The sequence below is a fragment of the Ochotona princeps genome, chromosome 7 (genome assembly GCF_030435755.1).
Source record: "Ochotona princeps isolate mOchPri1 chromosome 7, mOchPri1.hap1, whole genome shotgun sequence".
NCBI lineage: Eukaryota > Metazoa > Chordata > Mammalia > Lagomorpha > Ochotonidae > Ochotona > Ochotona princeps.
Window position 1 is genome coordinate 38,242,856 of NC_080838.1, and position 144,179 is coordinate 38,387,034.

Here is a 144,179-nt window from a genome sequence, read left to right on the forward strand (position 1 = left end):
AACACCACAGAAACATAACAATGGAAATACAAACAAACTGATTCAAGTTAAGTAACTTCTGCACTGCAGAGGAAACTGTCCACAAATTGAAGAGGTAACTGACAGAAAGGGGAAAATATTTCCAAACTATGCAAATGATTAAGGGCTAATATCCAGGATCTATAAAAAGCTCAGGAAATGCAACAAGAACAAAACAAATAAGAAATTGGCAAAGTAAATGGGGAGGGAATATTTGTAAAGAGTTGATTGAAGGTATAATCAACCATAATATACTGATGATATAAATCACTCTGGGCACCTGCACAGTAGCCTTAGTGGCTAAAGTTCTTCCCTGGTAAGCTCCAGGCGAGATCCCATGGATGCTGGTTCATGTCCCTGTGGCCCCACTTCCCATGCAGCTCCCTGCTTGTGGCCTGGGAGGCCAGTCTGGGACTGTCCAAGGCCTTGAGTCCCTGCACATGCGTGGAAGACCAGGAGGAAGCTCCTGGCTCCTAGCTTCAGATCAGCTCAGCTCTGGCCATTGGGCCACTTGGGGAGTGAATCTTCCTCTCTGTCTCTCCTTCTCTCTGTATATGTAACTTTCCAGTAAAAATAAAATAAAGCTTTGAAAAAATCACTTTAAAAATCCTTGCAGAAGTTTAAAAAATAATTAAATACTCTGGGTTTTAGAAAAATGTGGAAACATTTATTGAAATGAGTCTGATATCGCAGAAAATCTGATGAAGTTTGTGAATATTCATCAATAACTATTATTTACTGTTACTTTAATAAGTTTGAAAAGATTCCAAAAGCATTTACTTTTATGTATGTCATGTATGTAGATAGACAATCTTTTCCAAAAATACATATTTTTGCAATTCATTTCAAATTAAAATGTTCTAATAAAGTTAAAATATCAATGTACACATTAAAGTTTTTTTAAGACTTAATTAGTTTTATTAGAAAGTCAGATCATACAGAAAGGAAGAGAGGCAGAGAGGAAGATCTTACATCCACTCTTTTACTCCTCATGAGACCTCAAAGGCCAGAGCTCGGCTGATCCAAAGCTAGGAGCTTCTTCTGAGTCTCCTACATAGGTTCAGGGTCCCAAGGTCTTGGGCAGTCCTAGACTGCCCTCCCAGGCAACAAGCATGGAGTTGGATGGGAAATGGGCAGCCAGGACAAGAACTGGTGCCCATATGGCATCGCAGTATATACAAGGTAAGGACTTTAGCCCCTAGGGTACCGTTTTGGGTCCCACATTAAAGTTTTTAATATTTATTACTATTGGTATATCTATGTAGTCCATAAAATGAATAATATTTTTTGGTGCACAAGCTAAATCGTTATGAAAATTTGGAGCTGTTTCACATTTTGTGTCAGAATCACACACTATTTTCTAATTCACTGCCTGAGTATTTTAAAAATGTTTGAAGTCTCTCCCAATAGAATTGCTGCATTTCCTAGTAACATGCAAGAAGCAAGTGACTTTTATGCTAGAGACTTCCAAGCATGCACATTAAATTAACAGTAAGTGAATCACTTGTTAATAGAGTGATGATTTGATATTTAGTCTCCAGGATTCCATGATTTTTGTTTCAAAACCTCCATTTGCCATGGTGTGTTCAACAGTCCTAAACTCTTATGCCGTGATTCTCATCCAGTGCTAATCAAGTCCACAGGTATCAAATATTATCAAATAGAGTGGATGTATATCTTTCATGAATGTCTGAAATTTCACTTTCTCCTCTAGGAAAGACTTTGACTCCATTAAAGTATTGTTCTCTCTTACCTGGTTAACAATACACCAACATCGGTCTTGCTAACAGGTCAAATTTTAGTGGTGTTTTGAAGCAGCCAACATTTAATATCACTCACGCAGTTATAATAGTGTGATGATGTTTTGAAATTATGGTTTTAGCTTATTTTTTCATGAATTAACTAAATTTCCCAGGTGCATTATTAGAGCCGGAGTGGAACAACTAGAGCAGAAGATCTGTCAAGTGCTTGGATTTCTGCCACATAGATGGGAGAACTAGACAAAGCTCCTGGCTTTGGGCCGTCCTCGACTGCTATTCCAGGCCATACTCAGGGAGGTGGAAGGGAAATAGAGTAACCAGGACATGAACCAGAGCAAATTTGGGGTTCCGGCACATCCAAAGTGAAGACATTAGCCAGTAGGCTGCTTTGCCAGACCCCAACATACATTCAATTAATTAATTAAAGATTTATTTATTTTTATTGCAGTCAGATATACAGAGAGGAAGATCTTCTGTCTGATGATTCACTCCCCAAGTGACCGCAATGACCAGTGCTGCGCCGATCCGAAGCTAGGAGCCAGGAACTTCTTCCAGGTCTTCCACGTGGGCACATGGGTGTAGCATCCCCAGGCTTTGGGCCATCCTTGATTGCTTTCCCAGGCCACAAGCAGGGAGCTAGATGTGGAGTGGGGCTGCCGGGATTAGAGCCGGTACCCATATGGGATCATGGCGCATTCAAGGTGAGGACTTCAGATGCTAGGCCATCGCACTGGGCCCCCAAACATTTATTTTCAAATAAAAAAATCATTCCTGTAGCATAAATTTAATAAATGTAAAACTGGCTAAGAGCCATGCATTATGTCATTTTTTCTATTTCTTTTTTGTTTTATTCTAAAATATTACTTCAGCCACTTGTTTGGGCATAAAGCTGTTACTCAGTTCTGGGATCCGATTTTATCGTCTAGAAAGGGGATCAGAGTCATCATGAAACTAAATCTTTAATCAAAAATGATGAATTTCTCTTGCAAGTTGAAGCTATGTAGAATGTCATCACAGTATATTATATATCTAATGTGAACAATTTTCTTTGTGTGCATTCGTATAAAAGAGGCCTTTGGATTTTTCTTTAAGATATTGTGAAACAAATTTTAAAATACTTTGAAGTAATGGGAGGATGAAGTTAATGTAGTGGTACTCTGACCATGTTTAAATTGTAATTAAACTTCAAAATATAATTATAAATTTCAGCATAACTCTGTTTTCAAAGTTAATCAAAAGTATTTATGAAATTTCCCACAGCTTATGAGCCACCTTGTGTTTACTTTGTGAACTTGTATAAATAAAATTGTCTTGGGCTCTGTGTGATAGCCTAGCGGCTCAAGTCCTCACCTCACATGCGCCTGGATCCCACGTAGGCAATGTCCTAATACCAGCAGCCCCACTTCCCATCCAGCTCCCTGCCTGTGGCCTGGGACAACAGTAGAGGACGGCCCAAAGCCTTGGACCCTGCACCCACATGGGAGACTCAGAAGGAGCTCTGAGCTCCTGGCTTTGGATTGGCTCTGCTCTGACCGTTGCAGCCACTTGAGGAGTGAATCATCGGACAGAAGATCTCCCTCCCTCTCTCTCCTCCTCTCTGTATATCTGACTTTCCAATAAAAATAAATATAAAAATTTAAAAAATTATCTTTTCTTAAACTGTCTTCCTGACACATCCCCATATTACATACGGTGTCAACTATTGCTGTACTTAGTTAACAATACTTCAAATGAAGCTTAAGGGAGCCTTTTTTCATAAGGGTATGAACATTATGTGATATTGATAAACTGTGTTATTAAATTTATTTTAATTGGTAAGTAAGAATTGTGTACATTTATGCACAATGTGTTGTTTTGAAGTATGTGTCCATTATGGAACGAATACATTGAGCTAATTAATATATCCATCACTTCGCATGCTTATCTTTTTTCTGCAGTGAGAACACATCTGTCAAGGAAAGCGTATGCTGTTGTCAACCACAGACACCAAGTTGTATAACAGATTTTCTGATGCTTTTTTCTGTTTGTGCTATGAATGTGTTCTTTGACCACCATCTCCCCTCCTCCCTTCCTGTATCATTGGCAACCGCCAGTCTATTCCATACTTCCATCGAATATATTTTTGCACACATCACATGTAAATGAGATCAGAAGGTATTTATACTTTTTGCTTGGCTGACTTCAACCAAAAGAAGTCTACCTAGTATTACACAATTAACATTTCAATCAACTTATCAAAAGGAGATTTTTGCATTAGTCAATAAATCTACATTGTGAATGAATTACAAAAGATGACAAATTTGAAGATTGGATCTGGATGCTGGGATTTAAAGGTTCTAGTTCGCTGACAGAAGCTATTCCCTTTATAGAAGAGGAGGACTTAATCTTTTGACAGGAGGGAAATAGTAGCGTTATCACTGTTGTCACCCACTCTTTGATTTGATGAAACAGCTGATATTTGGGGGAAAAAGTATGAAATGAGATAGCTATAATAAAAGTTTTGTAAAATAAAAGTTAGTAGCCTTTTCTTTTTTTATTTTATTAATTTCATTGCATTATGTTACACATTTTTTTTATGCACGGGGATTCCCCCCGCCCTTCCCCAAACCCTCCCTCCTCCTCCCACGGTGGATTGCTTCACCTTGTTGCATTTCCATAGTTCAAATTCAGTTGAGATTCTTTCATTGGAGGTTTTGACCAGTCATAAAGTCCAGCATCTTATTGTCCTGGTAAGTTCAATGGCTTCTTGGTGAGACCATCTCTGGTCTGAAGGTAGAACCAGCAGAGTATTATCCCAATCAGGTAAAAAACCCAACATAATATTTACAACCATTTACGACATTATGGCATTAATTGACATGGTATTGATTAACCAATATGTTACTAGGGAAATGCAGGTTCTCAACCACAACCTGTGACTTCTTCATAGACATTTCAATTTTGGTTTATATTCAACCATGTTCTATATACCTTAAAATGGCTATAGCAAAACTACAAAGACATGTGGGGGGAATCAGGAGCAATCCTAACAACCTCTTAACAGAAGGTCAAACGCATAGAGCAGGGGGGGACCCCAGAGTGGAGCAGGGGGACAGGAGGAGGCTTGTATCCCAACCCTGAAGACTCCCAGAGCCTCACCAAGGACTATTAGTATGAGCACCGAGGACTACATCCCTACTGCCAAGGAGACCACGGGGGAAATGGAGTGCCTTCAGAGGGCAAGAACTCTGAGGTCACCCACCCCCATTTGGATCTACAATGTGGGATGGAAGAAGCCCAATTCCTGCCTTGCAGGATCCACGGTCATCGGAATGACAACCAGGATCCCTGAGCGGTCCGCAGAAACAGAAGAACAGTTAGTAGCCTTTTCAATACCGTTTTAAAAATTCATTTTTTAAAAATTTTGTATATTTTTGTTTTATTTTTTATTTAAGATTTTTTTTATTGAAAGGCAGTTATACAAAGAGAAGGAGAGACAAAGAGGAAGAACTTCTGTCTGCTGATTCACTCCCCATCCACCCACAACGACCAGTGCTGAGCCAATGCAACACCAGGTGCCTGGAGCTTCTTCCAAAGCCTCTTCCTGGTCTCCCACGTGGGTGCAGGAACCCAAGGCTTTGGGCTGTCCTCTACTGCCTTCCCAGGCCACAAGTAGGTTGCTGGATGGGAAGCGGGGCTGCCAGGATTAGAACTGGAGCCCATTTCGAAAGCCAGTGTGTCAGGTGAGAACTTTAGCATGCTAGACCATCGTGCCGGGCCAGTGAAACAATATACTTTCAATTAGGTAATAAAAGTAACACTCATGTAATGTTAACATATTGAATGTAGCATTTAATCACACTCAATTATTTTGCAAGTGTCCATTTCAACATTCTAACAAAGTTTTATATTTATTTAGTGTTCTTTTATCTGACAAACTATGGAACATATGTAATCATGATTGACATTGGAGTACAAATAAAATATTATACCTTGTGTTAAATTCATAACCAAGAATAAAAACAGGACAATTATAAAATCTTGTTGACATGCGTAAAATAAGAGCAATACAGTTTTATTGAGATATAATGGGCATTTAGTAACTACAAGTAATGTCTGCAAGCATTGATGTTCTCCACATAGTGTTCTGCCTTCTTCACATTTAATTTTTTACATTTACGCTGTCACATATGCTCTTTGTGTCAAAGGTAGACATGTGTGCAAAAAAATGAGAATCTGAAGACTATTTCTTGCAGTGCCAGGAAATAATAGTTCTTTTTTCTTTTCTTAGAAATATTTGTGAACAATGAAATGGTCACACTCATTTTGACACTGAAATAGGAATAGCATTCGGGTAGAGGTCACAGCTAAGTAAACTTCAAGTGAAATCCACACACCTCCCACTCCTAAATTAAACTGGGAACCATATTGTGTTTCCAGACTAATTTACAGTGACAAATGTTTCATTTTTGCTAAAGTGATTTTGATTGAAGTTTTCTGAGACTATATCTTGAACTATAAGGGACAACTGATAGTAAACACAGTGAATTTTTTATACCTTTCCAGCCTTACTCATTCCTCCTCTCTGTAATAAATTCCAGCCCACCCATTCACTTTCAACTGAACTCTAGTAAGTTTCTAGTTGTATCAAAGTTTTTGTAATGTGTCCAGTTACTGGCAATTAATTAGCTTTTTGGCTTTCCCGTATTTAATGGCATCCATAACACTATGTCTTGCATTTATTAAGATTTATTAATTTTTACTGAAAAGGAAGATTTGGACAGAGAAGGAAAGAAAGATCTTACAACTGCTAGTCCATCCCCTAAAATGTTCACAATATGATTACCTGAGCAGATTCAAAGATAGGGGTCAGGAGCCAGTAGTCTCTTCTGGGCCCTTCACTTAGGTGAGGGTTCCCAAGGATGTGGGCCATTCTCTGTTGTTTCCCAAGGTCATAAAGAGGGAGCAATTGAGGCATGAGCCAGCCAGTGCCAACATAGGATGATGGGACTTGCATGTAGAGGATTATCCAATTGAATCATTGTGCCTTGCCTTTTATTTTGTTTTATAATGAAAATGTCATTACTGACTTTGCTATTAGAAATATGTGGTTCGGATGTCAATGGCTTCTATTATCAATTATAAGTTCATTGACTTAGATTTTTTTACATCTGTGATACAGTGATAATAAAAAAAACTAACTCATTAGACTAAATGATAATGAATTAGGGAAAATTTGCTAAGGATTGAATTTTGTCTTCCAGAAAACACACTCACACGTGCACCTTTGAAACTCTAACTTCCAAATTATTAAAAACAACATTTTTAAGAGACTAAATTATTGAAGATGTGATTGGTTTAGATAAGGTTGTAGCAGGGTGTGGTGGGCTTCTAGTTCATAATAACTAGTGTCACTGTTAGAAGGTGATCATGTGCACACAGAGGAATGCACGTTTTTATGATGAAGGAATTAGAACTGCAAGTCAGTAAACAGCAATGAATGCTGGCAAACCAACAGAAACTAAGAAGAATCTGAAAGAGTTGAATAAGACACTGTATTGTCAACATCTTAAATCTTGCACTCTTAGCCTTTTACATGTGATACAGTAGGTGTCTGCTGTGTTTGCTTTCCTGTCTATTTTGACAGTTGTACTTATTTATTGCTTACAGTGTGATTGTTTGAGTTGCATTTGTATACAACGTGAAATAACCTAACCTGGGTAATTATCATCCCCTCTTCTTAATCAATTATACTTTCTGTGTATTGGTAAGCTCATTCTCATCTAACTTACTTTTATGAAATCCATAATCAATTTTGTGAATCATATTCACCCTATTACGTTGTAGAACAACAGGATTCATTTACATACATAACTATCTTGGTAGTTTTCAACCTTCTTCTACCCTCTCTGTTGGAATCACAGAGATAAAACATCAGATACTTCATCCTGTCAATTGGAAACTGGGACACAATGTGCATAATTGAGAAAAGTAGGATTGAGCTTGTCAAGCTACCATGCCTGATGTTAGCACACTGAAATCTACTACTGTGAAGTCTTACACCATGAATATCCTGTTAATAGGTCCTACCTTCTGCATAGGTGAGCATGTGAAGTAATAACCTCATCAATTTTACTTTCTTTATGCATTGACAGCTGAAGTTATACCTACAGAACTTTAGGTCCTTATTAAGTATTTATGTCCTTTCACCCAGTTGTAAGGGATTACATTTGTACACACATATGTGCAGACCAATAGCTTTGGATTTTATTTCATTATTGAATTTGCAATCTATTCGGTTTTCCACAACTAATTAGCTTAGCTGGAAATAATCTAATATGTAATCAGGTTTGTGTGTTTAATCAAGCTAAAAAAATGATTTTTCTTCATTTCTTTTCTCCTCTTTTCCTTCCTTTCCCTCCTCATTATCTGCTCATACAAGCTTTCTCATTAGTGCTCAGCCATTAAAAAGGAATCTGTCAAATCAATGCTGCCAAAAATTCTATAAAATACACTCAAATCTCTCATTTCAGTCAGCTCAGAAAACTTACTTTGAGGACTAAAGTGTGAGTGTTAAAAGACCTGAAGACAAATGATTTTTAAGTTTACCAAAAATTGATAGCTAGAAACTTGCCACTAGAATGAAGACCTAAAAACAAGTTAGATTACTAAAGGTGTTACAGTACATTATTAGAATAACTACATAAAGATATTTTAAATTAGAGTTATAAATATTTTTTGAGATAATAACTGAGCCAGTTCATATGAAAGTTCTCTTCAACAGGCCTCTATGGATGTTCTGGAATAGAATATACTGTTTGGATTACACTGACACACAATAACTATTCATTCCTAATTTGGCAAATTTATAAAGAGGTTATAAATAAAAATGAGAAACCAATGCCCAATACACACAGCAACATGAAAACTTAGTTAATGGAGAAATGGAAAGAGCTATTCAAAGAAATATATAGAAGAAAACTTATTAGTGTAATTTAAAGAATATCCTTGAAAGAAAATTGATATACTTCACTGTTACTAATTGTTCTGAAACTTTTAAGAGAAAATATACATTTGTAAGGATTTATTTTATTTTTATTGGAAAGTCAGATATACAGAGAGGAGCAGAGAAATAGAAGAAGATTTTCCATCCATTGAGTCACTCGCCAAATTGAGTCATTCAGAGCTGCGCTGATCTGAATCCAGGAGCCAGGAGCCACTTCCAGGTCACCCATGCAGTTACAGGGCCCTAAGTCTTTGGTTTTTCCTGGACTGCTTTTCCAGGCCACAAGCAGGGAGCAGGATTAGAACTGGTCCCCACATGGGATCCTGGTAAGTGCAAGGCAAGGACTTTGGCTATAGGCTACTGTACTGGGCCCTCAATATTTATATTTAAAAAGCAATAAATCACCAGTGTTATTTTTCTGGCATTTACTGTTTTATTAATAATGTTAACCAATGATATTAAGTAATGATGTAACAGAAGTGATAGAAATATATTTTTAAATTATATAATTTGTACTTATTGCAAATACTTAAACTTACTGAATTGCTTATTTCAACATCTATATTTCTTCAGTGCAGGAGAAAAATGAGAGGGAAAGTTATATTTTTAAGTCAGAAGTCTCAGTATGTCAACTTACACTTGGAATTTTTCTGTTCATATGTTATTATCCCATCTAACATGCATTTTTTTAATTTTGTATTACCTTGACAAAACAAACCATCTGTTCTCTCCTTCAGTGCATACTTACCTGTTTGCATTGGTACACATAAATGTGTGTAAACATATCTACTGGGATTGAATTTCTTTTCTTCATCTAGCTGTACCTTTTCAAAAAAGCGCAATGATGAGAGAACTTGGATCATCATATCTCTTCACATGCACTCTGATTATGACATGTTAATTTCTAAAAAATAATGTTCATTAAATTTATACAAAACACTTTGCCTGAATAAAACAGCTTCAATAACTGTAAGCCAAATCTTTCAGTAAAAGAGGGTTATGTGGAAAAGGGCTAAAGGAAAAATTCCTGATACCTGGGAGTGGTGATGCAAACAACTCTAAGATCTGAGTTCATACACTGCATTTTCTGTACATGCTCATGTATGAGTTAGAAGCAAGAACAATAACAGGATGCTGTTACACATTGCTAACTACCCCTGAATTTCACACTCCAAAGCTGTTCTCAGGAAGCTTTTGAAGCTACCCCTGGTACATGCCTTACATGAAATGTTTACTAAGCACTCAGTATCACAGAGGTAGATTAGGACCAGAACAACTTCCAACACTCTCAATATGAAGTGAACAAAATATTGAAACTTTCTGAGCTCCAATTTTTTACTACAGTTGTTTTGACATATTATCATAGTAACTGTCTGACAAGGTATAGAAAATATGAAATATCCATAATGGGCATTTGATGTTGCAATTACCTAACTTTAAGCAAATTGACCTTATTTTAATGTGCATTCTACATAATGAAGAATAGTAATTTATAACGTGGTCATTGAAGTACTTCGGTCATGGAAATAATTTTGTCTGTTGATTTTTTTAAAAGCGGATTTCCAGAAGCAGGAGGGACTGGGTCAGCTTAGCTGTTGTCTCACAAGATGTCATTTCTGTTGAAGTATGCTTTTCCAGAGTAATACAAGAATTTGATTTGATAATCAACCTGAGAATTAATTCCTGTTGTTGAGGTCAAAGATTAATAACCTTACAAAAAATTACATGCAGTTTTATGGAGTCGTAAACTCCTCACTATCTAGGAACACATGTTTATTATTGAGTAGTTGATACACAAACTTGGAATGAGCTTGAGGGATGCTAGTTGCTAGTGTTATAATTTGAACTTAAGTGATATCAGAATATGAATGACCCCACCATCTTCCTTCAAAGATACAAGAATAACCACCCCAGTTGGCAGGGTAAAGCCCCTCAAATTTAAATTCAGCTCTAATAACCTGGACCAGTTTGATAACTTGAGCAGATTTCAATTTTCTGCCTGCAGTTATAATCAGCTGATGTAGATTTTAGATGTTTTTTCCTGTTTTGTTCTCTCTCTCTCTCTCTCGACCTGGCCCTTGAGAGAGAGAAAGAGAGAGAAGATCAGGCTTTAAAAGAGTAAAAATCTCTTGGGGATTTAAGAACCTTCTACATAAAACACAGGTGAGAAATATTTTCTTTTTATTTATTTCTTTGAAAAATATTTTCTTTTTATTGTTTTATTTTCTTTTTAATATTGTTTTAAAGGTTGAGAGGGATGTATGCCCATGTGGGCCTCCAATTAAAGTGATGTGGAGAAAGGTAAGTAGGACTTATTTTTCTTTCATTTGTCAGCAGGGGTGATAGGAGAGGAGCCCTTCTGGCACTGTAACTACTCCAGCATCTCTGAATGGGGGATGGTCATTTGATGTTGCCTTAGAGACCACAATGTGGGAAAGAGTGTTCTGAGGGTTTCACTTGAGGGGCTTTGATAGTTCTGAAAAATTATGGGTTTCATAGCTTTAGGGCTGAGAAAATCTTTTTAAGGTCTTTTGGTTGACAAAGTCAACCATAGTGCATCCACAGACCCAATAACACGCTAAAAAGCTTAGTAAAGAGAGTGGTAAAAACCTGTTGTGTTTTTCATCCTCTGGTGAGACAGTTGATGACCCCTGCTGGCCTGAGTGAGGTGGTCAAAATGCCCTCCATATTCATTCGGGCATGCTGAATACTGGCACAGGTATCAGTAACTGAGAAGGCCCAGTCTCAGCAAAAATACTCTGAGATTGAACCACATATCCCATGATTTTCCCTGTAGTTGGAGTAAGCATCCAGCAGTCCAATTTGGGAATCCCCCAAGAAACCATGCCTGGCGGTAATCTCAGACTTTATTCTTGTTGTGTGCAAGGCAGTGCAGGGTCAGGTTTGGTCCATCATCTGCACCAGCCAATGCAAATATGGGTGGACACAGCTACCTGATCAGTTCTGTCCCATACCTCACATGAACTGAACCAATGGGTGCCATCGTCCACCTCAGGCAGCTTGCCACAGAGGAGCTGGCTTTCACACACACACACACACACACACACACATACACACACACACCAGCAGATGCCAAGACCTAGCCGAAGGAACCTCCAATAACCCCCGACAAGTCAGCCACTAGCCCTGGTTTTTGTGTGTTTCAGACTTTGCTGTGAGCTAGCCTGACCCAGTGGCATATGGCATCCAGCTCTCAGGCTCACCTGTAAGTACTGTGGCTTAGCTCTGGCTTATTGACAGATCTGGCCCTCACATATGCTGACAGGTGCAATCACCTTATCCATCCTGGCCCACCCCAAGTCCTAGTTCTCAAGCTCACCAGGGTTAGATGCAGCCTAACTGGAGAGTGTGCACAGTTCCCTTGCCAGGCAAGCTCCCAGTCTCAGATCTTATGCGTGCCAGGGGTACTACAGTCCAACTTGACATGACCTGCACCTTGTCCTGGCACTTTCCCCCTAATGCTGTGGCCTAACCTGGCTGCCTGCACCCAATCTGTCTCTAATGCCTAGCCCAGCCTAGCCTGCTCCCAGTCCCTGGGTTACTCACATTCATGGAAGCAGTGGCCCAGCAAGGCATCACAGCAGTTCTTCTACTAGACTTGCTCTAAGAACTAGCTCACATGCATGTTAGTAGGTGCTACATTCCAGTGTGAGATGACACACTACCAGTATCAACATTTGCTAGCAGGTGAAGCAGCCAGGCCATCCCAGCCTACCCCTAGTCCAGGTCACACCGGTGGGTGCAGTAGGCTAATCCAACCTGTCTTATGCTCATCTCCAAGCTACATGTGTGATCCAACCTAGACTGGTCTGTGACCTATCCTGGCTCTCATTCATGCCAGTTTGTGCTATGTACCGACCATCTTCACTCCACCTCCAGATCTTGATGAAAGTAAGTGCTACAGTCCAACTTTGTCTGGCCTGCTACCAGTCATCACTCTTACACTCACCAGTGGGAGTTGCAACCTAGCAGTAGAGTTCCCTGAGTTCCCATACCAGGCCCACTCCAAGAAATGAATTCCATGTGAGTTGGCAGATACTGCATCACAGTCTGACCTGGCCACTTCCAGTCCTGGCATTCACTGGGTGGTACTGCAGCCTATTGTGACTGATCCACATTCATTCTGAATCTCATCAATGGGTGCTACAGTTTATCTTAATCTGGCCTCCTGCCAGACCTGGTTTTCATGTGACCTGCAGTGCCAAGGCTTAGCCTGAAAGATTTCATACCCATTCTGTCTATCATGAGCACTAGTGGGTGCTGGATCCCAGCCCAGTCTGGCACACCCCCACTACCCAGCCCGTGTGCATGCTGATGGCTGCTGTCACCCTTCCCAGCTTGGTCCACCCACATCCCCGGCTCTTGCACTCTTATCAGTGGGAGCTGTAGCTCAATCAAGGAGTTTACAATTTCATTACCAGGCTCATTCCCAGATTTGGGTCTTGCATGTGGGTATAAATACAGTCAGAAATGGCCCACACGTTCTCCTAAGTCTTGTATAGCCAAAGGGTGCTATAACCTGGCCCAGTCTAGCTTGTCCCCAGCAAGGCCTGTCCCCAGAACCATCTCATACAAATGTTGATCAGCCTTGTCTGCAATGGCTCCAACAGCCAAGATTTTTTTTTTTTTTTTTTTTTTTTTTTTTTTTTTTTTTTTTTTGCTCCCCAAAGGGACCTTCAGTCTTACAGTGGAGTTACCTATGTTCTTCTACCAGGCTTGCTACCAGTCCCAGATGTCACGCATGCTGCTGGAAGCAGTGGTTCTCCATGGAGTAAGCTGCATGCAGCCTGGCCCAGCTGGGCCTCCTCCCTGCCCCAGGTTCTGTCAGCCAGGTTCCTGTCTGGTGATTCTGTAGGCTTGCCTGGTTCAGCCCTACCATCCCCAGCTCTCTGCTGCAACCCAACAAAGGTGATCCCACAAGTTTCCTACAGAATCTGGCCCCAGATTTGGTTCCCTCATATTCTGCTGAAGGCTGCAGCCTAGCCTGATATGGCCCAATCCCCACTCACAGGTGGGGAGCGGCCTGGTACACCCAGGAATGCCCCTCACCAGCTCATGCCTTTGCATGAACCAGATGACGCCATTTATCTCAGCCCAGGTATGCTACATGGGTGACCCATGTGTCTTGGCCTAACCCAGATATGCTCTCTTGCTTCCCCATCTAGATCACTTTTCCTCAGCTCCCTTGCCTACCTGCAAGTGCAGTGGCTTGGTCCATGGAAGATCCCATTCAAACATGCCCTCAGATCTCAGTGGCTCCTAATCCAATAACTCATCAGACCCCTTCTCTGGGAAATTTGCAGCCACCACTCCAGCCCCTGCTTGCAGCTAGGTGGGCATGTCCTGGGCTTACATTCCCCACCTTCCTCACATGCCTAAAAAAAAAAAAAAAAAATGAAAAAAAAAAAAAACTTTGCTAGCATACTGGCATAGTGAGCACAAAATTGACTTAACCAGGCCCAGAATGCCCACCAGTTATTGGCTGCTTTCTTCAAGCAGTGTAACAGTTGCTAAGGTATAAGGCAACCTAGGCAGTTGCCTATAGCTGAGGAAGATATATTTTTTTATGAAATGAAATGTAAAATTTCAGCAAACATGTAACAACAAACATTTCTATTCAAGTAACAATTCTAAAATAAAAGATAATCAATAGGTAGAAAAATACTCTGGTCCTTCAAGATAGAATATTCAGATTATGTAGTCATTTAAACATTCTTTCAAACACTTAGTTAATGGAGAAATGGAAAAATTTATTCAAAGAAATGTATAGAAGAAAACTTATTAGTATAATTTAAAGAATATCCTTGAAAGAAAACTGGTATGCTTCACTGTTACTAATTGCTCTAAAACATTCAAGAGAAAATTTTATTTCAAATACAATTCTTAATTATAACTTCATTGTCCAAATTTATTGTTCAATTATTTTGTGTAGTATATAAGAAAAAAACTACAGGTAAAAGGACCAAGAAGAGAAGTTGCATACATGCTTATGTATTTTATTGTTTGCATACGAAATGTTTTAAAACTTACAGTGAAATATATTTTAAAAAAAATAGATACTATATCAATGCTGATTCACACACCCTGAACTGAATCCTCTTAAGGCAGGGGACACGGGGTCTGGGTGACATACTTTCTCTTTCATATTGTCATATAGAGTACCACAGCAGGAAGTGCTGAATGATTCCATAGCAATATAGCATTAAAATACTAAGCAGAGAGAACCCGGTGCAATATTATGGTATAGTACTAGAAAAAATGTCTAAGCAACAGGGCCGATATGGAAATGTGTGAAGATAGTAGAAAGAAAATCACTGCCCTTCAGGAATAGCTTCATAAACAAACCATAATGTTATGTATAATTTTGTTGACCTTGTCTTTCTCACATACATAATGTATGCAGATTTCAGGAAACAGTAGGGCAAGTAATATTTGTGAGCAGTTCTACATACCTGACATAGTCACATGTATTTCATATTAAGACATTGACTAATGAACTCTTTAATGCAAATCCATAGGAATGTTGTTCCTCTCTCGGGTTTTCACAAGCTATCTGTGGGGAAGCAATGTGCTGAAGTTCACAAAGCTTGGCATGAACGGGGCGTGGCTTCCACAGAATCCAGCACTGAAATGCCAGAGGTTGTGCTTGACCACATCTTGCTGTACATCCTCTCTTAGATTGCTTCCCAATCTGAATCTGAAGATGAATACTTCTGCAATTTTTGGAGCAAATTTGCCATATGCATTCTCTAATGGGAATTGTTAGGTTTAGAAATAATGAGAAACTGAATAAATGTTAACTCTTTATTTCTACAGTTGCTTCCTATGTGATTATGATATGTATGCAGACTAGACAATGACACCCCTGAAACTTTAGCATCTAAATTACAATAGTTTCAGACAATAAACCTGAAATATATTTATTTGTGCTAATATTTCCACTTAACATATATAGAATTAATTGTGAAATTAGTTATTGAAATTCTGGAAATCATGAAGTAGTCATGTTCATGAAAAGCCATACTCAGGTAACTGTATAGTGTTCTGATACTTTTAATAACACAATTTTTAAAAATATAGCTCACTTTTTTTCTTCAGGATGTAAGGAAACAGGCCAAGTATTTTCTATTTCTAGCAGTTAAGAAGAAAACAAAACCCCAGCATGGTGGCCTGACTGCTAATGTCCTCTCCTTGAACGCCGCCAGGATCCCATTTGGCAACCAGTTCTAATCCCGGCAGCTCCATTTCCCATCCAGCTCCCTGCTTGTGGCCTGGGAAAGCAGTCGAGGACAGCCCAAAGCCTTGGGACCCTGAACCTGAGTGGGAGACCCGGAAGAAGTTCCTGGATCCTGGTTTCGGATCAGCACAGCACAGCCATTGCGGTCGCTTGGGGAGTGAATCATCGGACAGAAGATCTTTCTGTCTCTCCTCCTCTCTGCATATATGACTTGGAATAAAAATAAATAAATCCTAAAAAAAAGAAGAAAACAAAGCATGAAATTTGTTTCTCTAACCTTCACATTGCCTTTTGTATGACATTGGTTTAAATCTTGTGTGTGGAAAACTACGTTCATTATTTATTAATGTTTTGTCAGCTTGTTATAGCTTAAAACAATGTGGAAAAAATCTGAAAAAAGATTCCTTATAAGTCCCTGTTTACCATTACCTAAAAGTAGAACAACTACTAAAACAATATTCCTTTGTACTGTTCTCCCCTTTTCATTTGTTTTGTCATACCTTACTCTCAAGGATTATTTGAGATATTTGTGATCCAAGGAAAATTTTGTTTTGATAACTAAGTAAATGAGTATATTTGTAGATCATAAAGAAAGAGGAAAACCAGGAAATGAAGAATACAGAAAGGATGTAATAGTACTGTTTCCTGTCAAACCCGTTATTGAGCTGCAGATTCAATAGAAGGGGAAAGCATATAATAAAAAGTTGATTAATGATCTTTAGAGGCCCAAGGACAAAGAGCAGTATGGCAGCAGGAAATATCCCATTTTAGCTCCACATTGAAAAAAATTGTGCATAGTCACTTTGAGGTGGACAGCAGATGGCAATATGTAGGTCAGGACAAGGATACATTTCACAGAAAGGCGACACTGTTAGAAATAAAGATGAAGAAGCGCATGACAAATGCCTCTTCTGAGGAAAACTGACTGTTCAGTGATCCAATATGAGGCACCATTTAGAGAAACAGACATGAGCAGACAAAATTATGAAGTGGAGCTCAAAGTCAAATATGTAAGGCTGTAAATAGTTAATGAGTGAGAACAGTTATACAAAAATTCACACTAAAACATAACACTATCATGACTGATTTCACTGGGTGGTTGAAGTCTAAGAATTGAAATTTGACTTATTTTGAATCAGTTGGTAGATATCTCCTCATATTTAAATATTGTATATTGTTATGCAATGAAATTGAGAAATGCTTATGAGTTTCGATGTATAAATACCAGATATTCAGATATTTTTAATTAAAAATTTTCTTACAAGTTTGAAAAATGTTTATTCAAGCAGATAAAAGATTGCAGTCTCCCCTTACCTTTCTTGCTACATATTTTTTCCATTGTGAATGTTATTTTAAGTGCCTATTGTATGATTTTTAAATGCATCAGGATATACAAAAGTTGATTGGAAAAACTGAATTAAAAGAGTTTAAATGACAGCTTTCAGTGGGTGGCTAAGGAATGAGGGCAGTATGGATCATGTTAATCTTTACTCAGCAAGTAATTGAGTACATAATGACCACAAGCACCGCCAAAGAACAGATTGGACCAAACTAGGACTACGAGTTTTGAAAACCGATTTTGGTTTGGTTGGATTTAAATCTTTCATTAATAGCAGTAATAGTATCTTAACTTTCTTATAAATTACAAGTTAAAATGCATGGGTTTGCCATGTATAACATGAGGTCTGTAAATATTTAAAATAGATGGCTAGCTGAACAAAAAGCAGGAGAAATTTCAAACATGTGGTTGATGATATTGTTTGGAAACTTCAAATGGTTGTTGGAACTGAAGTTGAAAATGCATAAATAATTTTCATACAGGTGAAAATTAAGATGTGCTTAAAGCTGAGAAAGTAAAGCATATGAAATGAGAAAGGATTAAAAATGAAGAACTTCTGTATTTACTAGTTACAAAAGAGAATAACAAAGAAAACTTAGGGATAATGTATTATGGAAAACAAATAATTTATCAATATAAAAATATACTACTGAAAAGTCAAACAACATCACATGTAAGAATATTTGGTGTAGATAAATAATTGTGTCCATACTCAGAATTCTTTGAGAAATAATGGCAAAATAAAAAGAAAATAAACAAAAAAGAGATGGAAATAGAGAAAGAGAGAAAAAGTAAGCAAGCAAGAGAAAAAGAAAGCAAGGAAGGAAGGAAGGGAGGAAAGAAGGAAGAAAAGAAGAAATTAAAAAGGGAGAAAAGAGGAAGAAAAGGAGGGTGAGGAAGATGGAGAGAGGAAGTGCAATATTATATTGTTAGAATCATATTTATGAACTGTTTTAAATCTGTTGTTTTTGTAGTAACTTCACAATGACAGAAATGAGTAAAATGTGTTGTAATTATAATGCATTTCCCGTGATCCTGAGCATATAACACATGAATAAACTCTTTAAACACAATAAAATCTCAGACAGTTTTGTGGCAAACAAGAATATAATAAAGCAAAACAATTTAATACAGATTTTTTCCTAAAAAATGGTTGTAAAGGAAATTGATAAATACGAATGCTTTCTGGGAAAAAAATCATATATTCAACTAATGAATGTAAGGAACTTGAAACTATGTCAAAATTTTCAACTGAAAACAAATAAATACAGTTCACTATATTTAGTTTATAAAATAAAGGAAGAGTTACCTTTATTCTCCCAGTACAGCAGGAAATGTTGCATGCAAGGATTTTCAACAGTAAGTTATAATACCCTATTATGTACAGCTCAATAATAGCAGTAGAAAAATTATATGGGATACATCTCCACACAATTTGAAGTAATACTGTCTAGCATGATGTAGAACAGAGCAACCTGCATATGGTCTCAAAATCAACTCTGGCATATCACACACACACACATACATACACAAAATTTTCAGTGGATACAATAGAAATAGCCAATAGGCAATTGGAAAAAATGCTCAGGATTAATAGCCAACCGACAAATAATTGAGACCACAGAAAATAATAAATCCTGAGAATTTACCCAAATGAAATGAAATCACCACATGAGCTTATATACCATGGTTATTACAGCTCAATTCACAATAGCCAAGATATGGAATCAACCCTGATGCCCATCAACAAATGACTGGGCAAAGAATGCATGGCATAATTACACTATGAAAAATTTTTTAGCCATTAAAAAAGAAACTCTGTCTTTCACAAAAACAAAATGGATGCAACTTTAAATCATCACGCTTAGCAAAGTAAGCCCCAAGAATCAGATATGTGTTCCAAAAAGGCAAATATGTATTTTTCTTGACCTGTGATAATTAATAACAGACTATAAAAAATGTATTCTAGGGCCTGGCACAGTGGCTTAGTGGCCGAAGTCCTTGTCTTAAAGCTAGCAGTATCCCATATGGGCACCGGTTCTAATCCCAGCAGCCTCACCTCCCATCCAACTCCCTGCTTCTGGCCTGGGAAAGCAGTTGCCCAAAGCTTTGAGATATTGCACCTGTGTGAGAGACCCAGAAGAAGTTCCTGGCTCCTGGCTTCGGATTGGATCAGCACCGGCCATTACAGTCGCTTGGGGAGTGAATCATCAGACAGAGGATCCTCTTCTCTGTCTCTCTTCCTCTCTGGATATCTGAATTTGCAATAAAAATAGATCTTAAAAAAATGTAATCTATAGTAGTGAGATTGAAACTTGAGTATTGTTGACAACCTTTGTCTATATTCTTGAGGAACGGTATATTTTTTCTACTTCTTACTTACTGAATATAAAGTGATGCAAATGTATGCCATTATGAAAAATTTTAAAAAGTAAGAAGGAAGGAAAGAGGAGAGTGACTGGGGAAAAGACAGAAAGGATGTTACAATGGTAATTATCACCATGATCTTATCCATATTGTGAAATACATAGATGTTTTATACTTTATATAAGTAAAATTAAAAAAAGTATAAAATAAGAAATATTAGAAATAAAGCAAAATGAATTACAAGTAGTAAATGTAAATATGATTCCAGTTTTCAATAACATCAACTATACTTTTTTGTTGAGGCAGAAGTTACAATGCAAAACTTATTTTGCATTGTGGATATAGACAAGAGAGATTGGCAAGGAGACATTATAACTAATAATATTATTATTAATTCTTAATTTTTATTCTTGATTGAGGTTTACATAGTTAATCAAGGTGGGAAGGATCAACGTGAGAGAAAAGTAGGTGTGATCATTTTTTCCAAATTTCTGTTTCTTCTTTCTGTTTATAAATTGGATGGGGGAAGATAAGGTGAGAAACCATACCCAAACTCCTAACTCCCCAAGTACCCAGGAGCCCTCAGGTATCCCTTGCCAGTACCTGTGCCATCCAGTGTACCACTGGGTGCCCCAGGACCTCACCTGGCACTATTGGCATGTAGGCCAAGCACTGCTACTGCAGGTTAAAGTTACTCAGTTGGGCCTGCCACAATGATGCCCACCACTGCTGGCATGCAGGCAGGTCCTATTATATTATTTTTAATAATGTGTTTCATGTCAACAAATTTTTTTGTGCTAATGATATCACATGAGTTATAATTTTCCAAATTTCCCTAAATAGTATATAAAATCATAAGCATATTGTACAGATAAACATTCAATGTTTATAGAAGCCAGTGTTGTGTCACAGCATATAAATCCCACTTGCAATTCCAGCATCCCATATGCATGCCAGTTTGATTTGCAGATACAGTTAAAAATCCTGCTTTCTTCTACTGTCCAGAAAAAGCAGCCAGATGATCCAAGTGGTTGTGCCTGTGTAATACATATGGAACATCTGGATGAATCTCTGGGCTCCTAGCTTTGGCATGCCAAATCTTGGCCATGTGGCCCCTTAGGAAGTGACCACAGATTGGATGGTCTCTCTGTCTCTCTCTTTGTATTTCTACTCACACTATAATTCAAACTTTCAAATAAATACAGAAAATAGCCAAATGTTGTCAGTAGCATAAAATCACTTAAGCTAAGAACATTAAAAGACTGTTAGGTTCAAACTGCTGTAGTAAAAGTCAGTAACAAATCATTTATTTTATTTCAGAAAGCTTTTTCTCATCTGGCATAATGCAATTTAATATATTTACCTGTGGTTATAAAAATGTTAGAATAAGATAGTAACACATCCTCTATTGTTGGCTTACAGAGGAAGTTTCCCCTGTGTGTTTCAACCCATAAGTATATTAATCATTTGAAGGCTTTGAGCAGAAAGTGTATATGGTTTAGTGATGCAATTATGTGGCCATAGATACCTGGAATCTATTTTCAGTTTTTCATCAACCTTTTCTTTACTGCCTTAGGAAGTAACGTACCTTTATAGGTTATATTTTTGTATATTTTTCCATTTTCTGAATATTCTAGTAATGAGAGGCTATATTATACATATTCTAGTTCAGAAATTACTGAAGATAATTTCAATTGATTTCAAGGGATCTCATACAGAGAGTGAATAATTTTGATTAGTTTCAGACTTAATACTTTTATTTTAAAGGCAGAAAAATACAGAGGGAAGGAGAGAATGACTTTCACTTACTAATTCAAAGCCAAATAACCAGGAGAATCAGGGCTAGGCCCTTCAAAGTCAGGTTTTCCATGTGGAAGGCAGGAACCTAAAAACTTCAGATGTCATATGCAAGTTCTGGGTGTGTGTATTAGGAGGAAGGCATTATGAAATCAGAGGAGCAGACATACAAATAAGGGCATTCTAAGTCAATGCTGTGACAACATGAGTGAAGTTGACAACTGTAGCGCCAAATCCCATATAGGCATCAGTTCAAGTCTCAGTTGTTCCACTTCCAGTCCAGCTCCCTAATATGCATGGGAAAGCAACAGAAGATGGCCCAGGTGCTTGGACTCCTGCAGATATATGGAAGAGCCAGAAGATGCTCCAAGCTCTTGGTTTTGGATGAGGCCTACTATGGCCATTAAAAGCATTTGATGCATTAACATTTGAAGTCTCTCTCTCTTTTTTTCTCTATTTTCTTCTCATGTTCACTGTGCCTTTCAAATAAAACACATTTTTTTAAAAGCATCCTGTTTTAGGATTCAGATATCTCAATTGATGGCTTAACCGAATATTCGCTGGTGGATAGGAGGTACATGACCAAAGCCCCTCCCTAACATGGACTTTAATGGGGAGTTGAAAGGGGAGTAGTTACAAAAAAATGCAAGACCATTTCCTCAGGTTCCAAGTGATGATAAAGGAGTACCATTTGTCTTGCAGCTGCACTGAAAAGATTACATAGATGGGGAAGGTGTGGCTTTCAAACTTGTGACCCTGAGCTTGCTGCCTGCCTAGACACTTCCTGAGAGATTTCTGACCCTTAATCTTAAGGGTTGCTTAAGGATTCAGAATCATATTTTCTGTAGCTGCTTTCTGCTGTTAAGGGACATAGGCCCTGCCTGTCCCAGGCTCAGAAGTCTCTTCCTATCTCTTTCAACAGTTTCATTTCACCAGTTGGAAAACTTCATCACTGCCAATAGCTGCATTACCCATATCAAACCCATTAGTCTGAGTAACTGCTAAGTTCTGAAGCAGACAAATTTACCAATCAGTATGAGCAAGATTGGGACAAAGCAAGTCACAGGTAGAGTGTCCTTTTAAGAAGAAAATATATTTCATGCATCCCAAGTATTAGATGTTGATGGATTAACCCTGTAGAATGTAAAACCATCTAGTTTGAGCATAAAGACTTTCAATATCCCTTTCATTGAAGATTCTGTCATTAAAATAGAGGTGGCAGATTATGTTAATCACTGTACTAGTTTCTCCTTGTCTTATGAATAAATACTCTAAGGCCTATCGTTATCCATGACTACTTTAGACAGGGTGTTCACAGACTTGAGTACTTGCTGTAAAATCTGACCTGAAGTGTAAGCCATTTTACTTGGAGAAATGCTGAGGATTTTAATAATAGCTTTGCGCAACATGACAGGTTTTTCTAATATTATAGAACTGAAAAAGTTTGTTGCCATATGCAGCTTCCAAAAAGGAACAGGAAAAGAGGTAGCTAAAACATGTCTACCTTAAAGAGAAACAGCCTTAGTGCTGAGACAGCAAAAGCTTCACAAATTTTTTGGCTTTTGAAGAGTTATCTGAGTACGCAGGAGGTGGCTGACTTACCTTTTGAGTAAACAGTGGATCATAGCTACTTCCAAAGGTTCCAGTATCAGCTGGAGTAGTTCTGGTATCTCCCTACCCTGCTTGATGGAGAGTTCTTAGCAGTCAGTAGCTCTCTTTTTTTCCAGATTGCTGCACGTGCATGTAACACAAGGAAAGTATGTTTGGAGTCTGTATTTGTATTAACTCACTGACTTTTTAAATAATTGCCTAACTGACTAATTTCCTAGTTAATGCAATACGTTCCGCCTTTCAAGCTGAAATATTAATTGGCAATGCCTGGGCCTCCATCACCTGGGTAAAGTCCACAATGGTATAATCTACCTTCCCTACTTCCTCTTTCCTGTAACTACAGTCATCAATAAATCATTCCAACATTTGGATTCTTTAGAGATTTGTCCTATAAGTTCTTCCTACTAGTAGAAAACTGTCCTATAATTTCTACACAAGGAAAATTCAACTTTATTGGGTCTTTGCGGTTTTAGTTCTTTTTTACATAAGCTTTTTTCATTCTCCACAAGCTGAAACACCAGATGCAACAAGCCATGCAGGATGTTTTATTCAAGCACAGAAGATGGTTGGGGGATAGGAGCAAATGGGGAGAGAGAGAGAGAGAGAGAGAGAGATCTCCTGCCTTAGTTTCAAGTGTGGGATCCAAAGAAACAGTGAGAGGGGAAGAGTAAGAAGGGTGGCATGCATTGGGAGCTTGCTATTATGGTTGAGGGATTGGTAGATAGGGCTACGGGCTGGCTGCAAGTGATTGGTAGATGTGGTGGTAGAAGAGTTCTGGGGGAGGGGAAAAAGGGGTTGATATGTGGATAGGGCCATTGGGTAGGCTCCATGAGTTTACAGTGCATTGGTGGGAAGAGGATTACAAAATTATAGCAGACTGATGGAGAGCAGAGTTGTGAGGTTACAGTGGATTGGAAGATAACAAAAAGCCAAGTGATTCTTAAGGAAGGTGAGACTAGAGAGGGTTATATTTAAAATGGTGCCTAGTCCAAATGGCAGTAGCAGGTGGGGGTGGTTCTCACGGCTGATTTTCCAGGTGCCCCTCACAACTTCTTCAGTGTTCTCAAGTGCAAACACAGTCGCTGTGTTGAGGACTTGACACATCGTAAGAGAAAACTCAGATGAAGCTAGCAATAGGGCCTGATATTTTGTGAGATATTCTGCCGTAGCCATTGATGTTTCTTAATTTCTAAAACTCATTGCTCCTGTTGTGAGGTTTGTACCTCACAACAGTGGTTGACCTAAAGCGAGCTTTGTCACTTCCACTGTGAGGAGTGCTGTTGCTGTAGCAGCAACTGCTCTTGGGCATGCATGCCACCCTACAGCCACTGAATCTGGCTGTATGGAAAAATAGGTCACTGGTAGTTCTTGCAGGGTGTGAGAGAGTTCACACCAGACAAATCTAGGATGTACTGAGGAGTCTTTATTATCCAAACTTGATACAGCAGGGCCCACTAGAAATTAGCAAATGACAAGTATTAATAGCAATCTAGTCTGAATAAAAACCCTGAGTAGAACAAATGACCATTACCGTGAAACCTGTTCATTAAATTGAAGACCTATGTCCCCATTTCTCCAGTAATATAAATTATCCCTAAGAGGCATGCAGCAAACAACCTGGACACACTTACTAAACTGTAAGCATTCACTTTTTCCTGTATTCTCTATCCATATTCCATCATTGCTAGACTGTGCCTCTCCTGGAATTCTTGAAAATACACAAATTAGAAATATGAAACATCTTAGCTTTAACATCTCTACTGATTTCCCCAAGTAGCTAACTGAGTGTAAGGAATACAGACACACAGAGGCCATGTTCAGGGGCTCCCTGTGTTTGGAGTCTATTTGTGGGAAGCCAGATTGCTGGCAGGTACAGGGGAGGCTGAGTTGGAGTGCTATAGTGACAGAAGCACAGGACCAAGAGAGAGAATCTCTCTACCATGGGACTTTATGGGAACTTATGAGAGGAGTGACTAGGAAACAATGCAATATTGCCACTGACAGGTTCCAGGAGATGATAGCTGAGCACCACAGGTGGGAGTAAAGGACTACATAGGTGAGGGAGGTGTGGCTTTTAAGTTCCTGACCCTGAACCTGAACTAGCTGCCTAAGACCACAATATTATATCTTGATTTGGGGGGGCCCATCCTCACTATTCTTATTTTCACTTTTGTCATGCTCATTCTCTTTATTCTTGTTTATACTATGTCTCGTTCAGTTGTTGTTTTCCCTGCTAAAATATTCTTTACTGAGAAATCTGATGGAACAACTCATTCATTTCCCTTTTGTTTACTGAAACAGCTTGCTCAGTGATGCCTTTGCCAGAGCATTTTCTTAATTTTCAACCCTTAACAGGTTTAATGATTCAGTTTTCTTCAAGTAAAAAAATTCTTGCCATTAATAACATCTATGGATAATACATATATTTATCATATATAATATATTATGTGTAACATGTTATACATACTATATAATATATATTAAACATAATACATAATATGTATTATACATAATATATAACATACATTATGTAGAACATGATACATAACATATTATGTGTAATATTATATATGCTTATTTTATCCTTTTTTATCAGTCACTTTTATTTCATCAGAATGAAAAGTGCATCCGGCCATATTGGTTTTTCTTGTGGTTTTTAATATTGCTAAATCTGTAGTACAAAAGTATTGTTGGGTAACATTAACTTGAAATAATTAGTGCATGTAAAAATATAGTGTAAGATGCCAATTACTGGGGCCGGTGTAATGACTCAATCGCTCAATCCTCGCCTTGCACATGTTGAGATCCGTACGATCTCTGGTTTGTGTCCTGGATGCTCCACTTCCATTCCATTTTACTGCTTGCATCCTTCAAATGTAATAGAGGATGGCCCAAAGCCTTGGGAGCCTGCACCAGTGCTCAGGACCTAGTGAAGGCTCCTGGACTTGGGTAGGCTCAGTTACAGCCCTTGCAACCATTTGGGGGATAAACTAGCAGATGGGCAATCTTTTGGTCTGTCGCTCCTCTCTATAAATCTGCCTTTATATTAAAAAGTCTTTTTAAAAATATGCCAGTTACTGGGTTTCCTGAGAATTGATATGGCATAAAAATCAGAAGAATTAAAGTAGAGGTTATAATTATTACTAAAACAGATTTAAAATAAGTCTTTTTCTGTAATTTATGAACATGAAAGTTATAGCGAAGATTCACTGCTGTGAAAGTCCATATTTTTAAAAAGATGCTATTCTTTATTTTTTTTACTTTATTTTACTATTACTTCGTTGCATTGCACTTAATAATTCTTTTGATTAAGCTTATCAACTACTGACCTTTCTCATACTTAGTCTGTTTTAGGCAGTAAAATAAAATAATCACAATGTATTTTTCTAATTGCTTAAATATTACAAGTTTTGCTAGTGGAGGGTTTTTTATTTTTTAATTAACTTCTTATATTGTCACATACTTTGAAAAAAAATACATTTCTGTTAGCAGGCTATCCCAGAGTGTCTTCAGTTTTTTATGTTACACTATATGGAATCTTACACTTTGTATGAGTTTTGGTTCCCTTTGAAGCTTTGTTGGAGGACATTAGTAGAGGCTGGGCTGTTCCAGGTATCTGGCAGTACACAAATATTTATCCCTGCTGCTTCTTCTGGAGCACCCTGTTATTGAGAGGTCTTAACAATTATTTCCTTTCAGATTATTACTACACATTTATTTGAAAAATTTAGCATATCAAATTGCCTACCTTACTTTTTATAGTGTGTGGTTTTATTGATTGTCAAGGTTTTTTTGGTATTGACATTTGGCATACCAGATATCAAGCTGAGTTTGCAACAAATACAAGGAGGGCATAGGAGATAATGCAGAATCCAGAAACCATGACTTGACTACTGAAATATCTATGTGATATAACAAGCTTTTCTCTGAAGACATCTTGTAAGCATTAATTCTGTATCCCTGCCTAAGACACCAATTATTATGCCTACTGTGCTTAATTTCTTTTTGTGTAGAAAACTTTTTCATGTTTATTCTATATTTCCTCCAGTAAAATATCAATCTCTGTGAGAAGACAATTTTTTATTGTCTATTACATTCTGATTGTTGAAAGAATGCATGACTTACAGTTGTTGTTCATTCATACATATGCTGAAAGAATGAATAAATATGCCATTCTTTTTAACATTCATTTTTCAGATGAGGTTAAAAAAATTTTCAAAGATAAAGAAAGTTTGGTCATATTATGTTTTAGGGCAAAGGGTAGTTGAGAAGGAATCACAAGCTATGATAGAAAATAAACAAACCAAAAACGAAAATCAAAAGGATCTGGGGGAAAAAAGTACATCTAAATTGAATTTTATGATCAGTACTATCACCTTATAGTGATCAAGAAAATAAAACAGTTCCCATTGTTGCTGACAATCAGTAGGTATGTTTTGGATATGATAACATCTGTTTTGTTGGAATATTGAGAGGAAAGCTAAATTTTGACTTCCACAGAGAATATAAATTGAGGCTCTAAAAAGAATGCAAATGTAGTACTTCCTCAGAAAATTAAAACCAAGCAGTAGATAGACAGAATACAGAATATCTGATGATGATACTTTGTTTTTTACTTTACCTAAATAATTAATTAATTTATTTATTTGAAAGCCAGTTACTAAGAAGCAGTGGGGAGTGGAAAGAGAGATGGTTTATAAACTTTCATTTCAAAAATGGTTGTGATGGCTGAGACTGGGCCAAGAACAGGAGCTTTTTCTACGTCCCTCTTATGTGTACAGGACCCTGAGCACTTGGAACATCCTGCATTAATTCCCCAAGGATTTGGATTGAAAATGGAGCAGCGGGGATGTAGCACTGCAGACACTGACTTTACAAGGTATGCCCTAGTGCCATAGCTGGGTCTTTTCTGATAATAGAATGATTTGGGCATGCTTTATGTTCTGGAAAGAATAAAATGATCTAGTAAGGGTTTGAATATGACCAGTGAAAATAACTGATTGCTCAAGAGAAAGTGGATATTTAATCCAAAGCTTAAGAAGAAAGTAACCCGAAACAAGGGTAAAGTTGAGTTTCTTCACTAACCCAGAGAACTCAATGTCGCTGCTTAGGATAGAAGAATAGGGAAGATGCCTAAGTGTGAGAAGTGACTCAGTATCCTAGAAAATGAATACACGATGTCTTAAGAAGAGTCCAGGAGCATATGTGAAAACAGTTAAAGATGGAGAAATGTGGATTTAGGAGATGAGACCGAATTTAATGTGTGACAGACTGCAGTCGTGAAGCAAGACTAACATGAAGCTTTGGTGCATTGCTAGATGATACTGGTATTGAAGCAGATTTATGAGGCTGTCTCATCTTTATATCCTTTTAGTGTCAGGATAAGAAGGTTTAGTGGATTGCTGAAAATTGACATTTAGATGAATTTATCATATTTAGATGGATATACTCTAAAGGGATGGTATGGTGGTGGAATTGATGGTTTTGACAAAATAAGAGTGAATATAGAGCAAAACAAGTATAATAAGAAGAATAGGCTGTTTAATTAGGGTAAAATGCTAAATTCATAAAAATATAAGGTAACAAATTAAGTAGTAAAGAGTTTTAGGGCTTGGCCATAGAAATATTTTACAGATAAAGTAGAGAGATAAAATCTTTGCAAACTAAGATGTGAAAATATACTGAAGTTAGCATTATAAGTTGGTCACCCCAACAAACAGGTCTTATGAAACCTTTTAGTTCTAGATATGTAGAAATATCATATGGTGGTATATTCATTTGCTTATAGAAATACATAATTTGCAGATAAAATTTATGGTGAGAAACAGTTAATTGAGTGATCACCACATTAAAGAAAAGATACAAGATTGAGAAGCTGTTTATGACTGGTATTATTTTACCTTAGATGTTGATACTGCCTGAGATTCCAGAATTCCCTCTAAGTGCTAGAGTGTTTCCTGGATAGTCCTGATCCAGCTCCCTGCTAATGGCTTGGGAAAAGCAGTGGGAAACAAGCTACATATAGAGATCCCTGCCATCTGCATAAGAGAACCAAATGAAACTCCTGGCTTTGAACTTGTTCTATCTTGCTTTTGAGGCCACAAGGGCGTGAAGCAGTGGATAGAAAATCTCTACCTCTCACTGTCTTTCCCTCTCGCTCTGTATCTCAGGTAGGTAAATAAATACTTTTAAAAATGTATTTTCTTTTTATTGAAAAGTCAGATACATAGAGAGGAAGAGAGACAGAGAGGAAGATCTTCTGTCTGATGATTTACTCCTAAATGATCACAATGGCCAGAGCTGAGCCAATCTGAAATAAAATTATGGACCTTGTTAGATATAGGAGAATACTAAAGATCCTGAATGAGTAACAACTTAACTTTAAATTGCTTAGTCGATTAGAAAGCAAGCCAATGTTCTTCTGACAAGTGTGTAGTATGTGATCTTTTATAAGTTATACCAAATTCTAACTGATTTCATACAAGAACAACCACTTAAAGATTTAAAAAAATGTGTATTGCACAAAATTTATGGAGAATTTAGTTGAAAGATAAATTGACTTGGGTACAAAAATGTTTGAAACGTGTGCATTCTTTATGCATAATTATAATTTTCAGTGAAATTTTAAAATCCCATCAAATGAATAGATCTCAAAATGCATTTGTACTTAACAAAGCTTATATGTTAATTCTCAGTTGATTAAATTTCTAAGTATTCTCTTCACTTGTTAAATGAAATCAAATGCCAGTCTGGCTGTGATGTCAGAGTCAGGATGAAGCAGCTGACATAAATGTAATTTTCTGATGTTTGTAATACTCGTCACTGGATATCTCCAAGCTCAGTTATTCTAAAAGGTTTCTTTTACACTACATCTAACATTTCAAGGAGAAATACTTCTACTTTTTTTTTACAGATTTACTTTAGGGCTAGTGTAGCATTGTAGCATGTTAAGCCACTGTCTGTGGCACTGGCATCCTATGTGATTATCACTTCCAAGCTCAGCTGCTCTACTTTTGATCCAACTTCTTGCTAATGGCCTGGAAACACAGTGGAGGCTGTCCCAGGACATTGAGATACTACACCCATATGGGAGACCCAGAAGAAGATCCTGGCTCATGGCTGAGGACTAGTGAAACCCAACTCTGGCCACTTCAGCCATTTGGGGAATAAGGTAGCAGATAGAAGGGATCTCCCTCTCCATGTTTGTCTCGTGTGTGTGTGTGTGTGTGTGTGTGTGTGTGTGTGTGTAGCTCTGCCTTTCAAATAAAATTAAATATTTTGAAAACAACTATATGATTTTACTGGCAAGGTAGAGTTACAGAGAGTGAAGGAAATAGGGCAATAGGGCAGAATCAGGGAAGAGACAGAGATCTCCTACCTACAATTTCTCTCCCCAGATGACCGCAGTAGCTGGAGCTGGGCCATTCCAAAGTTCAGCCGGGTGCTTCTCCTGGTTTCCCATGTGGGTTCAAGGACCCAAGCGCTTGAGCTATCATGCACTGCTTTCTCAGGCCATAAACACGTGGATAGAGGTGGGCAGTTTGGACATGTACTACATGCATATGAGATGCTGATTCCACAGGTGGAATCTCAGCATACTTCACAGGCCAAGCCTGTGAAGTAAATTATTTCCTACGGTATTTGTTTCTTTTCTTTTTTTTTAAATTAATTTTTAATAATCTTACTTAGTTGATTAGGGAACAAAGGGTCAAGGGCTAGAGGGTGAAAGTGGGTAATGCCATTGTTTCCACATCAATATCATTTTACCCTGTATCTGGGGTCAGGGAAAAAAACAAAGGGAAAAGCCCCACCCAACCTCCCACCCATCCCAGATCCCCAACGGGAGGTGCACTCTGAGGGTCCTGCTCATACAGTTTTGATAGTTCATCAGTTCCGGATTGCTGCCAATCTCTCAGTTCCAATCGCAATGAATCCTATTCAGAATTCACTGGCTGACAGTCTCTTCATGGTTGGGGTTCTAAGATCAGCAGTTCAGTTGGAGGGATCTCCAAAGAAACTTCATCTGAGATGATCCCAGGCCTGATTCTTGCGCGAGTTTGCTAGTACAGAGTCCGACACCGTCCGTCGCACCAATCAGTTTATGCTCATGCTGGTCGTTGGGATTGCTGGGTTCGTTCTGTTTCCAGCCCTGTCTTCCTCATGAACCAACGGGTGTTGTAGTCCAGTTCGATCCTGCCCGCTTCATACTCGGTCTTCACGCAAACCGGTTGGAGCTGCAGCCTGGTTGGGGCGACTCCCCATAACCCCCACCAGTTCTGCCCCCGTACCCTGGTTCCCATGCTTGCCAGTATGCACTGCAGGCTTGTCAAGTCTGTCCCACATCCTGTTTAGCTCTCGCATGTGTCGATGGGCATTGAAGCCCAGCTCAACCCAACCAACCTACTATCCAGCCCACACACCTACTGGTAGGTGCCCTTCTGTACAGTATAATTTTCCAATTTATCTTCTTATATTTTTTAAATATATTTTTTAAAATTTATTTTGTTATTCCATTACACAGTTTCATAGGCTCTGGGATTTCCTTCCTTCTCCCAACCCCTGCAACCCCACTAATCTCCCCCATGTCGTTATAATACTATAGTCCTTCAAAATCAGGCATAAGTCCATCATTCTGTTATTTAAGTGTATCCTTACATTGCAATTATGGACAATGGCAGAGAGTCCAGCATCCTGTTGTCAAGATACATTCAACACATCGCTGCTTGGCCTTTTGGCTAAGATCAAGTGAAGATACATTCAGCAGTCTCATTGGCAGTCCATCTCTGATTTGTTAGTAGAGATGTGCACTTCATTGTATCTTCACATCTGGACATGACAATCTACTACACAGTTACTATATATCTCTTTAAATGCAAAGTCATGAAACAAAATCAACAACAGAGAGAAAAAGAGAAAATTGACAATAACATGAAGCTAAACAACATGCTATTGAATGACCAATGTGTCACTGTAGAAATGAAAAAAAGAAAATCAAAGACCTTCCTGAAGCGATCTGTGCTAATACACGCCCTATGAATCAGTGAGGAAATGAATAAGCAAAACAACTTTTTGAAGGGAGGAAAATAAAAACAAAAATATCATACCCCTGAGATGTAACAAAAGCAGTATTGAAAAGGCTATTGATCTCACATTTTACATGACAATTACCTTATATCAGAGAGAACATGATATTTGTCCTTTTGGGATTAACTTGTTTTACTGATAATGGTCTGTTGTTGGGATCATTTGGTGACAAATGGTAGGACTTCATTCTTTTCAATGGTGAGTAGTATTTCACGAGTGGATGTACCATGGTTTCTTTATTTTTTTTCTTTTTTTTATTAAATTTATTTGTTGATTACATTGTGTTGTAATTTCATAGGAACTGGGATTCTCCCCACACTTCCCCACACTTCCCCCCTGCCCATGGTGGGTTCCTCCACCTTGTTGCAGAACCATAGTTCAAGTTCAGTTGAGATTCCCTCTTAGCAAGCATATGCCAAGCATAGAGTCCAGCATCTTCATGGTTTCTTTATATATTTCTTTTTGGACAGGCATCTGGGTTGCTTCCATGTCTTTGCTATTGTAGATCGTGCTACTGTGAATATAGCGTTACAGATCTGTTTCTAATAATATAATTTACTTTGGACATATTCCCAGAAGTGGAATAGCTGGTTCATACAGCTGGTCAATTTTCAGTTCTCTTTGCACTCTCCATACTGGCTTCCATAGTGGTTGTACTATTCTACACTCCTATCAACAGTGAAGGAAAGTTCTTCTCTCCCCACATCCACATCAGCAGGTGATGTTAGTAGAGTTCTGAATGTAGGCCAATCTCAATGGAGTTAGGTGAAATCTCAATGTTATTTTCATTTGTATTTCCCTGACAGCTAAGTAGCCTGAGCATTTTTTGATACATTATTAGCCATTTTAATTTGTTCTTTTGAAAAAAATATCTATTGATTTCTTTTGCCCACTTTTCACAGGGTTGTTTATTTGGCCATCACTGAGTTTCTGAATCTCCTTGTAAATCCTGGATAATAGTTCCCTATTGGTTGTGTAGTGTGCAAATATTTTCTCCCATTTTGTTTGTTGCTTCTTCACTTGGTTACCACACAGAAACTTTTTAGTTTCACGCAATCTTTATTTTGACTTTGACTGCCTGTATCTGTGCTTTTATTGACTTTTCTAAGAAGTCTTTCCGAATACTTGTATCTTGGAGAGTGATTCCTGTGTTTTCCTCTAATAGTTTGATGATTTCTGGGTGCAGGTTCAGGTCCTGGATCCCTTTAGAGCTGAGTTTGTATAGCGTGAGAGGTGGCATCTTGCTTCTTACCTCTGCAGGCTGCCATGCAATTGCCCCTACAGTATTTATTGAAGAGACCAGTCTTTTTGCCTTGATTATTTTCAGTTCCGTTGTCAAAGATTAGTTGGATGTACATGTGTCAGCTCCCATCTGGGATTTCTATGCTGATCCATTTTCTTCTTTGTTTCTGTGCAAGTACCACACTGTTTTGATGACCATTGTTCTGTAGAATGTCTTGAGTCTGGAATTGTGATCATTTTGGCTATTCATGGTCTCTTGTGCTTCCGGATGAACTTTAGTATCTTTTCTATTTATGAGAAGAATGCTGTTGGGATTTTGATTTGTATCTCCTTGAATCTATATATTACTTTTAGTAATCTAGATATTTTCATGATGTTGTACTGCCAATCCAGAAACATGATAGGTTTCTCCATTTTAATGCTTTCTATTTTTTTTTTAATGCTTTGTAATTTTCAGTATAGAGGTATTCCATATCTTTATTTAAGCAAATCCCAAGGTATTTGAAATTCCTACTCACTATCTTAAAGGGGACTGTACTCACAATTTCTTTCTAAGTCATGGAGTTATTTATGTATTAGTGCCAAAAATTTATGTTTTGTAATTTTGTGTCCTTCTACCCTGCCAAATCCTCTTATAAGTTCCAATAGTTTTTTGGTTGAATCTTGCTTCTCTTATGTAGAAAACCATGCCATGTGCAAAAAGAGATAATTTCAATTTCTCAGTTCCAATTTGAATTCCATTAATTTGTTTTTCTTTCCTAATAGCTCTAGCAAAGACTTCCAATAATCTTTTGAATAGCAGTGTTGAAAATATACATCCTTGTCTAGTTCCAGATCTCAGTGGAAAATCTTCTAGTATTTATTTACTGTGATGATGACATGGAGTTTTTCATATATTGTTTTGATTGTGTTTTAGAAATTTCTTTCTATTCCTATCTTTATTAAACTTTTTAGCATGAAGTAGTGCTGGATTTTGTCAAATGCCTTCTTTACATCTATAGAGATGATCAAATGATTTTTATTTCCAATTTGCTGATGTGGTGAATCACATTTATTGAATTGTGAATGTTAAACCTATATTTTAAGTCTATATTATCTATGAATGGTTATGCCATCTTATTTATCCTTTCCATTAGCCTTGAATACCTTTTTCCTCTCTTTCACTATCAGTTTCCACCTATCTTTGTTGATGAGATATGTCTCCTGTAGGCAAGAGATAGATGGATTTTGTTTTGTATCCAGCCTGCTAATCTCTGACATTTGATTGAGGAGCTTAAGCCACTTACATTCAGGGTTAATATGGATAGGTAGCAATGTGGCCTTCCCATTTTAGCATTGGGTCACTCATTGTTTGATCTAGTCTTCTGTTGTCCTTGCACTGGGATGTTCTCCAGGTTTGACTTTGGTTTTGGTAGGTGTTATTCCTTTTCTCTCTCAAGATGATATCTTTAAGCATCATTCTCATAGCAGGTCTAGAAGAGGCAAATGCTTTGGGCTTTTCTTTAATGTGGATGGATTTTGTTTCATTTTCAAAGACAAAGAAAAGCTTTTCTGGGTGTTATTCTGAACTTTAAAATTGTGGAATGAAGTATCTTCCAGTTCTGAGATCCTTTCTTCTGCCTCACTCATTCTCTCATTGAAGCCTTCCAATAGATTTTTAATTTACTCCACTGCATTTTTAATTTCTAGCTTATCAACTTTCATTTGATTCATTGCTACTATTTCCTGTAAAACATATTCCATGAATTTCTTGAACTCCTATATGTTTTGTTATTGTTGATATGAAGCTTTATAAAAAAAAGTTTTTAAAGGTCTTTTCCCCTGTCTTCTCTATGTCTAGAGGTTGATTTTATTAATTGTGTTTGATACCCAGTTCCTCGTTTGCAATCACTTTTGCCATTCCCTCCAGCAAGTTTCAGTCCCAGGCTCTTATGCTAGGTTTCTACCATGGTCACCGTAGGCCTAGATTCTGGAACATCACTCTTCATCTCCTGTGATACCACACTGTGGCCGTGCCCTTGTCTGCACAGCCTTTATCCCACTCCTAGCTCCACCAATGCCTGGGATTAGAGACATGCCATTTGCCCTAAATTACTGTGTACTTGTCATGCCTAAACCTGCTAGTGTTTAGGTCTGAGGGCCACCTGGACCTATTTTCATCAGAACCTGTATGATGCCAAGTCGATACTAAATTCAATATGGAACCAATGCAATACACTGAGCCAGAATTGGTCTCGCTCCTGGACTAGCACATGCACAGCTCATTTTCGTTCCTCTGGTGTCCTCAGCTCTTGCCACAGTACACAATTCGCAGCCTTTTATATGCACAGCTCACTGCAGCTTTTGCAACTGTACACAAAAGAGTACATGATGTTACACAGGTGATGATTGGGCTGTGGAATTCATCCTGTTCCTGCATTGCTGCTTGGGTTCTGCCACTTTGTCTCTGTTCATGGTCAGATCAAACAAATCAGCAGGACAGGCAATTTTTTGCCTTGGTTCACTTCTGTTCTCCTGGTAAACTCCCCTTCCCACTTGATTGCTGGTAGAATTCTGATCACCAATCAGTGATATCTGACTGGGCTATCTGGTCACTGCAGCATTTCTGTGTTGATTCTGCTGCTTTTCCATATCTGTGGGTCTCCAGGTGCCTTCTGCCATTGGCCTGTCCTCTCCTATTTTCTGAAATCTGTCCTCTTTTCTTCACCCTGGCTAATTATCTTCCATCAGTTTATACCTGTGGTCACCCTGTATTTCCATTTTTGCAAACTGCTCTCCTGTACTTTTTCATTCTCATTTCCATTTATGTTCAGTTTCAAAACAGATTTCTTTGTGGTCTACAAATTTTAATTTGAATGTAAGCTTTCACATTTAGGAAGACAAGGTATGACCTTCTTCTTAAACATACTCTCTCCACTTTCATCCTTTTGTTCAGTTTATAAAGATGGGTGACTGGTCCTCTACAGTTGACAGCTCTAATAATATCAATGTTATTATAAGTGTGTGAATATTCTGTAGAAACAAAATAATTCTTGTCTTGTTATTTTTTAAAAAAATATTCTCTTAATTACCAACAGCTCTGCACTCCCAAATTAAGACCTCCGGAGACTGAAATACACATTCTGCTTCATTGACTAATGCACTGCAATCTTAATATCACTTTGGGAATATGATGCAATCTTTAACTACTGCTGCCTGTTTTCAACAATTAGTGGAATGATGTTTACCTGCACATCTTAATTTAGTGCAGAAACTAATTGTTTCTTTAATCATACAATTACTTTCCCATTCTCTGCTGAGTTCTCTGTACTAGGTTGGATATAAACATCAATTTTTTTTTCTTGAATGGAAAACAAATATAATTAAATCAAGCAAGGAAATATTGAAATCATAACTGCTCATTCACAGTCTACAGTTAGCATTAAAAATCTTCTAAAAAGATGGAATAAGATAACACCCAGTACATTCCAGAACATGCTCCCATTCCCACAGATACATGTAGGCTCAGGCCTAAGGATTTTCAGCAAATTTGTTTACATAACATGAAAATTCAAAATAATCAAAATTTCAGCAAAATAGAGTTCTATCTCTCCAAAAGAGGTATCTACTGAATCACCTATTGAAAGACCCTCACCAAAAAGCATGAGCTTTAGCAGCAGCAACGCCATTTTGCAAGGCTTAGAACTAAGAATAACAGGATCTCTGGGAAGGAAGCAGACAAGGACAGGGCAAGCTTGCCTCATATCCGTGGTCAAACATCTGGCCCCCAAATAAGGCAGAAATATTAGGAAAGAGAGCTAACTCAGCGCCAACTCAGCTGTTATCAGAGATAGGGAACCAACTCAAGGCTAAATCAGTCATTATTAAAAATCCCCGGTACTAAAATAAAGTTGTCATCATCATGACCCTGGCCTTATAGGAATCCACCAATCAGAGTCCTATAACTATGCTTCTTGCTTCTGTAATTGCGCTTCTGCTCCTGAACCCTATAAAAACCCCCAGACCCCAACCTGAGGCGCGCAAGTCTTCCAAGAGACTTTGTTGCCCCAGGTACCTGTGTATCTGAATAAACCTCTTGCTGTTTGCATCCGTACAAGTGGTCTCGTTGTTCCTTGGGAGGGGCCTCTCCAAAGGAGGGACACCCATTTCGGGGGTCTTTCATTTGGGGGCTCGTCCGGGATCAGAGACCCCTGCCCAAGGACCACCGACCCACCTCCGGGAGGTAAGCTGGCCAGCGCTTGAAATTTGTTTATGTCCTTGTCTCTGTGTTTGTGTTGAAATCTCGCGCTTGCGTTTGTACGACCCGGCCGTGTCGCTTTGTACTTGGCGGACCCGTGGAGGAGCCGACGGGCTCGGACTCCCGACCGCAACCCTGGAAGACGTTCCGGGGACATTTGGAGTCAGGTTTCTGGCTCATTTGAATTTTGTGAACCTGACCCGAATAGGACTCTTTGGGGCTCCCCCACTGTCTGAAGGGTACACGGTTCGTTTGGGAGACGAGAGATCCGGACTCTCATCACGATCTCCATTTGAGTTTTTGCTTTCGGTTTGGCACCAAAGCCGCGCTGCGAAGTTGTTTTGTTTCAGTGCCGGCCTATTGTTTGTGGTCTTTGTGTTCAGTGTTTTGTCTGTCGAGATAATGGGACAATCTATTACCACCCCACTTAGCCTTACTTTACAGCATTGGCGAGATGTCCAGGACATAGCTAACAATCAGTCAGTAGATGTCCGCAAGAAAAAATGGATTACCCTCTGCTCCTCAGAGTGGCCAACCTTCAACGTTGGCTGGCCAAGAGATGGAACCTTTAATCCTAACATTATTTCACAGGTCAAACACAAAGTGATGGATCCTGGTCCTCATGGTCATCCAGACCAAGTGGCCTATATAATTACCTGGGAGGCCCTCATTCATGCTCCACCTCTGTGGGTCAGGCCTTTTATTACTCTTAAACCACCCTCTACCCCTATCCCCTCTGCTCCTCCTCCCCTTCCAACCCTTGGGCGCCCCTCTCAGTCTTCACTCTACCCAACCCTTGTCAAACCCACACAGATCCAAAATGCAAAGAATCACCCAAAGTTAAGGTCTTACCCCCAGGAGAAGATCTTGTAATGGACCTGCTGGCTGAGGAACCCCCACCATATCGAGATCAACAAGCGGCAGAAGCTGAACCGGAAGAGACCCCAGCCGCCGATTCTGCACCTTCCCCGATGGCAGGGCGGCTACGAGGGCGTCGGGAACAACCTCCTGACTCCACTTCCCGTGCCCTCCCCCTGCGGGCCGGTCCCAATGATCGGCTCCAGTACTGGCCGTTTTCTGCCTCTGATTTATACAATTGGAAACATAACAATCCCCCCTTTAGCAAGGACCCCTCTATGCTAACCTCTTTGATTGAGTCTATTTTAGTGACACACCAGCCCACTTGGGATGATTGTCAACAGTTACTACAGACATTACTGACGACCGAGGAAAAACAACGGGTTTTCCTGGAGGCCAGGAAAAATGTTCTAGGAGACAATGGCCGCCCCACCCAACTACCCAATGAGATTGATGCAGCCTTTCCCCTGGAGCGGCCCAATTGGGATTTCACTACGGATGAAGGTAGGAACCACCTGCGTCTCTATCGCCAGTTGCTCATAGCGGGTCTCCATGGGGCGGCACGGCGCCCCACCAATTTGGCTCAGATCAAGCAGGTAATACAGGGGTCCGAGGAAACTCCCTCGGCATTTCTTGAGCGGCTAAAAGAGGCCTACCGTATATACACCCCATATAACCCAGAAGATCCAGGGCAAGCCACCAATGTGGCCATGTCCTTCATCTGGCAATCAGCTCCAGACATTAGAAAGAAACTTGAGAGACTTGATAATCTCAGAGAAAGCTCTATTCAGGATTTACTTAAAGAGGCAGAACGTATTTTTAATAAGCGTGAAACTCAGGAAGAAAGAGATGAGAGACTTAAAAAGGAAACAGAAGAACGTGATGAAAGGTTGAGACGTGAAGCCGAAGAGAGAGAGAATGTCAGAGATCGCAAAAGAAACAAGGAAATAAGTAGACTATTAGCCACCATAGTGTCAGGACAAACTCAGGAGAGACGAGGAGGGGATCGGAGGAGCCCCCAAGTAGATAAAGATCAATGTGCCTATTGCAAGGAAAGGGGACATTGGGCCAGAGATTGCCCTAAGAACCCAAAGAGATTTAAAAGACCAGGGCACCAGGCTTCCATACTGACTCTAGAAGATTAGAGAGGTCAGGGCCAGGAGCCCCCCCTGAGCCCAGGATAACTCTTAATGTTGGGGGGCAACCTGTCACCTTCCTGGTGGATACCGGGGCACAGCACTCGGTGTTGACCCATGCCCCGGGACCTTTGAGCGACAGATCGGCTTGGGTCCAAGGAGCGACCGGAGGAAAAAGATACCATTGGACGACTGACCGAAGAGTGCAGCTGGCAACTGGTAAAGTGACTCATTCTTTTCTACATGTTCCTGATTGCCCCTATCCATTATTGGGACGGGATTTGCTTACCAAATTAAGGGTGCATATACATTTTGAGAGTAATAGGATTCGAATAACTGATCCAAAGGGAGCGCCTCTCCAGGTCCTCACCCTCCAATTAGAAGACGAATACAGGTTATATGAGATTCTGGAGCCAAATAATACAGAGATAAAAAATTTAAACTTAGATTCTTGGATAAAGAGATTTCCTATGGTTTGGGCGGAAACCGGAGGGATGGGCCTTGCACTCCGGCAGCCGCCTCTGGTCATTGAACTGAAAGCCACTGCGACTCCGGTCTCTATAAAGCAGTACCCAATGTCCCAAGAAGCTTATCAGGGTATCAGACCACATATCAAGAGACTTCTGGATCAAGGCATTTTAGTTCCTTGCCGATCACCTTGGAATACCCCGCTTCTTCCAGTAAAGAAGCCGGGAACAGAGGACTATAGACCTGTACAAGATTTAAGAGAAGTTAATAAAAGAGTGGAAGATATTCATCCCACTGTGCCTAATCCCTATAACTTACTTAGCACACTTCCACCTACACATATTTGGTATACAGTTTTAGATTTGAAGGATGCCTTCTTTTGTCTCAGACTTAGTCCCCAAAGCCAATCTTTGTTTGCTTTTGAATGGAAGGACCCGGACTTGGGACTCTCAGGTCAACTGACCTGGACCAGGTTACCTCAAGGCTTCAAAAATAGTCCCACATTGTTTGATGAGGCTCTCCATCGGGACCTCGCAGATTTCAGAGTTCAGAATCCGACTCTAATACTTCTACAGTATGTGGATGACCTCCTATTGGCAGCAACCACCGAAACAGATTGTCGACAGGGCACTGAGTCCCTGTTACAAACTTTGGGACAATTAGGCTACAGAGCCTCTGCAAAGAAAGCACAGCTCTGCCAAACCCAGGTCACATATCTAGGATATCAGTTAAAAGATGGACAGAGGTGGCTGACTGCCGCCCGCAAGCAGGCGGTGACCAACATTCCCGCCCCAAGGAATTCTCGTCAACTACGAGAATTCCTGGGGACCGCGGGTTTCTGCCGCCTATGGATTCCTGGGTTTGCTGAAATGGCAGCCCCCCTTTACCCCCTTACAAAGCAGGGAGCAACGTTTAATTGGGGGTCTGAGCAGCAACAGGCCTTTGATGATATCAAGCAGGCTCTTCTGACTTCTCCCGCTTTGGGCCTTCCCGATGTCACGAAGCCCTTTGAATTGTTTGTGGATGAAAAGCAGGGCTACGCAAAGGGAGTCCTGACCCAAAGATTGGGGCCCTGGAGGCGACCTGTAGCCTACCTCTCTAAGAAACTGGATACTGTTGCCTCTGGCTGGCCACCTTGTTTGCGGATGGTGGCAGCTATAGCCGTTTTAACTAAGGATGCTGGCAAATTAACTTTGGGACAATCATTGACTATCTTGGCGCCTCATGCAGTTGAGGCCCTAATCAAACAACCGCCAGACCGCTGGCTCTCCAATGCCCGTATGACCCATTATCAAGCTATGCTCCTAGACACGGACCGGATACACTTTGGACCGGTTGTTGCCTTAAACCCAGCAACTCTGCTTCCCCAACCGGAGGATATAGAGCAGCATGACTGCCTACAGATCCTCGCAGAAGTACACGGGACACGACCAGACCTAACGGATCAGCCCCTCCAGGACGCGGACTTCACCTGGTATACGGACGGGAGCAGCTTCATAGATAATGGAGAACGGAAAGCCGGAGCAGCAGTAACCACAGAGACCGAGGTAATCTGGGCTAAGGCCCTTCCATCCGGGACTTCAGCCCAGAAGGCTGAACTCATCGCCTTGACCCAGGCGCTCCAAATGGCAAAAGGTAAGAGGCTTAACGTTTATACTGATAGCCGTTATGCTTTCGCCACGGCACATATTCATGGAGAAATATACCGAAGCGAGGGTTACTGACTTCAGAGGGCAAAGACATTAAAAATAAGTCTGAAATCTTGGCTTTACTTAAGGCCCTGTTTTTGCCTCGGAAATTGAGTATCATCCATTGCTTAGGACACCAAAAAGGACAGAGCCCAGAAGCTCGGGGCAATCGACTGGCAGACACTGCTGCCCGGGAAGTGGCTCTGGAGAACAAAGCTCCGCCCCGAGCTCTTTCTCTAACTACCCAGGAAATGCGGTCCACCCTGGATACCTCTTTTGAGTATGGCTTTGGAGATATAAGAATTTTACAAGAATTAGGGGCACAACATGATGCTGAAAAAGGACATTGGATATTTCATGGTAAACCTGTAATGCCCCAAAAGCAAACTCGTGAATTAATTACCTGCTTACATAAATTAACCCATCTCAGCAGTAGAAAAATGAAAATCCTTCTGGACAGAGAAGAGAGTCCTTATTTCCTACTAGGGAAAAATAAAATCTTACAAACTGTAGTGGATGAATGTACGGCGTGTGCACAAGTTAATGCGGGAAAAACCAAAGTAGGACAAGGAACTCGAGTGCGAGGACACCGCCCTGGGACTCACTGGGAAATTGATTTCACCGAGGTAAAGCCTGGACAATATGGTTATAAATATCTTCTAGTATTTGTGGATAACTTCTCAGGATGGGTAGAGGCTTTCCCCACTAAGCACGAGACTGCAAACGTTGTGACCAAGAAACTGTTAGAAGAAATCTTCCCAAGGTATGGTATGCCTCAGGTATTAGGAACAGATAATGGGCCTGCTTTTGTTTCTCAGATAAGTCAATCAGTGTCTAAGTTACTGGGGATCGATTGGAAATTACATTGTGCTTACCGACCCCAGAGTTCAGGACAGGTAGAACGAATGAATAGAACCATTAAGGAGACTTTAACCAAATTTACGCTTGCAACTGGCTCTAGAGACTGGGTGCTCCTCCTTCCGGTAGCCCTTTACCGAATTAGAAATACTCCAGGACCACATGGTCTCACTCCTTTTGAAATCTTGTACGGTGCACCTCCGTCCCCCGTTAGTCTTTCTAGCTCAAATTTAATTCCTTATTTTGCCAATAATCCTTCTTTAAAAGCTCATTTGCAGGCCTTACAACTTGTACAGTGGGAAATCTGGAAACCACTTGCAGCTGCCTACAAGGACCAGACGGATCAACCAGTGGTACCCCACCCTTTCCAGATAGGAGACTCTGTGTGGGTCCGCAGACACCAGACTAAGAACCTGGAACCTCGGTGGAAGGGTCCTTACACCGTCCTTTTGACCACACCAACAGCACTCAAAGTAGACGGCATCTCATCTTGGATCCACACCTCCCACGTCAAGGCTGCCCACTCTTCAGAGGAAGAAAGCAACGCCACGACAACATGGAAAGTCCAACGCACTCAAAATCCTCTAAAGATAAGATTAACCCGTGGGGCTCCCTGATTATTATAGGAGTCATGTTAAATTCTAGCTTAGTTCACAGCAGTCCCCATATCTCCCGGTCAATGGCTTGGGAAGTTCTCTCTCAAACTGGGGATGTTGTGTGGTCAACCTCCCAAATCGCCCCCCCTGGGACCTGGTGGCCTGATTTAACCCCTGATGTGTGTGATTTAGTTGCCGGTCTTAATAATTGGGACATCCCCTCAATAGATCCTGCAAAAGAAAGACCTAAATGTGTCCCTAAGTCCAAATATGGCTTATGTCCGTGCCATCGGGCACCTTATAAGATACCAGGATGCTCCCATCCCCGCTTTCGAGTAGAGCTGCAAAAACTTCCATTTTATGTATGTCCAGGAACTGGAAGAGATAAAACGCAGATACACACTTGTGGGGGAATAGATACTTATTTTTGTGCTGCATGGGGTTGTGAGACATCTGGGACAGTCTATTGGAAACCCAACAAAAAAGATTGGATACAGGTCAGCCGGAGTAAGCATACTCCGACCAGCTCAGGACCCGGTACTTGTTTCTTTAACCCTGGAAAAAAATGGTGGAAAGGTGGAGATTGTGAAGATTTCTCTTGTAATCCACTTAACATTTCCTTTACCCCTGAAGGAAGAAAAATAAGTGATCTGCCAGAATGGATTAAGGGAAGGACATGGGGTCTGAGATTTTATATGTCAGGAACAGATCAAGGATTCCTTTTCACTCTCAGATTACGTCTGGACCAGGGCCCCTCAAAACCTATTGGTCCCAACCCTGTCCTTCCTAGACAGAGAAAACCCTCTTTATTGGCACCCCAAGTCCCACAGGTTCGTAATATGTTCCAAAATGTTACCACATTATCTCCGCAGATTAGTAACCGCGTTGTGACAACCACAACAGGGGACAGATTATTCGATTTATTACAAGGAGCCTATTCAACCCTTAATCTCACGGACCCAGATCGGACTCAAGACTGTTGGCTATGTTTGATCTCTAGACCTCCCTATTATGAAGGAACCGCCATTATAGGAAATTATACTAATCACACCTCTACACCCATTAACTGTACTACTGTTCCCCAACATAAATTAACTCTGTCTGAAGTATCCGGACAAGGTCTTTGTGTAGGAACTATTCCCACAACCCATCAGGCATTATGCAGTCAAATCAAAACATTAACTAAAGGAAATTATAATTTAATGGCTCCCAATGGAACCTATTGGGCATGCAATACTGGATTGACTCCATGCATTTCTTCTGTGATACTTAATTTGACTTCTGATTATTGTGTTTTAATAGAATTATGGCCTAAGATTATTTATCATGGTTCCGAATATATTTTTGACCATTTTGAGAATAGATTCCGAACCAAGAGAGAGCCAGTGTCCCTCACTCTGGCTTTATTGCTCGGGGGCATAACTGTAGGAGGGATTGCGACAGGAATAGGGACAGGAACCACCGCTCTCATACAAACCGGTCAATTTAAACAACTCCAAAATGCTATGCACAATGATATAAAAACATTAGAAGAATCAGTTAGTGCCCTTGAAAAGTCTTTAACCTCTCTTTCAGAAGTAGTACTGCAAAATAGAAGAGGATTAGATATTCTATTCTTACAACAGGGAGGACTATGTGTGGCACTCCAAGAAGAATGCTGCTTTTATGCAGATCATACGGGATTAGTGAGAGATAACATGGCTAAACTCAGAGAAAGACTCAAACAAAGACAACACCTACTAGAGTCAGAACGAGGTTGGTTCGAGAATTGGTTTAACCGGTCACCTTGGTTCACTACCCTAGTATCCTCAATCATGGGACCCCTAATTATTTTTCTCTTAATTTTGTTTTTTTGGACCCTGTATTTTCAAGAAATTAGTTGCACTTATTAATAACAGATTTGCACTTATTCAAACTTTAGTAGTAACTTTACATTCTGAACCATACCAGATCACCCGATCCCGGTACCGTGCAATCGAACAAGATGACCCAGATATCCTAGAAATAGAAACCACTACCACCTAGCCGAATGAAAGATTTCATTCGGAGTTAGAAGAAAAAGGGGGGAATGAAAGACCCTCACCAAAAAGCATGAGCTTTAGCAGCAGCAACGCCATTTTGCAAGGCTTAGAACTAAGAATAACAGGATCTCTGGGAAGGAAGCAGACAAGGACAGGGCAAGCTTGCCTCATATCCGTGGTCAAACATCTGGCCCCCAAATAAGGCAGAAATATTAGGAAAGAGAGCTAACTCAGCGCCAACTCAGCTGTTATCAGAGATAGGGAACCAACTCAAGGCTAAATCAGTCATTATTAAAAATCCCCGGTACTAAAATAAAGTTGTCATCATCATGACCCTGGCCTTATAGGAATCCACCAATCAGAGTCCTGTAACTATGCTTCTTGCTTCTGTAATTGCGCTTCTGCTCCTGAACCCTATAAAAACCCCCAGACCCCAACCTGAGGCGCGCAAGTCTTCCAAGAGACTTTGTTGCCCCAGGTACCTGTGTATCTGAATAAACCTCTTGCTGTTTGCATCCGTACAAGTGGTCTCGTTGTTCTTTGGGAGGGGCCTCTCCAAAGGAGGGACACCCATTTCGGGGGTCTTTCACTATATCACATGAGTCAGAATTAACTGAACAGAACAATAAAACATTTCCATATTGCACATTTCCAGTGCCTTAATGAATAGCAATGAAAAACCTTATTAAATAGTCTATGCTAAATGAAGTGTAATGATTTAAGGGCAATCAATGAAATTATGATTAGTAATATACAATATAATCATTGTTATAAGTCATTCTCAGCACTGTCTTTTAAATGGAAATATCTTCATGATAAGCTTGCCAGATAAAACACAGTGCATCTAGTTAACTTTGAATTTTGAAAAAGAATTAAAAAATAAAGAAAAACTTCTAGTTTAAACATTTCCTAAAAATGTAAGATCTATGCAATCTGTCTATGAACCACTAATGAATTCAGCATCCTATATTTTTAGTTGTTTAGTAAGCTTGTTTTTGAAGTTTAACTCCCTCATTTCCCATAAATATAGCCCTAGTATTTGTTAGGCCCTACTATGTGATTCTTATAGCCAATGTTTTAAAGATAGTTACCAGCATAGGAAAATCAAATGAATCAGTGAATGAATTATCAGATCGTAAGAAAGAATCTTGCATATGGTTCAATGCATAGTTAAATTACCTGTTTATTAGTAGTATGTTTATAGCAACCAAAAATCAAGAAAGGAAATTGAAAAAAAAAGGTCAGTCTATGGGTAATTTGTCAAGTAAATATTTCTCTAAAATATGTTTTACAAACCCTTGCATTGGGAAAAATGATCAAATATATTATACACAAATATTTCACTGCTCCTTACTTAGATGCCCAAATGCCTTATTTGTTACATATCTTTATTTCATTGAGACAGACAAACAGACAGTGCTTTGCCTGAATGCCCACAATAGCTGAACATTTGAGTTCACATCTAGGAATTCAATCTCCTACATTGGTCTCCTACATTGATACCAGCAAGCCAACTATTTTAGTCCTCACCACTGCTTCCAGAGTCCACATTAGCAGGAAACTGTAGCCAGGAACTTGGGACTGGAACAAAAGTCAGGTTTTGCTCACACATGTAGTCATTTTAATAAGTAACAGGTAATGAATTATACGGGTAATAAAACTTAAAAAGTGAGAAAGGTAGCAACTGAAGTGGAAGATGCTACTGAAGGGTATTTAACTAATGTTTGCGTAACACCAAGACAGACAAATTGATTTTAACCGTTGGCAAAGTTAACAGAAAGAAGACCCATCATGCAATGTCGTGAGAGGCTATCATCTAGAATTTGTGAAAATAAATCTAGCGATGCTATGAGAAAAATCATAAATATGACAGAAATAGGATACAACCAGACTCTTTAAGGGGAAATGTAAATGGTTAACTATGAAACAAAATGCATGTTCAGATTTCATAACAATCACAAGAAATTTCAATTAAAGCACTTGAAAGTATCTCTAGCATTGATTCACATTTAAAAAAATAGAACCTTTGAAAAACACAGCATATTTTTGCAAATAGTATTATTTGCTTTGCATCAGAGTACTCAAGAAACATATAGTCTCAGAGCTATGTTTATCAGTTATTAAGTTTGTTTACTTAACACTTCTCTGCACTAACAAAATAATGATATATTTTTGAAACTATATGAAACTATAGGAAGTACTTTAAAATATTTTCAATATTTCCTCTGATTATTCTTTGCTATACTTCGAACATTTCACTTGTTATTCACGTGAATATTGCTTTGTTGGAAACATTGCTTTTGATGGTAATTTTCTAATTGTCTGTCCCTTTATTCTATAGAGTTCTTTTTTTCAAATTTATGTTTAATTGTGTTGGTCTGCTTATTACATACTCTTTCAGTCTATTAAATCTTAGTGTGAGAATACAACTCATAAAATACTACTATGAGAATAAGAGTATAGTGACTTTTCATAGATTGGATTTTTTTGTCTGCTTTAAGTCCTTTTTCTCTAACTACTCTACTTACATGTCTACTCTGTCCAAAATAAAAATAAGACTTGCTCATGAGAGGAAGATAACAGAGTCAGTATCCAAAAAAACTGTTCAATGAATATTTTTGTTTATTGTTTTGACGTCTATCTTGCTAATTCAATTTTCTTTATACAATGTTCTTTAAAGTAAGTTATCAAGCTGTTCGTTACTAAAGAACTATTGTTACACAGATGATAAAGCACAGTGCATCATGTATATCAAAAATATCTATAAAGACAAATAAAAATCAGTGTCATCTTTAAGCTTCCTTGGGGGATAAAAATGCCCAGGAAAGCAAAATTAATTACTTAGGAACTTAAATAACAAAAGAAATTCTTTCCTGATTATTTATGACAACCAGTTAATATTAAAATACTGTTTTATATTCTTGTGGGAATATGTAAGTAAATAAAAGAATGCAAAAATGAATAGGTCCAAGTCTCATTCCCTTTCCCCTATGCCCAGCTGCTTAAAAATTAGGGTCTCAAGAATGTAAGAGCATATCTTGATTTCTTAAGTATCTTATGTATTAACGTATAGCAGATTTCATGCCAATCTCGACCCTAACGTTCTTTCCCTTTTTCATTTCACTTGGATAATATACTATTTTGCCATTCAGTAACTGAAGTACTGAAAAGTATTTAAATCTTTCTTAGTAATTGCTTCTCCCCTCTGAGTTCCTTTGTCTGACTTATTAGTTCAAGCAAGTATTGTGTTCAGCACCATTGAAAACATCATCTGTGCAAAAGTGGGTACGACTTTTAAAATCAGAGTCATTTCCACACAATACAAAATCAAACTATGTAACCTTTCACAAATGAGGGAAAATGTGAAATGTCAGTGACACACTGGACAGAATGTACAGTGAGACCAGAAGGCCATTTACCTTCCATTAGCCCCACAGTGCTTTTGAAATAGAATTATACCATTATATGCTTTTTTGCCTCTACCATGCAATAATTGTCTTACATGTCAAATCATTAATTAAAATAGGTTTTAGGAGCAGGAAAATGTCTGATATACTATAAGTAGTTTAAATCAGAAAAGAGCTTCTTCCACAATATATAAAGACTAACTCAGAAGTTACTCTCGTTTATAAGCAAAAATAATGGTAGAGATAAAAGATACAATTTTGTGAAAATGTATAAATCAAGTGAAATTAATTTCCAAAATGTATTTTCTATAATTTAAAAACAGTAAACGTGGAACATACTAGTTTCAAATTTGTAAATGCAAGTATTCCTTTTCCGCATTGGCTTCTACTTAATTTTTACTTAATTTCAAGGCATAGATGAACATAAAAGGAAAATAGTGTTTCAAGTTAAAGTGAGCTTAATATTTACTGAAATAATGCCTGAACAATAGTAAAAAATAGATGTCTTTGAAATAATCAAAATAAAAACATAACAGACAAAAGTGTCTTTTTGTGAGATTGCATTTTATTTAGTTGAAATAAAGAATAACAAAACATACATCTCAAATAAATCATTTGGTAGATGAACATGCGTGTAAGGAATAAAAATGAAACAAGATACACAACGTATTTTTAGAATTTATTTATTTTTATTGGAAAGGCAGACATACAGAGAGAAGGAGATACAAAGATCTTATGTCCACTGGTTCTCTCCCCAAATGGCCACACAACAGCTGGAAATTAACTTATCTGAACCCAGGAGACAGGAGCTTTTGGGTCTCCAATGCAGTTACAGGCTCAAGATCTAAAAGATGTAGAAACAACAAAAGTATAACCTTACATCAAAGCAAGAACTAAGGAAGAATGTAGAAAGCCTGCAGGAAGAGGTTAACAACTGAGTGGTCTTAATTGCTGCGTATGCGTGACATTACTGGATTCCTCTGTTTCTTCCCCAACCTGTGCTGAAAATGCTTCATTTTCAGCCCTTTCTTTGAATGCTTTCTTGATTATGGTCACAAGGAATAAGTTCCTGAGAATTTCAATCGCTTTAATGAAGTTTCTTCGGTTTGCAAAACAATTTGACCATGTCTTTCTTCTTAAAAACTTGTTTTTTATTCTCTAATGTTTTGGCTGTTAATTTTAATGCTACATAGAAATATATAAAATAAGCTTGCTTGATGCTTATAATTGTTGCATCTATTATGTTTTCTTAAAAGACTTCAGTTTTGGGAAAAGCTTAAGATCCTCAGAAAAATTAATAGTAACAGGGAGAGATTTCCCCTTATACACCCTAACCCTATACATTCTTATTATACCCCATTATTAACATCTCCCATCAAGTAGTACATTTTAAAAATTATATTTTTTTGTATTAGAAAGTCAGATCTACAGAGAAAAGAAGAGACAAAGAGAAAGATCTTCCATCTGCTGGTTCACTCCCCAAGTGGCTGCAATGGCTGGAGCTGAGCTGATCCAAAGTCAGGAGCCAGGAGTTTCTTCAAGCTCTCCCAAGTGGTTGCAGGGTCCACATGGCTTTGGGCCATCCTCGACTGCGTTCCCAGGCTAAAAGCAGGGAGCTGAATGGGAAGTGGGGCCTCAGGGACATAAACTAGTGCCCACATGGGAACCTGGCGCATCCAAGGCGAGCATTTTACCTGCTAAGCTACCACATCGGGCCTTTAAGGTGGCACAATTTTAAAAACCAAAAAAACTAGATCAATATGTTTTATAGTAAATCAAAATCTGTAATTCAATTTCAGTGTTGTGTGTACTGTGATTTTAGACAGAAGTGTTGTGACATATAATGATCATATAGGATTTTTGCTTCCCTAAACATTTTCTATCATTTGTCTATCTAAGCTTCCATCCCTACTAACTCCTATTATCTCTTTGTACTATGTCCATAGTTTATTATTTCCCAGAGTGTCACACAGATGAAATCATACTTTATGGAGACCACTCAATTAAGAAACTACTATTTCGGCATTGTCATTGTGGCCTAATTTGGTAGAGCCACAGCCCAAAATGCCAGAATACCACCTAGATTTCAATTTGTGTTCTGGTTGCTCATTTTCAATCTAGTCCCCCCATACTGGCCAAGAAAAAGCAGCAGAAGATGGCTTAAGTGCTTGGACACATTCCATCAACATGGACCATGTGGATGAAGCTCTTGGCTCCAGACTTCGGGCTGACCCAATGCTGGCTGTTGAAGCATCTGCACAGTGGATGTGGGTCTCAACGAGCAGATGGAAAAAAATCTTTGTTCCACTCTTCCCACCTCTCTCTCTCTCATTTTAATAACTTCTCAAACTTATCTCATTTTAAAATTACTCACCAAATTTTAGCTCCGATGTTCAGTTGTCACTTTATAAAGTAATTCTTACTAAATGTGAATAGTAAATATGTATACATATATCAAATGAATAAGTATTGTTTATTGCTATTAGACATAATTTTTCATGTTTGCCTTATATTCCTGTTGTCTTCCTGTTAAAGCATCGGGTGTCATTTTCTCTTTGTAGATCTTGTAAGACAGTGTGCCTAGAGAGCAGTCTTAAAAACAAAAACAGAACAAAAACAAAAAAGCAAACAAACAAGCAAACAAACAAAAAACAGATGAGGACCTAGCACAGCAGTGTAGTGGCTGAAGTCCACTTTGAATAAACCAGGATCCCATCCAGTTCTCTGACTGTGGCCTGGAAAGCAGTGGAGGGCAGCCCAGGACCTTGGGACCCTGCACCCGTGTAGGAGACCATGAAGAAGCTCCTGACTCCTGGCTTCAGATCGACTGAGCTCCATTCGTTGTGGACACTTGGGGAGTGAATTATCGAAGGGAAGAACTTCCTCTCTGTCTCTTCTCCTCTCTATATCTGATTTTGCAATAAAAATCAAATAAAACTTTAAAAAATAGATGTGATATGTCCCTATGGAGCAATTGGTAAGACATGCCTGTTGTTTAATGTAAGAAGATAATTTGAATGCAAAGTATTATACTTGCTATCTCTTATAAAAATTTGTTTTCCATATGCTTAAGATTCCTTTCCTGAAACACAACCTACTGTCTATGGAGGCATTAATCTGGGACTATGTTTTGTACTTGTGGGATTTGGGAGCAAAGGCAATCAGCAAAAATGTGCTGTTGTTAATGTTACTTGCAGTGCGGTATCTAATACAGTTCTTTGTCTTTGACCCAGGAGTCTCACATCTTCTGCAAGTATCCCTGAAGCCACGGCAGAATAACTCCTTCATTTCTCAAAGGATAAAGTCTTGATATTTCTTGACTTATAAGTTAGTTGGAAGTATAGATACTGTGAATATACACTTGAATAAACTTAATTTTGAGATCTTAACAATGTGTCCAAAATTATATGGTGAGTATTTAAAGGTTTCTGAAAGAGGCTTCATACATTATATATAATATCATTAAATACTAGAGTGAAAAAATTCCAGTTTACATGAAAACACATGTTTTAATATTTTACCATGTTAAAACATGTACTTAATATTCCTTAGCTTTAATATTTTCTGATATTCCTTAATGTATTCATGTTTCCATAAGAACTCTCAGTGATCAAAGTGCATGCTTTTATTTTCAGATAAAATCATGTAATCCTTTCTCATACTGAAAACAAAGGCATTTCCAGTTTTTAGATGATAAAATATCACTAAGGGACGTAATCTTAAAGATACTTGTCAATAATCCATTTCCATTTTGCTTGTGTCAACACATCTGTTCATTTAGACTTTGTATGTTTCATAAACATAATTCTTTATTTGCTAATAAGTCTGAGTAGTTTACAGCCACATATTTTAAAATGTTTCATGAAGTTGCTATTTAAAATCCAATTGCATGCCTATTCAGCCCAGAACATATTTCAGATAAAAACTGCGATGACACAATTATACTATTTGCTACTCTTTCTGTAACTACTAACATTTCCATGAATTACAGTCTCATAATCTAACCAAGGGTTTCTGCTCTAGCTGTCTGTGGCTGAAATTATCTTTAATGATTTTCTCTGACTTGATACCAAACAGCAGCATATTGACTTTTTTACTCAATCTTGATATATTTAATAAATTTAGATTACTAAGCTTTAAAATTGCTTTGAGGATGTAACAGTCATTTAACTCCTTAGTTATTGGGCTTTAGCCAGTGTGGTTTGGCTACTTAGGATATTAAAAAAAACAGAATATTTAAAAAAATGAGTTGCTTTTTACATAACTGCTATAAGCAAAGAGTTGATTGGTGATATATGAAAATATAAGACAATCAGTTGCCATGTATTAATATAATAGAGTGGAATTTAAATATCTTCATATAAAAAGTCTGCAAAATATAAATCTGTTTACTATGAATAGTTACTGTACATGGTGTATTATGTCATGGTTTTCATGTTAAGGAGTGATACTTTTTAAAAAGGAAATAATTCTCTAAGAAGATAATGAAATTATATCATAAGAGTTTGCATTTACAAAACTATATATGCTTTTTTCAAAACCATGTTTTAATTAAAAACCATTATCCATTGTTTTATTATCCAAATATATGTAGACAAATTTTATTTAAACATAGCATGCCAATCTTAAACACCAATTCAATACACAGTTTGAAAAGGTTATATTTAAATCAATTTAAGCAAAAGCGAAATCTGTATTTGCTATTTAATATTTTTATGTTGAAATATTGTTTTATCCATTGTATATAATTTCTTGGTCTTTAAATTTTTAATGCTCATTTTCATGTCATTAAACTAAAACTCGGTGCCAGAATAGCCAAATTTTTTTTCCTGTTTTTGATGACACAAAAAGAAAAATGGCCTGGAGAACTTCTTTCCTTTCACTTAGTAGTATTTAAAAAAATAAACAGAATTTGTATAGGGTCATAAAGTTCCTGAAATGCATTTTTATCATTGGATGAAACATTGTTTTAGAAAAATCGCTTTAAGGGACTCATACATATGCAGTGGGAATATATCTTAGGCCATGGAGATTGTCAAAGCTGTGAGTTTATATACCGGGAAAGAGCTACCCTTCCCCGTCCTCAATTTTCAGATTAGGAATTTATTATTTATACATCAAAAAATAGGAAATGAATTCTAACGTATTCTGTCTACTGAATTATTTTCCCACTGTATTCTTAATAGCTGTACACACACATGCACACACACACACAGGCATGCTCATATGCTCTGTTATCTGCTTATGTACTATATACCAGGTGGTCTTCATGTATGATTTATTTTCATTTTCAGCACAATGATTACATATAGTGAAATGCATGGTGATGAAGACACATCCTGGCAAGGGTCATCCATCTGGACCCAGACAGCTTGGGTGCAGAATCCATGCATTTTTTTAAAGATTCATTTTATTTTTATTGGAACATCAGGTATACAGATAGGAGAAACAGAGAGGAAAATATTCTTTTGCTGATTCATTCCCCACCTGCGCCAACCTGAGGTCAGGATCCGGGAGCCTCTTCCAGGTCTCCCATGCATGTGTAGGGCCCCAAAGCTTTGGGCTGTCCTCTACTGCTTTCCTAGGCCATATGTAGCAAGCCGGATGGGAAGCAGGGCTGCCAGGATTAGAACCAGAGCCCATGTGGGATCCCAGTGCATGTAAGCTGAAGACTTTAGCCATTAGGCTACGGTACTGAACCCAAATCCATACTTTTAAACATAGTGATCTTTGACAAAAAAGTCTGAGAATTCCACTTGTCAAATTTTAATTAAAATAGACTTCTTCTCACATCTTGTACACATTTGGTATATATTTCATATTTATGGCACAGAAAGTGAAAAACATCTATTTATATCAACGGTGTAACTTGTCATTTATTAAAATGGTTAGGTAAAAGTGACCATTTTTCTTTGAAAACAGCATACACTTAATCAGTAGATGACTTAAATAACATGCCTTCTGAGGTGAGTTTGAATACTGTAGGTCAAACAGATAAATATTAGATTCTAAGCAATAACTTTATAAAGTCAAATATCCATATTAAACTGGGAACTAGCCTTAACATGTCATGTATTTTTACTTCCTCTGTGTTTTGTGTTTGTGTCACTGATACAAATGGTAGAATGAACAAGTGATAGCTTCTTGTCTAGATAAATAAAATTGTCTTTTAATATTTAGCATTGAATAATAATCATTTTTTAAAGTAACATGACCAGTCTTGCAGAAAGCAATGAAGATTATAATTTTATTTCTAAAATATGTGATCTATGTTTGCTGTAATTTGATGTGAGAGGATCGCTTTGGAAACAAACATAAAAAGACAAGGGATAAATGATATCTTTGGTTTGCTGACTTGTTTGCCTAAAAATATACCACAAAACTCAGCACATTTCCACTGCAAATACAAAATTAAATATTAACAGTGTAAACCCTGAACTAATACAAGTGGTAGCTAAGCTTCAAGTTAAAAGCTGTCTTGGATGTATATTTAGATACAGTTTTTTTTTTTTCAAATGTTTTGATGCTGTAAAAATAAAAATAGTACAGTAAAGTCACTTACAGAAACATTATTAAGATAGGAACTTCTAGCTCAACAGCTAACAGTTCACAAACTAATTTTAGTGTTTTATTTAGAGACAAAAAATCATAGAGTTATAGTGTCTAAATGGGCAAAGTAGCAATTGTTGTTGATTCTTTTATTCTCAGCTCTCAAGATATGTCTAATTTAGGTCCTTCAAGAAATAGCACCTAACATCAAGACAATAAAAGATATTGAGTGCTTGTGAGGAAGAATGGAAAAGAACTCTTTGCTAGCATCATCATTGTGGCACTATGTGTAGCAGTTATGGAAAGCAATGTAGCATTGGAGATAACTTCAAAATATAAAAGCAAAATTGCTGTATAGTGCAGAAACCCCAGAGTTAGGTACACATTTGAAAGATGCTAAATAAATAAGTTGAGGAGATCTGTACTGCTACACTTATTTCAGCACTTTAGATAAACCAGAAAGGGAAACAGCCTACGTGTGCATCAACTGTCAAGTGGATCAAGAAAATCTGGTACTATACACAATGGCATATCATTCAGCCATTTGTACCAACATGGATGGAAGGAGAGAGAATTATGGAAAGTTAGAAAAGCTAAACACACACACACACACACACACACACACACACACACACAAAATATTGTGCTTAAATGCATTAGTGCCAATTTGGTGTTTTGCCACCCTTTGTACAGTTTCTATTCCTTTTTACCTGCTTTCCTCAGTTTCTATTCTGCAGTGTAGCTAGAGATCACAATATGTTATATGCCATATAAAGAGCTGAAGGAGAGCATCTTGTACATTCCAAACATGCAGGAAGGTTGAGGAGATGAGGATGCCACTGTCTGGTTTGTTTATCATGCTTCTGTCGATGTATTGCACTGTCCCCATAAAACTGAATATGTACTATGTGGTACGACTTTTTAAAAGATAAAACATATGAAAATAGAGAAATACTTTATTTATATGTGAAATCTACACGCACACACACACACACACACACACACACTCTAAAAGCAAGCTGATCTCCAGTAATTTGAGTATAGAATAGTGGTTAACTGGATCATCACATTTACCAGGGCCTCCACCTGCAAATGCCAGCGTCATATACAGGTGCTGGTTTGTGCCCTGGCTGCCCCACTTCTGATCTCTCTCTCTGTTTGCAATGTGGAAAATCAGCGAAGGATGATCCAAGTGTTTGGGACCCTGGAAGAGGTTCCTGGTTCCTGCCCTGGGTCAGCTCAGTTTAGCTGCTGTGGCCATTTAGGGGGTGATTCAGCAGATTGAAGATCTTTCTCTTTGTCTCTTCTTTCTCTAACTGTGTCTTCCCTATAAAAAAAATAAATCTTAAAAAGAACAAGAATAGCAATTATCAAAGCTTCAGGAGGGCACGGAAATGGAAGAAAAAGAAATCTTGGCCAGTTGGGTACTAAGTTATGGTTAGAAGTGGTAAGGTATGGTAAGGTATGGTTAGTTTTGGGCAGGATTGTACTTCAGAGTAAGATGATTATATGGATCACAATAATGTTTTTTATGTATTTCAATGATATTAGAAGGAATTATTTTAATATTTTACAGCAATAATGATACATTTCAGAGGAGATAGATATGCTTATCCTAATTTCAACATTTTACAATGTATGTACTCATTGGAAAATCACCTATCTTTACACATACAGACAATTTTATGTGTCAAACACTTAAATAGAAATAATGAGGTTTCTACCTTTTTAACTGGTCTATCATACAAGTGCTCACCATTTCTAGGAAACTAAAATGCTGCCATTCTTTTGTCTAGAGCTGCCAAGCTAATTTGTAGAGTAATATGAAAGAGGGATTGTCACCATGGGATAGTGTGCTCATCTACACTTGAGTGCAGGCATTCCATGTGGGCATTTGTGTCCCAGCTGCTCCATTTCTGACAGTTCCCTATTTATAGCCTGGGAAAACAGTGGAGGATGGCTCAGACCCTTGGATTCTTCATTCATGTGGGAGAAGTGCTCTTGGCTCCTGGCTTTGGATTGTCTCAGCTCTGGCTGTTGCAGCCAACTGGGGAGTCAACTGGTCAATGGAAGATTATTCTCTCCCCTCATTTTGTGTCTCCTTCTCTCTGCAACTCTGCTCTCAAATAAAAATAAATCTTGAAAAAGGAAGATGATTTCATTAATTAAATGAATCTTCTAGTGGTTATCAGAATAATTTGGGCATATTTACTTTGAATTAGATATATGTGTTTCCACTCCTTTTTTCTATTTTTTGCTATACATTTTTATGGTTGAAATATTATGAAGTTAAAAGAACAAGTACCTTGTTTTTTTTATTTTTTGTTTCTTCCTAATTGTTTTTAAAATTTCTTTCATTTTGAAAAAAAATGCTTATTTGAAAGGCAGAGTGGCAGAAAGAAATGAGTGACAGAGAAGAAGATCATGCATCCATGCACTCCACAAACACCTTGAAAAATGGGTAGGCGAGGCTGTATCAGATGCCCTGAACCCAGTCAGGTTTCTCTTTTGGTTAGCAGGAATCCATACACTTAGATCCTCATCTACTGTCCACAAGACACATTGGCAAGAATCAGGCACTAGGTATGGAATATGGGCACACCAAACGATGGCTCAACCTGCAATGCTACAATGCATCTTTTCTCCTTTCCCTCTACCTTTCCTAATTCCCTCCATTTATCTCTTCTTCCTTCTTCCTTCCCCATTCCCTTCTTAATTCTTCATTATTTTTGCCTCCTTTTACTTGCCTTTTCTGTCCCACTATCTTATTTCATTTCCTCATCTTCTTGACATTCTCTTTTTAGGCTGTAGAACATTATGCATCTTGTAGACATTCAGCATTTGTAACTGTGTCAAGGCAACTGGTGTTCAAGAGGAGAATGATCAGAATAACTTGCCTTAGAAATTATATTTTTGCACATTGTGCCTCAGGATTAAGAAAATGCATACATTAACCCAGGTCTTTCAATCTAAGTGAGACATCAGCTGCTTCCAAAGCCTGAATTAGCAATAATAATAATAATAATAATAATAATAATAATAATAATAGTGAATGAATAAAAATAAAAATGGACTTGCAAAAATGATCACAACTAAAATGTTGGCACTCTAATGTGGAAGGTAGATATCTCAAACAATGTTTTAATATTATGGCAAAATCTCACCCTAGAACTACCTTTTTTTTCTGGTTGACTTACACAGGTTCTTATATTTTTTGTTTGCTTGTTTGTTTTACTTTTTAAAAAGAGCTATTTATTTTTGTTGGAAAGGCAGATTTGCAGAGAGAAGAAGAGATAAATAAGGTCCTCCATCAGTTGCTAAACTCACCAAATGGTCTCATCTGCCAGAGCTGAGCTAATCTGAAGCAGGGAGCCAGGAGCTTCTTCCAGATCACCCACCTTGGCACAGCATTCAACACCCATGTGGATTATCCTGTTGCGACATGGCAACAGATCCTGATTCTGTTTTTCAGTAACTGGAGTATGATTTTGTGACATTTAATGAGTTCTTATGTGTATGAAGAGGGTTGTGTTTATATAACACAGTCCTGGCAGATTTGTTTCATGATATAACTAAATAAGTTACAATTTCAATTTTATTAAATCTTAGTAGTATTGGGCTAAGGGCTGAGGATTTGTCTGATTATACATATATATGTATATATATATATATATATATATATATATATATATATATATATAAATTTATATTTTTCTAAGGACATTACTAAATTGATGCTAACTCTTCTTACTGTCCCATATCCATCAGCATCCCTAACATGTGTGAGTGAAAGTAACCATTTCAGATCACCTCGGGATCCAGTAAGAAAATCATGTTTTATTATTTAAAAACTCATAATGTATCGTGGCTATGCTGAGTTCAAGCTATTCTATGCATTGTGTGAAACTGATGACACTCTCTATGCTAATACCATTCTTTTGACATAATGTCAATTGTTTAAAAATAGTATAACTTAGGACATTTAAAAACTAACAGTTCCAGAAAAGCTTATAATATTCAGGAAAAAACATAAAATTTGAAGTATGAAAACATTCCTAGTTAGGTCCTAATAGTCCATGTGACACTGACTAGAAAGTTAAGTGAATAAGAAGTATTTTTCTTGCCTCAAAAATATCATAATGTTAAAATAAAATAACACAATGCTTATAGAAAACTGATTCTCAGTATCTCTAATTGTAGTGATAGATAAGCGTTGATAATATTATGTGCTTGATTTTATTTTAGACAAAGTAGGTAGAGTGTGCTAGAGATTACTGTATCTGAAATCTAGTAGATGATCTTGAGTGTGGCCCATAAGTTATACTCACTTATTTGGTGGCTACTCCAGTTGAAGTATCTGAAAACTGAAGATTACAGTTATGCAAATACCACAGAAATTTTTCTATTTTGCACGACACCAAAAAAATGTATTACTATGTCCTAATTCTTTAGTATAATTCTAATTTTATACTAAAATTGTCATTCAATTAATTTTTATCATAAACTACATCTGTCCTATGAAATAGAAATACTAGGCTTCATTGATGAACAGATAAACAATAGCATCCATTTTGGAATGCAATACGATTTCTTTAACTACGACTGTACAGCTGATTTAATTGGTTAAGAAAAACCAGTCAGAAATTAAAACAATTTGCACCTTAATGGCTCTGCCTTGTTTATCACACCACGGCATAGGCATGTTTCTGTTTTGTGATGATTATTAACACAATGAACATCTGTCACAAACCAAGAGATTGTGGTCAAAGGAGTCAGTTTCTATAAACATTAAAGGGAATCTAGATTCAGAAGGAAATGATGACACTGCAAGCAACACTGTTTTCAATTCCAAGTAGGTAAGGTGAAATGTGAGCTAGAAACTGTGTTAAAGAACTTAAGAGTTATATAATCAACTTGTAAACACATAAACTGAGCCTCTTACGGCTGAAAGAGAAAATATTTAGCTTTAAATAGTTCCTCAACTGTCTTAGGGAAGAAAAAAGAATAATTTTATAGGATTTTAAATGATAGGATCAGAAGAGTAAGACAAAGATCAGTAGATATGAAACATTAATTACAAAGAAAGACCTAATAAATCTGTCAAAATGAAATAAATTCTCTGAACAAATAATATTAAGGTGTAAGTTAAAAGCTGCAGTGGGGATATGTCATTGTCATAGAGAGTTAAACAATAAGTCAATTAAATATTTCATTTCAGACTCAATGTTGTAATTCATTTAGTTTTCATTAACCAAATAGATTTTTTTGTTTTTGTTTTTTGCTTTTTAGGTGAGGATTATTAATCTCTTTTTTATCAATGTATTGCAATTAGCATTTTTTCCTATTAGAAAATGCATTCTATAGTGATATTTTGTCACTACTTTTTTTGTGTAATTCAGTCAGTGCATGTAGCTTGCTTTACTGCAGGCGCAGGAAAACAATGACAGGAAACTATGTCAGGAGAAAGGACCATTCACCTTCCATTCCAAATCACCTAGTGGCTTTTCAGAAAACAGATTTACTGATGTGAGTGCCCCATTTTATCTAAGTAAACTGCATATTTTATAGCAGCAATGTAGAGATATCTAAGGACAATGTTAAAACCAAGAGTGGAAGCTCCTAAGTATAAATAATTTTAGCCTTATGGACCAATATTTTTAAACTAAGGTCTTAATTTGTTACAAAACTGACAAAACAATCAAAAATGTTATGTAAATGTTGCTATGCTGTTACCAAAAAATTTACCTGGTGCCAAATAAAAGGAAAAATATAGTGTAAGAAAAAATGGTCTATTTCTGAAATTATATTTATTGGTAATATTAAAAATGATTTTTTTTACCCAGCCCGCTAATATGTTTGATTGATGAGTTTAAGCCATTTACATTCAGGGTTAATTTAAATGGGTAATAACTTGTTCCTGTCATTTACCAAAGGGTTACTCATTGATTTAGTCTTCTATTACTATTTTACTGTGATGTTCTTCACATTTGCCTTTAGTTTCAGTGGGTGTTTCCCTTTTCTCTGTGAAGAGAACATCTTTAAGTATCATTTGTACTTGTCTCACCAACAAAGATCAGCAGAAACTACATTTCATGGATTCTGATATTTTTGTTTTTAGTTTGATTTCTTCAAAGCCCCTTTTTCTCATTAAATTCTTTACTGACTTATAGATCATACAGTAACATCATTCTCTTCAAGAAGGTTCTCAAATGTTTTTCATCTCTTCAGTGACACATCAATTATTCAGTAGCATGTTATTTAATTTTATCGCATTGTGAATATTTTTCTTTCTTTTGTTGATTTTGTTTTGTGGCTTTTCATTTAAGCAGATGTATAGTAACTGTTTAATGGAGACTATTATTTCTAGTGGCATGTTGTTAGCTTCATGGCATTCTAAATTTTTGTTTTTCTTCTTGTTGTTTATCTTTTTCATGGCTTTTCATTTAAGGGGATGTGTGTTAACTGTGTAATGGAGACTATCCTATACAGTGGCAGGTCATTTAACTTCATTGTGTTGCAAATTTCTGTTTTTCTTCCTGTTTTTGTTTTTATTTTGTGTTTTTTTCTTGGGGGGGCGATGTATAGCGACTGTGTCACAGAGACTGTCCTGTCCAGATGGCAGGATACAGTGCAGTGTGTATCTGTACTTCTGGATTGAGGAAGAACTCCCAGTGGAACAGTTGGATGTGTCATGACAATGGAATGCTGGACTCTCTGCCATTGTCCATGCTCACAGTGATGGACTTATGACTATTTATGAGGAGCTATACTGTTGTAATGACATGGGGGAGGTCTGTAGGGAAACGGTTTTGGAGGAAGTGATAGGGGAACTCCCAGGGCTTATAGAACGGTGTCATAAAATAAGAATAATAATTTACAAAATGAAAACAAAACACAAAATAAATAAAATGAATTTAAACTCTAATACAATGTCCAGGTAACATATAAATCTGAAATTTACAAGTAACATGAAAGTTTCAAATATAAAAAGTAATCTGTATTAAAACATCTGCAGTGTGCCAGAAAAAATAGACCTAATTTTCTTCTCTCTGCTTATAGTTCAGTGAAAATCATAGACAGTAATACAGTATAACCTCCCACACCATACCTGAAGTATTCTAATCGTTATATGCCAACAAAGTATATGCAAGAGAATCCTACATCTTTATTTGAATTGCTATTTTGTGAAATAAAAGAAACACATTGGCCTAGGGCATTGTCCCATTCTAAAATGGTAACTATTACTTAAACTAATTATAAAAGTATTTATATAACTTATAAAATGAAAGTTTTTTTATAATTAGTATTTGTATTAATTATAAAAGTAGTTCATGCCCAGGCAGACTACAGAAGGGCAGGATTAAATATAAGTACATTTAACAATAACATCAAAATTATATTAAGAGCCCAGCGCGATGTCTTAGTAGCTAAATCCTTGCTTTGCACCTGCCAAGATCCCCTGTGAGCAACAGTTCCTATCTCAGCTGCTCCACTTTCCATCCAGCTCCATGTTTATTACCAGGAAAAGATGTGGAGGATGTCCCAAAGCCTTGGGACTCTGTACCTGCATGAGAGAGTAGGAGGAAACCCCTGGCTCCTGGCTTCTGTCAGCTCAGTTGCCATTGGAGTCACTTGGAGAGTAAACCAGTGGACAGAGATCTTTCTCTCTGTATCTTCTTTTATCTGTAAATCTGCCTTTGCAATAAAAATAAATCCTTTTTTTAAAGTATATTAAAGTTAAAATAATGGAAAGCTAGCTTTGTTCTTAGCAATCAAATGAGGGATTTTGTTATATCTGAAAACAAATGAAAATAAACAAGAGTTATTTCTTTTTGTTTGTTAATCTAAAAGCAAAGATAAGTACTGTGATAGACTGGATTATTCTGTTTCTGGTTATAGCAGCAGCACACACCGAATGCCTGTTCAAATCCTGATTTGCAATGCTTTAGAATTTGACTTCTTGCAACCCCCTCCCTTCCATCCCCCTCCCCCCGCCTCCCCCCCCCCTCCTGTCCCAGGGAGGGAGCAGATAGCCTGAGTAGCTTTCTCCTACCACTTATGTGAGAGAGCCACAGGGTTTTAGCTTTGGCTGGGCACAACTCTGGTTGTTTACAAGTTCAGAAAGTGAACCTTCAAAAAAATATCATTTTCTGAATTTTCAACATACATCATAAGTAAACAAATAATTGAAATGATGTTTATGAGTACACCAGGCATGTGAAGACTGGGAAGTGGGAGCAACAGGAAAGTCAGCCTCTTTTAGTCTATGTAAGTGTCCATTAAACACAACAAATATGTAAATAAGAATATATTACCTAGGAAGGTTACTGAATGTTATATATTTTAAAACTAAGTTTAGATTTTTTAAAAAAGATTTATTGGAAAGTTTGATTTAAAGAGAGAAGGAAAGACAGAGAAAAAGATTTTCCATCTATTTATTCACTCCCCAAGTGGCCACATTGGCTATAACTGAGCTGATCCGAAGCCAGGAGCCAGGAGCTTCTTTCTGGGTCTCCCGCGTGGGTGGATGTTGTGTCCCAAGGCTTTGGGCCATCTTTGACAGAAGCAGAGAGCTGGATGAGAAGCGAGCAGAGGGGACATGAACTGTTGCCCCTATGGGATCATTGGCACATACAAGGCCAGGATTTTAGACACTAGGCTACCGTGCTGGGCCCTAGGCAAAGTTTAGTTTTAAGATGTCTGAGGCACATTCAAGCAGAAATATTGAAGTACTAACTGAGGCAACTATAGTCAGTCTTAGTAGTCCTGAAAAAAACTTTGAGTTGATGTTGTACATTTCTGATCGTCAATGCACATACCTACATTAATGTGCCATTGAAAAGGGAAAAATATGGAACAAGCACCAAAGACAAGAATCAGGCCAGAACAAGCGATAATAATGAAGAAATTGTAGTATAGATCATTTTCTGTAAAACTATCTGGAGATGAATATTAGTGAACATCAATCTTAATGTACACTTCTGTGATAGCTTATTCACTGGAAATTATTTACAGAGAGAAAAAGACTTGTGGACTAGTTAGAGAACTAGTTTGACTATGAGAATTACACAAACACTCTGCTGGTAAAATTATAAAGCTGAAGACAGCTGTTAAGGAGAGGGAAAAGATAAAATGAGGACAATTTTCAAATTTAAAAGTAAAAAGAAAATCATTTGCTTTGGTGTTTCGTAAAACTATTGAGAGTTTTTTGATAGATGGATGATGTATCCTAGCAATTCAAGTCTGCTTTGCAACTACTTGGCTGTGAGTCCCAGCAGTGTCAAGTGAAGGACAATTATGGGGGCTGCGTGAATGAATCATCAGCGCTGCTCAGAAAGGCACAGATGTGAAGAAGTTCTAAATAAAAAGCTTCCTCCTACCTGCAGAGATTGTGAATCTGTAGGCAAGAACAAAAATCAAAGTTCAGCTGCAGGATGAGGATGGAAAGATTCAGCAGACTCAGACAAAAGTAATTGGATTAAATATTTCTGGTGTTAATTATAACTACTCGTACATTCTGCAGCAAAATCCTTGTTCCTTATTTTAGGTTTTCCCAAGAGTGTGAAGGAAAATGCTCCATGTTGATGAAGCTAATTACCTGGTAAAATTATTTTTTTAAATGCATTGCAAATGGTACTTCATTTATATGAATCGATAATGTAATTTTACTGTTAAAAAGCCAATGCAAACTCAGACTTCATTAATTGAACCAGAACATCAAATCACAGGAACTAGCAGTTTGAGTGGACTTGCATTTATTAAATATTAGTTTAAAATACATGCATCTCTGGAGTTTATATTTAGGGTAATAAAAAAGGCTAGCTCATATGAAGAAAAACCTTAGAAATCACATAATAACAAAAATAGCTTCTCCTTGCAAATGTGTCTGAAAACATTTTGTTTGCTTTTCTTGACTACTCTTTCCCCACTTCTGCAAATGTTCTTTTCTTATCATTCAGATGTCACTTCCTATAGATGGATGCTTTGATCATTCACTGCATCTAATGCTTGTAATGGCAAGGGCAACATCTTCTTATAACATTATTTATTTATCTTCACAGGGATGCACATTTTTATTTATATATGTGCATATTACTCATGCAAACAACATGTTTTATGGGAGTTGAAGTGTTCTATCCCTAGACTGATCCCATATTTCCACCCAACCAGTGTAGCTGGCATACAGTAAATCATTGATTCATGTGAATGGAAACTGTTTTATTAGATTGAGAATATTTGGACCAGGGATCTTTAAAGAGCAATGCACCAGCTTTGTTGAAATGGTCTGTGTTGTTTCAGAATACAGAATGAGAAATAATAGCTTGAATTGGAAAGAGGGCATATTTCATTTCAATGCAAGAAACAGCTTCTCTGCAACAGGAAGAGCTACCTTGTGCAGAAAGGAGTGTGCATAAAACTCCAGTAGAAACAACATTCTCATAGTTTTATTAAACTGTAATGGTGTGAGAGTGTTCATATAATCTCCAGTAGTCCTCCAAACTTTTATACCTTATTGTGCAATAGTGTATACTTTGTACTACATTTATTTCAAGTATAAATTACTGTGCTCGCTTCAGCAGCACATATACTAAAATTGGAACGATACAGAGAAGATTAGCATGGCCCCTGTGAAAGGATGACACACAAATTCGTGAAGCGTTCCATATTTTTAAAAAATAATAAATCATTAAAATACTACCAAGTAATATAACATATGTGCCCTGATGATTCCCACTAACTCTGCATATTTGTTTTTCAGAGAAGTTATTCCAAAATATGTGGGAGACTGCACTCTAGGACTGTACTCAGTAGCTGCCTTAATCCATTGAACCCCATCGATCAAGATATAGATAAGCTAGAATAAGATTATAAATTAGAGCCCAGTGGCGTGGGCTGGCGGCTAAAGTCCTCGCCTTGAACGCCCCCGGATCCCATGTGGGTGCTGTTTCTGATCCTGGCAGCTCCACTTCCCATCCAGCTCCCTGCTTGTGGCCTGGGAAAGCAGGAGAGAACGGCCCAATGCATTGGGACCCTGCACCCATGTGGGAGACCCGGAGGAGGTTCCAGGTTCCTGGCTTCAGATCGGCACAGCACCTGCCTTTGCGCTCACTTGGGGAGTGAATCATCGGACAGAGGATCTTCCTCTCTGTCTCTCCTCTGTGTATATCTGACTTTGTAATACAAATAAATAAATCTTAAAAAAAGATGAATTAGAATAAGTTTGTAGTTAAGAATTAGAATAAAGAGTTAGATTATGAATTAGAATAAGTTTATGGTTTAAGAATTAGAATAGAGAGTTGTTAAGACATAGAGTGTGAGTTAAGCTAGATAATTTTATGAGCTTTGTGCTTTTGAGATGGTTATGCCCTGAGACATAGGTGCTTGGTCCCCATGACAACAGGTTCTCAGAATTGTTAAGATCAGTCTGTGTTGGCCTAGTTAACATGCCAAGTTCCTGTGTGCCAACCACAAGTATCCTGTTTGAGTTGCCTTGTCAAAATGATATCCTGTTGAATATCTGTCAGATGCCCTCCCCCATTGAGCATAAGAGCTAGTGTATGAAAGCAATAAACTGCCACTTGATCAGAATCCTCTCTTGTGGTCGTTTCTCTCTTGCCTCCTGTCCCCATTCCTTTGTCCTATAGGTTTGATCCCTGAGTTGAGGTCCTGCGGGCCGGGACAACTGGTGCCCAATGTGAGGCTCGAGCCTTCGAACACAGGAACATCACTGACCATCAGAAGGACAGTGCTGTCTACGGTGAGCGGCTCCTAACTCCATCAGAGGGGACCGCAGTGAGCACAGACTCCTACAGACATTACCGCGTCGTTGGTGCCTCCCCGTGCATGGTCAAACCCGGAGCAGTGAGGAATGGGACAGGCACATAGTAAGGAAGATGCTTTCCTCCAAGGGATTAAAGAATCCCTCAAGACGAGAGGGACTAGGGTTAAGAAAAAACAGTTATGTGCCTTTTTCAGTTTCATTATAGATTTATGTCCATGGTTTAGTAAAGAGGGGACTATAGATGAAAAACAATGGAGAAGAGTTGGTAAAACCTTAGAAGTCTTTTATAAAGCTTGGGGGCCTCAAAGAGTTCCTGTCACTGCTTTCAGTTATTGGAATTTAATTCATGATGCTTTAACAGTTCATAAAGATTGGCCAGATTTGAATGACTTGGTTAAAGGAGAGAAGATTGTTGTCAATCTTTCACGCTCTAATTCCCGCCCCTCCTCAGAACAAGGCTCCCGAGCCCCCACTCCTATTATGAGTAGACCCCCAACCCGTCAGAGTGAGGCTTCCGAGGTGAAGATTGAAATTCCCCCCGATCCTCCTCGTGATCAATCACAGCCTTCTGCACCTCCTGCACCCGCTCAAATTTACCCTGTGATCCCTCGAGGTGATAATTCACGTGGAGATTCTCTTAATCCCACCAATGCCGCGACCCTCGAGAAAGAGGCCGCCCATTATAATCAGGAAGATTGGCCCATTTTGCGCAATGGGGGCCCCTTGCCCATTTATAGACCCCCACCTGTAAATTTTTCCATTTTATCGGATCCTCCTCCGTATCAGCCACAAGCCGGAGATGTCATTTTCCAAGGAGAAGTCTCAACAAAATGTGCCCAAACTATTAATAATCTCGATCAATTAAAGGCATTGATAACCACCAAAGAACAACAAATAGAATTAATTACCAAATTACTTGCGGTTGGCACACAGGAACTTGGCATGTTAACTAGGCCAACACAGACTGATCTTAACAATTCTGAGAACCCGTTGTCATGGGGACCAAGCACCTATGTCTCAGGGCATAACCATCTCAAAAGCACAAAGCTCATAAAATTATCTAGCTTAACTCACACTCTATGTCTTAACAACTCTCTATTCTAATTCTTAAACCATAAACTTATTCTAATTCATAATCTAACTCTCTATTCTAATTCTTAACTACAAACTTATTCTAATTCATAATCTTATTCTAGCTTATCTATTTCTTGATCGATGGGGTTCAATGGATTAAGGCAGCTACTGGGTGCAGTCCTAGAGTGAAGTCTCCCACAAAAATATACTGGGAACAAATTTATTAATTTCATGTAACAGAAATATAAATTTTGAAACCAAATGTTTAAATTGGAACAGATTGTATTATTAACAGAAATTATGAGTCAGGCATTGTAGTTTACCCTGATATATGATAAATTTCTGTATATAAAATTGTTTTAAGAGGAAGAGCAGGAGGAAGGGGAGAGAGAGAGAGAGAGTGAGAGAGAGAGAGAGAGAGATCGTCCTGCTACAGTTTACTCAATAAAGGTCTGTAGTATCTGGATCATGAGGCTGGAACGTCAATTGTGGGTCCCACGCTGTTGGCAATAACCTTGCCAGTTGGCCATTTGCCCTTGACTCACAGGGTCTGCACTAGCAGGAAGGTGGAATTAGGAGTCCAAGGTAGGTATCAAATCCAGACACTTCAAGATTATGTGAGGGGTTTCCCAGCTGATGTCTGAAGTGCTAGACCAAGCATCTGTGCCTACGCAAAGCTTTTTTTTTTTTAACCTTAAAATCAAAGCGATAGATAGCTGTGTCATTTTGAACTTTTTCCAGTTTAATATCCAGTATTATTGTTTGTTGTCATGATTTCATGAATAGAATCAGTAGTTACTACATGTAAAGTTACAAGATATTTTTGGACTTTCAAGAATTCTCATTTGGGTTTCAAAGAGTCCTTTTGCTAGTCAATATAGTTTCTATTATAAATACCAAAAGTTGCCATAACAATTTTGCATTAAAAATAAGATTAATTGCATTGTCTAGCTAAAATTCCTTATTCACAGGTGGCTTAAATCACCTAATTTAAGGAATGAATCTGTGGTCTCCCTATCACCTAACCTGATATATCTCTTGCTAATTTCAACCTAATTCAGGCTCTCTGCATTCCCATGATTAAAAAGTTTAAAAACAATAACAATAATTTTAATAATAATATTTTAAAGTAAAAAATGAAAGTGCATTGTATTGCTCAAGGAAGGATAGATGGCAGCTGGACAGTAAATTACATGTGATTCACTACAGGACCTTGTCTTCTCACATTTGAGGAATGCAGGAATTATTTTGAGGTTACTATCCTTAATTCAAAAGTATAATTTTAAAATGCTGTTGTCTACCCTGCTTATTTTACTTCTTACTTTCAAGTTAGTTCAGGATTGTAATATTCCCTGTTACATTATTCTTTCCTTATGCATTTCCTTCTTTGGCTCATTTTCATTGTTCATGGTGGTCCATCATATTTTTTTGATGTGTACAGATCATAACTACACAGTCAAATAAAACTAGAGGAGGACTTTTTATTGTGCTTCTAACATCTTTAGTAAATCCAAAATTGCATCGGTTTTTAAGGATTGGAGCTGAATTTTAGGCTCATTATCTTAGACTAATTCTAAATGTGTCATACATTTATTTTTTAGAACTGTGGCTTTTCTATAAACATTTATTTTTATTGAAAGGCTGATTTACAAAGAGAGACACAAAGAAAGATCTTCTTTCTGCTGATACACTCCTGAAGTGGCTATAAAGACCACAACAGAGTTGATCCAAAGCCAGGAGCTTTTTCCAGGTCTCCCACATGGATACAGGGTCCAAAGACTGTAGGCCATCTCCTATCGCTTTTGCAGTCCACAAGCATGGAGTTGGATGGGAAGTGGAGCAGCCAGGGCCCAAAGAGGAGTCCATATGGGATCCTGGTATGTACAAGGCAAGGGTTTAGCCACTAGATTCTCAAGCGGGGCCCAATTCTCATACATCTTAATATTATTTGGAGCTCTGCAAACAATTCTCTTTATTAATAACTTACATGAGAGTTTCTGTATGTAAAATATTTGGTATTTTTCTCGCTCATGATGCTAGGATCTAGCCTTTATTTCTATCTGATACTAATTAAAAAATCAGTTTATTGATTATGAAAATATACAATAAACTGACCAAAATTTAACTTTAATGTCATTACACTTAAGCATACAGGTTATTATAAAAGTTAGGATATCATGTTAAGCATTCTACTTCAAAGAAAAAAAATGTGCTATCACCTGACATGATCAGCAGTAGTGATTAAGGATTCACCTTTTCCATTATTTTTAAGAGATGTATTTTGTGTCTAATCAGACAGTTGAGGCTCTTGAGTCAAGCTGTAGGAATCCAGGGATTGTATAAAGACCCAGTTTGAAGAAAAGCTGCCTTATTTGTAACCTGAGACTGTTAGTAGGTTATGTACCTAGTGGAATTTTCAAGAATAAATGATGTGGAGCCCAGCCCAGTAGGTTAGTGACTAAAGTCCTCTCTTGCATGTTCCTGGATCCCATATGGGCACCGGTTTGTGTCCCATCTGGTCTGCTTCCCATCCAGCTTTCTTCTTGTGGCCTGGGAAAGCAGTAGCTAACCCAAAATCTTGGGATCCTGTACTCTTAGGGGAGACCTGAGGGACGCTCCTGGCTCCTGGCTTGAGATCAGTTCATCTCAGGCTTTTGCAGCCAACTGGGGAGTGCCAGTGGACAGAAGATTCTTCTCTCTAAGTCTCCTTCTCTCTGTAATTCTGACTTTCCAATAAAAAGTAAAATAAAATAAATCTTAAAAAAGAGCAAATGATGTAATAAGTTTCATAACTGAACACTTAGCAGTGCTAGATTTGGGAGTTCTTATTGGAAATCAACAACTGACTGAATTCTTACTCTTATCTCAAGAAAGATGCATGGAAATCTTAAAGAATTAAAAGATGGTATTAAATATTTCTTGTGTACTTTCTTTTTGAAATAAGTTGGAGTTTCAGCATTAAAGATTTTTTTCCTCTACAAAAATATTTTCAAGCAGGCTTTTAGTTGTAATTTGTGTTCATGGTCAAAAGTTTTCACTTCCCAGCTCTGGAAGGTCCTTTCTGCTCACAAGAATCAAGTTTAATTTTGAATGTCATTCTTAACTGAGATTTCTTTCATTTGATTGAAAATGGACAACAACCAAAATAGTCAACGAACTGGCCAGAAATTTCTTCTGGGACAAGAAAACTCCCTTTTCAGAGAGCAGGTAAGTTGAGCAAGGATTTAAAAAAAGAGATTTGTAAATTGATTGCTCTACTTTATCTATGAGATATCCCATTAAGAACTTTTAATTGCAAATAATAAAAAATGCACATCAATTTCTCTTTGAATGGCATATCAAAAGTGAAAAATCCAAAATATGATTTCTCAATTATTAAAAAAATGTGAAATTGCAGTATTAAATATGCTTTGGTGGAGCAAGGATGTAACAAATATTCACAATACTTGAAAAACTGATTAATATTATGATTGGGCTGATTAGAAAAATACGTAATTTTCAGTAATTTTGCATCAGTATATACAATTGCCCAAGACCATTTTCCAAAAAATTCAATTTCTACAGAAAAATATCATAGATGGTTGAAAACAAGAATGAATGAATGAATGAATGAATGAAAGAAAGCATACCTGAGTACCATAAAAGCTGCTTGATAAAATTGATTTCACAGTGACCATTTAAAGTTGAAAACAATGTGATCTGATCTTTCTATGATTCATACTGAAGGAAGCAGAATAGCTGGAAAAGATTTTAAATTCAAATCAATTCATGAAAACCGTATTTCAGACTTTTTGGAGTACTTAATGCCACTAATGTAACACTGTGAGCTCTTTTTTCTTCCTTTTTTCAGAATAAAAAGAATCAGCAATGCTGTTAAAGCAGAAAGGAAAAGTTTTCTTCATTCAGCCTATGCTGGCCAAGCAGAGAGACAGGAGGTCCTGAAAGGAGCTCTCACCAGAATTCTGAGTAGGTTCTGTAAGGGAGAAAGCGGGACATTCTCTGGGAGAAGGGCAGATCATTGCTTGCATTTGTCACTGGCTCTGTGCCCTGCTCTGTGGTTCTGACAGGGAATGTTTTCAGGGAAAGAAATCTGTGAATCTCAATTTCAAAGAGTAGCTAAAAAGAATGAAAAGAACTGGGAAGTGATTGTACCTTTTTCATATTTAGCCCTTTGTTTGAACTCAATACTAAAACAAATAAATGAAATCACTAGAAAAATAACTTTTCTTCCTGTCAAACCAGATATACATGATTTTCTTCTGTGGAAATTTCATGATCAGTTTGGGAAATGGGAACTATCCAATTTGAATGTCTTTATCAAATGCAAGGAACCTAAAGAAAACACCTTTCTAATATTTATTTAGCTATAATTTATAGAAATGGTTTTAGAGGCATTGACTGCATTTTAGTAGCACTGCATTTTTCAAGCTTCCAGAAATTGTCCTTAGACAGACTGACTAATCTTAAAAGCTTTTTTTTCTCCTTCACAAAATCCAGTAAAGATGGTTCTAAGGGTACTTTAAAAATTATTAACTATTGATTTCACCCTACTTTCAGTGTCTACCCGATACCTTTTTCCTTATGTAATTTTAAACACAAGGATATTGGAGGTTGTTTGATTTCAAATGTCTGGATTTTGAACTTGAACCGAATGTATGAATAGACAAAGTACAGAAAACTAACCAAACACTGTGTTAAATGAAAACTGTCAGATGCCAAGCAGAGTGGACATAAGAGAAAATAAATGCATTCATAAATACAGGTTCCTGGAGAGACAGCAGTATTTCCACACAATGGCTCGTGTGTTGCATATACACTAGGAGTCCTGGTACTCACTCAGCCTTGCCTATGATTAGGCGAGGTTGGCAGATGTGTGACAGGTTCAACCTGATCACAAGGACTAAATTTGAATATAAAGGCACATTTCAGTTCTTCTGAGAGATGCAGTGTGGCAGCTGGAGAGAAGGGCCTGGTGAAGAAGATGCTGAGAATAAAGTGGCTTCCGGCAATTAACCACGCTTGTCAAAGAACAGTCAAGAAGAGCAGTTACATTTGACAAAGAAAGGCACTCCCATGTCCCTCAAGAGCAGGGCCTCTAAGTCCACTTGTTCTGTTGTCTCTGTGTATTCTAATCGAGACACAAAATAAAAATAGAAATTCAATAAATGTAAATTAATTCATGTTGGTCTGTAACAGCATCATCGAGTTTGCAGTAACTTAAAAGACTCAATAAAAATAGCAATAAACAGTCTTGAGTTCTAAACACAACTATTAAATTATTTCTTTGTCCCTTTATTTGCAGATACATGTTGCTTTCTGATTTGTCCCAATCTGTGGTCGCTATTCTGTTTAAAGCTCATTGTTTATACTCTTTTGGGCACATCATTATCATTTATTCCCCACTCTCCCCCCATCTCTAGCACCTAGGCTGTAAATAACTTTATGAAATTCACTTATAAAATACATTTTTGAATTTTTCTTCCACTTCTGATTCCATTTTTACTCGTCCCCTCGTTAAACAGTCTTGGTTGTCAACAGAAAAAATTTCTTTTGTTTCTGAAAGTAATATGATGGAAATATGCTTTTACCTGAATGTTAAAACCAAATGTATGTAAATAATCTATTTCTTAATCTAATATTTTATTTTAAGTAAAAACAACCAATTTCACTTATTTTTTAAGAGCATAGGCTTAAGAGATGTGCTTCAGCACATTCATTAGTTATCATTAGTTAATAGACATGCCTCATTTCATACATCAGTTGTCCACTTCTTTTATGTGTATTCCCTGACTTTATTTTCATCTACTTGAAGGCAGAGACAATGACAGCATGATTGAGAGGAAGAGTAAGATCAAGAGAGGAAATGCTCATGGGAGAAAGAGAGAGATTTTCCATCTGTTGGTTCACTCCTATAACTTGTAACAGACAGGACTGAGACAGGCTGCAGGGCTAAAGGTAGACCAGAAACTCCATAGATATCTGATTTGGGTGGAAGGGATTCAAGTCCTTTAGTCACTTTCTGTTACCACACAATATTCCATTGGTAGCAAGTTGGATAAGAAATAGGATTTGAACAGACTTTCCAATATGGGATGCGGTGTCTCAAGTAGAGGCATAATCTACTCCCTCACAAAGGCTGCTAGTGGTTGGCTATTTCTATATTCAGCTCAAAGTATGAAACTCTTTTAATGCTAATGTGTTTGGTATATTGTACTCCTGAAACTTTCAAGACCTTGCTTGCTAGCTCAGAATATTGCAAATATTGTAATCGTTTTCCCCACATATGTGCTACTTTAACCTTATTTGTTGATGTGCTTTCCACACCAAAACCTACACAATTACTTGCTTATCTCTCCTACTGCTTGGGATCATCTTCCATTTCTTGTCAGAATGCTAAATTTCTGCTTGCTCTTTGGGACTCGTAAAATTGTATGTCTTTGAAGACATAATCTCAATAGTGGAGTACATTATTCTATCCTGAGTAAGATAAAGGAGAAACGTACGTGTGTGTGTGTGTGTACTTCATATACCTTTCAATTTATATACTAGTTGGATTTTAGGCTTTTCTGCTACCTGATTGAGAGCTTTTGAGGTATATCAGGCTGCATCTTGATCTTCAATGGACTTTATCTTATGATATATCTTATCAACATTCTTTACTGAAAATCTGAGTACTTAGTAAGTCTTCAACAACCATTGCTTAAATGACTATAAAAAGTAAGTGTGGGGCCAGGCGGCATGGCCCAGCGGCTAAAGTCCTCGCCTGGAAAGCCCCGGGATCCCATATGGGCGCCGGTTCTAATCCCGGCAGCTCCACTTCCCATCCAGCTCCCTGCTTGTGACCTGGGAAAGCAGTTGAGGACGGCCCAAAGCTTTGTGACCCTGCACCCGCGTGGGAGACCCGGAAGAGGTTCCTGGCTCCTGGCATCGGATCGGCGTGCACCGGTCCGTTGCGGCTCATTTGGGGAGTGAAACATCGGATGGAAGATCTTCCTCTCTGTCTCTCCTCCTCTGTGTATATCCGGCTTTCCAATAATAATAATAAAATATTTAAAAAAAAAAGCAAGTGTGGATTAGTGATGACAGCTATAACTTTTGCTTTACATTTTATTTTGTCCTAAAGTTTGTACCAAGCTGTAAGTTTTTGTTTCTTGTTTGTTTGTTTGTTTGTTTTCTGGGATGTCTACATTTTCTCTGCCATCTCCTCTCTTAATTTAGGGTCAAAATGTTCATTTTTATGAGGATTATATCAAAGTCGGAGGGAAACTCCCTTCTGGGTTAAACTCACCATGAGCTATGCTGGGATGCTGCATATCTTTGGGTGCTTTGTTCACCTAGAAATATTCCTTATCTGGGGAGCTTACATCAAAACTCTTAAGCTCAGCATTACTCTGCACTTTTAAGCATGGAGAACACAAAATCATGTCTTTTTCTGGATCGTTAGCTGTGTCCAGCCCCACTGATTGGGCAGAGTACACCTACCAATTCTACCATTGTAATGACAGAATGGCACACATTGCTTCTTTAGTGCGACATCATCTTTCAGCTACTGGATTGTATTCATATTTGCGTACATGAGAGGTTGGAGATAGCTAATCAGGTGTTCTTAGAACAACCTAAAAGTTTAACTTGACCCCTGCAATTTTAAGAGGTTTTTCTGGGTCAAGAGAATAGTGAATCACTTCCACACATCACCCGAGGCCACTTACAGGATGAATAAGAGCTTTAAAAGACTAGGAAATTTTGTACTTAGGTAAAATATCTCCTAAAATTATGTTAGGTTTTTAAATATCAATTCTTGCCAGTTCATCGATAAATACTTCCCTCATTTCTTACTCCTTCCAATTATCCCCATAAAAAGGCATCATAAAACACACATTCACAGATTGGTAAGAAAGTTTGGGGATAATCATTTCTATGTATATTGAATTCTCTTGGGGAAACAAATCATATAATGCAAATTTAGACCTTGACCTCTCACTCTTCTCCCCTGTCACCCTTCAAGTCACTCTGTCCTCCTAACTCGCCTGTTACTAATGAAAGTGAAATGTCAGAAAGAAACTAGAGATTATGCTTAGCATTATAGACCAAAGATGGACTCCCAGTGAAAGAATCGAACACACCCTAACAGTAAAATGAAGGACTCTCTGACAGTGCCCATGCCTACATTTTCAGGAAACACTTCAATAACAGCATGATGGACTTGTAGCTGTTCATGAAGGACATCCATTGTAAAACTAGAGGAAATCAATAGCAGAGGGGCAGGGAGGGATCTCGGGAAAGGGCATGGACAATCACAGAGCCAATGGAACTAAATCATAAAACAAAATAAATGAATTTTTAAATGAAAAAAAGAAATAAGCCAAAGCTTAAAACATAAGTGAAATCTGGGTCAAGTGTAATGGCTCAATAGCTAAATTCTCATCTTGAAAAAGACAGGATTCCATATGGGAGCCAGTTTCTGTCCTGGCTACCCCACTTCCCATCCAGCACCCTGCTTGTGACTTGGGAAAGCAGTAGAAGAATGGTCATGGTTTTGGACCTCGCACCCACAGAGGAGACATGGAGGAAGCTCCTGGCTTCTAATCGGCTCAGCTCTGGCTGTTGTAGCAGTTTGGAGAGTGATCCAGCAGAAGGGAGATCTGTCTCTGTGTCTCTGCTTCTCTCTGTAAATCTGCCTTAACAATAAAAAATAAATAAATCTCTAAAAAACTGATTATCAGGAGGCATTTATGCTGCCTCCAAGTTTCTGCAAGCTTCTATCCTCAGTAATTAATTTTCTCAGTAGAAGACTATTGAATGATGGGATTAACCTGGAGCAGAAGTGCATGTGGAAGTAGCAGAGAACAAACTTCTAATTTGGTCATAATAAATCTTTTCAGTGTAACAGGCTTAATAAAATTAGCATACATTGGTTGAAAATTTATTATTAAGTAACATGTTTTAAGAATTTTTAATTAAAGAAATACAGCATATCATTTATTTCATCTGTAAATACTTGAGCATGTCATAGAATGAGGGATAATCTGGGGAAGGAGACAACAAATCAGATACGACTCTTGAATTCACAGAATTTCCACGTTGGCATCATGTTATCATTACAAATTATAGCATAGCTTATAAATAATAGTATGTCTTCTGTTACTATTATTAGTAGTAGTATTACAGTTTTCAGTTTTGGCTCATATACGTGTGAAAAGGGAAGAAATGATAGTGGTTAACCTGCTGCTGCTGCAAAGCACAATAAAAGATGCATGACACCAGATGTTGAAATGGAAGTCATTTAGATGTCAGAAAATGCATCAGACAGTGATTGAGAAAACAGATGGCAAAGATAATCATACAATTTAGATTTGATGCATGGCCTTTCCTACTATGAAAAATATCAAGGAATTTATTGCTACTTGGGAGTAGGGCCAAAATTATTTGCATAAAATATTGTTCAAAGGAAAAGGATTTGCTGTGATGTAAACATTTGTGCTTTGATGCAACGAATTCCTGTAGCCATGTGGGCGACGCAAAGAACTGAACTAGTTATCAAGATTGCATAAGAAATGGGCCTCATACCCAATGCAATGAATACAGTAAGTACAATGTCCTTTGTATTTTCATGTAAGGCAGCACTAGCGATGAAAAGAAGCAGAATTCTAATTGAACTTAGAACAGTAAATTATGTTCTGACAGCCACAGAAGCAAAAACAAAATTAACAGCAGAATTATGAGAATAACAGCCACTCTCTAGGTCTTCGATGAAGAATGAGACAATAAATTGCATTGTATTTGGGAAATAAAAGGAAATTATAAACTTTAAAAACAATGTAAGTTACATGTTATTAAAATATTTGCAATTCTTTTTTGACAGCATTTTGAAAAGAAAATTCTTTTTTTTTTTATTTGAAAGAATTTTATATGGAGACAAAAAAAGAGATCTATCTACTCTTTCACTCCCCAAATGGCCTCAATGGCAAAAGCTTGACTGGCCTGAAGCTGGGAGCCAGGAGTTTCCAAAGTGGGTACAGGCCTTAAAGACTTGGTCCATCCTCTTATGCTTCCCCAGGCTATAAACAGGGAGCTAAATCTGATGTGGAACAGCCAGGACATGGATTGGCATCCTTATGGGGAGCTGGCAACACAGGTGGAGGGTTAGCTGCTGAGCTGTGGCTCTGCTCCCTACGCAGCTTTGAACAAGGAAGAAAATACAAATATAATCAAGTAAAAATTAAGAAAAAAAAAAAAGGAAAACTAGAGGGTAATAAATGTGATCATGGGTCTGGCAAAATAGCTTAGTTGCCTAAATCCTCATCTTGCACATGCCAGAATCCCATATGGTCGCCAGTTCTGATCCCAGAGGAGTAGCTTCCAATTCCAGCTCCCTGCTTGTAGCCTGGGAAAGCAGTCAAGGACAGCCCAAAGCCTTGCAATTCTGCACTTGGGTGGGAGATCTGGAAGAGGCACCTGGCTCCTGGCTTCGGATTAGTGCAACCCTGGCCATTGCAGTCGCTTGGGGAGTGAATTAGCATCAGAGGAGAATCTTCCTCTCTGTCTCTCCTCCTCTCTGATTATTGTGCCTTTCCACTAAAAATAAACAAATCTTTTAAAAATAATACTAAAATAAAATAAATGTGATTATATACACATATAGTATCTATGCATTGATTGTGTAAAAAATTATTTGAAAAGCAAGTTTATAGAAACTAAGGGAGAAGCAGAGAAAGATATCTTCCATCCAATATTTCACTTTCCAAATAGCCCAATATCCAGGCTGGGTTAGGCATAAATCCAGAGCCAGGAGCTTTGGCTGGGTTTCCCACATGAGCTTAGAGGCCCAGGTATTGAGGCTAACCTCTACTGGACTTTAGGAGCATTAGAGATGAGTAGGAACAGGAGGAAAGCAGTTGGGTCTAAACTGGTTCCCGTGTGCGATGCCAGCACTGCAGGTGAATGCTTAATTAGTTATGGCACAGCGTTTTCTCCTAAGGTGGAGTGTTCTTTTTGGGCAGGCTCAATCGGTTGTTTAGAAAACCAGTCCCCAACTAATATTGACTAAAACATACTGTATCTAAGCATAACATTTATTTCTGTAGTTTAATTACTTTCACTGGCACTATGGCACCTGAATCCTTGTTTTTATTAGTCCATCAGCATTTCCTACATTTCTCCAACTCTCAGTTCACAAAAACAAAACAAAACAAAACCCAAAAACACCATGAGTGAACAGTTACTTGCAACATGGCTATAATGAAATTTTTGCCCAAGAATGAGAATGATACAAAAATTAGAACAGTTTGAGTTATAATTAGAACTACTTAAAAGTAATGATGTATAAAAAGTTGGCTTTATTTCAGCATGATATAGAGAAAATATTTTTATTATTTAAGGGTCGGTTTCTGGATTCTAAATCTTTTTACACTGATTAAGAGAAAAAAACAGAAAGAAAACTCATTAAACGGCAAAACACTAACTTAAAGGCATGTAAAAATATTAAAATTGATCATTAACTCCGTATTTTAAACAAATCTGTTTTATATATACCAGTTAAACATTTTAATATTGTATTTTACATTTATTTAAAAATAAAAAGCATAATAACTACATTATATAGCTAATACTGTATGATTTTGAAATGGAAATGTAAAATTATCAAAAATCATCAAACGGAAGGTACAAGATATTAGCAGTTTGCTGTATGAAAATTTTATCTCAACAAGAAAAAATACACAAAGAAACTAATATTAACAATGTTGAAGTAAATGGCAGTACTTTAGGACTTAACGTAATCACAATCCAGGCCTAACTGCAGTAATTTAAAAAAGATGTTTTGGCAGACAATAGAAAAATAGACTAGTAGAAAGGAATGGCTAGTTTAGAAAAAGTGATTTAAACAGAGGAAACTTCAGAAGTTTATGGATAAATTGAATCAATACTGAATATACTTTTGTTTAAAAAACTTGAAATTGGTACATATGTTTTCTCATAATGTGAATTTTTCATGAGTACATAGTTTTTTCCATAGTGTGAATTTTCCATGAACATTTTGAAAATTTTTCATAAACATGAATTTCAAATATTTTTGCCTCAAAATAAACTTGAAACACCATACTTTTCAAATTTTTGAATCCCTTGTTATACATCTACTTTGTAATTTGATCAGAAATTTAATGCAAATACTATCTATATCGATCTATCTATCTACATACATACATACCATGGGTAAAAAATAAATTTTCTGAGGTAATATAAGAGATTGCACTCATGATCTTGGAGTAAACACATTTTTTTTCCCTATCTTGGTCAGAAAACCACTGAGCAAAAAGTAGAAAGAAAGTTTAGGAGTACATTAAAATCTTAGTTTGTCAAAAGACATCGTTAAGAAAGCGAGTTAAGTAATGTATAGACTAAAATGTTGTGTTGCCTTAATATATTTATTGCTGATTGATAGTCAAGCTGTAAGACTTAAACACAATTTGATAAACTAAAAAAGTCATAAAATACTAGTTAAAAGACATAACTGAACATTATGAAAGAATATTCAAATAGCCAATCAGCATTTGAAAACATTCTTAGTCCTATGCACACAGAACGAAATAGATTAAACTGCAGTGCAATCATTATGCACACTGTAGAATGTTGAATCAATAAAGACATAGTATCTAGTTTTAATGGCTGTGTGGAATATAATTTAGTTTTTCAGATTCAGCAGGTGAGAGTATAAAGCATTAAAAAGAGCCAGTACAATTTTTGGAGATATTTATTAGGGGTATCAGCTGGAAGTACTTAAAAAAGCAGAATATTGGGCCTGGCGGCGTGGCCTAGCTGCTAAAGTCCTCGCTTGGAAGCCCCGGGATCCCATATGGGTGCCGGTTCTAATCCCAGCAGCTCCACTTCCCATCCAGCTCCCTGCTTGTGGCCTGGGAAAGCAGTTGAGGACGGCCCAGTGCATTGGGACACTGCACCAGCATGGGAGACCCGGAAGAGGTTCCAGGTTCCAGGCATCGGATCGGCGCGCACTGGCCCGTTGCAGCTCACTTGGGGAGTGAATCATTGGACGGAGGATCTTCCTCTCTGTCTCTCCTCCTCTGTGTATATCTGGCTGTAATAAAATGAATAAATCTTTAAAAAAAAGCAGAATATAAATTTTTTCACCCAAATTTCAAACTTGGCATGTGCCGAACACAGAAGTGCACCCATTTTAAATAAAACATGCAAAACATTTGTTGCAGTATTAGGTGTTACTAGCACATAATAGAAAACAGCCCAAATAGCCAATGATTACAGAATGAACACAAACTTGTGTTCTCCAGGTAAAAGTATAGATTACACAAATATAACAAAATATGAATTTCTGCTATACAGAACACCAAATTTATTATACTGATTGAAAGAACCAAAATATAAACTAAATATATGATTCCAGTTACATAAGGTTCAAAAGCAGATAGAACAAATATATGACAGAAGTTAATACAGTGGTTGTATACAGGGTGGTACCTAGCAGGGGCTTGTGAGAATATTTTACTTTGCAGCTGGCACAGTGATTCAACCAGCAACCCGTAAGGGGTTAGTTCATATCCTGTCTGCTCCACTTGAAATCCAGCTCCCTGTTCATGGGCTGGGAAAGCAGGTGAAAATGATCCAAGTCTTTGGATCCCTGCACCCCCATGGGAGATCCAGAAGAAGCTCCTAGCTCCTGGCTTCGGAAAGGCTCGGCTCCGCCTTTGTGGCCATTGGGGAATGGATTGAATATTGAACTCTTTGTCTCGCCTTCTTCTTTTCTACCTTTCAAACTAAAACAACAGCAACAAAAACCAAAAAACTCAATTTGGTCAGTACGTGTATGTGATGAAAATGCATGTAAACAATAACAAAATAATCACATTAAGTTTGTTAACTACAGATCAGTATAAAATTTTACCTTTTCTTCAAACTTACACTCAACAATACTATCTATTAAATCACCAAAATAAATTTCTGTTCAGTATAAACAACACTATTTCTCCTTTTTTGAGATTTATTTTTATTATCTTTGGAAAGGCGTATTTGCAGAAAGAAAAATCTTCCACGTACTAGTTCACTTCCCAGGTGGTTGCAATGGCTAGTACGGAGCCAGGCTAAAACCAAGAAACAGGAGCTTCTTCAAAATATCCCATACCGATTCAGGGTTCCAAGACCTTGGCCTATCATCTGCTGCTTTCCCAGGGTACTGGATGGGAAGAGGAGTAGCTGGGATACAAACTGCCACCCACAGGGGATGCTGGTGCCTGGAAGTGGAAGACTAGCCTATTGAGACATTTTGTCCACCCCTGAGAATATTTTCAATTTGTGGTTAATCAAATCAAAAATATAAGCTGAGTGGCAATGCAAAAATACGAATTTAGTAGGTTTTCATGGAGTTTTTACATTTATATTTTGACTTTAAAAAACATTGTTTATTTTCGATTCAAAGATAAAAAAGCATGCTTTCCCAGTCAAATCTCTGCAAACGCTATTATTAGATGCTGCCAAAGCCTGAAGCCAGAAACTTAAAATAAATCTCCTGAGTGAAAGGCAGGGATATAATCACTTGACATGTCACTGCTGCCTCCTGGGGTCTGTGTTAGCGGAAATTTGGAGTCACAAGTCAGATGACTCAGGTATTCTGGTGGGGAACAGGCTTGTCTTAGATGCTGTGTTCACCAACACTAGCATTTTAAGTTAAATGGCATTGACTGAAGTCATTGTCCAATTCATGAGACTGAAAAATCTGACAGAAATAAGAGATACTTAAAGAGGTTTTGAGTTGTTATTGTTTATTTAGACTTCATTATTTTTGGATAAGCCATTGATTGCCTTTAAGGTGGTGTTAGTATAAAACAACTGATGAATTTGCACTGCCTTCAGTTACCATATTAAGATTTCCCTGCAAGAAACGGAAGAACAACTTGTTAAGATGCGATTGGATCAGTGCCTGTGAGAAGTGATAAGAGTGAAGCAATCATGGCAAGAAAAAGAAAAAGTACAGTGAAAATGTTTTATTGTTAATGTAGACTTGAAATTATTTGCTGTAGAGATGATAGTTGGGCAAGGCAGAATGGGAGGTAGATCAAAATGATTTTCTGGTTAATATAAATTTATTCCTTCCATTGACCGAGGGAGGGTTTAATGACAAATACCTTTCAGAGAAAGCTTAATTTTAAATATGCAAAGTAATTAAAAGCCTCAAATAAAGATGAGTAAGGTTTACAATTGCACAAGTTATTCGAGACTCAGAAAATGTCTGAGTAGGAAATGACACTTCTAGATTCTGTCGGACACGCTTGCAGCTATAGAAAGCCATGACAATGTGCGAGCTCATGCAGAAACAGAAAAGACAAAATGCCGCTAATCCAGCCCCAAGATTCAACCTCTCTGACACTTACTGTTTGGAAAAATGACTAAGAAGGAGCAACGAAAAAGATGAACTTAGTGTCTGATGATAAAATGTAAGTGAAGAGAGCTTTCCAAATATCAGGAAAAAGTCAAATCAGAAATCTAGCTGAGTGGACATTTAAAATAATGACCAGAAAGCATCCACTGATTTTGATGAATGCCTTTGGAAAAAGTAGCTTCAGTGGCATCTTTGCGATAAAAGTGACTGTGGACAGATTCAGTCCATCATGATCACACTGTCATAGAGAAGACTGAGACCTGGAGGATATTTTAAATTAAAACAACTGAAATCTAGTCAAAGAGTTAAATTATTTTAAGACACTAATGACCTGCACAAAAATAAGTATGCCATGATAAAATTGAAATTAAAGCTGGGACCTTGGCAGGTAAAATAACCAAAGCTGATTTTCTGCCTGGGGGGTTGCTGTCAAGATTTGGGAACCCGAGGTTCTGCTTTAATGAACCTCATTAAGTAATAGTGCAAGAAGAACAGAAGATAAAGCTTAGGGCCTTCTCCAGGTCCAGAATTAGTTTGGATATTCTCTGTAAAACAGAACTCTACCACTTAGTGAGAAGTAAATTTAATGAAAAGTAAAAAGAAAAACACATAAATCTTAATCTTAGTAGTAGAGAGACAGTTTTCTTCTGTGAATTTTTAATCAAATGTCTGACATGAAGTGAAAACCCACAACGATTGTACAATTCAAAATTCTCCAAGTAATTATATATTCAGCATTTATTACAAAGAAAGTAGTAAGGCTATATCACCCTTATAAGTGATAGACAACATGTTACACAAGTCAATACCCACTCTTTAATTGTTTTTATTAAATCCAATTTATTTTAAAAGACTTTTACATTTTTCAAATTTAGATTTTTTTTCTATTTATTTTACTTGAAAGTTAGAGAGAGAGAAGCAAATCTTGGTTCTGCTGATTCACTCCCCAGACCTGCAATAACCGGGCTGGGCTAAGCTGAATACAGCAGGCCAGAACTCCCCACAGGTCTCCCACACGGGTGACAGTGAGGTAACCCGAGCATTGTTTCTATGTTTAGGCCCACAGAGTGGAATAGGAGACAGCTGGACCAGAAGTGGGGTAACTGGAAATCAACAATGTACTTTAAAGACTTTTATGTTACTTCATTTTTATTGGAAAGGCAGGTACACAGAGGGAAGGAGAGACAAAGAGGAAGATTTCCATCTGATGATACACTCCCCAAGTGGCTGCAATGGCCAGAGAAGTGAAGTAGCCAGCATTGAAACCTGTGCCTACATGGGATCCCTGCACATGCAAGGCAAGGACTTCAGCCTTTAGGCTGCTGTGTGGGGCCTCTCAAACTGTGTGCTTTGATATGAGATGCAGTCATTTCAACTGGTGACTTAATCAGTATATCCAAAGATGCCTTTTAAAGAACAAACTAATCTACTTGAAATGCACATTAAAAATGACTACAGGTTTTATAGAAAGCCTTAAAATGGCAGAAATATGACTCTTTTAAATACTGGAATATTTAACATCATGATAATATAAACTTCTATTAAAACTGAAGTTCTAGGAAAAATAATAACAGAAAAACCTCCACAACGTTATATATTTCATTTAGTAATCTTATCTTTAAAATTATGTCAAAGGGCCCGGCATGATAACATAGTGGTTAAAGTCCTCACGTGGGAATCCCTTATGGGTGCCGGTTCTAATCCCCGTGGCTCCACTTTCCATCCAGCTCCCTGCTTGTGGCCTAGAAAAGCAGTCAAGGATGGCCCAAAGCTTTGGGACCCTGCACCAGTGTGGGAGACCCAGAAGAAGCTCCTGGCTTTGGATAGGCTCAGCTCCAGCCGTTGTGGCCGCTTGGGGAGTGAACCATCGGACAGAAGATCTTCCTCTCTGCCTCTCCTCCTCTCTGTATATCTACCTTTCCAACAAAAATAAATAAATCTTACAAAAAAAAGTAAAAAGAAAAACTAAATACATTCTAGAAGAAATGTGGAAAGATAAGGCTTCTCAGAGATATTATAAATCTAAAGTTCTTTAATTCAAGAAGAGCTTAACACCTTTAAGAAACATGCAGACGAAAGTGACTAGGGAGTGGAGCCAAGATGCGGAACCTGGGCATAGGAATTAACTCTTGTCTATATGAAAATTTAATATGAGACAGGACAAAAGATTGTGAAAACAATAGATGATTCAGCAAATCTCAATTTGACATTCTTACCAATAACAAAATATCAGTAATGATTGCTTTGGGATGAGGAAAATGGGAGGAGTTATTGCTTTCTTTTGTGTATTTTTTAATGTCTCAAATGATTTAAAAATAAGAAATGTTATTAAAATAGTGCATATAAGATGAGAAAGTGGCTATGTATATACAACTTGAAGTTTGCACCTAATGACATCTTGCGATTGCAAACATCCAGAGGGAAATTTTCTCTGCATCCACTGCCAAGGTTGAATAGAATAGAAAATAAATTAAACATAAGTTGGGAAGACACAAAGACAAGAGGGAATCCTTCCAAATGTTGGAATATAAATGATCTTTATTGGCTGGTAGGAGTATTCCTTTGGAAAGAAAAACAAACAAACAATCAAAAAGTAAAAATACCAAAAAATGCTTGCTGAAGGAGGTGGGTTTGCCTGCACTGGGAACCCTTTATCCTCTGAAATGCAGTATCAGTGGTCCCTTGTTAAAATTGCAGGCATTGTGACCATGAGTTTGAATAGCATCAGGTTCTTTTACAAGTCTCTGTTACGTTTCAGAAAAATGTAAACCAGATATCAGTGCATACTATGTTAGCCTGAATATCATGGGGTCACAGGAGATAATATGCAACAATTTTATATCATTTTATTGCTCCTGAAAGAAGTTACAGAGTTACTTTTAGCTCTTTATTCATATCAGATTAAGCCAATGAGATTTTAGTTATTACCACAATATAATCCAAGTCATTTTGAAGTCTGGGTAATGAAGTAGGAATATGGAAAAAAGCAAAGAAAAATTTTTAATCTTTCCTTGAGTCTCTAAAGGGATAAGATTGGAAATGAAAGAAGTCATAAGAAATTCTACCATGGTTTGGGTTAGACATTTCTCCCTAAGGGGGCTATATGTCAGTACTGTTCATTTATTTATTGTTGATACCATCGTGCAATTGTATCCCATCTTCTACTTTGAACACACTGATTGCAACATTTATGCTGCAGGAGTTGGCTAAACCACCGACTGCACACTTGTAGCCTGTATTTGAACCTGGGTTGAAGTCCCAGCTGTCCATTCTGTCCAGCTCCTTGCTAATGTGCCTGAGAAAGCAGCAGACGCTGGCCCATCAAGAGATCATCAAGTGATCCTGAAGGAGTTTCAGGCTCCTGACTTTTGTCTGACTCACACTCGATCTTGAGGCCATTTGGGGAATAAACTAGCAGATGGAAGATTCTCTCTCTCAAATAAATAAAATAAAATTTAATTGTATTTGTACATGATTATATATTCATATATATACACACAAATTGATATATAAATAAATACAAATTGGTTTCTGTGAGACTAGAAAAAGCTAGAATCCAATCATGAAACCAGAGAATCAGAAAACACATTGACTTTAAAAATGTTCAATATGCATGCTAGCTTTAAAAACACAAATTTTAACATTTATTTAGCGATTTGGTTGAAGTTATAAAATTTGCAATGAGAATAGAAAAACAATTATAAACAACATAGCTTATATCCTCCATATTCCGCTGTATTAAGTTAGCAATTACTGACATTTGTCTTTTTTTGTGCTTCTGTATTGTCTATACCATTCTATTTTTTAAAAAGATTTATTTATTTTCATTACAAAGTCAGCTATACAGAGAGGAGCAGAGACAGAGAGGAAGATCTTCCCTCCGATGATTCACTCCCCAAGTGAGCGCAACGGCTGGTAGCCTGGAACCTGGAACCTCCTCAGGGTCTCCCACGCAGGTGCAGGGTCCCAAAGCATTGGGCCGTCCTCAACTGCTTTCCCAGGCCACAAGCAGGGAGCTGGATGGGAAGTGGAGCTGCCGGGACTAGAACCGGCGCCCATATGGGATCCCGGGGCTTTCAAGGCGAGGACTTTAGCAGCTAGGCCAGTGTGCCGGGCCCTATACCATTCTATTTTAATACCTGTTTTCGTTTTGCCCACATTTTGCTCTAAAATGAATTAAACTTTACAATAAATTACTTCACCAAGTGGTTTAAAGATATTATTCTTCTTGGTTGGGAATACATTCCTGAGCATTGTAATGGGGAATGACTGGATATTTTTCAGTGAGTTTTAGATACGTCTTTCAGAAGCTCTCTGATTCTGAATTTGCAGTGTCAATCTTTATTGACTTTTATTATTAAGACATAAGATAATATTGCTTCACCACTAGGGAAGTTACAGAAAATATCATACTGACTCAAAGTAATACAGCATTATGATACTAAATCAAACAAGAAAATAAAGCTCTGAAATTCAGGTTACCTCTTCGTCCTTTCTTTTGCTTTCTTCTGGGAGTTTATTGAACCCATTTAAAGTTCATCAAAACAGGACTCATGCCAGTTAAAAATAGCATGAGGGAGAAGAGGTTTTGCTATGTTTAAATTCCATTAGAGCATTGTGGGTTTGTACTTCCCAAGAGGATGTTTTAACTTCCAAAGGGAGTCCTTGCAAGTCTGTTTATTTGCTCTCAGCAAAATATGGTTTCCATGACTAAGAACAAAATAATTTTAACAGTAGTTTTTAAAGTATTGCCTGAAATATCTCACTATTATGACTCAATAGCTTAAATGCATTTTAAAATTAAATTGTTTGTTATGATGTATGTATGTTTTATGGTTTCGGTGAAAGGGGATAAGGTTAAATTGAGCATTCAAACTTTCAATATTTTCCTTGATTTCACTTGTAAAATAAAGTTCTGCATAATACGAAAACAAATACCACAACAAAGATGCGATAAAGAGAAAAAGAGTATTGTGAGTCATTTCAAATATCATGTGATTTATTAAATTTTGTTGCTGGTTGCCAATATAGAATTTTGAAATTCATGTAAGACAAAGCTTAATGGGCCTGCTGCATAGCATCATGGATGCATGCGAATCAGATACATTTATGATTGTATGAGATAAAATACATAAAATATTGATCAATATGTTACAGCTGATATTTCATACTCAAAAATGTATGATCAGTAGTTTCCTTAGAGATTTTTATAATCAAATACAACCAGTTCAATTCTGAAGTGTTGGATTAACTATTAATTGGTCACTAATAACTTTCTTTTCTTCATATGAAAACTAAAAACAATGGGTTAAACACAAAAATCTGTGAGGTCAAAAATAAAGAAATCGCCAGGAAGAGATGTGTTTTCCCATTTATTTGGGCATCATTTATAATGAAGTACCTGCAGGGGGTGATACTGACATGGAAATGAATTGCTCCCAGAGCTCTTGATAAGTTATTGAAGGAAGGCATCAGTAAGCTGGAGACGAACTATTCCAAAACACTTTCTCATAATCAATACACACTTCATCCCTAAAGTTTCAAATGTATGTAAAAACACAGTATTTGAACTACCAGACCCAATGAGCATATGGTCAACTTTAGGGTTAATAACTGGACTTCATAAAAAAAAAATTATCAGCACCTAATAGTTTCTAATTTTTATCAAATCTTATCTGGTAGTAAATATATTTACTCATCTAACATTTGAATAAACATGTTAGATTTCTTTGTATTTATTTGTTACACTTTGGCATTAACAAACATTAATGAAGCATGAGTAAATTTTTTTACATTTATCAAATTTTACAAGGTTTGATTTTTAAAAAAAATTTTTTAAGTGTTACAACATTTTCTGGAACATGATGCCAGCATCCCACAGTGGAAACCCAATTGCTCAGTTTCCCATCCAGAAACAGCTGTCTACTTCTCTTCCAGCTAGCTTACTGACAATGTACCTACTAAAGCAGCAGAAGATGGCCCAAATGCCGTAGCTCTTCATATCCATTTCAGACTGATAGATGGAGCTCTGATTCCCAGCTTTTGACAATGAAGGGAATTCATATTTTTGAGAGGTTAGATGGTATTCAAGTAAAAATAATTAGAAGCCTTTCCAATTATTTCAAGAAATATGATTAAAAAAAACCAAATGAACACATCCAAAAGCAGCCTATCACTGCTATTAGCTAAAACAAGCACTGCAGAATATTTCCCAGGGGCACCCCTTAATGTAAAAGCTGATCCTAGATGGCAGTACATTAATATGGGGATGTGTCTGGAAGTCTGTGAAACTTCAATTGATACAGCCTTGTTAAAAAAAATCTGTGCATAGCGTACAGCGCAATTGCTCAGTAGCTATTCAAGCTATTGTCTTGAATGCTCCTAGATACCACAGGAATGCCATTTTGTGCTCCGGATATTACCCGTCCAGCTCTCTGCTTGTGGCCTGGACAACGGTAGAGGATGGCCCAAAGGCTTGGGACTCTGAACCAGTATGGGAGATCTGGAAGTGCCTGGCTCCTGGCTTCAGACTGGCTCAGCTCTGGACATTGTGGCACTTTTGAAATGAAACAGTTGACAGAAGATCTTTCTCTTTGTATCTCCTTCTCTCTCTCTCTAAATCTGCCTTTCCTTTAAAACTAAATATGCCTTTAAAAGAACCTATGCATAATTTGCAATATAATTTTCCCTTGAACTTTTGAACTGGCTTCATTTAAGTTTTTAAAACATATGTATCATTTTTAGATAAGAAGTAATTACGTGTTCAAGTGATGACTTCAACTTCTTTTTCCTTTTAAAAAACCATAGATAAATTGTAAAGCAATTTGAAATGCTTTGCTCATTTTATTTCTTTGAAAGACAGATAAATAGGATCAGGTACACATACGGAGAGAGAGAGAGGGAGAGGGAGAGAGAAAACTCAACCAATTTAGTTCCTAAATGGCAATGGCAGCAATGGCTAATCAAGGCAGAAGGCAGAGGCCTAGAAGGCAATCGAGGTCTCCTATGCGGGTGTCACAGACCTAAATTCTAGAAACATTACCTGTTGCAGATGGAGCCCAGTCACTTCAATACTGAATGCAACTGGATTACAGACTGTATTAAGTGCTGATGGCAAAGGCCTATGTCTGAAGTAAATTTTACATTTCATGTTTGGGAGTTTTCATGTCATGCTATGATCTTGTGGAATTATTGAGACTCTTAAAGCTAGGAAATTTCCTTAGTGTTAGAAAATAATCTGATATTTCATTATTGATTTTTAAATATTAATGCCATTCTTTTACTAAAGGCAGATACACAGAGAGAAGGAAATACATAGAGAAAGATTTCACATCTGTTCATTCACTCCCCAAGTGGCTGTAACAGCCAGAGCTGAGCCAGGGGCCAGGAGCTTATTTTGGATCTCCCATGTGGGTACAGGATCCCAAGACTTTGGGTCATGCGTTACTGCTTCTTCAGGCTACAAGCAGGAACTGGATGGGAGGTGTAGCATCCAGGACATGAAATGGTGCCCATATGGGATCCCAGCAAATGCAAAGTGAGAATTTAGATACTAGATAATCAAGCTGGGATATAATGAATTTTGTTTCTCAGAAGTCTCTGATCGATGTATAATTTTGCTATATTCCTTATTAATAGACTTTTTCAATTGGTTGCTTTTGACTGGTTGGTGTTTCTGTCTCGGTACTTTCAGACAACTTTATCCTACTTTATATTAGAACATTAAAATTATAAACCTATCTGACAAATTGAAGAATACTAACTCATTACCGATTTTGGAGAATTTCAAAAAGGCATTATTACATACATTTTTATAAAATTTAAGATCATTATGAATTAATATTTGTTCTAATTTATTGCTTCTAATCCATTAGTACTGATTATTTTAAGTGTTTTATGACTTTGAAATTTCTTTTGTTCAATATCATTTTAGTTTCATTTAGTTTTACGGGCAGCTTGCAAATTTTCCTAGAGTCTTCTGGGTTAATTTTTGCATTATTTGGTCAGGTGCTTAGCTCTAACTTTGATTTAATCACTCTTTGGAAAGTAATGAATTCCTGATAATTCCTCTCTTCAACATCGTCTTTTCATATATTTCATCTATATTCTTTTAATATCAGATTATTACTTTATTTTCATCATAAGCTGTTGTTTGATACATTCCTAGCATTCTAACAGTTACCCATTGAGAAGTTAAATAAATGTTTGTATCTCTTACTGTGTTACCTCCAGCTCTCCTTTAATGTGGTACAACATTTTCATATGGAAATCTTTGTACGTAGGCTGGGGTACACAGGCCTTCAGTGTGGGCTGCCATCAAACACAGATAATCATAGCAAAAATGATCAGACTGCCCAGAAACTTAAGAATGAATTTAATATTTTTGCTTTTTAAAAATGTATATTTTATTTATTCAAAAATCAGAGTTACAGAGAGACAAGAATGATAGAACGTTTTTCCACCTGATTGGGAAATCAGGCCAAAAGCAGGAGCCAGGAGATTCTTTAATATCATCCACACGGGTGCAGGAACCCAAAGATTTGAGCTGCACTTCACTGCTTCCTCCAACAGATTACCAGAGAACTGGTTAGGAACTGGAGTGGCTGGGAATCAAACCTGCATGCTCAAAAAGGATGCTGCTTAAGATGGCACACAAGTGACGTCATAACCCTTTAAGCCACATATACCAGTCCCAGAACCGCTTTTAAATTTGTTCAGGTAATAGAAAGGAATTGTTAAGAAAGATGAAGAAAGTGAAATAAAAATCCATGAAATTGTGTTGATAATGTCCCTGCAGTTATTATCTTTTTATTTTTTTTTTAATTGGAAAGTCAGGTATATAGAGAGGAGAGACAGAGAGGAAGATCTTCCATCCAATGATTCACTCCCCAAGCGGCCACAACAACTGGAGCTGAGCTGATCCAAAGCCAAAAGCCCAGAGCCTCTTCTCATTCTCCCAGACAGGTGCAGGGTCCCAGGGCTTTGGGCCATCCTTGACTGCTTTCCCAGACCACAGGCAGGGAGATAGGTGGGAAGTGCAGCCACAGGAATTAGAACCGCTGCCCATATGGGATCCTGGTGCATGCAAGGCAAGAACATTATGTGCTAGGCTATCACGCCAGGCCCTGGAGATGCTACCTTTTACTCTAGCATCATTATTAGCAATCTTTTTCATGAAGAATACAATTACTGACAACTAGTTTCCATATACATTTTCTACTTACATATTATTTCTTGTGGTTTTTCAAATGAAAACATCCATCACATTAATGCACTACTGTTTCTTGAATAATTTTGGTCTTTGTTATATGCTCAGATAGGATTTGCAGACCCCAAATCTGAAATACTGATCAACGTTTCCTGCATTTCCATGGTTTTTACTGTTTTAACCTCTAATCATGTTAGTGTTGTCTAGTTTAACCCATTTATCCTTTAAATAAGTCACAATAGCTACCAGCCTTTATGTTAGTGTTTAGTTCATGATATATGTTCGTGTATGTATATGTATATATTTATAGCAGCAGGTACATTAGTATTCACTGCATATTAGTATAGTTCCTAAAATAAGGTGATTGCCTTCAAACGATTGCATTCAAAGTACATTGGAGGAGAGGCCATTGTACTGTTTTTGAGATTCTTCTACTTACAAGATGCAATCCTAAGGTCACAGAGCTTAAAATAAACTCTTTCCTAGATTACACATAAACCTTAATTGTAGTGCCGTTTCATACAATATCTGTAATCAAAGCCTTCTCACGTGTTTATACAAATGTGCTCTCACCATGCAGCGTTAACCTCCACTGATTTCAAGGACGCTGTCATTATTTCATTTTCCTGGGTGAGGTGATTTCTAATTACTGCATATCTGGATGTCTAATTTCTCTTGATAAGCTTGAAACTAATATAAAGGACCCTGTTTATTTCTAAGGATATAAAATTTTGAATAGAATGACAGAAAGAAAACCTGAAGAAATGACAAAGGTATAATTCACAGAAAGATGTATTTAAATGAGATTTACCTGAAATTTACCTACTGCAAAAAACTAAAACTTTCTTGCCTTCTCAACATTTAAAAATGGAAACAGCAAGAGTTTTGTTTACAGAGATGTTTTTAAAATAACTGAAGAAAATGGGTTTATTTATGTATTTATTTATTTATTATTTTTAATTCATTAATTACATTGTATTATGTGACACAGTTTCATAGGTACTTGGGTTCTCCCCACCCCTCCCCAAACCCTCCCACCATGGTGGATTCCTCCACCTTGTTGCATAACCACAGTTCAAGTTCAGTTGAGATTCCCCCATTGCAAGCATATACCAAACATAGAGTCCAGACCAGGATGATACTCTGCTGGCTCTGTCTTCAGACCAGAGAGGGTATACCTAAGAAGCCGTTGAACTTGACTGGAAAATGGATATTTTTAAACAAACGCGAAGTGGTAGTGTTGGGTGGATGTATGTGGTGAAGGAGACATCTAAAGGTTTCTTTTTAAAATTTACACTTTAACAACACCAAGGCTGTTAAAATTTTCAACTATGTATATTGAGTTATAATGAAACATAACCTACTGTATCACTTTTAGATAATTATTACTTCGTATCTCTCTGTTTTAAAGAAAGTTAAAGAAAGTGAAAGTGCAATGTCCTGATGCTTAACGAAATACTTTAAATATGATAGTACTATAGCTACTGAAGTTTATTAGCAGGCCTAGTAAATGTGTTAACAAAACACCTGTTTATTTTGTGATGTACACATCTGAGAAGTAGAGCCGTACTGTTACTATTGAAGCAGGCAGCAATGAATTGCAAGGTCTTTAAAGAAGTATACATTATCTACAAGCGTGGTTTGATATTCCCTTGCTGTTCACTCTTTTGAGTGCAAAAAGTGGTTTTAGCTAACTCCATTTTACTGCTCATGGAAAGCTGAAAAATCAATGGTCTCAAGTTGATGAAACCTAAATCCATTTGATTCTTTTCCACCACTGCCATTATGCAGACAGTCAAGTGTGATGTATTTAGTTCATGCAGCACTTATTACTCTCAACACAGCTTCTCATCAGGGAAAAATTAGACCAGATGAGAAGTAATCAAGAAATTCTGGAGAGGTTACAGAGATCTTTCTAATGCTGCTTCTCTCTCTCTCTCTCTCTCTCTCTCCCTCTCTCCCTCTCTCTGTCCCTCTGCCTTCTGTAAAACAGAGGTTATGATTTTTACCACAAATTTCCAGAAATCTGTGTAGAGCTGCTTTATATAATGATTTTTCAACACATTCATTTAATAACAGCCGTTACAAAAGTTGCAATCTGAATAAATATTACATTAGTATTTTTTTGTTTTTGTATCTAGAACTGCTTGGACAGAGATGGACAAGTATCAACAACAAAAATAACAACATCATCAACAAAAACTTAAAAATGATTTGAGTGTTTTTATTTTTATTGAATTAGATATTTCTTGAAAAACTTTACTCGTTGAGTGGCTAGACCATGCAAAAGTTAGGAAAATAAAGTTGTTAGCAAACTGTTTTAATTCAAACTACATTTGCATTCATTATTAGCAATTAGGTTCTTTTTTTTTTTAACAATTGCCGTTCCTCTCTGTCCTTCAACTCTATTATTTGTACAAAGGGATCATTGTAACATCAACCTCAAACTTCTGATAAAGGGTAAATGATTAATCAACATAAAACATTTAGCACAGTAAACAATATGGATTCTTTGCTAATACCAATCTCTAGATAAGATTATATTTCATCATACAGACACTCATTTCTAATCTAGCATATTTTATCATACCCAAATTGAATATTCCAGATATTAACCTGATGAAACCTCCTATACTATATTGCTCTATTGTCGTTATTTCAATAAATAATCAAATGATCATCTGGTTTAATTCAAATCTGAATGACTTGCTTGAAGTCATACATGATGCATAGCACAGATGCAGAATTAGAATGCAGTTGTCTTAGCTTTTCAGAAGCGACTTTTTATTTAGTATGAAGATTTATTTATTTTTTTATTTACATTGGAAAGTCAGATATGCAGAGAGGAGATGACACAGAGAGGAAGATCTTCCATCCACTGATTCATTCCCCAAGTGGCTTCAATGGTTGGAGCTGCATCATTCTGAAACCAGGAGCCAGAAGCTTCTTCTGGATCTCCCACGTGGGTGCAGGGTTCCAAGGCTTTGGACCATTGCCGACTGTGTTCCCAGGCCACAAGCAGAGAGCTTGACAGGAAGCAGGGCTGCCGGGATTAGAGCCAGCACCCATATGGGATTCTGACACATGCAAGGTAAGGACTTTATGAGCTAGGCTACCGTGCCGGGTGCAGAAGCAATTTTTTAAATGCATATTTAGTTCTGTGGGTTTATTTAATCTTGCATTGCAGCCATGGATGGACAAGTTAGGTTCCACATTACATAATGGGAATGTAAGCTAAGAAGTTGTTCACAGACCTATCCACATTTGTAAAAATCATTGTTAATAGTAATAGTATTCATGGCTGATTTCTTGAGAAGAATCAGCAAGTTAAAAATATATACATATTATCTTCCTTACTGAAGGTGTAAGATTCATTGTGGTAAGAAAACTAACTAGAAAGACATTGCAACTTCTCTACCCTTATTGGTTAAGATGGCAATCAATGCAATGTCGGGAAATAACTAATCTTTTGTTTAGAATTTATTCGCATTGTTTCTGCCTCATTTCAACTGTGTTGGCTTGGGTTGTAATAGGCAATAGTGTGTTTATCAGGATTTTAACAAGGTGTGTCTTAATCACTTTTGCAGGTGTGAAGCAGATATCATTATCTGTACTTATCAAAACAGGTCTGGAAACTTTTATGCTTATACTATAGGAAGAATGTGTCATGTTCAGTATCCATCAGTTGATAGGATCAAAAACTGCCTTTTGTAAAGAAAAAGCGGAACAAATTATCTTGGTCAAGACTAGGATAATTTGTTTTCTTTTGTTCAGAAATAATTCAAAGTATCTTGACTCCCTTGATATTTTACAGAACATTACAAGAGCTGCTTTGTTTATACCATAAAGACTTAATCTATTGAGCAGAGATGTTGAGCCATGTAAAATAAGCTATAAGAATTCGGAAATATACCATATTGATGAAAATATTTTCAGTTATGAGAAGGATGTGTTCAGCTGTGAAATAATAAAGATCTCAGAACTGGGGTTTAAAATCAAATTAGTCCATTATGCACTAAGCCAGATTGCTGACCAAAAGTAAGAAAAAAATCGTAGAATATATAAATAGAAAAAAAGAAAATGATAAACATAACTGTGTTATATTATTAACTGAAATTATAGTTAATTTCAGAGACTATGATCTACAAATATAGACAAATGACTATGTAATGATTTTAAGCAAAAGGAAGTCATCCACTAATTTGAAAATTCAATTATTAAAAAAAGACTACAATATTGCAGTTGGTAATCAGTCTTAGATGATTCAATCCCCTTATCCAAGATCATCTTTACCGCCCACAGTTTAGCAAAGGCTGTCCTGACAGTTGTGTGTAGCTTTTAACATACTTGGTAGCAACACAACTTTGTCTGTTTCAAGATTTCTCCAGGGCTGCAGGCACAAATGAATGTTACTTCAACATGCTCAACAGTAATCCTAAATAAAGAGCATTAAGTGCCCTTTAATAAAACCATCAACCAGTAGATACTTTTAATTGCACTTATTGCACCCTGGAAACAGCAAGTACCGTTTTCTGAACATCCCAATTGTGGCATGACCTCACTTTACATAGCAATGTGTATTTTTACACACTAGCTTGCTCCATCTCCATCTCTGTCTCTCCTCCCAGCCTCACTCCTACCTGCTAAGTTTCTCTTTCACAATTAGCCTGTGTCAAAGCCTTTGTCCTAAGCTAGAAATCAAGGATCTCCAAAGCTGTGAAATCTCTTATAAATAAATAAAACATAATAAATTGAAAATGATTGCACAGATAATTTTAATAAGACAATTATATGACAAGCTCAACTAATAAGCAAAAACAATTTTGAGATTGAAACAATTTTGTTTCAACTTTGAGGTCAGGAATATCGCATGATTCCATTCATGTAACTATTTTAGGCCCCAGTTCTATATATGTTTACTGTGAAAGACATATTTGCAGGGCTCAGTACCTACCTATTGATCACCATGATGGATTTTAAATCCAGTTTTATTTTTCATACCTTGATAGCTAAGTGTTTTGTATCTGAATTTTTTTTTAGAAATTGTATTAGTTTATAAATGAATTAGGGAAAAAATAGAGAATGACATACTGCTTACAAATGAAGTTCAGGCACTATGGGGAATTTCATAAGAGAAACCAGATGATTTTCTGTTTGAATAACATATTTGTAATGATATTAGATTCAGTAGAATTAGACACATAAGAGAATTGTTAAACTCATGCACAAATTGACTTCAGTTACCTCTTATGATGTATTGTTACTGGAAACATTCTTATTATATTGTGAATCTCTATGGTGTGTATTCATTAAAGTCTTTTATTACATTATGGAAAGCCAGAAATATAATTTATCATAATTCAGTTTTCTTATTTCTTAGGAATTTGATTGAATATGAAAAAGTATATTAGAGTTCCTGCACTGTGTCCTGATAATTTGGAGAGATAAACCTGCACAGCTTACTTGCTAAAATGCATTTAACACTTTCAGGTAAATCACTACAAAATACGTAAGCAACAGATTCCTGCTGGCCTCACAGAAGACAAATTTTTTTTTCTGAATACACATATTAATAAATACACTGACACCCACATACAAATATACATCCCTCTTGAATCTCTAGAGTATTGCATTTGGAAAGGAGAGGCATAGAGGATCTGAAAAGTAAGATTAAAATCTCCTAGAAAAAATCATTTAATTAAATGTGTTTATTCTGTTCTGAGTATTAATTTTCGAAGTCTCATTGTTGAGGCATCATTGTAGGTTAGTAGGAGCCACACTGCAAGGTCAGTGTAATGGGTAAGAATTGGACACTTAACTTCCAAACAGTCAGTCTCACTGCTAGTGGCCTGGGAAAATGGCAGAGGATGATCCAGTGTTTGGGTCCCTGCCACTACATGTGAAACTAGATAAAGCTATGGGCTCCTGACTTCAGCCTGACACAACCCTGAAATATCTCTCTCTCTGTCTCACCCCCTCTCTCTATATATAATGGTTTCAAACCAATTAAATAAACCTTTCAACATTTTCATTATAAAAAGTGTTCATTTGGGCCTCTGCACCCATATGGAAGATGTTAAGGAAGTTTCTGGCTTCTAGATTCAGACATGCCCAACTCTAGCCACAGTGGCCATGTGAGAAGTGACGCAATGGATGGAATATCTCCCTCTGTCTCTCCTTCTCTCGCTAATCCCTTGAGATTAATATTATGATCTTTGTGTGTGTGTGTGTGTGTGTGTTGTGTAAGGAAACTCTTATTTTTGCAATGTTTATGTTCATCTTATAAAAGTCTTTAAAAATGCCAAACATTTTCACATTTGACAAACGCAAACCTTATAATTATTGCATTTATTTTCTTTTTTCATCCTTTTAAAATTTTCTTTTTATTACTATCATTTTATGATGCAGTTCCATAGGCCCTAGGATTTCCCTTATCCCCTCCCCAATTCCCTTCCCCCTCACTTAGTTCCTTTATATCATTACAATAGTGTAGTTCTTCATAAACAGTCAAATGTCCATCATTGCAGGTATGGACAATGGCAGAGGACAGTGTCCTAATGTCAAGATATAATAAATAGTTTCGTTGAGAGTCCATTTTTGTCTGGAAGTAGAGATGCATAATACATTGTATCCTCATATCTGGATGTGATAGTTTCCATTACACAGTTTACTGCATATACCCTTAAATGAAAAGCCGCAATACAAAATCAACAATAGGAAGAAAAATAGAAATTTACAGTGCAATGAAATGAAATAACATGGTGCTAGATATGATAGTCTCTGTTAACAGTTAGTATACATTCCCTTAAATGAAAAGCCACAAAACAAAATAAACAACAGAAAGAAAAATAAAGAAATTAACAACACCATGGAGTTAAATAACATGCTACTGAATGGCTAATGTGTTGATGTAGAAATGAAAAAGAAAATCAAGAAGCTTCTTGAAGAAAATGATGCTTCTGCATGATGTATGAGTCATTGAAGAATTTAATCAGAAAAAAGTGTTTTGAAGAGATGAAACCAACACAGTGAAAGCTGATATATCAGAAGTGAAGATTGAAATTATAATTTTAATGTAGAATATCATTTAACTCTAATATCATTTCTTATTCTAACCCTTACTTTATGAACAAGGCCAGACATACATTCTTTTTGAGGTTATTGTTATACTACTTGCTATTTAAATTTTTCTTACACTGAATCAAGCTTCCTTTTTATTAGTTACATACAAATTACATTCAATGGTAATGAAATATTGGTTGAAATCTCATTTTATTAGACCCAAATCAATTTTGTCTCTTACAAAAACAATTTACTTTTCTCCTACAGAGTCAGTGAAGAAAATAATAGTAATACTGTTACTAAATATATGTTTAATTTGCTACAATGTTTTTTACTTTGTCATTTTGAGTTTATTAAAATAAAATCTTAGCATTTGTTACTTTATTTTCCATCCCTGAATGAAGGCTTTTTTAAAAAATAGATTTTATAGGATAGAAAAATATAAAATAATATAATGTAAAAGTGAGTTTAAACTTCCAGCAGCTGGGAGGTGGCTCAGGACGGAGCGTCTCATGCCTGGATCCCAGATGCCAGCCACCACATGCACATGGTGAGCTGTCCCCAGCCCTGCCTCGGCTCCTGGGGCTGCTCCTTTCGGGGTGAGTACACCAAGGGAGGAGGTCTCCATGACTGGGCAGGTCCGGGACCCACCCGCTGCCCTCATTGGGCGGTGAATGGGATTGGGGAGGGGCGTTACCTTGGGCCTGGGAGTTTAAACTTCCAGCAGCCTCCTGGCTGTTGGTGGGTCTCAGGACAGGGCGTCTCATGCCTGGATCCCAGACGCCAGCCACCACTTGCACGTGGTGAGCTGTCCCCAGGCCTACCTGGGCTCCGGGGGCTGCTTCCTTCGGAAAAATTAAAAAAAAAAAAAAAAAAGAAAAAGAAAAAAAAAGAAATAATATACTGTAAAAGTAAAAATTATCAATTATGTATAACACTGAGAGACAGTTTAGGAGGTTTGCTTGCTTCAACTCTGAATAATTAGCCATGTGATTTCATGATATTCAGGTAATAAAATAAAGTATGTAGTAGCATGTATACTGCCACAACTTTATACAAATATTGCACAAACTCCTCTCAGGAAAAAGAGTTAAGTTTATATAAATGCATTGATTTATATGCTTGTGCTTTTCTAGTTTTGAATTGATATAATATTTTTCACGCACACACACAGATTGCCTTACTCAACAAACAGTGTGAACTCAAGTCAGAAAGCAACATCTTAATGTTCTAATAGTGATAAGCATAATTTTCCCAATTTCCAATGATGTTACTCTTTCATGATGTACTGATCCTTTAACTCTAATTCAGGACCATCTTTAAGTAAATTAAAAAGTAAAAGCTATAATCTGTTTTGAATTCTTCCTTGTTTCCCTGAAGGTCTCCTCCTCCCCTGCTGGTTTTCTAGTACTAAAAAAGCTTTTCTGACGTGGGTAATGTTATCTTACTCCTAGGCTTTACTATGTCCTAATCTGTTTTCTTAAAAATTCCTGCAGAGCCATCAAATTCAACATCATTTTATTTCTTAAAAACTGCTTGTCTTTGATGTTAATAACTTTGACAAAGTATGCCTCTCACATCCAATTCCAGGTCCAACTAATTGGATGTGAGGAAATCCAACTAGTGTCCTCTAGTATAATGAATGTTTATATACCTTGAATTGACTGTGGTGTTCATAAAAAAAAAGCTCAAAACCAATTGCAATTATATTCATTTTTTGAAGATATTATGAGTGGGATTACCAAATATTCCAATAAGCTTTGAGAGAAGCAAACTGCCATCCATAATTTAGGTGGGCCTCACCTGATCAGGTGGTGACAGTAAAGCAAAGATTATCCTCTTCTGCAAATGGCCTCCTCTGAAAAAGAGGGAATTCAGCTAGCAGACACATTTTTAGCTCAAGCATTAACTTTTCCCTGAGACTTCAGATAGTAAACTGAGGCTAGATTTTGCGCTTCTTAGACAAATAATAGCATAACATTCCATTCTTAAAGCCAGTTTCTCTCAACTGGTGATGCAAACATTTAATTTCTTAGATTTTTCAATTTCACTTGGTTTGAAAATGGCCTAGTATAAAGGTGTGTAAGCAGAGCCTAGCCCATGCCTGGGTACTTTTGGCCTCAGACATGTGAGATATTCTAGTCAGGAAAGAAGAAATGAGGGAGGGAAGGAGAGAGAGAAATGAGTGCAGAGAGAGCATAAGAGATAGCCACTAAAGTAGAGATATTGCCACATCAATAGCTCTATGTTATACCAATAAATAATTGGTAACTAGAATAAAGTAGCTTTTTATGCTTTAAGTTCATCAAAACAATTCAACCTCAAATGCTTTTGATGGAGAGGAACAGTTATTATTTATATCTTAACAATTGCGGAAGCTGAAACTCAGAGATGTTAGGTAGCAGAAATGCATAGCTAAATGGAAAGCAAGGCAAACTCTCTTTCCAAGGTAGAGTTCTTGTGTATCCACGTGTGTTGTTTTCAGTGTCCTCAGTTCCTCAGTGTTGCAACTAAAAGTCCACAATTATTCTTTTGGTGGTCTTGATTTTGCCAGTTATTTGCTTAGTTGAAAATGGCTATTTTCGTTTTTCTTTCTTTTTTTTAATATTCATTTATTCATTAATTACATTGCATTACATGACACAATTTCATAGGTACTGGGATTTTCCCCCCTTCACCCCAAACCCTTCCCCCATGGTGAATTCCTTCACCTTGATGCATAACCACAGCTCAAGTTCCATTGAGATTCCCTAATTAAAAGCTCACACCATACAGAGTCCAGCATCCCACTTGTCCAGTTCAAGTCCAATGGCCTCTTAGGGAGACCCTCTCAGGTTTGAAGGCAGAGCCAGCAGAGCGTCACCTTGATCAATTAGAAGCTCCAACATATCATCAGCAACAGTCCAGGTATGATGAGGCTGGTGCAGAGTCCACTGACTGACATAGTCCATCTTAGAGTTTCCCCTTGTCCAGTTTTCTGCTGGAAGCATATAGCTGAGGTGGCTTTTTTTTACAAAATATTTAGACTGAAGTTCTGAAGGGGCCTAATTTATTTTCATGTAATTCATAACAATTATTCCTATCCTTTGTTAGATGAACTCAACTTGTAAGGTACAGTGTCCTATATGAATGCATCATGTAGGGTCTGAGGTCTAGGTCTGGTATGCGCCACACTGCGCTAGGCTTCAGCACCCATTGATGCTCACAAGAAGCTATGTGGGTGTAGGATGAGCTGGGTTAAATCTCAACACCCACTGAACCACGCTAGAGCTGGGCCTAAGGATGGACCAGGTGTCGCTGAAGTGTATCACCCATCAGTCAGAGCTGTCGAATGATTAGGCAAAGCTGCAGCATCTGCTGGGGCAGGATCTAAGCCAGGTCAGGCTGGGCAAGGCACCCAGTGGTGTACGTGAGATTTGCCACTGGAATAGAGAGGCTTGGGAAGCTGCTCTATCATGATGCAATCCCTGCAGGTAAGCACAAGAAACAAGGCTGGGAGCAGCCCAGACCAGGCGAGGTTACGGTATCTGCCAGCATACATGCAAATCAGGTTTAGAGGGTGGGCTAAGATGGACCAGTTTATAACACCTATTGGAAGGTGTGAGAACCAGGACAGAGTGCAAGACAGGTTGGGTTTGGCCATGACACTAGCCAGTTCACACCAGGACCATGATGGGGCATTTCAGGCTGGGCTAGGCTATAGAACCCACCAGTAAGATCTGGGACTGGGGGCAGGCTGGGAGGGGCCACAGACTACAGCACCTCTGGGAGATTGACAATTTGAGGCTAAACATGCCAGACTGGGCCACAGCACTCACCAGAACACATAATACCACCCCCTGGGTGGGGGGATCCTAGTAGGGAGGCAGCAAAGACTCGCCTGCTGGGCCACTGCTTCCACTGGTGAGCGTGAGTACTTGGATTGGGGATCAGACCAGGATAGACAGGGATACAATACCCATTGGCCTGCATGTGACCTGGGTTTGTGGGGAAGCCAGGCTAGGAATCCGGGGCTCAGAATGGGCCTAGTAGGAAAACTATGGGTACCCCTTTGATGGGTTGCAGTTCCACTGGTGAACTGAAAACCAGGGATAAGCGGGGGGATCTTGCTGGACAAACCGTAAAACCTAGCTGCGGAAGTGTGATCTAGATGGTGGAATCAATTGGGCTGAGCTAGGCTACAGCACCCATTGGTGTGTACAAAGCTGGATGGTATTCAATACAGATCAGACCCGTCTGCTGCACATACTGGCATGTACAGGAGTGGATGCTGGGAGTAGGCCCAGTGGGAGTTATTGGAGTCACTCTGATCAGCCTACAGTTCCCACTGGTATATGAGGATCAAGTATGAGGTGTGGAAAGTTGGGCTGGGCTGTAGCACTTAATGCCTCATTTCCTATCCAGATGTCTGATATTGCATCTGCAGGTACAGCAGAGGATGTCTCAAGTGCTTAGGCATCTATCACTCACCACAAAGATCCAGATGGAGTTCCAGAATCATGCTTTTGGCCTGGTCCCAACCATGCTCTTGTGGCCGTTTGGGGAGTGAGCCAGTAGAGAGTTCAATCTCTCTCATGTACTCTTTCAAATACATGAATAATTTTTTAATTGCCTCTTTGATAAGATAACATTAATTATGAATCTTCAGCCTGGAGCAAAATTTAAGCAAATGCATGTTTCTTGCTATCAGGAAAAATAATCAGTGAATGATGAGCTAAGCTGCTTTCTTTTTTTTTTTTTTTTAGAGAATATTTATTTATTTGTTTTAAAGGTAAGGGAGGGACAGAGGGTAAAACAAAGATACAGATGAGAAAGAGAGAGAGAGAGGGAGAGAGAGATCTTTTATATTTTAATTTTCTCCCTAAATGGCTGCAACATTCAGATATGTACTACATTCACCCCCAGAGCCAGGATCTGCCTTCTGGTCTCCTAATGTAGCTGGCAGGATCCTAAGTGCCAGAGTCATCACTTGCTGCCTTCCCAGGTGCACTAACAGGAAACCAAACTTGAGCTGGCACTAGAATATAGGCTGCTGGTGCCAAAACAGTTGTTTAATCCACTAAACCATAGTGTCAGCTGCTGGACTATGCTTTTCATTATGTTGGAGAGAACTTGAAGGCTATATTATTGTAGCTAAGGAGTTAAAACTGGCTTCTAGAGACTGGCTAAATGTCATTTTCACTCTCACTTAACACGTCTTTGAACTTGAAAAAAAGTGCTTGATCTTTGTATTGCTCACACCCCCTTCTATAATATCTTGATATTAGTTTAAAGAGAATAATGAGAGTGCATAGTTTCATGCATAGTGCCAAATGCATAGATATTCCATGAGCACTAGCTATTTATTTTATGAGAACAGGGATATGTAATGTGTAAACACTGATGATTACTACTCTTTCATTTTTGTTCAATACCTAGTATTCTTCTTAATCGAGATGTCTGAGAGAGCGAGAAGATAAAAATATTCCTATAACTGACTCATTTCCCAAACACTCACACCACATAGGAACAGGTAATTCTAGGAGGACCCAGAACTCAATCCAGGTCTTCTGTGTGAGAGGGACCTAGAAATTTGAGCTATCTCATCTGCCTCTCATGCTTCATTTAGCTAAGAATGGCTTTGCAAACCATAGCTAAGCATTAGGCCTAGGCACTCCCATATGGGATACAGCAGTTACAGCCACTAAACCATTTTTCTCAGTCATTATTTTCATTAGTTCAATGCCTGTATCTTAAACTATACAAAAAATTCAATATAATTTAATGAGAGCTTCAAAGTTTAATTTTTCTGAGAATTTTGTAACATTCCTTGAAATAAATGCTCAGCATTATCTTATTTTAGGTTTTTCAGTGATATTCACTTTTTCCTTACAGAAGCCTTGAAAGGAGATTGTGAGATCACCTTATCTGTGAAGGAAATTCTAGAAGCAAGTGGCTATCATGACCTTATGGAAATCTCTTCTTACTAAAGTAAAGGATCAGACTGGATTTGAGATCTACCGATTCAACCAAGCATTTTTCTGACTATACAACTCTGCTAATTTCAGCTATGAAGTTTCAGTGATTTGTTTTTTAGCATGGATTTACTAACTCTTCTTTATATATGTATTTAGAAATATGGAATGTTATTATGATTAGAAAATAATTTACCAGCCTAATTTGTATGCAGACAATGTTTCCCATGCTTTTTTTATTCTAAGTAATCCCATACCATTGAACTAATGATTAGACATTTTTCACAGTTTAGGATGTAAGACTAATATTGCTAAATCTTTAATCATGGCCAAAGGCAATGCATCAAAGGAATCACCTATTGTAATAATGATGACTTCTATTAACTTTGTAATCCAATAGTGTGTTTCATTGGAGTATTCTCAGAACTGTCCAGGCATGACTATTAGCTTCATTTTGGCACTTCTTTCGGCACTTCTTTTCATTTCCTACCACTAGATGACTTTCATTTCTTAGTAGAGCACACTGAAGAATAATTTGCATTGAAAGAAGAAATATTTACAGCCAATTTTACTACTGTGGACTCATGAAAAATTTTTGTTGAACCTTGGCCCAGGAGGAAAGAAGAGAGAAAAGCAAATGAAGGACTTTATTATTATTATTATTTTTTCTGCCAGAAAATCAGATTGCAGCTATTGGGAAGCATTTCAGTTGCTGCAATCTCTAAATTAACAGGAAACAGTCACTTCGCAAAACATATGTAAGAAACATGCCAGGGGAAATGATGTCGTTTGTCTCAATACAGCTGAAGCACTTACTCTCCATAGCATCTGGGACTTTGTAATGTTTCTACCTCCCTAATTAATTCCCTTAAGCCTATGCTCTTATTCAACTTAACGCATCCTTCTTTGAGGAATGCCTCCTTTAACAGCTCTGTGTCTTTGTGACCCTAAATTTGTATTTTCTTTTAACAGTTATCAGTTCATTTTTAAAGCACCTGTCAATTCTTTTTAGGCTAAGTGACTAAATGAGCAGGTGCTCACGTTCTGTTATTGTAAAATCTGGTGAACTCCCTGACTAACAGGTTCTTCGACACATGAAGAATTGACAGAAATATAACTGCATCTGATTTTTGTCTTAGCTAAATGCATCCTACTTGCTCTCAGACATAGAGAAAAACTAAAAGACCATGTTCATGCTCATTTCAGTTTTTCAGTTCTTTAAGATCAACTTCTAAAGGGGGAGAAAGTATAGCTTATCCATAGCAACTCAAAGGAGCATTGTTCCCACCTGCTGAGAAAGAGCTCTGTGCTTTGTACAATGATGACTTTTCTGTGTAAATCTTCATGTTCTAGTTGCAGTGCATTTTAACCACAGCACAGAGTAACTCCCTTCTCTCAACCACATGAAAAGAAATCAAAAGGAAAATCATGAATTCTATCATTTTAACTTGTAATTACATAGTTCCTGTGGTTTTGTCCTGTGTAATAGAGGCTAAGAGAAGACAGAGCCTACATAGCATATTTTTTTAAAAGACCATGTATTAGAAAGTGCTTTCCTCTTTGTGTTTCAGCAGAAATAGCTAATAGTTTAACCAAAAAAATACAACAGTTCTTTTTTAACTCAAGAAAAAAAATGAGATTAATTACTAAAATCTTAGTGTTTGAAAACTATTTTTTATTACTTCTTTTTTTATAGTTAATGATCAAATTCAGTCTTTGAAGTTAACGTATGTGTACTCAATCTCATCTAGTCATTTACTAGTTTCCTAAACACTTCTTTTAAAAAATATGTAGGGTCCAGAATGCAGTAGCCTAGTGGCTAAAGTCCTTGCCTTGCTTGCACTGGAATCCCATATGGGCACCGGTTCTAATCCCAGCAGCCCCTCTTCCCATCCAGTTCTCTGGTCATGGCCTGGGAAAGCAGTCAAGGATGGCTCAAAGCCCTGGGACTCTGCACCCGTGTAGGAGACCTGGAAAAGCTCCTGGTTCCTGGCTTCAGATTGGTGCAACTCTTACCATTGTGGTCACTTGGGGAGTGAAGCGTTGGATGGAAGATCTTCCTCTCTGTCTCTCCTCCTCTCTCCATATATCTGACTTTGCCATAAACATAAATAAATCTTTAAAATATGTTTATTTATTTGATTATCAAAACAGTCTGGTACTGGTACAGAAACAGAGAAGATCAGTGAAACAGAACAGAACACCAGAAGGGAGCCCACGCATGTATAGTCAACTAATCTTTGACAAGAAAACTGAAAACAATCCAGGCAAAAATCCTGGTCTATTCAACAAATGCTGTTGGGCCAACTGGATAGCAGCCTGCAGAATTAAGAAGCAAGAACCACATTTGTCACATTGTACAAAAGAACTCGCATTTACTTTTACCATATTGGTTACTCATTGCTATGTCAATTAATTCCATAATGATGTAAATTTTTGCTGATTACCGGTTTGTTGTAGCTTTTAATTGATCAGGATGATACTCTGCTGGCTCTGTCTTCAGACCAGAGAGGGTATACCTAAGAAGCCGTTGAACTTGACTGGACAATAAGATGCTGGACTCTATGTTTGGTATATGCTTGCAATGGGGGAATCTCAACTGAACTTGAACTGTGGTTATGCAACAAGGTGGAGGAATCTACCATGGTGGGAGGGTTTGGGGAGGGGTGGGGAGAATCCAAGTACCTATGAAACTGTGTCACATAATACAATGTAATTAATGAATTAATAATAATAAATAAATTTTAAAAAACCTTAGCTCTAAATGGATCAAGGATCTAAATCTACACCCAGAAACTACTCCCTGTCAGATTTTTCCCATTGTGTTACAATAGTGTAGTCCTTCATAAGGAATCACAATTCTATGAGTCTCTTATTTAACTGTACCGACATTGTTGGTACAGACAATGTCGGAAAGTCCAGCATCACATTATCTACACATGTCCAACAGTTTCATTGGAAATCCATCTTTTGTCTAGATGCAGGGATGCATGTTCCATTATACCCCCACATCTGTATATGATAGACCCCAGCACTCCATCACTACACATTACCATAAGTGAGAAGCCATGAAACAAGATCAACAACTGGTATGAGAACAGCCAGAACAACATCAACAACAAATTACAGCACCATGAAAACACAAAAAACAAAAAACGTGCCACTGAGTAACCAACACATGAGTGACATTTTTGCTGCATCTCAGGGGGTTTGATATTTTTGTTTTTATTTTCATGTCTTCAAAAAACGTTTATTTTTTTATTAATTTCCTCACTCACTCATAGATCACACAATAGCATTGCTTGCCTCAGAAAGGTCTTTGTTCTTCCATTTCGTTTTTTCAGTGACACATTGGTCTTCAGAAGTATGATACCCAACTTCATGTTTAAGGTTTCTAGTTTTCTATTTGTTGTTGATTTTGTTTCATGGCTTTTCGTCCAAGAGGCTGTACAGCAATTGTGTAGTAAAGACTATGACAAACAGATGCGAAGACACAATGCAGAGGCATCCCCACCTCCAAATCGAAACACCTGGGAAGCAACAACCATGACTCCTGTAATTAGGTTCTGCCGTCATTGTGGGAACACGAATTGAGTTCCTGGCTCCTGACTTTAGTTACAGTGGGTGGGATCTCATTCTGTCTGTCTCTATGCTTCTGAAACAAATGAACTGTGTTGTGGTGTAGTGGGTAAAACTGCTGCCTATTGTCAAGACATGTCCAACTAGATGCAGGGATGCATTTCAACGGGAACATATGTTTCTTTTACTCATCCTAATTAATATATGCTAAACTCTTTCAATGAAACTCGTCATTTTTGAATAACTTCATTTTTAACTCTCTATAATATTTCTCTAAACCTCTCAGATTTTGATCAGCCAAATGACTCTTGGACTTTCTCTACAATTTAAGCCTCTTTTAGCTGTCTTATATTTTGCTGTTTCTTGGAGTTAATCTTTTGTTTACTTCTTCAAACTCTTCTTTCAATTAACTTATTCTTTTAGATATGTTATCAGCATTGTTAAATCCATAGTTTAAGCTTTAAGTTTTTATTTATTTATTATTGCTGTTATAATTATTTACTATGATACAGTTTTGTAAGTGTAGGGTTTCCTCCATCCACCTCCCCTTGCACCCTCCCCTTCTTCTCACACCCCAATATTTTCCTCCATATGATACAGTAACATATTAATATGAGATAATAACTAATAATAGTAATATTATTGATAATACTATGACACTATTATTAATAGTAATATAAGTATTATAACATCAACACTAATATTAGCAATTAAAATTATAATACTAGACTAATAGCAACAGTAAACTTCAATAACAGTCACTAGTCCAACATTCTGCTACCTAAATGTAAGTATATTATAGCATTGTAGATATTGGCAAAGGTAGAAAAGCTAATACCATATTGTCAAGGTACATTAAACAGTTTCATTGGGAGTCCTCCTTTTATCTGAGAGTAGAGATGCAAACTGCAATATATATTTCCAATCTATTTTTTAAAATTTAAAGGTCCTGTTTGGGGCTGGGGTCATAGTATAGCATAACATGGTAAGCCTCTACTGTGGCAAGAGCATCCCTTAATGGCATCACGTTGAATCTTGTCTACTCCATTTCTGATCCAGCTCTCTGCTAATGCTATTGGAAAGCAAAGCCCTTTTGACATCTGAACTCCTGTGGGAGACTGATAAAAACCTCGGGACTACTGATCTCTGACTTGCCCATGCCCAGCCATTGTGACCAGCTGGGAAGTGAACCAGGAGATGGCAAATGTATCCTTCTGTCTCTCCTCTGTAATTCTGCCATTCAGAGTACTGATAATTCATTTCCATTATGCTAATTTTTGTTCTTTAATTTTCATTCCTTGGACAGCATACACATTTCAGATGAGGATTTGAGCACATTTTATCTCTTGTTGGATTAATATCATTTTCTAATGACTCATAGAGGTTTTTCCTGTTTCTTGTAAGACTAAAGTAATAAAGATATCTACCTGACTTGTTTGTAGCATGAGGATACCTTAGAATGTCTAGTTCAAATGTATTTTTTACCTTTGAAATTTTATTTTAATGCAGGAATGATTACTTTGATTTCAAATATGTTTATCTTACAGTGTGAAAGTTTATTATCTGATATTTTACTTAGTAGACATTTATGTTTATGTTTTTGTAAATAAACTCATGTCTATTCCATTAAATAAGATCATGTATGCATGGATAAATATAAACAATAAAATACGGATTTCTTTACAACCATATTACACAGTTTAAATTTTGACTTTGTTTTCTTTTACTCAACTGTGTCAGTAAATAGATTGTATCTGTTGCTTACATGAAATACGTTGCTGTAATTCTAACCACTGCTTTGGGGAGTGTTTACATAAAATAGAAATCTTGCTAACAAATTACTTTGGTGAATGTAATTTTTTGGATGTCAAATCAGCATATAAATCAACTCAAATGAAATTGAGTTGCACCTGCATACATGTGAAACTTAAATTGAATTAACAAACATGTTTACTTTTAATACTCCATTTGACTGCTTAAATGTTGTGCAAATTTTAATACTCCATTTGACTGCTTAAATGTTGTGCAAATTTTAATGTATCATTTTACTCATATTTAACTGGAATTTCATATACAATGGAGACTAAATATGATTTGCAATGATATCTTAATATTAACAAAGTTTTATATGGTAATTTTCACACTCAAAAATATTAAGACTTGTACTACATTTTATGCTGCAGAGAAGAATTTATTTAAAATTAAACAGTAACATTGTTGGGAGACAACTCGGTGGCAGTTTGATGGACTTGTGAGGGTACATGAAAGACACCTATTGTAAGACTGGAGGGAAGAACTATGGGGGGGGGGTGGAGTACCCCAGTGCCTATTAAAACGTGTCATAAAATAAAGAATAAAAAATTAAAAAGGAACTACAGATTTCAAAATATAACATAAAGAAGCCTCCACACCTGTAACCAAACACAATCTACTTGTCCTTGATAATCAATCAACTAAATACAAGTAATTTATTATGACAATATTCCCAAGTTTAAAAAAATGCTTTAAGTAATTATGATAAAAAAGTACTCTTTTAGCTTTTTAACTGTAAAATATCATTTCAGTGACCTATTACAATGTTTCTTTTTTACATTACGAAAATAGAAAAAAAATTCTCTAATGCATAGTTGCTAGAGTAAAAAGAATGTAGGCAAAGGATCCTGAAAGTTAAGTTTACAATTTTTGTCCAAATAAATTAGTTTTATTTTAGTCTTTATTACACTTTATATTTACAATTTATGGACATGATGTTTTTTCTATGTTTCCCCTTGTTTCTTCAGATCTGGAAGAAACAAGAAAGCATGTGCCATATACTGAATCTAGAAAGAAAATAAAATTACATCACCGTGTTTGGCTAACCAATGTGCCACTTATGCCACATGATATGCCAATTGCCTTAGGCCAGCCAGTCTTCCAATTTTTTTTCATGAGAGTTTTGTGGGAGATAACATTAAGCTTCACTAGTTCTTATGTACTTGTTTATGTCTCTGAAAACCTTGCAATAAGTTCCTCTCTTGTTAAATCTTAGTGAATTATGATATATGCAACTCTGTTTTGATTTGTAGAAGAAATAAGAAACAGGTATAGTTTATTTAAAATGCTTTGGATCAGTCGATTGTAGGGTCAAAATTTGAGTCCAGTTACTGTGGGGTTAAAGCTCAAAATGTTCACATAATAAGCCTTTACTAGAAAATCTGTCATTTTAAAGATACCAGATAAGTATTATATATGCTAGTAAGGAGAATTTTGGGAAACGTACTGGATTTGAGTAAAGTTTAAGTTTTCATCAAATGAAGTATAACAAAATTATTCTTATGTAATTTTACAGATACAACAGCATATATAAACTGGCTTTAAAAAGAATAAATAAACCTTTAACCCTATTTGACATCAGTGTTGCCTAGAATATAGTTTCTGCAATATTCACAACTTTATTATAAATTATGACAATAAATTAAAACAGTGACATTCACTCAGGACATTTTGTGGAAATAATGTAAAAGATATATTTAGAACAAGGCTAATCACTTCTCAGATTTTTGCCTAAGAGCAAGTGTAGAACAAGGCTAAACTAGCAGCATACAAATGATGACAAAAGCATACTTTCAAAAACAATAAGAAGTCCAAAAATAGTTCTAGAAATACATTAATATTAAATGAGTAAATAACATAGTTAGAAATCCGAGATTGTTAGAATTATTTGAAAATAGGTTATATGTAAATTATAAATCAGCTTAAGTATATGGTAAGGTATATTTTCAATAATTGTCACAAGGATTAAATGAGGAAAACATATTCAAATGAACTCATTATGGTAAATGTCATAGGATACAAGGTAGCTGTTAAAATATATATACTTTGTGGCCCTGTGTGGTGACCTGGTGGCCGAATCCTTGTCTTGCACATGCCGGGATCCGATGTGGGAGCCAATTAATGTCCCAGGTGCTCCACTTCCCATCCAGCTTCTTGCTTGTGGCCTGGGAGGGTAGTGGAGGATGGACCAGGGCTTCAAGCCCCTGCATCTGCATGGGAGATCTGGAGGAGGTTCCTGGCCTCTGACTTCAGATTGGCTCAGCTCCAGCCATTGTGGCTGCTTAGGGAGTAAATCAGTGGATGGAGGATCATTCTGTCTCTCCTCTCTGTAGATCTGATTTTACAATGAAAGTAGGCAGATCTTTATATATATATATATATATATGCACATACATACATACACACATATACATACATACTTATACTTTGAATAAAAACATAAAATTAAAATTAACTGAATGCCAATATACTAAAATACTATTTGATAGTGCTCATTTCAGCAATACACATACTAAAATTGGAACCAAACAGAATTCTAGCATGGACCCTGCACAAATATGACATGCAGTAATCTGAAATGTCACATATTTTTCTGTTGAATTCTTGTCTTTTTGCTTTTTACTTGTTGAATTTTTTCATTTAGTGAAGAATTAAATTTTTGATCATATTATAAATTTAAAATATGCCATTTCAAAATGTCAAAAACATAGTTTTCATAAACATGGAAAACATAAGTTGGAGTCATTGTATATTACTGTAGTATGCCACAGATTTCAAGGGAGGACTATCACCAGAGGTAAATAGAGAAACTTCCTTATAATAAAGGATTAATACTTTTAGAGGATCTGCTAAATATTCCATTATTTTTGTGTAATATGAAACATTCAATTTACATAAGTGAAAATATGCAGAATTAAAGCAAACTAAAGGCAGTTCTAGAACGTAAAAATTATTTCATAGCATTCTCTCAATGATGGAGAAAACAGGTACATATAAATAAATACATACAAACAAATACAGCAATGTCAAATTTGAGTGACAGCACAACATCACATCTAAAAAATAAGCATAAGTGCTCTGTGTTTGAGTATTTTATAAAATCTGTCATAATTTGTTGAAGAATGTAAAAAAATGTTTCAGAATATCCAAAAGTGATCATTTAGTTATTTCATCACCACAAAAAATATTTTGTAAAATAATGCAAAAGGAATACTTTTATAGTCACAACCATTCCATTCTATGCCAGCACTCCTAATCTTTGACACCCACTAATCGATTTTGCTGCTTAGCCTTGAATATGCAAAGCGAACATTTTGTCTCTAGAAATGAAATGGCTTTTTAACTCAATAATAGATTCCTTTTCATTGCTACTTAGGTTCTCTATTCTATTCCAGTGATGTGTGAATCTAGTCTTCTGATATTGCAAGACAATACTGAAACTATACTTTTAAGTCTTGTTATTAGGTCAACCATTTTTTTTAAACAAGGTTGCTAGCTTGTTTCTGTGCCTTTGAATTTTCATATATGCTTTGGAATGTTAGCCTTCTTTATAAAACAAAAAAGTTTCTGAGATTTTGATTGAAATGTTGAATTTTTAAAATTTGTTTTATATGTGCTTAAAATTACAAACTGAAATATTACTATGATTGTTTTTTCAATGCCATGTCTAATAATTCTAATAGTTATATCCCCTAATTTGTCTATTTTTCTGTTATCATTCTATTTCAAAATTTCTTGGTTCCAACATAAGTACATCATAGTCTCATCTTGAATAGCCAGGCTGTTAGGCTAAAAGACTCTGACTTTTATTTGAATATTCTATTGTAAAAACCTTTATTAATACCACATCTGTAAGCTAAGAAAACTGTCACTTCATTACTGCTTTAGATGAAACAAAGGAGCATCAGTGGGATATTTCAAGGAGCAGAGTAATGCGTGGATGTAGGTTATGGATCTTGGCTTGACTTCCCTGGTACCATCCTTGCTGAAATGAGAACATCTTATTACTGTCTCTTGTGTGGACTCTTTTGACAGAGTGTTGTCTCAGTTGTGCTTGTGTGACTGCTTCAAAGTGGTACGAGGTAAAGAACTTTGTAGAGAAGTTTTAAGTTGTGGCCGCTATTTTATCTATCATGCTTGGCTGAAGACTAGTGATTATTATGTAAAGTGATTTTTTACCTATGAATTTGTGCTTTTCTGGATCAATAGAAAGAAAAATATGGATCTATTGAAGAAAAAGTGATTCGGAGAGTCAACTCTTGCTATGATTTCCACGACATTGACACCATGTCCAGGAAAATGAGATCAAAAGAAAGTTTAGACAACATAGATTTTATCATCTTTAACCTAAAAACTCACTCATTTCCAGCTCCTGATATTTCAGATAGCTTCCAGCATTTTTTTTTCTGTATTTCCCCGAAGGTTAGGGAGAAATATGTCTGCTCCATCTCCTAGACTCTAAGCCATATATGCAGTCCTTCAATTGTTAATACTGCTTTTCCTTTTTCTCCACTATGTATGTAAGTGAAATATAATTGCAGAAATAGAACAATGACAAGTGAATCAATGAAAATATAAAGAAGAAAAAGATAATTATTTAACGCACACACACACTCATATGTATGTATTCTCACAATGCAGACTTGCTTCCAGCAGCTTTTCTCTGGATTTGTTTCCAGTGTCCCATCAACACATATCCTATTTTTATTGCCCTCCTCTTCATAGCAAAATATTAGGAACATGTTTTCATAATTATATATTTGTAACTTTTGGAAGTGTCTCTTCTGTAAAATAGCACTCAAAAAATTTTAGGCAGGTTTTGTCTGACACTGAAATTATTTTGGGCTAGCAGGTAATTAGCATTCTTTTTTTCCATTCATCTTAAGCCCATTCGTATACTGTGTATAACCACATATTTCCAAATCAGTGGCACATTAATATCCTTACTGACTGGTGTTCTAATGACTTCATTTTTTTCTTCACATGTATTTAATTTGGACTGCAGGAATAGACAGAAGCAAGTAAAAGTTTGAAATCAAAACATCATATGTTTGTGTTTGATTTCTCAATCACAAAAATAGCTCAAATTAGGAACATATAGGATCAGGAGGTTTTGCAAATAATAAAGCACTTACTGCTGAATATAAAGTCATGAAGGAGTGTATAGAAGCAAAATTTTCCTGTTTTACTTTTTGGTAACAAATTCAATTCTAATGGTGCAATAGTTTAGTAATCCATCCTTTAAGGGAACGTAGAAATCAATAAGCACATTTATGGTTTGTTTAAAAAGAGACTTTAAACTATGTATGATCAAAGCTGCAATCACATAACACATTATTATAGCTACCATTTATTGGCAACCTATAATATAATTTAATTTTATTGTGTGTTTTAGGACTTACAGAAGCTTTGAAACTGGACAGTAACAGTTTTGTTTATGAGATAAATGAAGCCCAGCGAATTGAAATAACTTTCTTGCTGTCACAGTCAATAAATGTAAGAAGCAAGATTCAAACCAGTCTTATCTGTCCCAAACTCATTAAACAATTTTACTTTAAAATATTATGAAATAGCACCTTATACACAGTTCATTATCTAGTTCACATTCACTTGATCTAATTAATACTTAAAATGTAGGTGTGTAATAAAATGTTTCTTCATATTTTTGAGATATTTCTTATTGTTTTTTTTTTCAGGTAGAAATGATCTATATGCCAGACATTTTTAAATAAATTACAAGTCATAGCCTTTTGTGAAGAAGGATGTTTCACAAAGATAGAAGAATGACAACACAGTTTTCTAAATGTCTCTTGCTTTCTGGAAGACAGGATTATGATGATACACTGATAGAATTTTTTTAATACCTCAAAGCTTCAAATTCTTGTGCAAAATCACTATGTACCTTTTATACTAAATGATGCCAGAACAGTGATTAGAGGAGCATAAGTAATATCCTCTGCTAATAGTGTGTTAATCAAATATTTCAAGACTTAAAAATAGTTGACATTTATTTCAGATGTTGTGTTTCAAAAGATATAGAAAGCACAATTTCATAATTTAAACACAATGAAGATGTGGTGCACTCTGTTCCCCCCAGACTTAAAGGCATAAAAATAACCATCTTGTCTCCTGCCACATGCCTCTGTCTTCCTTCTCACACATTGGCCTATGGGGAGAATTATTTTCCATCTGTCTAAGTCCTGGGGATTATTATTATGCTTCTTTTTTTAAAAGATATAAGATAATCTGTCTTAGGGAAAGTGAAAAACTGTCTAGGTCTCCAGCATAAAATTCGAGAAGATACAGAATTTATGATACAAGGGAGAAGGCTCCAGCTGAACAAATTTACATTTGTTGGGAGCAAATTTTTTCCTCTGAGAATTTATGATAACCCATAAACTCCATATTCCAGAGAAGATGAAACATTATATTCCACTAAAATTCCATACTTTAAATTCCAATTTGGTGAAAAATTCACTTCATTTGTAACAATCACGAAGTAATTTTAAGTTCATATTTGCATTGTTAAATAAATGGAATCTGATGGCTAAAAAATTTAGAAATAAATTCAGTTGCTATATAATTATTTATCAGTTTATTAACCTAAATCTATTTAGATCCATGAATTAGAAATTTGGCATTGTTCTAGTATTGTTAGCAACAAGAAACATAACTAGTGCTTATTATGTACTGGTTGTAAGCATTATTTTTTTTTAAAGATTTTTATTGTTATTGGAAAGCCGGATATACAGAGAGGAGGAGAGACAGAGAGGAAGATCTTCCATCCAATGTTTCACTCCCCAAGTGAGCCGCAACGGGCCGGTGCGCGCCGATCCGATGCCGGGAACCTGGAACCTCTTCTGGATCTCCCACTTGGGTGCAGGGTCCCAGTGCATTGGGCCGTCCCCGACTGCTTTCCCAGGCCACAAGCAGGGAGATGGATGGGAAGTGGAGCTGCTGAGACTAGAACCGGCGCCCATATGGGATCCCGGGGCTTTCAAGGCGAGGACTTTTAGCCGCTAGGCCATGCCGCTGGGGCCATAAGCATTATTTTTAATGCTTAATGCCAATTATCCCATATTTCCCTATGTCCCTTCCATACCTTCTGGCAGATATTGAAATTATATTTATTATAAAAACTAAGGATTTGTAAATTCAGGTATCTCACCAAATTAGAGAAACTCGTGATTTGAACACAACTGCATTATCTCCAGAACATGCTGTCTATATATAGAGGATAATTTCTGGAAATGGAGATAGGGCATCAATTTAAACATATACTTGAAAATATAAATACATCTTTCACACATTTTCCTTAAGGTCATTTTCACTGACCTGCATTTTCCAGATATCATTCATAAACCTTGATTGAACCCAAAGTTAAAAAAACAAAAATCTGTTTTCAATTGAAAACTAGAGTGGCTTAGAATTTTGAGAGTTGCTTGAAAGAAGGTAGATTTTCTGAAGCTACATGTGGGAGTACATACAAATGAAAAACACTTTCACTGTTAATATAAAATCTCAGATATTGACATATATTACTGATATATTCAGATATCTACTGGATATCACACTGAAATATCAATAAAACACAAATAACAATTATCAATATATATATAATAAGTAAATTACTACTTTAAAAATATCTCAAGGTTATTTTGTTCTCGATATCTAATTGAAATATAGCCTCATAAAATTTTTTGACTAGAACATGCATGATTATAACTTGTAAAATGTATGTTAATTCAAATTAAAACCCTCACATTATTGTTAAATAGGCCTATAATAAATTGAAAAAGAACCATTTATAATTTTGGAAACACTGATCCTTTTATTGTTTTCTTCTTTTAACAAGAAGATGAAAGAGGTTATTTCATATTATTGGAATATTTATTGGTATCCTTTGACTAAAACAAAGCTAAAGCAAGTTAAAAAAAGAAGAAAAAAAAGATCTGGCATACACCACTGCATTACAAGATATCTCATTATTCAAAGGCATGAATTCCAATCATGTGTGGCTTACATGTGTGTAAGAAAAAAATCATTGAACATTTTCTGTTCTTTTGATATGTTTATGATGTTCAAGCATAGGAGTTGCATTGAAACTCCACTGTGAGATGCAAATATTGGAAATATAGATTTTATAACACAAATTCAACTGCAATGTTGTGTTAAAATGATTAGAAGAAATTCAAACATCAGATGAGTAGTCATCTTTCTATCCTGATATTTGTGATACTGCTGAGGTAAAATACTTGAAATGCACTTTAAATGGCAAGATACTGATATCTTAAATTTACCAGTATAACTGCATTTTAACTAAATATCAACGCAAGTACGTATTTTTCACACTCTGTTCATAATGGCTTTTTGTAGAATTTGACAACTGACATAGTTTAACGATGCATTGTGTACTATGTATGGTAAATAGCTCCTGAAAGTTTATTATGCAGTGATTCAGGTCTTAACAATCTAATGGGAGCGAGTGTGATGGCTCAGTGGCTCTATCCTTGCCTTGAATGCGCCAGGATCCCATAAAGGCACCAGCTATAATCCTGGCACCCCTGCTTCCCATCCAGCTCCCTGCCTATGGCCTGGGAAAGCAGTCAAGGACAGCTCAAAGCCTTAAGACCCTGCACCCACGCAGGAGACCTGGAAGAGCTCCTGGTTCCTGACTTTGGAATGGCTCAGCTCCAGCCATTGCAGCCGCTTGGGGAGTGAATCAATGGATAAAAGATCTTCCTCTCTGTCTCTCCTTCTCTCTGTGTATCTGTCTTTCCAATAAAAATAAATAAAACTTAAAAAAAGAATACTGGAGGACCTTAACACCCTACTAACCTCAATTGACAGATCGGTGAGACAGGAACAGAGCAACGAAACAGAGTTTATGCAGATAGAAGAACACATAAACTTAATTGGCATGTACAGGAGATTTCATCTGACAGATGAAGAATATACTTTTTATCAAAACATGATACCTTCTCCAGGACTGATTATGTTACAGGCCACAAAACAATCCTTGAAATTCAAAATAAATCAAAATCATGCCATTCATCTTTTCAGAGTATCATAGAGTAAAACTGGAAACTAAAAAAGTCAAAGTAACCTAGAAAATATGCAAATTCATGGAAACTGGACAATATTCCGCTAAATGAGTAACTGATTATAGAAGAAATCAAAGAAGAAATTTTAAAAAATGCTTGATGTTGACACTTTCCAAATTCTTTTCATTTTGCAGCACGCTGTTAAAAGATCAAGCTGCACTTTTAAATTCTTTTATCACTTGACAAGTCCATTTTTAACAGGTTTTTACTAAATAGATGTTACCTAGTCTAAACCAATACTAAAATCAGACAAGATATTGAGTTAGAGGCAGATCTTCCCTCAAGGAATTTGTAGTTTACTATGTATTTGACACTGATTTGGTGTCAATCAGAATCCAATTACAATATGTAACCCAATGCTTCTTGAAATATACGATTTGAATATATAGGATTCAATATATGTTTAATCTGAACATGTTGTGAAGGAAAGTTAGATAATATGTGAGGATCCTTATTATTTCACAAAGAGATAATGAATAATTCAGACCTTTCACATTCAACAATAAATTCAAATAAGAAGTTGTTATTAATGGAACAACCTTAAATTTCTTAGGTATTTATCTGATTCGTTGAAAAATAAATACTCTAATTAATGACTTATCTGTATCTATCTTGTGCTCAACTTTAAACACAATGTGTACTAATTCTTGAATATTAATTCTTCAATACTTCAGGCTGTGCAAATTGTAATTACTTTGCCTTTTAAGAATATTTACTAACATATATGCATTTTGTGAAAAGCCATCTCTTTCCAATTTAAAAGAGATACTCAAAAAGGAAGTGCATTAAATATCTGTGATGCATTGTATGTAGTATATTAAAATCTAACAAAACAAACAAGTAAAATAGTAAAAAGCTTATGTATTACAAAATTTCAGCTCACCAAATTTTACAAAGTAAATCACTCACATGCTAGTGTACAGTTCAATATGAGAAATTCAGTTTCCTAACAAAAATAAGCACTATTCTTTTTTCTTGAGGAAGTTATTTTGTCTTGTTGTTTCTCTGTATAATTGGAGTCATTCTACATATTCATTATGTTAAGACTTACTTATTTTTATTTGATAGGCAGATACACAGAAATAGGAATAAAGATTTTCCATCTCCCGCTTTATTCACCATGTGGCTGCACAGGCAAGACCTGAGCCAATTTAAAGCCAGTAGCCAGGAGCTTTCACCAAGTCTCCAACACAGGTGCAGAGTCCCAAGGCTTTGGGCTGCCCTCTCTGCTTTCCCAGGCAATTAGTGGGGAGCTGGATGGGAAGTGGAGCAGCTGGGACATAAACCAGTACCCATGTAGGATCTTGGCACATGCAAGGCTAGAATTCAGCCAGCAAGCCATTGTGCCCAGCCTGCTGTAAATCAACCTTTACATATGACTTCTTTCACCTGAAGTTTTGTCTTAGAGAGACTACAGTGTTGAATGCAACAGTAGTTTTTTTGTGAGCATTATTATGCAGCATTTCATGGCACTGTTTGTTTATCCATCATAGAGTTGATGAATATTTTTAAAAGATGTATTTTTTTTTTGAAAGTCAGACATACAGAGAGGAGTAGAGGCATAGAAGCAAATACTCAGTCTGATGATTCATTCCACAAGTGGTCACCATGACCTGAGCTAAGCTGCTCTAAATCCAGGAGCCCCAAATTTCTTCTGGGTATCCCCTGTGGGTCCAGGGTGCCAAGGCTTTGGGCCATGTTTGACTGCTTTCCCAGGCCATAGGCAGGGAGCTGAATGGGAAGTGGGGCTTCCGGGATACCAACTGGCGTCCATATGGTATCCTGGAGTGTGCAATTAGAGGACTTGAGCCTCTAGGCTACCGTGCCAGGCCCATGATGCATATTTTGTTCACAGACTTTTATTGTTACGAATTGCAGAGCTGTGAACACTCTTGCACATATTTTTGCTGAAAGAAAGTGTGTATCTGTTTAGAAAATTGTGTTGTCTTTTGAGTTTGGCTTTTCTGTTTCAGTATTATGCTTGTAAGATTAATCCACATGGCTTTTAACAGTGTGGTAGCAGTTAATTCATTCTCTTTACCTTGAGTGTCAGAGTACTATGTGTCGCTGTGTACATTTTCTTGTTGCTTTTCCTGTGGTTGCACATTTTTCTGACTTAGGTTGAATTTGCTAAGAATGATGCTTGCCCCAGAGAGTGAATGCTAATAGCAGACTCATTCTCTCTGCCTTTGTGATGTTTTCCAGAAACAGCCCCTAATCAATGCTTAGTGGCTCAGCATAATGAGCTATCTCTGCTTTCATTCTGTGAAAACGTGGAAAAAATATACAATGCACACAAAGAGGAAAATTTTATCTATCATTTTAAAATGAATTTGCCATTAACTTTTCCATTATTTCATTTCCTTTTCTCAAAACATTTTATAATTAATTAAGCAAATTCAGTGAATATATATATATATATATATTAATTTTATTTTAATCTGATGATATGTATTTCATCCCTGTGTGTTTTGGGAAGCTTTGAATGTTATGGTAACATTGATACTTGCTTTGAATGTTATGGTAACATTGATACTTGCTTCGGTTGTTTAAAACGTCCTGGAAATAGCTGAAAAATTACTCAGTTACTTTGGTCCAATCAGGTTATCCTGGGCTACCCAGCAGTAAATTCTGTTTAAGTGTTGTTCAGATACTGATATTTAAATAACCAGATATGTCTCTTTTGCTTTTACCTTATCCTGGTATTCAACTGACACTGTGTAAAACTCTATATCAAAGAAAATTACATTATTAAATAAAATTTCATTTCTCAAGTATATTTTTCCAAGTATTGTGTCTTTTTACTTTATTTCTTACTATTGTCTATAATGTTAATATTCCTTAAAAATGTTTATTAACTTCCTGGTACAAGTAGAAATTTTTTTAATAATAGCTATAGTAAAAGGAGAATCTTTTAACTGAGATAGTCATACTGATGCAAATTACTATCTTTATGTTAGAATCTGTTAAAAACATAAATTTCATCATCTCTTTTTGTTGTTACCTAAATCATCTCTTTTGAAAATGATTTGTTCCAACAAATGGTAATTGAAGGCTGAGTTGGAATATTTTAATCCTGGGAAGGAAAATAGCAAAAATGGCATTTGAGAATATTAAAGCAGTACTGAATAGTTTTGAGGATACTATAACACTCAAGAACTTATTGCTTCACACCTAGCTAACAAGCATAGGAACTTTATTCAAGACTTAACAATATGGGTCAAATGCATGACAAGAGAAGAAAAAATGGAATCAACTCAGGTCAAAGAAAATACTTAACATATTGGGCACATTTAGTTGTATGTAGAGACACATTTCCAACATAACATATATTATTTCACAGGAGCATTTTTTAAAAGATTTATTTATTTTATTGGAAAGGCAGATGTACAGAGAGGAGGAGAGACTGAGAGGAAGATCTTCCGTACAATGATTCACTCCCTAAGGGGCCACAACGGCTGGTGCTGCACTGATCCGAAGCCAGGAGCCAGGAACTTCTTTTCCAGGTCTCCCACGTGGGTGCAGGGTCCCAAGACTTTGGGCCATCCTTGACTGCTTTCCCAGGCCACAAGCAGGGAGCTGGATGGAAAGTGGAACTGCCGGGATTAGAACCAGCACCCGTATGGGATTCCGGCGCGTTCAAGGCGAGGACTTTAACCATTACACAATCGTGCTGGGCCCAGGAGCATTTTTTAATTCAACTTTCAAGCTTAATATCAGATACTTTCTCTAATTTAGGTTTTTAAAATGAGTCCAGTTATCTGGTATTTCTTATAAATTAGACCTGATGAGTTTTATTTCTTCTCTATTTAAGTGAATTCCAGAAACAATGATTCCCTCTGAACTATAGATAATTTGCAAGTGTGTGGAATTCTCTGTACACAATAAAACATACTTTTATGAATCTATAATTATTTGTCACTTTTCAAATGTTTTATCATCAGAAAATACAACATGGATGTATTTTACTTTTAGAAAAAATATTTTTTATTGGAAAAACAGTGGCTGCCTTATGTAAGTGCTTTCCCCACCTTGCTGGACACATTGTTGTACACAAGAAATTTCACCTTTTAGCATGCAAGAAATAAACACTACAAAAATTAAATGCCATTAAAATTTATGTTGTATAAAGTGCCTTTGAATTTTGCATCATAAATGAATGCAAAACAAGTGAAGCAGTCTTTAAATGATTCAAACATACCACTTCAAATGTAAAACAATTCGTTTTCCTCGCTGGTAAGTCAAAATTAAAAGTACGGAATAATGATTTTTGATAGGTTTACATAGCTGTCTCTCTCATTGTACAGGGTCCTAAGTAGTTACTAAAATTTAATCAAAGTTGAATACATTTTGAAGATAAATGAATTAATTCACATAATCTCTTTTGGCACTCACAGTGCTTTAAAACAAGAACTAGTCATTCTTTCTAAGCAACAGCAATCAACATGAAATAAATCCTTTTTACGAAATTGTTTTAAGGGTTTTGTCTTTTTGAACTATCCACAACTCTGATTTTTGCATACACAGTTTTATAGATTTTCATCCTTTTATAAACATGCTGATTCACAGCTTTTAGTTTGTTCCATACCTTATTAACTACCTAATGATTCCACAAAATAGCAATATAATCTAGAGAAGAATCAAAATAAGAGATAGTTTAACCTAGTTGTTAAATGTGTAAATTTGATAATAGGCAGGTTTAATGAGAAGCTCATTATGTGTTATGGAATGTAAGGGCAGAGTAAAGGAGAAACAATTTAGTCAGTTGAAGTGGAAAGGAGAAATCAATTCAAATTTATAATGTAAACAGTGAGAATTTAAATGATACAATGAATGAATGAATGAATGAATGAATGAATGTAGAATTTCTTCTCCTTCTTAGTTAAAATATATTTTAGGAGTGGGGAGGCAAAAGGGACATGACATTATATTCTTTTTTTTCATTTTATTATTATTATTATCATTTTATGATACAGTTTCATAGGCTCCGGGCATTTCCTTTATCCCCTCCCTAATTCCACCCCCAAGCTAGTTCCTCTATATCATTACCAAAATATAATTCTTCACGCATAGTCAAAAGTCCATCATTGTGGACATGGACAATGGCAGAGAGTCCAGCATCCTATTGTCAAGATAGAGTGAACAGTTTCATTGTAAGTCCATCTTTGTCTGCAAGTAGAAATGCATACTACATTGTATCCTCACATCTGGATGTTATTCTCCATTTCACAGCTACTGTATATCCCCTCAAATGAAAAGTCATAATACAAAATCAATAGAAAGAAAAATAGAAATTTACAATGCCATGAAGTTAAATGACATATTGCTAGATACGACAGTCTCCATTATACAGCTACTATACATTCCCTTAAATGAAAAGCCACAAAACAAAATCAAACATCAGGGAGAAAAAAAGAAATTAACAACACCATGAAGTTAAATAACATGCTACTAAATGATTAACATGTAGCTGAAGAGATGAAAATCAAGAATCTTCTTGAAGAAAATGATGCTACTGTATGACTTACGAGTCACTGAATGATTCAATCAGAAGAAAGTGTTTCGAAGAAATGAAACTAATGGAAAACAACAAAACCCATGTGATATAGTTTCTGCTGGTTTTTGTTGGTGAAGTGTGTCTCTTCTGGAAAATAAACAGATGGGTTTTGTTTTTTAATCCAGTCTACAAATCTATGACGTTTGATTGAGCTTAAGTCATTTACATTCTGAGTTTAATATGTATGGATGGTACTTTGGTCCTGTCATTTTAGGAATAGGTTGGTCATTGGTTTAGTCTTGTGTTGTCATTTTACTGGGGTGTAAAACATAAGGAAAAGATAAGGAAAAGATACTGGGATGTAAAACATAAGGAAAAGATCATTAAATGTGCACATGAAAAAAATCAATTGACATATAAAGGAATGCCAACTAAACTCACAGGAGATCTCTCACAGGAAACTCTACAGGCAAGAAGAGAATGGAGTGACATGTTCCAGATTCTAAAAGAAAAAAATTGTCAGCCCAGGATAACATATCCAGCAAAGCTTTCTTTTGTCTTTGAAAATGAAATAAAATTCTTCCACAGTAAAGAAAAGCTAAAAGAATTTGCCTCTTTCAAACCTGCACTACAAATGATACTTCAAGATGTTCTCTTGACAAAGAGGAATAGCACCCACCAAAACCAAAGGCAAATGGGATGACTTTATATTCTTAGAATTATATCTAGAATTTATAAATAATACTTTTAAAAGATTTATTGGAAAGGCAGAGTTTCAAAGAAAGAGGGAGAGGGAAAAAATACATATATCTAGAGGGATCTTTCATATGCTGGTTTACTTTCCAACTGGCAGCATTGGCTGGCCTTGGTCAAAATCAGAAGCCATGAGATTCTTCCTGATCAATCGGAAGGGTGTAGGAGCTTAAACACTTGGACCATCTTCCACACTTTCCTAGGCACATTAGCAGATATCTGTATTATAAATGGAGCAGCATGAACTCAAATGCGTGCCCATTCATAATATTTTGCTCTTGATTATACATATTTATGCGCTATTATGTATCATTCCGTTTTTTATTTGTGTTCCTAGAAGCATTTAATAATTTTTGCATTTTATTACATTCACTTCCTATATATGTACACACACACACACATATTCTATTGTTAAAATATAAAATTTAACAATTCCTTTGGGAGTCTCTCTTTGATCTAGAAGTAGAGATGCATACTGCACTTTGTCCTCACATTTCAATATGATTGTCTTCAATACAAAGTTAAATTAAAAGTCAAAAACAAAATCAAAGGAGGATATCATACGAAGAGAAATTCACTTAGCTTGGAAGATACAATTATGAAAATAAATGAACTAAACACCAGAAAAGCTCAGTCCATAAAGCAAGCATACTTAGAAATGATGCGAGAAATGTTTAGAGAAAGCAGTACAGTAACAGTCATCTTCATTACACTGTTTCCACTATTGGACAGAACATTCAGATACAAGAATAAGAAAACTTGAGTAAAACTATAGATGCATGGCATATCATTCAACCTTAAAAATAAGGACATTCTGCCACTTCAACAATCTGTATAAATTTGAAGGACAGTATGCTCAGTGAAATAAAACGGACACTGAAGGACATGATCCCACTAATATAAGGTATATAAAATAATCAAACCATTAAAGCAGAAAATAGAATAGTGGTTGCTAGAAGCTGGGGGAGAAGGAAATGGGGAATTGAACTTCAAGTATGCAAGATAAGTATCTTCTAGAGCCCCACTATATAACAAAGAACTTGCAGTTAATAATAAAGCATGTATATTTAAAATTTTATGAAGAAGTTACATCTTATGTTAAGTATTATTACCATTATAGAGGATACCAAGAAACTTTTTAGGTGATAGATAGGCTATCTTGATTTATAGTGAAGGGTGAATGCATATGACCAAAACCAACAAATTATGTACTTTAAAAATGTATAAATGTTACATATTATTTAAATGTTACCTACAGAAAAGCTGCTAAAATACATTTGCTTTACATAAATATAATATATTGTGTATAAGTATAAATAATATTTTTTAAAAGTGCTGGATTAGGTTTCAGAGTTATAGGCTGAAGTTACCAACGTACTAGTTGGAACTTGAGTGAGTCATAGCAACTCTTGGGTCCAATCCCTTCATACATAAAACATGATAAATAAATTAGTTGCTCTTTAAGATTTTTGTCATTTTATTCAGATCAAATAAGTTTATGTAGGAGGATGGAGGAAAATATTGTTAACTTAACAATCACCAGTTTGGAAAAACAACTATTGTGCTTGATTTTTTATATCCAGTAAAACTACTTCATATTGAGTCACATATGTAATTTTTTACAATAGTGTTTGAATAGTATGGGAAAAAAAATATATATATATATATATATCCAGTATATGTATATATACTGAAATCATGAGGCTTATGCCATGTTTAAAATTGAGAATAATAATATGTACATTAGTTATATATCAGGAAAATCCTATTTTATGCAAATCTGAAACTCTCTTTGATTTTTTTTAAATAAGTGTCAAATACGCTTAAATAAGCACAATTCAGTGGAGAAGAACAGTGTATTCAATGTGCTGCATTCTTCCTAGACACTTACATCACCTTGTATAGTATCTGCTGATTCTTTATCCCAGAACATTGTCTTCAAAAACTCAGTTAGTTGCGAAGCAATATACTTGCAAGCACCTAAAAGCATTATTTCAGTTCAACTTTAATACCAATGGAAAGTTAATCACTAAGTTACATTTCTGGTTTTCTAGTACAATTGAGTCAGTCATATCAAATATGCCCTTTAATGTTTTGCTCTTTCTACCAATCATCCTTTTTGTCCAAAAGATACTTGGCTTCAAGACTGGAAAAGATAAAACCAGTATTGATAGAACTGTTGGGTACAGGAATGATTGCACTGCAACTACTGAGCTTATCACTTCGCATGCAAACCAGTGTGTTCAACTAATTTGAATGTTTCAGGTTTATGAACTTTTTAAACTATTTAAAGACAGAGACACACAGAGAGATCGGTCTTCCATCCACTCTTTCATTCCCCTGATGACTGCCATGATTGACACTGGGCCAGGCTGACGCTGGGAGCCAGGAGCTTCCGAGTTTCCCACACTGGTACAAGGCCCCAACCAAACAGACCTTCCTTACTTGCTATGCACATTAGCAGGGAGTTAGATAAGCAGCATAACAGCCTGGACTTGAAGTGGCACTCATATCTGCTGCTGACACCACAGCAGCAGCTTACAACATCACACAAGAGCTCTGCCCCCTAACTTCATGATCTCCCCGATCTATCAGATCTCAAAAGCAAATATTTCATGGAACTTACTTTTTATGGCGATATAGTTGTCTCCATATCATCAAGAATCTAGCCCATTCCCACAATAGATCATCCTATCTAACCAAAATCAATTGTTCTGCCAAGACAGATATGTAAAGATAAAAACACTCCAGAAGAACTGGCCTGACATCTGTTTTATTGTATTTTATTTATTTATCTTTGAAGGTGTTCCCTAAGGTTTGAAGAATTCTAAATTGTTATCCCAATTATCTTTCGCCTCTCAGAAGTTTCCAGGTGAATCACCAAGGAAACTGCTGGTAACCAAAACAAAATTCAAACCAGATACTCTGGTAGGAAATGAGGGGATACAAATACTTAATCCACTGTGCCACAGCATTTGTCCAATTTTCTCTTAAAATCTACATATATTTAATTCTTCAAAATTTGTGTCATCAAAAGTTGATATATGTATTGGGTACAATTTTTCAACACATGTATACAGTGTGTAATATTAAATCCACTTAGCCATTACTTCCCCTTTTTTGATCTTACTTCATGATTTAATTTTAGAACTCCTCTCTTCTATTACCTCATAAAATATTTGATAATTGGTTGTAAATGGCAACAATTCCATTAAGATGTATACAATCAGGAACTTAGTATTTCTAACTCCAATTTGCACTGGTTATATGACCACTTTATCTCGGCCTCTAGTACTTACAGCTTTATGTTCAGATTGAATATTCTTAGCTTCCACATAGAAAGCATATGTAGTGGTTGTCTTGCTGTGTTTGATTTATTTTACCTAATACAACATTATTTAGTTCCATCTGTCCAATGCCAACATCCATGTGGGAGTGGACTTGAATCTTGGCTTCTCTGCTTCAACAGAACTCCCTGATAATGCACCTGGGGAAGCAGTGGGAGATTGGCAAACTGCTTAGGCCAGTATACTCACTTAGAAGGCCTGGAAGAATCTACTGACCCAGTACAGCTGATTGGGTTATTTGGGGAGTGAATCAATAGATGGAAGCACATACACTTACTTTCTCTGTCTATCTCTTTCTTTCTTTCTCTCACTCTCCACTATTAGGCATTTCAAATAAATGAAATATTTTTATTTAAAAAAAAGGAAGTTAGGGGCACAATGCAGTAGCCTAGTGGCTGAAGTCCTCACTTTGCATCTGCTGAGATCCCACAGAGCAACTGGTTCAAATCCTGGCTGTTCTGCTTCCATCCATCCATCCAGCTCCCTGCCTGTGGCCTGGAAAAGCAGTGGAGGACAGCCCAAAGCTTTGGGACTCAGTACCAGCGTGGGAAACTCGAAAGAAGCTCCTGGCTCCTGACTTAATATCAGTTCAGCGTTGATTGTTGCGGCCACTTGAGGAGTGAAGCAGCAGATGGAAGATTTCTCTTTTTGTATCTCCTTCTCTCTGTATCTACCTTTGCAATAAAAATAAATACACATTTTTAAAAAGGAAGTTAGATACTATGCTGTATCCAACTTTACTTTTTGTTCAAGGTTGCTTTATGTATTCTGGTTAAATTTTGTTCCACAAGAATTTTCTAATTTGCTCTCTAATTCTGGAAAAAAATGTCACTCATATTTTGATCAGGTTTGCATTGGATATATCATATATCATATATATATATATATATATATATATATGGATTGCTTTAGGTAGTAAGGACATCAGAATAATAGCATGTCAATATGTGAACAAGGGATATTTTTCAGTTTTACTGTATCCTCTATGGTTTCTTTATTAATGTGTTTTTTAATTTCCATTGTAGGTATAATTTGCTGATTTGGTAAAATTTATTTTTATTTTGTAAATTGTTAATGGGATTACTTTTTAATTACACTTTCAACAAGATTTCTATTTGTGTATAAAACTACTATCATTTTGTATGCTGAATCTGTGTCCTGTAACTTTACCAAGCTTGTTACTCAAATACCTTTCTAATGGAAGACACATGTTTTCCATGTATATAATCATGTGATATATTATATGTTGGTTCACTCCCCAAGCGCCTACAACAATCCTAAGCCAGGAGCCAGGAATTTCTTCTGGGTCTCCCATGCAGTTGTAGAGTCCCAAGTGTTTCAGTCTTTCTTTCTTTCTTTCTTTCTTTCTTTCTTTCTTTCTTTCTTTCTTTCTTTCTTTCTTTCTTTCTTTCTTTCTTTCTTTCATATATTTATTTATTTTTATTGGAAAGTCAGATATACAGAGAGGAGGCGAGGCAGAGAGGAAGATCTGTCTTCAGTCGCTGTAGTCACTCCCTAAGTGACTGCAGTGACCGAAGCTGAGCCGATCCAAAGCCAGGAACCTGAAGCCTCTCCTGGGTCTCCCACATAGGTGCAGGGTCCCGAGGCTTTGGGCCGTCCTCGACTGCTTTCCCAGGCCATAAGCGGGGAGCTGGATGGGAAGTGGGGCCAGCGGGATTGGAACCGGCGCCCATATGGGTTTCTTGCGTGTGGAAGGTGAGGACTTTAATTACGAGGCTACCACACTAGTCCAGGATTAAGGCCTTTTTTAAGAGACCCTGAAGAGGTCCGCCGTGTGGTAACATAACAAGCAGATGTTATGAAGAACTTAGGCCTCAGCCACATTGCTGACAGTTCCAATTATTGTTTATAAATCACTCAGTTTATGGCATTTGTAAACAGAAGACTGAATGATTAAGACACATAGCCAGGTAATAACTTCACCCAAGTGAATCACAGGCATGTGCTTTTTTCCTATTTTCTCTTTAGCTCAAATGTCTCAGTATAGTCTTTTATCTTAATTAAAATCTATACTCACCTCCAACAGCAAAAACATTTTCTACTTCCAGTCTTATCCTTCACTGTATTTTTAATATATTTCTTTCATTTACTATCTGTCACACTACATGTTTGCTTATTCATGCAGTTTTTTCCTTTTTAGAAGATAATTATGGTAAGGACATTAGTATTATTCCCTATAATTCATAAAATATCATTGCTCACAGCCACTGTTTAAACATATGTAGTAAATGAATGAACAGCATTCAGAGAATTCATGTAATTTTTACATAAAGCTAAATCCTACATGGTATATGAGCTTCATATTTTTATTATGTAAGCTTTCAAAGAAATTGAAATTAAATGCAACTTTTAGATGACAACTAGATTAGTCTCACTTTTTTCTTAATATATAAGTTTTCAAACATATAATAATGATTAATGGTCTTGAAAGCCAAGGGTTCCAACTTCAGAATCTGGCTTTTTAGAGAAAAGGTATTCTGACATTCCACACTTGAAAGTCTAATATTAATATAAATAGTTTATATAATATTTAAATGAGTTGAATAATGTATATGTAGGTGACCTCTGTCTGACTTACAATGATTTGAATCTTTGTTAACAATGGTGTCAAAACAATATACATTCAATCAAAACTTAGTTTAAACTGTGTATTGGTATCCTGGAGCTGATGGGATGTGGCACTGAGCAGCAGCCCATGGGCAGCCATCCCATCATGTGGGGAAACAACTGATTGTCAGAAGCCACCAAGTTGCTAAATAAGGGTGTGCCGGTGTGTCACATGTGTGTTTTAATTAGGACACTGCCAACTTACTGTGAGTTTCTGGGAGACAACTCCATGAGAAGCGCAAGAGCATCTTCATTTACAGGAAGCTAATTTCTGCTCAAATAGTACTGAAATCTTCATCAGCTGTGCAAAAGATTTGAGAATATGGAACTTGAGTGGCGGCATTGGTTGTTTTCTGGGAATTGTTTCCTCAGCCAACAAGGGCAGCAGAAGGGGTCTGTGGGCATTTCAGAGCAGCAGTCCTTACACTTCACTTTCAAGTACATACCCTACCAGAGCAACTGGATATGTTGTAGTCAACACAGGGGTAGAAATTGTCAATGCAGGATGGTAAAATTCCCTGAACCCCATAATACTCTTATAAAAAGCCCTTATTTCATGGGTTATGGAAATATAAATAACACACATAGGAGATTTTTGATTTTACTCCTTTTGTAACATTTTCTTTTTTACACACCCTATGAATTAGATGTGTAACCACTTGTCTAGTTAACGATTCTGTTTCAGGAAAACCAACTGGTCACAGCCTGGGTCAGGTTCCTAAGCTAAGCCCTGAACATTAAGAGGAATCCATAAATTACAGTCGTAGGCCATAATAGACACAGTTATCTGAGTTTATTTAGACCTTGGAAAGCAGCATTTATATCCCAAAGTATCAGAGAAGTTCATCTATATTGCTTTCCATTTATCTCAAAGCAACACCCCAAACCTCCACCACCTTCTTTTGAAGGTTGAGAGGATAGTTTTCTCTCTACCTTTTATAGAGAAAGAGTTCATTTTTCTTTTTCTGTTAACTACGCAGTGTTGAATTACTTGTGTAGGACATTTGTCTTGGCATTCGATACCTTGCACTGGAGATAAGAGCTTGGCCACGGAAAGTCAGCACAGTTATTATTGTGTGCTGTAAAGCAACAAGGACTCGTTCTCTGAGAGCATTTCATGTGTACATTCAATATTAAATCAACCAATAAAAATTTTAAGGAAACAGAGCAGTCAATGGTTGAAACTTGTACTACATACTCTGTTAGGACTTCAAAATTCACATATGCCCTTTGTCCCTTGAGAATAAATGTGACAAATAAGAGTAACTTGGTAGGGAATGAGGGAGATGACAAACTGATAGTCAAATGGCCAGGGAAACCAAATGGATGCCTAAATCACAAGATATCGTTGTTCTAGTGTGGCCAATACAGACTAAAAACAAGCAAAAGAAGCTGACTCAGCAGCTATTCATTCTAGGGTAAGAGGTGATTCTTACCGGGCCTTTCTCAGCTCAACTCATGTATTAAATCACCTTTGGGATTAAGGGAAGCTGAGGGCAGAAAGTCATTGAAAAATACCTTCATATGACAAGTCTTGAAAGAGTTTCAAATGTGAATAACAGGGGTGGTGTGATGGATAAACTGTCTAATTTTCCACCTGCAAATAATGGCATCCCATATGGGTGCCAGTTTGTGTTCCAGCTACTCCATTTCCCATTCAGCTCTATACTTGTGGCCTAGAAAAATAGTGGAGGATGACCAAAACTTTGGGACCCTACACTCACGTAAGAGTCCCTGAAGGTGTTCTTGACTCCTGGTTCCTGACTTTGAATCAGCTCACCTCTGGCCATTTTTCTATTTGGAAAGTGAACAAGTGGATGAAAAATCTGTCTTTCCTTCTCTCTGTAAATTTGCTTTTCCAATTAGCTACAACAACAACCCTCACTTCTCCCCCACAAAAAAAAAAAGCAATCACATGACCCAATAACCTCATTCACAATGTTGCAAATTTAAGACCCTAGGTTTGGGTCTTGAGTCTGATGGCAGGTGTTTCCACCCAATCTGGCATGGCCCACCCACACTCTCACCTCCACTGGCTAGTGTTGTAGCCTAGTCAAACCAGGCATCACTCACACAGTGTCCTGGTTCTCATGTGTGCAACAGGTGCTAAGGCCTGGCGCAAAGGTTGTCCCCAAACCTATCCCACGCATACACTGAAGAGTGCTGAAGACATGCCTAGCTTAGTTCTCCCCTAGCTCTGACTCTTGTGCTCCCTTCTGGAAGCTGTGGCCCAGTAGAGGAGTTCTCCAAGTTACCCTACCAAGCCTGTTCTAGGTCCTGGATCTCATGTGTGACAACAGGCACAGTAACCTGTCTCCACCTGGCCTCCTCCCACCCCCTGCCAGCCCTGGGTCTTATGAGTTTCAAGTGGATTCCTGTCAGTTGGGTTCTATGGTCCAGCCGACTCAGGTCATCACCAGTCTCAGCTCCTTGTGTAAAGTAGCAGGTACTGCAGTCCCACAGAGGCAAGGCCTCAAGTTCCCTATAGATTCTGACTACAGATTTGGTGCTTCATGTTGTGGTGGCTGCTATGGCCGGGTTCAACATGGCTCATCCACTACTCAAACACACGAGGGAGGGTGCTGTGGCCTCATCTAGCCAGGCATGCTTCTCATCCCCAGTGTTTAGATGCACCAGTGGGCCACAGTGATGCCATTTAACCTAGCCCAAACCTCCCACATAGGCAGGTGCCTTGACCTAAGACGTGAGTTCCCATTTCCCCCCTCTAAGCCACTCTGTCTCAGCTCATTCACCTACCTGTAATTGTAGTGCCCCAGTCCATGGAAGACCTCAGAGGTCATTCCTTTCCTGTCAAATGTACCCTCAGTTAGTTGCTCCCATGCCAATACTACCCAGATTCCCTTCCGTGGCAAACCCCCATCCCCTTGCTTGGGGACTGGCCTGGTGTGTCCTTACCCAGAGCTCCCCATCTTCCCCACTTGTCTTTTAAAAAAGAAAAATTAATAAATAACTGTGCTGGAATATTGGCGTAGTTAACAAATAGTTAGCAGTAACCTTGACCAGAATGCCCACCAGCCTTGGCTGCTTTTCTCCCAGGAGTATAACACTAACCTAAATACAAGACAAAATATGCAGTTGCGGTAATTTTTTGTTTCCTCAGATAATTTTGTAAGAGCACAGCCTCAATTAATAGTTGATTTTCAAGGCTAGAAAATCTGTGATACGCTTTTTTTTTTTTTTAGCAAAACCACTAAACCAAGCAACAAAGACAAACTTGATCTTTTCAAGTATGCTAAGCATAAGGAATTCGTAATTGCATAGTAATCATGATACATTTGTATGTTAATGTGATCAGGAAATCATCTTGAATGACTAGGAATGATTAATACATTGCAACATAAAAAGAAAAAAAAGAAAGTTCAACACTTGGTAGAGGCTCTACATTTAGGACAATGGATAAACATCTGCCCTGGAAATTGCTTTGCAAAAACTGAGGATTATAAGCAATAATCAAGAATTTTACCTGGCTGTACACTCATAACTCTGATTTAGTGGCAGCTTAACTGATGTTAAGCTTCATTTTTCAGCAGTAGGGTTTTGTATATCTGTAATTTACATTGCTTCATTTTCCTTGTATGTATGTGCTGAAAATATTTCAACAATATATTTTTAAAAGGGTAATTAGGCTGCAGTATAAAGACAATTTTATTCTTTCAAGCAAGTGAAAAGAAATCTGGTGTCGCTGTGCTTACCTAAACATTCAAGAACATAAAATTTGCCACTTAAATTTTTATTTTTTAAACAAATAACTCCAAGAAAATCTTATCTCCATGTGTTCATTTCAATCACAAATGTTTGAAGTAGTAGTAAAATGGAAGATTACTGAATAAGAAGGAAAACACAAAGGTCAGAAAGGACAGGTTTTATATCAGACAACCTGGTAATGAAATCTTAGCTTCATGCCTACCTTCTTTTGCTCTTTGATTACTAGTGTCCCTGTGGGTAAATGGAAAATATCAAGGAACAAAAGGTATAATCAGAGTTTAAATAATGTATCTATTCAAATGGCCAGCATATATGACCACTTAGTGAATAATATATATTACTTTGCCTAGACAATATACTTTTTTTAAAAGATTTATTCATTTTATTACAGCCAGATATACACAGAGGAGGAGAGACAGAGAGGAAGATCTTACGTCCGATGATTCACTCCCCAAGTGAGCCGCAACGGGCCTATGCTCGCCGATCTGAAGCCGGGAACCTGGAACCTCTTCCGGGTCTCCCACACGGGTGCAGGGTCCCAATGCACTGGGCCGTCCTCGACTGCTTTCCCAGGCCACAAGCAGGGAGCTGGATGGGAAGTATAGCTGCCGGGATTAGAACCGGCGCCCATATGGGATCCCGGGGCTTTCAAGGCGAGGACTTTTAGCCGCTAGGCCACGCCGCCGAGCCCGACAATATACTTTTGAAACAATAATGAACATTTCATTATATTAATATTTTCACAGGTTCCTAATTTCTCTTTTTTTCTCCCTTGTACAGACTTGCTGTAACTAAAGAACATAAAAGAGATTAATTGTCTAAGTAGAAGATCTTGGAAATAATGAGTGAAGGCCAAGAAATATTACCAGAGCAGCAACTGAAGTCTTTTTTGGTCATGGGAATGCAACAAAGTAGTTAAAATCTGTTTTAGAAGGCCCAGTGTGGTAGACTAGCAGATTAAGTCCTTGCCTTGCACAAGCCGGGGTCCCCTATGGACACTGGTTTGTGTCCCAGTGGCCCTGCTTCCCATCCAGCTCCCTGCTTGTGGCCTGGGAAAGCAGTAGAGGGCAATTCAAAATCTGCAGATCCTACACCCATGTGGGAGACCCGGAAGAAGCTCCTGGCTCTTAGCTTCGGATTGGCTCAGTTCCAGCATTCCAGCTGCTTGGAGAGTGAATCATCAGATGGAAGATCTTCCTCTTTGTAATTCTTCCTCTCTGTATATTTGACTTTCCAATAAGAATAAATGAAATATTTAAAAAAGGCAAAGTTAATAAGCCACAAATTTTAGTAATATAGAAAGAGCAAACATTTCTCAGACTGTTTTGGCTACATTCCCACGTCTGCGTTGAATAAGTTTCCCATGTGATTTCACAGGTAGAAATTCTCCTGTAGTATAGCACCTATCACACTATATTATAATTTTGTTTAGTTCTATGTCCCAAACTATATGTTAGGCATCTGAAATGCAGGGCCGTGAATTGTTGTTTATCTAAGAATCTCCAATGTACTTATAAATGACTGATGCATGTATTCAGCATTTTTTGAGTAAGTGAATGAATTCTTGAAAGATTTGCCTAAGGCATTGCTTAACTTTACCTAAGAAATTTACATTAAACTTAACAGTTTAGAAAATAACATTCGCTGAAATGCAATATAAGACAACAGATTATAGTGATTATTCTGTCCTTACAATATATTTTTTTTAAAAGATTTATTTATTTTTTTTTGCAAAGTTAGATACACAGAGAGGAGAGAAAGAAAGGAAGATCTTCCGTGAGATGCTTCAGTAGGTGACGACAATGACGCCAATCCGAAGCCGGGAACCAGGAGCTTCTTCCGGGTCTCCCACAAGGGCTCAGGGTCCCAAGGCTTTGGGCCGTCCTCGACTGCTTACCCAGGACACAGGATTACAACCGGTGCCCATATGGGATCCTGGTGCCTGCAAGGGGAGGACTTAAGCAGCTGGGCCATCACACCAGGCCCTGTCCTTACAATATTAAAATGCTCTGCAAGAATTCATGATGAAAGCATTTAATGAAAACAAAACAAAGAAAAGCAGGTGTATCAAGAACTAATGTAGAGCATGACTCAGAATCAGCCTTTTAATATGTAATAATACACCTTTAGTTAAGAATTTGCACTCAATCATTGGTTAGTTGAAATCTGAACATTTTCTATGCTCTGCATTTGATCTAGCATACCTTTCCTGGAAAAGTGGCCTAAAAATATTTCCATTATTTGTAATCTGGTCAGATTTTCAATTTGATTTACGTCATGGGTAACCTCTCTGGAAAAGTTGGATTATATTGGGATTAAGGAGTGTCTCCAGTGCACTGGTTTTCCTTATTAATTTCAAATTTTCCTTTTATCCTGTCAAATGACTTTTATCATACTACTCCCCCCCACAAAAGTGAAAAAAAAAAAAAAACATCAGAGACCAAGGAGAGCAGGTTCAACCATTCGTTTGTGTGAAGACAGAAAGCGCAACCTGTGATAAACAGGCTATATCAGTCTCCGGGACATGGTGGCACCCTGAAGCTAGAGTTCTCAGGTTTCAGTACTGTGAGAATTAAATAATTCTTGTTTAGAAACCACCCATCTTGTATTTAGGTGGAGTTGAATGAACAACTATGCAATTAGAAGCAGCAAATCAATGGAAGCAATTAAACAAAAATTGGAAAATGTCTTAAGTGTATCTTCCAAAGGGGAACACTAATACATATTCACTATTATAAAAGGTAGGTATCACTATCATACTTACATAAAAAATTGTGTCCTGTTTTTTTTGGAGAAAGTAGCAGGTATGAGGGAAATGTATTTATCTCTTTGGAATTACACCTAAGGAATTCATAAAATGTTTCTTTATATTAACTTTTGAAAAATGTATTTCTTTTTAACCTCTCCAATGTACCCAAGTGAAGAAGAGTAACTTGGGATACAATTAAAAATTTTTATATGCAAACCCTTCATAAATTCATGAATTACGGATGTCTATTTGGTGTGAAATTTAAATTCAGACCTTACAGATTTTCAAATAGTCATTAAAATTATGAAGAAAATACTTTCTTGAATTTCACATTTCTTCTTCTCAACAAATGCATCTTTGAATTTATTTATCATTGAACATTATGAAGCAGCTTTATCGTTAAAGATACAGTGCATACATACACTAAGTAATCCTCACTTAGTGTAAGTGGAGTGGTATTTTAGATGGATAACATAGACTCATTGAATGTACTTCCTCTGTTGGAAATTTCATAAAGTAAAAGGATTTCATGAGTATTTAATTCAATTCTAATTTATATTTCTTTCTTCTCATTAGTTATTATGCTCTGGCAATATTTAAAATGTGCTTTAATTCATTGGATAAGCAGAGTGATGGGGGCATTGTGAGAGAAAAAGAGAGAATGAAGGAGAGAGTGCAAGTATTTTCTGTCTTCAGGTTCATTTTCCAAATGCCCATAGCAGCTGATTATGGCTCAGAAGAGGGCAGGAACCTAGAGCTTCCCCATACCTCCCACGTGTGTGATGGGGTGTCAAGCTGCTCAGCTCATCACTGCTTTGCAGGGAGCACTTGAGCAGGAAATTGGAAAAGAAGAAAAATGAAAACTTGAACATAGCACTCTGATGCTATAAAGACTGCATTCACAGGCTAAACTAAAAAAATAGATAAATAAATATATTAATATAAATATATAAAATCTATATGTATATATATGTGTATGTATATACACATTTGTAATCATACAGGAACACAAAAGCCTTTTATTTTTATGATAGCTTTGTTTCTACAAATCTACTCCTAGAACCATTGGGAAAATATTGCAAATAATAGACATGTTTATTATAAGCATGTTTTTATACTATATACAAATAGAACACATAATGTTTCCTCTAACCTTTTAAAAGTCACAACTAGCAAATTTAAAATATTTAAATATCACAAGTGCAAATAAAAATTTAAAAATAGTTTTTAATGTGCAGTATGTCATTTAATATGGCAATAGTGAAAATTCATTCCCAAGTGATATCATTTTAATAACATTCTAAACAAACTCTAATAAGTCAACAATTTCCTTCAGGAAATAATATTGGATGAGGATTTTGAAAGCACCTAATATGAAGGTAATTAAGACATAATCTTATTTATTTAATAGATTTGACCAATACACAAAGAATTTTGGGAGATGAATGAAGACATTCAATATTGTTTAAAACTTACTCTGTTGTATAAATCAACACTGTGTTCAAGTGTAAAGTAAGTTCCAGACCTGACTATAAAATTTGTTCCCAGTGTTTATTTTGTAAAGGTGCTGGTGAATTACATGTATTCCTTAATTCAAATTTCTCTATCTACTTTGAACATAAGATTATAGAAAGCAATACATGTGCTTGACATATATTGTATATTTCTCTTTTTTGAAATGCTTATGAAAAAGATTTTATAGTATCATTGAATTATCTCATTTTATAAACAACAAAATAAAGTAATCCTTTAATATCCAGGAGGAATTGGTTTTGAAACACTCTACAAATCAAGAGGGAGTAAAAGCAGTTTTGAGGGAAGGAGGAGTCAAGGGAGGGAAGGGGGATGCAGGGGAGGAATGAAGGGAGAGAGGGAGGGAGGGAGGGAGGGAGGGAGGGAGGGAGGGAGGGAGGCAGGAGGGATGATAGAAGGAAGGGAGGGAGAGAGGGAGGGAGGGAGAGAGGGAGGGATGGATAGAAGGGAGGGAGAGAGGGAGGGAGGGAGGGAGGGAGGGAAAGATGCCCAGAGGAAGGATGTGAAAAAGGAAACAAGGGTTATACCATATTCCTTGTGCTGTATGTGACTATGTACATGTAATTGATTATCACTATGCTCAAATTTTTGAAACACAAGTGCTTGCAAGTATTGGTGTTTACACCAAGTAAAAGAAGCAGCACTCTTTATAACACAAACATGAAGGCAAACTGAACTGAGAAATTCTGCTAGTGTTACACATAAAGGCTTTAATTCCATAATTTTCTGTGGCTAGGAACACCTTACTTTGTGTTTAAAAAAATAATTAAGTAATTAACACAATGTTAGAGATTACCAGGCATGTGTATAACTGAATTCTGGATTGTAAATAGATGACAGATCATATTAATACAAAACTAAAACGTAAGTTTTAATTCTTATCCTGGAATAAGAACTCATTTTGTACTCCTGACTAATAGAGTTCATCCCTAGTTTTCCTTAACATCAACCAAAAAAAATGTGTTTTGGGAGAAACTCAGGTGATATTAATTTTTGCTTTCTGCCTCTCCTAGTGAGAACTGGTGGAAAAATAAGAGCTTCATTTCATGGTTTTAATATTTTTCTTCTAGGTATACATTTTGAGATGAGTTAGGATATACTGTTTTACATGATGTAGTTGTAAATATGTTTTAAAATTGCACAAAACAATGCTAACTAGAACAAGACAAGTAAACTAAATAGGCACATTTAGACCGATTTTAAAAAGAATCAGCAACTAAAATTCTTGAAACAGATATAAACTGAAATATTTAGGGGGGATGTCATTATGTCTGCCTGTAGGTTGATGTGTTGCCCAAATGATGGTAGTTAAGGGATAAGTAAGCTGAAGAAAGATGCTTTCTGCTCTGTGAATTGGGAGTATTTATATATCTATGTGTATATATATATGTGTGTGTGTGTATGTAATATATAAAATATTAACTATAAAATTGATTGGATATTAAAGAGAAAATCAAAGAATGTATAAAGCCTCTAACAATAAAGGATGAATTATGCAACAAATTGAAAGGTTGCTGCTCATTCTTACTTTAAAGCATGATTGGGGCCTGAATTTTCATAATAGTTGTTCATCTTGAATAGTTATTTAACAAAAGGTATTTAGAGTATACTTTTCCAAAATTATGTGTTTAAAATGAAGATTTAGGGTACTTGTAAAAATGAATAATATACAATAATTACATGATAATCATTAATTCAGTGTTTTTCTTTGATCTTTTATTTTAAAATTTTCGTAATATCAACTAAGTGCCACACTATTGAAATTATGATTCAATTTTAGTATAATTGGCATTACTTACATTACATAAAAATTAACTCTACTAGAAACTATCAATCAAAAAAGTTTTTGTCATAATTTCTAGTTTAAGAGGAAAACAGAAACTGGATAAAGCCAGTGCTGCATGTGAATGTGATAGTGCGCATTGGGGTTAAATTCACTAGAAAATTAGGTACCCTGGAAACTTGATTATGCCCATTACAATGGGGGAACTGAGCCATGCAGATAGCTTGGGTTAAGTTGAATCACTAATTTATGTTCTCTCAAGACACATATATAGTAGAAAATCTCCCTACTATACTTACTATGAGGTCCAGGTTAAAAGCAAATGGAAGAAAGACATTTATTTTTAAATTGTTTTGGAGAGTAGTGCTCACTAGATTTTGGAGGGTTGTGATGGGAATTCAAGTAAAGCTGATAAACACAGAAGTGGTTTTTCCTTTTCAGAGTGAATTGGAATCTCTGATTTCCTTCCCAAGTTGCTCCTTGAATACTGCCATTAGTCTATTCCTTTATTTGCTAACTTCTGAGTACTAGGCAAGGGGTGCAGAAGAGAGAGGAGATGGGGTAAATAGATTTTCAGAAGCAAACAACTGCTAGCATGAAGATGGGGCAAACAATGTGGCAGTGGCCTGGTTTATCAGCTGCTAGGAGGATTTGGGACTTTTGGAAGGGTCTGGGATCAGGCAGGGCTGTGATAGATTTTGGAGAGCTTTTCAAACCAAGTGTGCCTTTCTTTGGGTGGACCGGGTAGTTGGGAAGGAATCCAGGTAATGAGATGGGGAACTATATAGGGCATAGGTTAGACTATTTCTATTTTTGGAGATTGGGTCTGTTTACATCTGGGAGCTACAATAGCTGAGGAACTAAAATGACTGTAGCTTGTGTTCTTGCTTATCATTGAATAATGAAAGTTTTCATAATTAAGTGATATTTCATTACTAAAAAAAGTATATTATACCTTAATCTTTTAACTATTTTTGGCCAAAAATATATTTAGGCACAGTAAATATAGCTATTATTTTTTTAGTTAAGAGTATTTGAAACAGAATAAAAGCAAAATTTTTTTTTAAAGATTTATTCATTTTATTACAGCCAGATAAACACAGAGGAGGAGAGACAGAGAGGAAGATCTTCCATCCGATGATTCACTCCCCAAGTGAGCCGCAACGGGCCGATGCTCGCCTATCTGAAGCCGGGAACCTAGAACCTCTTCCGGGTCTCCCACGTGGGTTCAGTGTCCCAATGCATTGAGCCGTCCTCAACTGCTTTCCCAGGCCACAAGCAGGGAGCTGGATGGGAAGTGGAGCTGCTGGGATTAGAGCCAGCGCCCATATGGGATCCCGGGGCATTCAAGGCGAGGACTTTAGCTGCTAGGCCGCCAGGCCCAATAAAAGCAAATTTTGTTTCATGATTGTTTTTTTATTTACTTTTACCTAAAAAAAATCATATTAACTTAAACATATACCCTACATCTATTTAAGAGAAGCTTAGGAGATTCTGAAACAATTCATTTAAGCACATTATAGACATTATTATGCTGATGAAATACATTAAATGAAACTTATAAAAATCAGAATTTTTAAAGTGCTTTTAATGTGTATGGTGGCCAAATTGCAATTATGGTCTCCATGATGAGATTCTTCCAAGAAATGAGATGTGCATTGTAATTTAAATGGAGCTGTAGATCTGGTTGATTTTAATTTGTGACCTAGAGGTCAACAATTATTAGTTGTAATAACCTTTAAGTAATGGGGAAATTCAAGGCACATTTGTATAATGAGAAATCATAACTAGTTACGGTTCAGGATGATCATTTTCCTCTTTGCCATTTTAATCTGCCTTCATTCTGTAGACATCATACAATAGACAAAATTGTGAAGTTATTGTTTGATTTATAATAAAGCTTACA

At 36.9% G+C, this 144,179-nt stretch overlaps 1 protein-coding gene and 2 non-coding genes across 3 annotated transcripts; all 3 read left to right on the forward strand.

The window, feature by feature from the left end:
* Positions 1 to 38,100: 38,100 nt before the first annotated feature.
* Positions 38,101 to 72,012, forward strand: LOC131480873 (uncharacterized). Its single transcript, XM_058667347.1, is given in 10 exon segments — positions 38,101 to 38,496; positions 38,544 to 39,720; positions 39,723 to 41,867; positions 41,870 to 43,309; positions 43,531 to 43,664; positions 50,852 to 50,997; positions 64,827 to 64,880; positions 67,000 to 67,164; positions 67,256 to 67,982; positions 71,986 to 72,012. Coding segments are annotated over 10 exon segments (6,411 nt in total).
* LOC118759028 (U6 spliceosomal RNA) lies at positions 65,844 to 65,950 on the forward strand. The gene has a single exon (XR_004995936.1). It is a non-coding gene; the product is annotated as a U6 spliceosomal RNA (small nuclear RNA).
* Positions 72,013 to 113,641: 41,629 nt separating the features above from the next.
* On the forward strand, positions 113,642 to 113,746 carry LOC118759059 (U6 spliceosomal RNA). The gene has a single exon (XR_004995962.2). It is a non-coding gene; the product is annotated as a U6 spliceosomal RNA (small nuclear RNA).
* The last annotated feature ends 30,433 nt before the right edge of the window (positions 113,747 to 144,179 follow it).